At 36.2% G+C, this 110,491-nt stretch overlaps 1 protein-coding gene across 1 annotated transcript; it reads left to right on the top strand.

Annotated features, from left to right (window-relative positions):
• Positions 1–11,388: 11,388 nt before the first annotated feature.
• Positions 11,389–110,147, top strand: BTBD8 (BTB domain containing 8). The gene is made up of 18 exons (XM_045547538.1): positions 11,389–11,730; positions 17,884–18,081; positions 38,155–38,348; positions 53,572–53,689; positions 66,057–66,146; positions 74,830–74,910; positions 76,143–76,239; positions 81,341–81,429; positions 81,830–81,932; positions 93,275–93,457; positions 94,061–94,198; positions 95,380–95,509; positions 97,951–98,012; positions 102,266–102,977; positions 103,215–103,299; positions 103,732–103,871; positions 105,639–107,966; positions 109,271–110,147. The coding sequence occupies exons 1-18, from the start codon at positions 11,582–11,584 to the stop codon at positions 109,738–109,740; spliced, it is 5,367 nt and encodes a 1,788-aa protein (XP_045403494.1). The 5' UTR covers positions 11,389–11,581; the 3' UTR covers positions 109,741–110,147.
• The last annotated feature ends 344 nt before the right edge of the window (positions 110,148–110,491 follow it).

Raw genomic sequence — 110,491 nt, 5'->3', positions numbered from 1 at the left:
AAGAACTACAGTTTTAATCACTGTATTCAAATGTTACAAGTCAGCTCAGAAAATGGTGAAAGTGCCTTTTAGGCAGGAACTATGATTGAAATAAAAATTATTCTTTGAGGAAGAACTTAATAGTCTTCACTCTAAGTGGCATGGGCAAATGTGCTTGAGGAATATTTCAATTGCATTTTATAGTGCCCATTTTTCTTCTTTCTTAAGATAAAATTTGTTTTGATCTGACCTAAATGTAAAAGAATAAGTGATCTAGTCATAAACCTTGTTCACTCAGCAGGGTTCTAGTTAGTGCCTTTATTTTGTTTAATGCTAAAGTAAGGCCAGAGGAAAATCATAACCCATCACCTCTCCCTCACTTTTGCAGAAGAAAAATCTCATTAAGTGCTCTATTGGCAGTAAACAAATACATTAAATTACCATTTGTATCCCCTCTTTAAAAAGATCTGCTAGATAAATACCTCTTTGCTCATTCACAACGTAGCCCAAATTTTCTTATTTTTCAAGAAAAAATAAAAATAAATGTCAGGAAGATATAGTATTGGTATGGTATGTCTCCTCCCGCCCCAACTTTTAAAGTATAAAAGTGATTATTTAGAATGAGAAAAGAAATCACAACACATTACAATTTCTGAAAAGCTAGCTACTATCATAAACATAGGTTATGAATACAAGAATTCTGACGAATTTTATTTTGTATGAGTCTCATTAAAACACAAAAAGGTGGGGTGCTCATGCCTATAACCCCAGCACTTTGGGAGACTGAGGCAGGAGTATCACTTGAGACCAGGAGTCTGAGACCAGCCTGGGCAACATAGCGAGACCTGACTCGAAAAAAATTTTTTAAAAATATTAGCTGGGCATGGTGGTGCACGCCTGTAGTCCCAACTACTTGGGAGGCTAAGGCAGGAGGATCTCTTGAGCCTAGGAGTTGGAGGTTACGGTGAGCTATGATTGTACCACTGCACTTAAGCCTGGGTGACAGAACAAGATCTCATCTCAAAACACAAAAACAAAACAAACACACACACACACATACACACACAAATTTGTGTTTATAATCACATATTCTGCATTACTCAGAATATTCCTTCTGTTCCTGATGAGGCATCAATGAAAACTGAAGCCTCTACTTACTTACACATATATTTCCAATACCTGTTGTTGTAAGATATTTTCACATAGTGATGTGCAGGACGAATCAGCAAAATATTCCTGGAAACTCTTCCTATGCCCAGGCAGGGAGCAACAACCTATCTAGACATGGAAGGGAACGTGAACCAATAATAAACATGCCTCACTAACCCAAAGTTCTGCATCTCCAACTTAGTTTCATTGTGGCTGAATCCCCAAAATGCCTGTAGTCACTCAGTACCACCAGATAGGAGGAAACATTTGATTAATGGTAAAGAAACACAGAATCTTCACCAATGGAGGTCAAAATCTCTTACTTTTGACAACTTTACAAAAACACACTCAAATAAACACATTGAAAGGACCCAACCAGAGCACTGGAAGGGGCTTATGGAAACGGGTCCCCTAAAGCTTAAACTTAGTTAGCTTCCTAATAGTTTGAGAGAGTAGAAAAGAAGAAGAGACGAGTGGGAGAAAAGTAAGGAGATGGGGGAGACAAGGAAAAGGAAAGAAAAAAATCAAATATTGTTTTGAGATAATTTCCATGCAGTTCTGCCCTGAGAAAATGAAGTGGATAAGTGATATTTCATAATCTCCATCCAGCACAATATTTTCATGATAATTAATGCATATACAGGTAGTCCCTGGGTTATGGATGACCAGACTTATGGCGTTCTGTACTTATGAACGGGCTCCCAAGGCTCCCCATAAGGATAATTTATAATTAAATAATTAAATAAATAATTCGGGAACTAGTTCTTTCTGCACACGTAAACAAACCCACATATTGTGAGTGGTTCCTCCCATGGCATCTTTCCCTAGCGGCTAGTTTCATTGTTCATATGGTAGCTTACACACAGCATCACTTTCGTCTTAACTTTTTTATTGGATTTTGTGAGTGTGTGTTTACCCTTATGACCATGCCTCCAAAGGGAAAGTCCACTGCAAGGCCAGGTGAACCTGAAGCAAAGAGAAAGTTGATTACAATGGAAATGAAAAAAGAAATATTAATAATTAAGTGTTCAGAGAAAGGCCAGATGCCATTGTTCATTGGGAAAGCTTTAGGCTTCAGCTGCTCGACTATGGGAACAATTATGAAGGATAAAGTGAGAAGAATGGAACATGTGGAAGGCAGTGCTCCAATGAAAGCATCAATTATTACCAAGCAGTGTAGTGGATTAATTATTGAAATGGAAAAGGTTATTATTGATTTGGTTAGAATATCAAAATATTGATGCAACATTGGGGGAGTGTTAACCTTTAATATTCTTTTTTGAAATATCTCCTATCTAAGCTTTTTATATGAGTTTGTTTTTATATTCTGTTTGTTTGAATTAAAAGAAAGAGCACCATAGTTTCTGTAACTTATTATTACAATACTGAGGTATTACTATTAATATTACAGCATTACACTGTATTATGATTACCACATATGAGCCATTATAGTATTGGTTTTATTATTATTATTACCATATATGCACTGTTCATCAGGGATCTGAGTAACATATAAATCTGACCTACATACAGACATTCTCAGGAATGTATTTGTCCATAACTGGGGACCACCTGTATATGTAATTCAATACAATGATTTTTAAAAATGTACTAGAAATTATTTATTTAAATAAGAATTTTCACTTAAAAGTAGCTACCACGGTATATCTTTATTCAAATAGCAATACTGTTACATAAACATTTGCACAGAACTCCTTTGAAATTTTTTCTTTTTTAAATTTAAAAAATTTTTTAAATTAAGATTTTTAAAAACATTTCAATAAGTTGAAATCGTTTCTAATTAAATAGCTATACAAAATATCAGCATCATTATTATAGTCTACCATTTAACCTCAAAATATTTAATATAGCTTTGTTTAAACCATCTTTAACACATAACACTTTAAAAAATCTTTTTACTGTAAAATAAATACAGATACAGAAAACCACACCAAACAAATATGTAGGTAATAATCAGTATCATATATTAATAAATATAATCTATATTATATATTCTAAATAGGATCTATTTTAAGATGAATACTCTCACAACCAACACTTGGATCAAGAAATAAAACTTGTCCAGGCACCTTACAAGCCCCTCACACCTCTATCACGATTACAAACTCCCTCTTCCTCCCCAAATTAAACTGTTTTCCTGACTTTTATAGCTTCATTCCTGTATATCTTTATATGTTTATCATCCAAATGGGCATATTTTGATACTGCAATGGTTAATTTTATGTGTCAACTTGGCTGGGCCATGGTACCCAGATATTTGGTCAAAGATTATTTTTGATGTTTCTGTGAAAGTATTTGTTAGATGAGATTAACATTTAGATCAGTAGGCTTTGAGTAAAGCAGATTGCCTCCATAGTGTGGGTGGCCTTGTTCAATCAGTTAAGGCCTCAGTAGAAAAAGAGGAGGGATTCTGCCAGCAGACTGTATTGTAGATGGAAAGTGCAACTTTTCCCTGGGTCTCCAGCCTAGAAGCCCACCCTGCAGATTTTGGAGTCACCAAGCCTTTACAATTACATGAGACAATTCCTTAAAATCAATTAATCTCTCTCAAGGTATATAAACATATATACATAAGGAGAGATTATAGATATAGATATAGATCTCCTCTTGGTTCTGTTTCTCTGGAGAACCCTAACTAATATAGATCCTATCCATATCCTAGACCCTATAGTTTATTCATGCTCATTTTTGACTTTCAATATGTTTTTTTTCCCTACATTCTCTAGCCCATGAAGAACTGAAATGTTTTTAAAGTCTTTGTAAATCTATAGATGCAGAATAGTACATATAGTACACGTTATCTTACATTTAAGAAGGAGGACATGAATATATGGGATAGATAGAGCACACACTCAAACAAATGCACACAAATTTATCTTTTTTTCCCCCCTTTATTGCCCAAGTAATAAAGGAAATTACTCACTTTGTTTCTAATAATACGTAGTTTCACGTTTTACATTTAACTATCTGATCCATTAGAATTTTATTATATATAGTTCTTCCCAAAACAAACACTGGAAGGATGAACCAAAACCTAATAAAAATGATTATGTATGGGAAAGGGAGGCATTAGGGTAACAGAATGGAGGGAACAGAGAAGGAAGTGAGACTTCTCTGATACAGTTTTAATTTTTTGTAATATATAAATGTTTTACATATTCAAAATTAAAATTAAACCAAAAAGCTAAAAAGATATTCCTAAAAATAAAACTGAAAAAAATGAACCTATTTATATATCCAGGTAGTGATATAGCACACACAGAAAAATACATTATTTCAAATAACTTTAAAATAATATATATTTTTTGGAGACAGAGTCTTGCTCTGTTGTCCTGACTAGAGTGCAATGGTGTCATCATAGCTCACTGCAACCTCAAACTCCTCGGCTCAAGTGATTCCTCTGCCTCAGCCTCCTGAGTAGCTGGGACTACAGGTGCACAACACCATACCCAGCTAATTTTTTCTGTTTCTAGTAGAGACAGGGTCTCTCTCATGTACAGACTGGTCTTCAACTCCTGAGCTCAATCTATCCTCCTGCCTCTGCCTCCCAGAGTGCTAGGATTACAGGCATGAGCCACCGTGTCCGGCCTAGAATAATATTTTGACTATACAGCCTTAGTGAAATTTATACTATATACAATTGGAGATGCAAAATACCCTAAACTGAATATAAATAGTCTAATTGTTAGTAGTGATACTGGTATTGTTTTGAAACTCTACTAACTGTTATAGCATAATACAAATAAGTAATTTTATTAATGTTGTTAGGAACCAAGAGTTTCTCAGTGCAAGAATAAAGAGAATAGAACTTAAAGAATTTGCTATGGTCTAAATGTGTTCCCCCCCCCATTCATATGTTTAAACTTAATCACCAGTGTGATAGTATTAAGAGGTGAGGCCTTTAGGAGGTGATTAAGTCATGGAGCAGAGCCCTTCTGAATGGGATTAGATATAAGATATAAAAGAGATGCAAAGAGCTGTTCATTCCTTCCACTTGTGAAGATACAGCAACAAGGTGCCACGTTAGAAGAAAGGGAGCCCTCACCAGACACTGAATATGCCAGCACCTTGACCTTGGACTTTCTAGCTTCCAGAACTGTGAGAAATAAATTTCTATTATTTATAAACACGTCAGTCTAAGGTATTTTGTTATATTGGCAGGAACAGATTAAAGCAGGATCTAAAAATCTTATAATGTTAAATTTGAATTGGAAATATTAGTATTAATTTTTTCTTATAAAAATGTGTATTGCTTAGAAACAATGACAGCCCAATAATGATGAACACACTTAGCAACCAAACTGTGCTCTAAATATCATTCCATACTTAAAGGAACTACAGCTCCTTGGAGGGATAGCTGGGATGGGAAATATATAAGATGAGCCTGGCACATCTGGTTGTGCTAAAAAGCAAGGAAGCTATCAAAGATTGAAGGATCTTGTCAAAAGGACACAGGAGCCAACATGAAGGAACTCCCATTGGCCAGATAGGACCATTTAAATATCAAAAAGAATAATGAATGCAATTGACTAAAATATTTTGCATATGTAAAACATTTATGAGTTCATAAAGATACTAAAAATAAACTAGACACATTAGAATTAACTAAAGTACTAACTTCTTACTTTAGTGAAAAAAATGATAATTTAAATAAGAGAATTAAGCATTTTTTCTGCCTTTGTAGTGTGAACTGTATTTCTGGATATCCAAATATTTCTAATTGATCAAGGAAAGCTCTTTACAGAAGAATTCTGGCAAACAAATACGAAAGGAATGATAGAATTATAAAGTCATTTTATAACCTGTGGTTAACTGATTCAAGCAAAAATCATCAACTGATAAAAATATCAGATGAAAATGAATGATTCATTTTAGCAACATTAAAAAGAGAGTTATGAGAGGGGGTGGAGCAAGATGGGCAAATAGAAACCTCCAGCAATACTCCCTCCAAACTAACACCAAATTCAACAACTATCCACACAAGGAAGCACCTTCAGAAGAAGCAAAAATCAGGTGAGCAATCACAGTACCTGGTTTTAACGTTATATCAAGGACAAAGGCATTGAAGAGGGCAGAAAAGACAATCTTGCATTGCCTACATCACTCCTCCCCCATTCCTTGGCAGTGCTATGCCAACACGCTGGGTGGAGAGAGAATCTGTGTGCCCACGGGAGAGTGAAGTAATTATGGAATTTTGCATTGGAACTCAGGGCTGCCCTGTCACAGGGAAATACAGCACAGGGTGGAATAAAGCTGGTGCCCACAGAGGGCATATTTAGACCAGCCCAGACGGAGGGAAATCTTCCACCCTGAAACCTGAGTTCTGGCTAGCCCCACTGCTCCACCAGTGCTGATAAAAAAGCAGCCTGGGACCTGAAGTAAATTTGTAAGGCAGTCAGGCCACAAAGGATGCAATCCTTACACAATTCCTGCCTCTGTGCTGGCTTGGAGCCAGTGGATTTGGGGTGCATGTGACCCAGTGAGACACCAGTGGTGGCAGCCAAGCCAGTGCCTATATCACCCCTCCCCAATTCCTTCTGCTTGGAGAAAGGAAAGGGAAGAGTATAGAGGACTTTGTTCTGCAACTTAAGAATATAAGCTCAGCCACAGTAATATAAAGTACCAATCAGATTCCTAAAGCCTCTGATTCCAGACCTTAGTTCCTGTATGGCATTTCTAGACCCAATGTGGGCCAGAAGGAACAAGCTGCCCTGAAGGGAAGGACCCAGTCCTGGCAGGATTTGCCACCTGCTGACTAAAGAGCCCTTGGGATTTGAATAAACATCAGAGGTAGCCAGGCAATAGTCACCATGAGCTTTGGATGAGACTGGGCTGGCTTCAGGTGTAACCTGGCACTGGTGGCCACAAGGGAGTGCCCAGATCGCTCCTCCTCCAACTCCAGCAGCCCAACACAGAAAGTGAAGGAAGAGAGTGAGAGACTGCCTGGTAATCTGGGGACTTCTCCTGTATCTTACCCAAGCCCACCAAGGTGGTACCACCAGGAGTGTGCAAAAGTCATGGCATTACTGGGCTTGGGGTATCCCCAGTGCTGAAACTGCTGCAGTGGCCAAAGACTTAGTTCGCAACACTCAATTTCCTTTAAATACCTAGAAAGCCATCTTAAGAAGGACAGGTTCGAATAAGACAGGACTTTTAAGATTAGAATAAATACACAACTCTTCAATAGCCAGACATCAACGAACATCTACAAGCACCAAGAAGTCCAAGAACACATGAACACCAGTGACCAATCGTGGAGTGATGGAGAGATGTCACCTTTCAGACGAAGAATTCAAAACAGCTGTTCTGAAGAAGCTCAATGAACATCAAGACAACATAGAGAAGGAATTCAGAAGCCTATCAGAGAAATTTAACAAAAAGATTGAAATAGAAAAAATCAAGCAGAAATTCTGGAGCTGAAAAATTCAATTGTCAAACTGAGAAATGCATCAGAGTCTCTCAACAGCAGAATTGATTGAGCAGAAAAAAGAATTAGTGAACTTGAAGACAGGCTATTTGAAAATACATAGTCAAAAGAGAAAAAATAAAAAACAGTAAAAAAGAATAAAGCACATCCACAAAATAAAGAAAATAGCCTCAAAAAGGCAAATCTAAGAGTTATTGGCCTTAAAGAGGAGGTGTGAGAGAGATTGGAGTAGAAAATTTATTGAAAGAAATAATAACAGAATTTTCCAAACCTAGAGAAAGATATCAATATTCAGGTACAAGAAGATCATAGAACACCAAGCAGATTTAACCCAAATAAGACTACCTGGAAGCATTTAATAACCAAGCTTCCAAAGGTCATGGATAAAAAATGGTCTTAGGGAAGCAAGAAAAAAGAAAAAAAAATAACACATAAAGGAACTGCAATACATCTGGCACCAGACTTCAAACCTTACAGGCCAGGATATGATCATTGCAATTGATGCCAGAAAAGCATTCAATAAAATTCAACATCCCTTCACAATAAAACTCTCAAAAAACTGAGTATAGAAGGAACTTACCTCAGCACAATAAAAGCCATACATGACAGACCCACAGCAAGTATTATACTGAACGGGAAAAAACTGAAAGCCTTTCCTCTAAGATCTAGAACAAGACAAGGATGCCCACTTTCACCACTATTATTCAACACAGTACTAGAAGTTCTAGCTAGAGCAATCAGACAAGAGAAAGAAATAAAGTACATACAAATTGGAAAGGAAGAAGTCAAGTTATCCTTCTTTGTAGATGATATGATCTTATATCTAGAGAAACATAAAGACTTCATAAAAAACTATTAGAACAGATAAATTCAGTAAAGTTGCAGGATACAAAATCAACATACAAAAATCAGTAGTATTTCTGTATACCAACTAGAAAAATCTGAAAAGAAACCAAGAAAGTAATCCCATTTGCAATAGCTACAAATAAACTAAAACATCTATGAATAAACTTAATGAAAGAAGTGAAAGATCTCTACAATGCAGACTATAAAACATTGCTGAAAGAAATTGAAGAGGACACATAAGATGGAAAGATATTCCATGCTTATGAATTGGAAGAATCAATATTGTTAAAATGTCCATACTGCCCAAAGGAATCCCCATCAAAATACCAATGACATTCGTCACAGAAATAGAGTAAATAATCCTAAAATTTATATGGAACCACAAAAGATCCAAAATAGCCAAAGCCATCTTGAGCAAAAAGAACAAAACTGGAGGAATCACATTACTTGACTTCAAATTATACCACAGAGCTGTAGTAACCAAAACAGCATGGTAGTGGCATAAAAACATACACATAGATCAATGCAACAGAATAGAGAACCCAGAAATAAACCCACACATCTGTAGTGAACTTATCTTCGACAAAGTTGCCAGGAACATACAGTGGTGAAAGGACAGTCTCTTCAATAAATGGTACTGGGAAAACTGGATATCCATATGCAGAAGAATGAAACTAGACCCCTATCTCTCACCATATAGAAAAATTAAATCATGATGGATTAGAGTTAAATCTAAGACCTGAAACTAGGAAACTACTAAAAGAAAACATTGTGGAAATGCTTCAGGACATCAGTCTGGGCAAGTAATACCCTCAAAGCACAGGCAACCAAAGCAAAATTGGACAAATGGGATCACATCAAGTCGAAAAGCTTCTGCACAGCAAAGGAAACAATCAACAAAGTAAAGAGACAACCCACAGAATGGGAGAGTATATTTGCAAACTACCCATCTGACAAGGGATTAATAACTAGAATACATAACGAGCTCCTCTGACAAAGGATCAATAACTAGAATATATAATGAGCTCCAGCAACTTAATAAGAAAAAATCAAATAATCCAATTTAAAAATGAGCAAAAGATCTGAATAGACATTTCTCTCTCTTTTTTTTCTTTCTTTCTTTCTTTTTTTTTTTTTTTGAGACAGAGTCTCACTCTGTTGCCTGGGCTGGAGTGCCATGGTGTGAGCCTAGCTCATAGCAACCTCAAACTCCTGGGCTCAAGCGATCCTCCTCCCTCAGCCTCCCGAGTAGCTAGGACTACAGAAATACGCCACCACAGCCACCTAATTTTTTTATTTTTAGTAGAGACAGGGTCTCACTCTTGCTCAGGATGGTCTCAAACTCCTGAGCTCAAGTGATCCTCCCACCTCAGCCTCTCAGAGTGCTAGGATTACAGGTGTGAGCCATCACACCTGGCCTGAATAAACATTTCTTAAAGGAAGATATGTAAATGGCCAAAAGATATATGAAAAAATGCTCAACATCATTAGTCATGAGAAATGCAAATCAAAACTACAATGAGATACCATCTCACCCCAATTAAAATGGTTTTTACAAAAAAAAGACATACAATAACAAGTGCTGTTGAGACTATGGGGAAAGGGGAACCCTTGTACATTGTTGGTGGGAATGCAAATTAGTACAGCCACTATGGAGAACAGTATGAAGGTTCCTCAAAAAAAAAACTAAAAATAGAACTACCATATGACCCAGCAATTCCACCGCTAGCTATACATTCAAAAGAAAGGAAATCAGTATATGGAAAAGATATCTGCACTCTTATGTTTACTGCCATTTTAATTTTTTGAGGAAACTCCATACTGTTTTCTATAGTGGCTGCACCAATTCATATTCCCACCAAGAGTGTATGTAAATTGACTTAATTTGCCACTCAAAAGGTATATACTGCCTGTACTTTTTTTTTTCAATTGCTCCTATTCAAGAAACTGCTTAGGTGTTAACACACCACTTGCTGGCTCAGTAACCTTGGCCAAATTACCTACCTTTGTATGCTTCAGCTTCCTCATCTGTAAACTGGGGCTCAAGACTGTACCTACCTAAACAGTTGTAGTTGAGTATTAATTAATACATGCAGAGCAAGTAGAGCAGTGTCCATCAGTAATAAGCATTCAAACGTTACCGATTATTATATTACCTTTGACACCCCTCCTTTTCTACAGGAATAATTAAGAACCAATTAATTCTTATTGATTCTTCAGAATTAATGTGTCCAGATTATTTCAAAGGGGGCATTATTTGGAGAGATAGCTACCTCTTGGCCAACCTTACGATACAAAGTCTATGTATTTTTCCACGCAATTAATATTCTTTACTTTGTGCAACGCTTGTGAATGAAGAACTATTGCTTCTCGGTTTTCTTCTCTTGGTGGAAGTAATCAAACAAAAAATAGCAAAAAACTTGGTGACTTTTGCTACTTTCTTCTGGTCAAACAAAATACTCAACATTTTATAGCTTATCCATCCACCCACTCCCCTGCTCAAAGGCTCTGCCTCTCCCACTTTACCGCCTTCTACCCACCAGGTCAAAATTTTTAGGGCTTTATATGCAAAGTCCCATCATAAAATCTAAACTTTCTCAGGTCAAGTCTAAGAGCAGTTATACGAGCCACTCCCCATATAAGAAGGGGATAGGGGCTAGCGTGTGACTCGCTCAATCTTTCGTGGGGAAACAAAGCATAGGCATGCCAGAAAGACACAGCATAGAAAGGTTGCACGTATTGATTTGAATTGGGGCCTCACAAAAACGTTCATTAAAAGAATGGTTAACATCACCCAGAAGGCAAAGAAGAGGGGCGAGGTGGGAACCTGAAGACTGGCCTGCCCCGAGGAACGTCCGCTCCCCGGGCAATAGCAGGGCGGGGCGCACGCAGGCAGCGATAAACAGAGATAGTGCGCTTGCGCAGGCCCCACCCGGGTCACGTGCCGGCTGGGGGCGGGGCTTCCGAGGCTGCCCTCGGCGTCGGCCTCCTGCTCTAAGGGACCGCCTCCAAACTGACGCGGGGCTTCAACCTTTTCCCTTAGGGCGCGGATTCGGGTCGAAGCGGAGTGTTCGGTCGGAAAGGCCCCATCTTCCTTCTGGGTGGGGCAAGTGAGGCCGAGCTCTGGGCCTGTAGGGCGGCGCCGCACCGTTGCGGGACATGGCCCGCTGTGGGGAGGCGAGCGCGGCCCCCGTGGTACTGCAGGGGTCCCCCGGAGTTTGCAGGAGAGGGTTGCAAAGGAAGGGGTCCTGTGAGCGGCGCCGGCTGAAGGCGTTGGTGTCGGAGCAGCTCAGCCAGGATCTGCTCAGGTAGGAGGAGGCGGGAACTCTGGCTGCTTCAGTTCCTAACTCGCCCACCTGCGCCCCGAGCGGTGGCTTGCTCCGGCCGCGTCTCCCCACCCCTGCGACCTAGTTCTCGCCTCAGGCCGCTGCGGGACGTTTGCCAGCCTCCCCACTACTCCGAGTGCGGCTTCGCTCGCCCTAGTAACCAATCCTGAGCACTTCGGACATCACGTACCAGATTCAAAAGGAAAACAAAAATTAAGAGCGTAGTTTTGTGCAGCACCAGTTTATGCTAAAATATTTTAACATGGACAGGCTTATTAGTTGCTTGAAAGACAAATCGCTAAGGTCAGGGTGGATCCAGGTCCTGAAACATACACAACTTTTTAAATAAGCTTATACAATTAAAAATAATAATAAAATTAGCAAAGCAAATATTTATTTGAAATGAGGAAAGAATAAATTACTGGAGCCTTAGAGGTCTCTGTCTGAGCTCTCTTTAAAAAGTTTACCAGAAATGCTTATGTGGAAATACTTCCCGATTGCAACCTGGCTTCCTCTCTCCTAGAACACTCTATAGCTCCCAGCAACTCCCAGCTCTTGTGAGGACTCAAGCAAATGGAGGGTCGTCCTGAAGCTTAACCTTTGTAAGCCTCATGGGTATCCATATCAGGCTATTGGGAATCCAGCTAAAGTCATTTCAGTTTACAAAGAAAATGAACTTAGAAATATTACCTAGCTAATTTCAATTTCCAGCCAAACATTGATTCTTAAACTTAAGTGTACATCAGAATCACCTTGAGGGCTTGTTAAAACAGGGGTTTGTTTACTCAGCCCATAATTCTCTGATTCAATTGATCTGGGATGGGGCCTGAGATTTTCCATTTCTAACAAGGTCCCATGTGATGCTGCTGCTGCTGGCCTGGGTGACACTTTGAGAATGCTAAAGTAGAGTAACCACGATTACTAATAATAATCGTGCAGCATTCGATATTTAAAATGTTTTCTGTCAGACACTCACCCATACTTAAGGCTCCAGTAGCTATAAACAGAATTTTATCAATGTAAAAAAATTTCCCTTTAATTTGGAATTATCTATCGGTGGTGCTGCTTGTCTCTACCAGTGAGGGACTGAAGTAAAAATGGAAAATATAACTAAAGTTATTTGGGTATTTGTACTTAACAATCTAGTGAGAGAGAGAATGGCTGAAACAAAAGTAATGGTGGTGGTGTGTGAGTTGGGAAGGCTTCATAGGGTGACATTTGAGTGTGTTCTTGGGGGCTGATTAAGAATTGATCCGGTAATGACTGGGAAGGGAGGGGTGGAGGGTGTCTAAGCAAGGGGGATGGTTTTTACAAAGGCACAGAGATTTGAAAGAGCTTGATTTATTTTGGAAAAGCAAGTTGTATTAGATTCTTCCAAATCGTAAGGAACAGAGACACTCCCAGGTTAGCTGAGGTGATGAGATACATGGAAAAGTGAGGAAAAACAGGAAACAGGAAAATAGTTTCAGCAGTCAAAAAGACAGATCTGATGTAGAAATGGAAAGTTGCTTGGGGTATGACACCAATTATACAGTAAAACCTCATTGACAAATGGATCATTATTCAGGACAACTGTAAGAAAAGTTTGTTGGCATCCTGCTGTTTGCTATACTCTGGACTTAGATGAAATGTTTTATTTACTTATCTCATGAATCCTGTAGGAAGGAATAATAAGCCTTGTTATTCCTATTTAACAGATGAGAAAACTGAGCATTAAAAAAAGAAGTGATGGAATCAGAGTAAGAACGTTGGCAGTCTGGCTCCAGGGACTTTACAGTGACTTGCCCAAGGTCACATAACAAGAATGTGAACCCAAGCAGTCTGCCTCCTCTACAGTAGCTATGCAAACTGATCTTTCAGTAACTTTGTATCTTCATCTCTGTTTCTGGCCTTACCAGTTTCTTTCTTTCTTTTTTTTTTTTAACCCTATCTTGGATTTGCTTTAGAATGCTTCCAAGAGTGCCATCAGTTGGTCCCTGTTTATTATAGAACATCTCTGCTTGGGTGCTCTTGCTTAACTACCACATTGTCCAGTGGCTAACCTTGGTTCAGTCCATTGTCCATTCAGATGTGATTAGGGTGTAGGGGCATGTGGTACAAACCAGGGCCATATGTAAATTATAAATGAATTTGGTTGCTTTACTTGGAAGGATATTGTGGATATGGCAGGGAATCAAAGTGACAGCAGATGAGGGTGAATAGGTAGACTAAGACTAGATCACAGGGGCCTTCTTTCTCCAGTGAAATGTTTATAATGTATTCTGGAGTCAGTGGAGAGCCATTGGTGTTTTTGAAATAGGATATTAACACATTTGGATCTTGAATTTGAGGAAAGAGAACTTAGAAACAAGGATACCAGTTAGGAGATTTTGTAATAGTCCAGGGATACATAATGGCAGTGGAAATAGAACAATTGATAGACTTGGTGACTGATTACATATAGGGAACAGAAAAAGGGAAGAATGGAAGGTGGTCTCAAATCTTAGGACATTTGGAAGGAAGGTGTATAATGAATGTTCAGGAAGCTATGTCCAGGAGATAATTGGAAATATGTCTGAAGTAGAGGAGGGAAGTAGGATTAGAAGATACATAGTAAAGATTGGTGGCATCATTGCCACCCAGTTATCCAAACCAAATATTAGAGACATCCTAAGTTATTCTCTTTCCTTCACCTTCTACACCCACTCACTAACTCCTGCCAATTTTACTACTTAAATATATTTTAATTCCATGCCCTCTTTTCTTCACTATTGATCCTCTCCTGACTCAAGCCCTTTATGTCATTCTTCTTTGCTGTGCAGTAGTTTTCTCATCTTCCTTCCCTTTTTCCTCTAACTCCTCCTCTACACAAATTTATTTTGAAAAATATATTTGTCCATGTTTCTTTCTTTTTTTTTATTTCAGCATATTATGGGGGTACAAAAGTTTAGGTTGCGTATATTACCCTTGCCGCCCCCCCCCGAATCAGAGCTTTAAGTGTGTCCATTCCCCAGACAGTGAGCATCGCACTCATTATGTAGGTATATACCCATCCCCCCCATCTGCCCGACACCCTATTAGTGTTATTCCCAAATGTGCTCTTAGGTGATGATCAGTGAAACCAATTTGATGGTGAGTACATGTGGAGCTTATTTTTCCATTCTTGAGATACTTCACTTAGAATGGGTTCCAGCTGTATCCAGGAGAACATAAGAGATTCTATATCACCATTATTTCTTATAGCTGAGTAATACTCCATGGTATACATATACCACATTTTATTAATCCACTCATGTATTGATGGGCACTTGGGTTGTGTCCACATCTTTGCAATTGTGAATAGTGCTGCTATAAACATTCGGGTTCAGATGTCTTTTTTATAGAATGACTTGTTGTTTTGGGTAGATGCCCAATAATAGGATTGCTGGATCGAATGGTACGTCTATTTGAATCTGTTTAAGGTATCTGCATATTGCTTTCCACAGAGGTTGCACTAGTTTGCAGTCCCACCAGCAGTGTATGAGTGTTCCTGTCTCTCCGCATCCATGCCACCATGTTTCAAACCATTTTGCGACTCTCCTTCAACCACAGAATATAGTTAAGCTCTTTGTGTCTTATTCGTGTTTATCCCTGCAGCTTCATCTGCCACGTGTTACTTGGGAGTACCCTATACTGACCAATTTGTCATACTGTACTCACACACACCTTTGTAAAGAACATGGAGCCAAGCATTCTCTCCCACCCTGCCTTGCTTCCCTAACCAACTCTTATTCAGTCTGTGAAATCCCATTTGGTTTTCATGTCCTCTATGAGGTCTTCTTTTATGTCTGTCCCTGAGCAAAATTCACTCATCTGTGCTATTGAATATATCTCTTTAATGTACCTTTCAATGTTCAGACCTGGTTTCCCTACTATGCTATAAATTCTCGGAGGCCAGGTATAATGTTTTAGTCGTCCTTAGTTCCCAGTGCTTGGTGCATAGTGTGTGCTCAATAAGTGTTGAGCAATAATTAGGTTTTTGTCAACAATATAAAATGCTTTAGATAAATTATGCTATGCTTTGAATGTTTGTTCCCTCCAAAACCCATGTTGAAATTGAATTGCTATTGTAACAGTATTAAGAGGTAGGATCCTTAAGAGGTGATTAGACCAGGAGGATTCCACCCTTATGGGTGGGATTGGTGCTGTTACAAAAGGTAGGTTGAGCCCCCTCTTGCTCTCTCTCACCCTCTTGCCTTCTACCGTGTGATGACATAGCATGAAGGCCCTCACCAAATGCCAGCACCTTGATATTGGACTCCAGACTGTGAGCCAAGAAGTTTCTGTTTATTATAAATTACCTAATCTGTGTTATTCTGTTACGGCAGCACAAAATGAACTAAGGCAGGTTAATGCAGTAGTTGGCAAAGAAAAGAGATGGAAAGAAGCTGGGCCTTGACATCATTGAGCCTGTGCTCCAATCTGTCCTTGCTCTGGACTTTTGCTATAAGATGAGCCAATAAACCTTCCTTAATGTTTAAGCCAATCTGAGTCAGATTTTCTGTTACTTGTAACAGATACAAGATACACTTGAAACTGATACAAGTAGTTTCATAAAATAAAAAGTAGTATTTTTCACACTAACAATTTTTACACACATTAACTGTGCCTTCGTTTAACAAGTGCTCATGAGGAACTGTTAGACACAAAGCGGAATCCCTCCTGTTGGTTGTCTGGCTAACTAGCTACAGTGCTTCCTTTATTCACTTGGGGAGGAATAGAGGATAGGGAGAAGGTAGGTGGGAGGGTGGAACAAATTGAGTTTTTGAACAACTATTTTTAATTAAAGTTTGACAGCAACACATTTTTGTGTAACTTTAAAAATTACTTATGAAAATTATTGATGAAAATATTGATCAAACTAAGATACATCTGTTTGTTTATTGTTTTCAAGATTCTGAAAGCTTTTGTGCTCTGAAGCATTTGTTTTGTTTAGGGTAAAATAGGATCATTCAACAGGCAGATACTGAACTCTTGCTGCATACTGAAGATACACAGTTTTTGCCCTTGGAGAGTTCATTGTTTAGTAGGGAGAAAGACACATAAAAATAATAATGATGCAATGACAGAAGTGCTATAATAGAGGTATGTACTGAGTGTGATGGGATTGGAGGAAGGAGCCATTAACTTGGTCTTGGGGGAGTGTGAGTGTCATTGGCAACTTCCCAAGCTTTCACCGTAATGGATATCTTTATCCATTACTTGTACCTCCTGTAGTGTACTGTTGTCATTGCCCGTTATATCCTGCAATACAGAAGTCCTCTGAGAATACATACCTTGCTGATGTTATTGCTGTAGTGATACGAAGTACTATTTAATATTTAGAGAGTAAAATATTTAATTACTGCAGAGACAAAAGATTATGAGTTTCTATTATGATGTTGATTTGTGTTCTTTCATCATCTTAAATATACATGTAATCAAGGAGTTTTACCATAGCTATATCTATACATTAGTAAAGGGATTTAAATGGGTTTACCTCATGAGTCCATCATTTTAATAATATATTATAGCATGATTAATTCTATTTGTGGGAGGGGGAAATGGAAAAGGGTTAAATGTCCCATTTTGACAGCCAAGTCTGTACATCAGACTTGGTGATTAACATTAGTCAGAACAAGGTGTACCAGTTTCTAGTCTGGGTTATCCACTGTTATGTTTGGTTTGTTGGTGTTATTGACTGTTTACCTTTTTTTGCTCCAATTTTAGTGAGATTTGTTAAAAAAATTCTTTTCAATAGTTAATGACCATGTTAACTTTGTGTTCTGTGTTTTAAAATAAATCTAAAGAAGATATATTTTAAAGGAAAATCAATATAAGTAGCAGAAAATAAATTTTATTAGAAGGAATTCATAAGAAATATATTTTGAAAAAGTGTTCTTACTCTTTTAGTGAAGTTACCTTTGTTTTCACTATAAATTTTAGAAAATTACATTCTAAGCCAATATTAAACAATGTTCTTTGGAATGAACTGAGAGCAAACTCATTTTTCTATTAACTTATTTTATGTTGCCTCTATTTTTTAGCTTATATATTATTTTCAAACGTGTTTTATAAGAATATGTATATATTCTTAGTGTCATTAATTAAACTATGATTCATTTTTATTCCTTATAGGCTTCTAAGGGAAGAACTCCATTCAGATGTTACTTTCTCTGTCGGTTGTACTTTGTTCAAAGCACACAAAGCAGTCCTTTTAGCAAGGGTTCCTGACTTCTATTTTCATACTATTGGACAGACATCAAATAATTTAACAAATCATGAGCCTATTACTGTGGAGAATGTTGAAGTTTCAGAATTTAGAACATTTTTACAGTAAGTGCTTTCCTTATCTTTTTTTCTCTTATATTTCAATCTAATATTTATTTATTTTTTAAACATATATGTACATATATGTTTTTATTCATATGTTTTCATAATCTGTTTTAAACTTGATAAGAAAAATTCATGCATTTAGTAATTATAATATTAGTAGAGGCTAACTATTAATATTAGAGGCTTAGTATTAGTAGAGGTTAAGTTCTAATTTAAGACTGATTCTGAAAGAAGAGAAATGAATGGTGTGCTCTTTGCTAATTTGAATGAATTATTCTATGCCAGGGTTTCTCAATAGTGGCACTGTTGACATTTTGGGCCATGTAATTCTTTGTTGTGGGGGCAGTACTGTGCATTTTAGGATATTTAGTTGAGATTACCAAAATGTCTCCAGACATTGCCAGATGTCCTCTGGGGGCCAAATTGCCCCCTGTTGAGAACCATTGTTATATACTGACTTCTGTATTATTGGTATGTGAAACTGTGAAACTTTAAATTATGTATATTTATAAAAACATAAGATCATAACTTTTGGCCAGGCACAGTGGCTCACGCCTGTAATCCTAGTACTCTGGGAGGCCGAGGCGGGTGGATCGCTCAAGGTCAGGAGTTCGAGACCAGCCTGAGCAAGACTGAGACCCCGTCTCTACTAAAAAATAGAAAGAAATTATCTGGCCAACTAAAAATATATATAGAAAAAATTAGCCGGGCATGGTGGCACATGCCCGTAGTCCCAGCTACTCAGGAGGCTGAGGCAGTAGGATCGCTGAAGCCCAGGAGTTTGAGGTTGCTGTGAGCTAGGCTGATGCCACGGCACTCACTCTAGCCCGGGCAACAGAGCGAGACTCTGTCTCAAAAAAAAAAAAAAGATCATAACTTTTTATTTTCATGGCATTAGGGCTGCTAAAACAAAATACCTTAGTCTGGGTAATTTATAACCAACAGAAATTTAATGCTTCTAGTTGTGGAGGCTGGAAAGTCCGAGATCAAGGCACTAGCAGGTTTGATGTCTGATTAGGGCTAGTTCTTCATTGATGGCACCTTCTATGTGTCCTCACATGGCGGATGGAGCCAACAAGCTCCCTTGGGTCTCTTTTATAAGGGCACTAATCCCATTAATGAGGATGAAGCCTTTATCTCTCAAATGCTCCACCTCTTAATACCACCACTTAGGGGACTAAGTTTTAACATGTGAATTTTGGGGGGATACAAACATTCAGACCACAGCAACTTGTATGTGGTCAAATATTTTTTTTCCTTTAACCCTCAAGAAGAACCAGAAAGATTTTTGAAAATAGAACATCAATTGAACTTTTTAGTAATTTTGGGGACTAATGTGTTTGGTGAATTTAGAGAATTGTCACTAGCTAAATAATGAGAGAAACTAATTTAAATTAATCTCTGTTCTGTACTTCATTTTCTTTTATTGTCAAATAATATTCCATTTATGGGGATACAACATTTTGTTTATGCATTCATCAGTTGATGGCCATTTAAGTTATTTCCACTTTTTGGCTATTAAGGAATAATGCTGTTATGAACATTCATGTACAAGTTTTTATGTCAACCTATGTTTTATATCTCTTAGGTATATACCTAGGAGTGGAATTGCTGGGTCATATGATAACTCTGCTTAACTGTTTGAGGAACTGCCAGACTCTTTTCCAAAATGGCTGTAACATTTTATAGTCTCACTAGCAATGTATGAGGGTTTCAGTTTCTCCACATCCCCAGCAACACTTGTTATTATCTCTAGTCTTTTTTATTATAGCCATCCTAGTGGATGTGAACTGGTATCTCATTGTGGTTCTCATTTGTTTTTCCCTGGTGGCTAATGATGTTGAGCATATTGTCATGTGCTTATTTGCCATTTTTATATATTCTTTGAAGAACTATCTATTTATATCCTTTGCCAATTTTTAAATTGGGTTATCTTTATATTCTTGAGTTATAAGAGTTCTTTATATATTCTGGAATACTAGACTTTTGTTAGACATATGATTTGCAAAAAATTTTCTCCTGTGGGCTGTCTTTTCACTTTCTTGATGATATCATTTGTGACACAAAAGTTTTAAATTTTTATGTAGTCTGGTTTATCTGGTTTTTCTTTTGTTACTTGAAAACATAAGAAACCATTACCTAATCCAGGGTCATGAAAATTGACTTCTATATTTTCTTCTAAGAATTTTATAGTTTTATATTTTTAGCTCTTACACTTTGGTCTGTGATCCATTTTGAGTTAATTGTTATGTATGGTTAAGGAAGGAATCCAATTTCATTCTTTTGTGTGTGAATATGTAGTTGTCCCAGCACCATTTTTTGAAGACTGTTCTTTTCTCATTGGATTATCTGGACACCTTGCTGAAAATCAGTTGCCCATGCTGTGAGCTGGATTGTCTCCATCCAAAATTTATAGGTTGAAGCCCTAACCCACAGTGTGATGGTAGTTGGAGATGGGGCCTTTGGGAGGTCGTTAGGTTAAAATGAGTTCATGAGGGCCGGGCGCGGTGGCTCATGCCTGTAATCCTAGCACTCTGGGAGGCCGAGGCGGGTGGATCGCTCAAGGTCAGGGGTTCGAGACCAGCCTGAGCGAGACCCCGTCTCTACTAAAAATAGAAATAAACTATCTGGACAACTAAAAATATATATAGAAAAAATTAGCCGGGCATGGTGGCACATACCTGTAGTCCCAGCTACTCGGGAGGCTGAGGCAGTAGGATCGCTTAAGCCCAGGAGTTTGAGGTTGCTGTGAGCGAGGCTGACGCCACGGCACTCACTCTAGCCCGGGCAACAAAGTGACACTCTGTCTCAAAAAAAAAAAAAAAAATGAGTTCATGAGAGTGGAGTCCTCAAAAGGATTAGCGTCTTTATAAGAAGAGGCACCAGAGAGCTTGTACATGTGCTTTCTCTCTCTCCCTGCCATGTGAGGACACAGTGAGATGGTAGCATCTGGAAGCCAAGAAGAGGGCCCTTACCAGGACCCAACCATGGTGGCATCCTAATCTTGGACTTCTAGCCTCCAAAAACTGTGAGAAATAAATTTCTGTTATTTAAGCCACCAGTCTGTGGTGTTTTGTTATGGCAGCCTAGGCTAATTCACCCATAAATCTGAGGGCTTGTTTCTGCTCTGTCAGTTCTATTCCATTAGTATGTATTTCTGTCCTTCTCTCAGTGCCAATTAACAGTTTTGACTTTTATGAAAAATAAAGTTGGATTTTTGTGTTTTTATGTCCTGGGCCTCAGGTGTTTTTTAGATGCCAGTCTTTTAGGTGTTTGTTGGCATGTTTTTGCCAATAATCAAAATCACATTTACTTTAGTGTGGAAAATTGTCTTTGGATAATTAAATTTTAAGTATATTTTGTGATTTGTTTGGCTTATTCTTCATTTTATGCTTTAACAGTTGCTTGAGTGATCTGTTTTTCTTTATTATTTCAGAGTTTCTTATGTGAAGCTCCTATAAGCTTAAATGTAAAATTGCCTAACCTTGGCTTTTCCTGTTTCTTAGAATAGAATGATATGCTATAATTTAAGCAGATACTTTAAGTGCAATTTTTGTGACATTTTAATTGTTTAAATGCACAGTCAGTGACATTAAGTACAGTCACAATGTTGTACACCCATCACTACTATCCATTTCTAGAACTTTTCCATCTTTCCAAACTGATTCTCTGTTTCCATTAAACATTAACTCCCCATTCCTCCTCCCCCAGCCCCGGGTAGCCACCATTCTACTTTTTGTCTCTGTGAGTTTGACTCTTCTAGGTACCTAATATAAGTGGAGTCATACAGTATTTGTCTTTTTGTGACTGGTGTGAGACAAAGTAGGAAACGTAAGAAGCCATGTTTGCTCATTCTTCTTGCCAACAAAATTTTACAAAATCCCTTGCCAGCAGAATTTCACAAATCCCCTGCACTCTGAGCATAGCCCTCTGGAAGAATGCCCTGAAGATGATAAGTAGGATAGAGCACAGACTCCAACATATCTTGCATGAATCACTGCATTTTTAATTATTTTATTTTTTTCCCATTTTTTATTGCATATATTCATAGAGTACAAGTGCAGTTTTGCTACATTGATATATTGCATTTTGGTGAAGTCAGGCCCTTCAGTGCATACATCACTGAAGTAATGCACGTTGTGCCCACTAAGCAACCTACCAGCATCCACCACCTACCCATCCCTACCCTCCGAGTCTCCATTGTCTATCATTCCACACTGTGCTTCCACTTGTACACATTATTTAGCTCCCACTTATAAGTGAGAACATGCAATATCTGTCTGTGTCCAAGTTGTTTTACTTAAAATAATGGCCTCCAGTTCCATCCATGTTGCAGCAAAAGACATGATTTCATTCTTTTTTATAGCTGAATAGTATTCTATTGTGTATATATGCCACTTTTTCCTTATTGAAAACTCTGTGGATGGACACATAGGCTGATTCTATCTTTGCTATTGTGAATAGTGCCACAATAAACATACGGATGCAGGTATTTTTTTTATATGTTGATTTCTTTTCCTTTGGGTGGATACCCAGGAGTGGGGATTGCTGGATCATATGGTAGTTCTATTTTTATTCTGTGAGAAATCATCATACTATTTTCTATAGAGGTTGCACGAAATCACATTCCCACCAACAGTGTATAAGAATTCTCTTTTCTCTATATCCTCACCAACATCTGTTATTTTTTTTCTTATTAAAAATAGCCATTCTGATTGGTATAAGATGATATCTCATTGTGGATTTAATTTGCATTTCTCTGATGATTAGTGATGTTAAACGGTTTTTCATATGTTTGTTGGCCATTTTTTTGTCTTGTTTTGAAAAATGTGTATCTGTTTCCTAAGCCCACTTTTTAATGGGGTTAACTGTTTGTTGTTGCTGAGTTGTTTGAGTTCCTCATAAACTTGGATATTAGTCCCCTGATAGATGTATAGTTTGTAAATATTTTCTTCCATTCCGCAGGTTGTCTATTCACTCTATTGATTATTTCTTTTGCTGTGCAGAAGCTTCGTAGTTTAATTAAGTCCTATGTGTTTATGTTGCCTGTGCTTTTGAGGTCTTAGTCATGAATTCTTTGCCTAGACCAACGTCCAGAAGAGTTTTCCTTAGGTTTTCTTCTAGTATTTTTATAGTTCCAGGTTTGAAATTTATGTGTTTAATCCATCTTGAGTTGATTTTTTGTATATGGTGAGAGATAGGGGTCTAGTTTCATTCTTCTGCATATGGCAATCTAATTTTTCCCAGCACCATTTATTGAAAAGGATGTCCTTTCCTCAATGTTAACTTTGTCAAAGATCAGTCGGCTGTAAGTATGTGTTTTTATTTTTGGGTTCTCTTTATCTATTTTTATATCAAAACTATGCTGATTTGGTTACTATAGCCTTGTAGTATAATTTGAGGTCAGGCAATGTGATGCCTCCAGCTTCATTCTTTTTGCTGAAGATTGCCTTGGCTATGCATGCTCTTTTTTTGTTCTATGTGAACTTTAGAATTGTTTTTTTTACATTCAAGGTTAATATTGGTATATGAAGCGTTATGCCTGTCATATAGTTAATTGTTTTCTAGTTGTTTTGTAAATTCTTTCTTTTTTCCTGTGTCTTTTTGTCTTTATCATTTGATGAAATTCTGTGATGTTGCCATTTGATTCCTTTCTCTTTCTCCTTTATGTGATTGTTTTATAAGGCCTATGAGTTATATTTTTATGTGTTTTTGTGATGGTGAATATCGACTTTTTGTTTCCATGTTTGAGACTCCTTTGAGCATTTCCTGTAGAGCTGGTCTAGTGGTGAGAAATTCCCTCAGTGTTTTCTTGTCTGGGAAAGACTATTTCTCCTTCATTTATGAAAGCTATTCTGATAGAATGTAAAATTCTTGGCTGACTTCTTTTTCTTTTAGCACTTTGAAAATACCGTCCCATTCTCTTCTGCACTGTAAGGTTTCTGGTGAGAGGTCCACTGTTAGTCTGATGTTTCCTTTGTAGGTAACTAGATGCTTTTCTTTCACTAATTTAAAAATTCTTTCTTTCACTTTGACTTTAGACATTCTGAATATAATGTGCCACGGTGAAGTCTTTTTTGGAATGTATTTTCCTGGGGATTGCTGAGCCTCCCATACTTGGATGTCTAACTCTCTTGCTAGACTTGGGAATTTTTCATCAATTATTTCCTTAGATTTTCTAAACTTTTTAAAAATCCCCACTCCAGAATACTTATAATTCATAAGTCTGGTTGCTTTATGTAGTCCCAGATGTCTCGAAGGCTTTGTTCATTCTTTTTTCCCTATTTTTGTCTGACTGGATTATTTCAGAAGATGTGTCTTCAAGTTCTGAGATTCATTCTTCTGCTTGCTCTAGTCTGTTATGGAAGATTTTGAATGTATTTTGTCTCTCCTTTAATGAGTTTTTCAGTTTTAGAATTTGTTTGGGTTTTTTACTCTTAAGATATCTGTCTCCTTGGTATATTTCTCATTCACATCCTGAATTGGTTTTCTGATATTCTTTGTTTTTAAGATTTCTCTTTCATCTCATTGAGCTTCTTTAAAATCAATATTTTGCATTCTTTATCCAGCATTTTAAGGAGTTCTTTTTGATTGAGATTTGTTATGAGACAATTATTGTGGTCCTTTGGTGGTGTCATATTTCTTTGCTTTTTCATGATTCCTGTGTCCTTCCATTGGTATCTGCACATCTGGAGTAATAGTCACTTATTCCAATGTTTTGATATTGTTTTCATAGGGGAGAATTTTTTCCTGAAGATGTATATATGTTGTTCCTTAATTAGGATACTTCAGCTTTGATTTTAGGCACGTGGTAGTGTGATCTTTATATGGTTTTTTCAACAGTACACAGGGTCTAGGAGTATCTGTGATTTCTTTGGTGGCTTAGTGCATGGTTACTACTTGAGTCTGCAGTGAGGTTTTACTGGGGACTTTGACACCACCTGAGCCAGTGTTTGAGCCCTGGTGGTGGCAGCAGTGGGCTAAGTATGCCTGTTTTTAGGCCCCAGAGGAGCTTGTGCTGGTACTGGTATTAGTGGTTCCTGGTGGGCCAATTCTTGGGTCTCCAGGTGGTTTGCTTAGAAGCTAATAGTGGGAGCCGTGGGCTGGGTGTGTGGGCAGGTTCTCAGGCCCCTAGGTAGCTAGTGTGAAGTGAGTGATGGCAGGAGTGGTAGTGCAGCAACCCACTGGGACCCAAAGGGTCTGTGTTGGCATTGCTGGTAGCTGCAATGGGTTGGACAGAGTATTCTGCAGTCTCGCAGCAAGGTAGAGGGTATGGTCCTAAGTGTGCTTGGGAAAGTTTGGTCTTCACTGTCTTTCTCCACCTAGGTGGTAGCTGTAGCCATGTGGCCTCAAAGTCAGCCCAAGGGCAGAGCGTAACCTGGAGTTAAATTCTCAAAATGGCACCTTGGGCCTGTGACTACAGAAAGCAGGGACCCACTCTGGTGAGCAGCATGAGGAAGAAGCTATGGGAATTTCAGTCCACTCATGTCTTTGCCGCATAGCTGCCAGTTGCAGGGCAGTGGGTATTGTCTTAGATATGCTTAGGAGAGCCTGATTTCCCTGTCTGTCCTCTATCAGGTAATGGGCTGCAGCCAGTCAGCCTGAATTCAGCCTGAGGTCAGGTGCAATCCAGCATTAAACTCTCAAATGGCACCTTGGACCTGCAACCAGAGAGGGTGGGGCCCCTTCCAGGCAAGCAGCGTAGGCAAGAAGCTATGAGGAGTGCGATTCCCTCATGGCTCAGTCTCAACGGCAGCTCCGTCTCAATAGCAACCCACAGCAGTGTGGTGGGGACCTTCCCAGGGTTGCCTGGGAGCCCCCAGTTTCCACTCTGACACCTCAGAGCCCTGCAGCGGCAGTAGCTGTGTCTATAGATCTCCGGCATCTAGACTACCAGAATGACACCCAGCTGGGGGTGCTCTAGGCTTGGATGCCTGTGGGATTCTGTGTGGGTTCCCTTTATGGAGCAATGTCTCTGTGCAATCTCTAGGTGGCTCCCTATGTTAGGCCAGAGGCCTGAGTGACTTGAGGGGTACTCCTGTAGCCAAGATTGTAAAAGCCCTTTTTCAAGTGTGAAGCCCTGGGCATTTTTCTCTTACTGTTTCTCTGTATCCAGGAGCTTTTCCCAGCTCAGTCCCCCACCAGGCAAGGTGCCTTGAACCCTCTCCTCACTTACTTTTGGTGCTTCCTGTCACTTCTGTGGTGAATCCTAGCATTCTCTCCTAGATGATCTGTTCAAAATGTGAGTATGTACTTACTATTCTGGTTCTTCCTCATGGAAGAGGCACATACTACCTGCTTCTAGTCAGCCATCTTCACAACATTTCTCTTTAAGTACAATTTAGGAAATCATTATCATTTTTCGGTGTAGATCATAGTCTCACCATTGAGTTCCAAGTATCAATTTTAAAATGTTAAGTTTTTTTCCTTAACAGTTGGTATAATGAAGTTGTGATAAGAGTGGGCTTTGCTGTCAAGCCAAGTTTACTATTTGTGTGTGAACTTGGACTAATCACTTATTATTAGCTTCCTCATCTGAAAAGTGGACATAATAATACCTACCTTATAGTATTGTGAGGGTTGAATGAAATGTTTATAAAGCATTTAGCACAGTGACCTGGCACATAGAAGGCACTGAATAAATTTTAATATGTTATTCATAGTAGTAGGTGCTATGAAATTACACATTTCCTCAGCTTTTGAGTGTATGTTTAGAAGATCCTTGGTTGGACATGGTGATTCACGCCTATAATCCTAGCACTCTGGGAGGCCAAGGTGGGAGGATTGCTTGAGGTTAGGAGTTTGAGATGAGCCCCAGCAAGAGCAAGACCTCCATCTCTAAAAAAAAAAAAAAAAAATTCCTTGGGATAGGTCAAATTTTTATACATTAGAGAAAGGGGTGAATTACACCAGTGTTATCCTTTATCTGTTATTAAAGTTGATGGGAAAAAAGATCGAATTAGAGACAGTATGGAACAGTGGAGAAGCACTGGACTTGGCAACAGGACAGATCTGCGTTCTGGCTGCATATTATCTTGTTTTATGATTTCTTTCAGCCTTAGTTTTCTCATTTAGAAGAAAATAGTTGGAGTAGCTGGCTTTGTGCTTCATAGCACTTCATAGTGCTCTATTTTAAGCACTTAATCACATTCTAGTTTGTATTAGATTAGGCATGTATGTCTCTGGTTATATAAGCTCCTTAAGATTAGACTGTCTTATTGATGTGCACATCCTCAGTGGTACCTTACATAGTGTCTTGCACATAGAAAGTGCTTGTGATGTTCCCTCCTTTTAAAAGCAGTTTAATTGAAAATTGTCTATATTAAAAGAAACCAAAAGGAAAGAATTATAATGGGAAATACTGACATTAAGATTTCTGTAGTAAAATTCTGATAAAATAATTTTTTGAATTTTTGCTTTATGAAATTTAGTCCTTTTAAGTGTCTTTAATTCACATCCTTTCTCTTTAAATAACTGATAAAGGTTTTGAAATATTTTTTTATGTTGCAACTCATTATAGAGTTCTTTGGTGTGCTCTTGAGTTAGAGTATGACATAGAGTCTTTGAAAAGTGTTTTTTTTTTTGTAGTGATTTCAGATATGGCTCAAATGATTGTCAGTGGAAAGTAGTGCTTTCTTTTATGACCTCATGATTAAAATTCAACTCAGGATCATAAAAATCTTTGATTTCCCAAGGAGACTCACCCTGTTATTGTTATGAGACCATGTGTGCATGTGAGAGGGAAAGAAGAGGGGGAGGACCTTTGAATTTTTAGTTTAACATCAAGAGCTGGCAGATGCTAGTGTCAGTCAGGTGCACACATAAAATAGCACAGAATAAAAGATTCCATTTCCCCTGCGTGCTTTCTCTGGTGGTGGCTATTTTCTCTCCCATATCTCTTATGCGAACTAGGGCTGGAAGTGATTGAGATAGGTGTCTTTCTTGGTGTATTAACTATATTTTCTTGTTTTCTATATTCTTGATGTTCTGGTATCTAAGGTTTCACTGACTGGTAAGAGACCACCCTTCCTAGAGTTAAGCTAATTCCTAGAGATAGTAATTCCTAGAGATAATGAACATGCCTCTGATATGAAAACCAACCAATCCTGAGTCCATACACCCACTCATACGCCCCCCTCCTCTATTTGATTCTTATACTCCAGCAGGCAATATTCTTCTACCCTAATCATCCCACAGCCAGGTACCAAACAACTGGGGATCACCTCTATAGCCCAGAGCCTACCAACATTGTTCAAACTATCCAACTAATTCTGCTTATTGCTTACCTTACCTTGCTCATTCCTTTTCTTGAAAAATCACAGTAAAGGCTTTTGTCCATGCTTTCCCCTTGTTTTTGCTGACTTTTGCTTCCCTGTGTTGCCCCTTCACGTCATGGTGTGCCCCCTCTTACAAATTATAAGAAAAAAATTATCTTTTCAATGGCAATTGTCTCCTGACCTCTTGGTCCCACTATACCTGAATAAACCCAATTTTTATTTTTAAACACTTATGAATGTCACTGCTATCTCCAGACCATTCTTCCTTCCTTCTTCCTAAACCCCCTATTATCAAATCTTGTCTTACCAATGTATACCCGGGACAATCATCTACAGACTACCAGATGAGTCTTCGCCATTCCTCAAAGATTTTAGCTACTGATTATTATCAGTTTCTCTACTAATATAAGTCTTAATAATTGCAATTGCCACATAGATGATGTTTCCCCAATAACCACTCGTCTCAGTTCCTGCAATTCCTGTCTTCCAGTAATCTTGTTCTCCACCCTACCTCAGCTACTCACTGCCATGTCAAATCCTAAATCATGACGTTACCAATAACTGCAGCCTGCCATGATCTCGATTCCAGGCAATTCTCTAACTTCTACCTCTTATCCCACTAGCTTACTCCCTTTAGGACTCTAACTCTAATAATTCATCAACTCCATCAGGACCTGCAATTAATATTAATATATTTTATTGTCTTTTGTCTTCTTAAGTCCTCATTTTCCTCCTTACTCAGCTTAAATTCCTTCACTATCATTGTATCACTCCCTTTGCATACAGCCTCAGCTCCCTTGTCCTCTTTGCATTTATTTGCTTGTCAAAACCCCAGATCTTATATCCAACTCTTTAACTTCTCCACTTTTGCATCCACAAAGCTGAAAGTGGCAGGAAGAAATACACAACCATGCTAACCAGTCTCACTTTGAATTCATTGTGAACTTCAAGTAGGCTTAGTGCTGATTGTCAGTCATACTATATGCAGTCAACTATATTTCCTTAGTCCGTGATTTCCTACTTTCCTAGAGGATTATTTCACCCTTGCTCTTTTCCTGAACCTGCTCTTCCCCCATCTTCATTCTCACTTTTGATGACCTTTCTTTCTGTTTCATTGAGAAACTCAAAGCACTTAGAAGAGAACTTTCACAAACTTCTTCCACATCTACTCACTTACTTGCATCTGTTCCCATATGTTTTATCTTCCTTCCTGTTACTCTTAATGAACTGTCAGTGCTTCTAAAATCAATTCCTCCATTTGTCCACTAGATCTTATCCTATTCCTTTTCACTTAGCCAGGGAAATTGCTCCAGCAATTTTCATTTTTCCACAGAAAACTTCTCCTTTCTTGCATATTCTCATCGGTATGTATAAGCATGATTTTTTTCCTCCACCTGAAAAACAACAAAACCTTATCCTGACCCTACCTCCCCTCTAGCTAATACTCCTTTTCATATCACAGCTCCTCAAGAATTATCTATCACACTCTCTGCAGTTCCTTTCTTTCCATATACCACTTTTTAAAAAATTGAGATATAATTCATGTACTATAAAATTCACCCTTTTAGAGTGTATAATTCAGTGGTTTTAGTATATTCACAATGTTGTACAACCATCATCACTAATTCCAGAATATTTTCATCATCCCAAAAAGAAACTCCATACCCATTAGCAGTCACCACTTGTTTCCTTCTTCACTCAGCCCCTGGCAAGCCACAACCTACTTTCTATCTTGATGGATTTGCCTGTTCTGGGCATTTCATATAAATGGAATCATAACAGTACATGGACTTTATGCCTGGCTGTTTAAACTTGGCATGATATTTTCAAGATTCATCTATGTTGTGGAATGTATCAATTGTTCATTCCTTTTATGGCTGAATATTTCATTGTATGATAGATCAGAGGTCACCAAGATCATTCACAGATTTGATGATTTGCTAAGAGGACTTACAATACTCAGCATATAGTCATACTCAAGTCTATGACTTATTACAGAAAAAGGAAACAAAGGAAAAAGGGACATAAGGTGAAGTCCATGATAAACAAGGCACAAGTTTCTAAGGGTTCTTTCCCAGTGGAGTCACACAAGACATGCTAATTCCCTTAACAATGAGTTATGACAATGCTTCTGAAATGTCGCCAATTATGGAAGCTCATTAGAGGCTCTATGCCCAGGGATTTTATTGGGAATTGGTCATGTAGGCACTCCTGCCTGACATGTACCCAAATTCCAGACTTCCAGAAGAAAAGCAGGTTTTCAGCATAAACAATATTGTTTGTTTAAACAGTTTAGACATAGTGAACCACCTTTATATTTAGAGAATGCTAAGAAGATTCACGAAATCCATGATTCCAGACAGCATCCAAGGGCTAATCTTGTAAGCAAGTCTTTCAAAGAATAGCAGTCAGGCCTGCTATGTTAACTATTTTCTGTATGTACAGAAGATATACTGTATTTTATTTACCCATTCATCAGATGATAGGCATTTGGATTGTTTCACCTTTTTGACTGTTGTGCATAAATCTGCTATGAACATTTGTGTACAAGGTTTTGTGTGAACATATGTTTTCAAGTCTCTTATTTCATATACCTAGGAGTAGAATTGCTGGGTCATATGGTAGTTCTGTGTTTTACCTTTTGAGGAACTGGCAGATTCTTTTCCAAAATGGCTGTACTACTTTACATTACTACCAGCATGTATGAAGTTTCTAATTTCTTTTTGATTATATAGTGACATTGATATTTTGATGTGGATTGCCTTGAACGTGTCAATCACTTGGGGTAGTATAGACATTTTAACATTGTTGATTCTTCTGATCCATGAGCATGATATGTTTTTCCACTTGTTTACATCTTCTGTAATTTCCTTCCTCAGTCTTTCATAGTTCTCCCTGTAGAGGTCTTTCCTTCCTTGGTTAAATATATTCCTAGGTATTTTATTTTCTGTGTTGCTATTGTGAAAGTTATTGAGTCCTTGGTTTGATTCTTGGCTCGACCATTGTTGGTATATAGGAATGCTACTGATTTGTGTGCACTGATTGTGTATTTAACCTGAGACTTTGCTAAATTTATTTATCAATTCCAGGAGTCTCTTGGCAGAATTTTTGGGATTTTCTAGATATAAGATCATATCCTTAGCAAAGAGTGACAGTTTTACTTCTTTCCCCATTTGCATGCCCTCGATTTCCTTCTCTTGCCTGATTGCTCTGGCTAGGACTTCCAGCACTATGTTGAACAGAAGTGGTGACCGTGGGCAACCATGTCTGGTTCCAGTTCTAAGTGAGAATGCTTTCAAATTTTCCTCATTCAGTATGATGTTGGCTGTGCATTTGTAGTACATATAACTTTTATAATATTAAAGTATGTTCCATCTATACCTATTTTGTTAAGCGTTCTTATCATAAAAGGGTGCTGAATTTTGTCAAATGCTTTTTCTGGATCTGTTGAGAGGATCATATGGTCTTTGCTTTTGCTTCTGTTTATGTGGTGAATCACATTTATAGATTTGTGTATGTTGAACCGTCCTTGCATCTCTGAGATGAAACCCACTTGATCATGGTGGATTATTTTTTTGATATGCAGCTGAATTTAGTTTGCTAGGATTTTATTGAGAATTTTTTCATATGTTAATATATTCATAAGGGATATTGGTCTGTAGTTTTCTTTTTTTGTTGTATCCTTTCCTGACTTTGGTATCAAGGTGATATTGGCTTCATAGAACAAGTTGGGAAGGATTACTTCCATCTCTATGTTATGAAATAATTTCTGCAGTAAAGGTACCAATTCTTCCTCATAGGTCTAGTAAAATTCAGCTGTGAAACCATCTGGTCTGGGATGTTTTTCATTGGGAGATTTTTTATTGCTGCTTTAATTTCATTACTTGATATTTGTCTGTTCAGGAGTTTTGTTTCTTCATGATTCAGTCTAGGGAGGTTGTGTGTTTCCAAGAATTCATTCATTTTCTTAATGTTTTCAAGTTTATGTACATAGAGATTTTTGTAGTATTCAGAGATGAAAGTTTGTATTTCCATGGTATCAAATGTAATATCTCCTTTTTCATTTCTTATTGGGCTTATTAAGGTCCTTTCTTTTCTGTTTCTGGTAAATCTAGCAAGAGGCCTTTTTGTTCACCTTTATAAAGAACCAACTTTTTGTTTCATTAATCTGTGTAATTCTTTTGTTATCGATTTCATTTAGTTTTGCTCTGACCTTAGTTATTTCTTTTCTTCTGCTGGGTTTGGGGTGGGTTTGTTCTTTCTTTTCCAATTCCTTGAGGTGATTCATTAGATTGTTGATTTGTGATCTTTCTGTCTTTTGGATGTAGGCATTTTTGGCTATGAATTTTCCTCTTATGACTGCTTTTGCTGAGTCCCATGGATTTTGATAACTTGTGTCACTTAGTTCAAAGAATCTTTTTATTTTCATCTTAATTTCCTCCTTGACCCATAACTATTCAGCAGTAGGTTGTTTAACTTCCATGACTTTGTGTAGAGTTGAGTGTTACTGTTGGAATTGACTTCTAATTTTATTCCACTGTGGTCTGAGAAGATACATGGTACAATTTCTATTTTTCTAAATTTGTTGATACATGTTTTGTAGCCTAGGATGTGATCAGTCTTAGAGAATATTCCATGAGCTGATGAGAAGAATGTATATTCAGTAATTTTGGGGTAGAATGTTCTGTGAATGTCTGTTAGACTCATTTCTTCTAGAGTTCTGTTTAAGTCCTTTTTTTTTTTTTTTTTGCTTATTTTCTGCTTGGAAGATCTGTCCTGTTCTGTGAGTGGGGTATTGAAGTATGATGCTGCTATCATTATGTTCAGATCAAGTAGGGTTTGCTTTATGAATCTGGGTACAGCTGTGTTAGGTGCATAAATATTTAGGATTGTTATGTCTTCTTGTTGAATTGTTCCCTTCACCATTATATAACGACCATCTTTGTCTTTACTTTTGCTGATTTGAAGTCTATGTTATCTGATATGAGAGTGGCTACATAAGCTTTCTTTTGGTTGCCATTTGCTTAGAATATTGTTTTCCATCCCTTAACCTTGAATCTGAATGAGTTCTTGTGGGTTAGATGTATTTCCTGGAGATAGCAGATACGTGCTTTGTATTTTTTTATCCCTTCAGCTAGCCTATGTCTCTTGAGTGGGGAGTTCAAGCCTTTCACATTTATTGAAAGAATTGATAAGTGGGGTGGATTTCTGTTCATCCTGTTGAGTAGAACTTTATTGCTTTGTTTTACCTTTTCAGCCGTTGTGGGATCTGGGCTTTGACCTTTAGCTTTTGGGTGATTTTACACTGGTGGGTGTCTATTGTGCTGATCTGTGTATAATGCAGTTCTGAGTACTTCCTGCAGGGCAGGTATGGTCTTGACAAATTATCTCAGTGTTTGCTTGTCTGAGAAAGTCTTTATTTCTCCTGTGTATAAGAAACTTAGTTTTGCAGGATACAAAAATCTAGGCTCACCATTATTCTGTTTGAGAAGGCTGAGAATGGGCCCCCAATCCTTTTTGGCTTGTAAGATCTCAGTTGAGATGTCTGCAGTTAGTCTGGTGGGTTTTCCTTTGTAAGTTTCCTGTTGCTTTTGCTTTGTGGCTTGTAGGAGTGCCTCTTTTGTGTTTACTTTGGCCAGTCTAATGACTATATGTTGTGGTGATTGCCTCTTCACAGTGAATCTCCCAGGGGTCCTTAGAGCTTCTTGTACCTAGATATTTAGATTTGTAGGCCAGGGAAATTTTCCTCAATTATTCCCTCAAGTAAGTTTTCCAACCCTTGTGTATTTTCTTCATCACCTTCAGGGATGCCTATGATTTTTATGTTTGGCCTCTTTAAATAATTCCACATTTCTTGTGGATTTTGTTCATTCCTCTTGTTTCTCAGATCTTTCTCTTTGACTGACTTGTTTAATTCAACGGTATTGTCTTCAAGCTCTGAGATTCTTTCTTCTGCCTGATGTAGCCTATTCTTAAGGCTTTCCACTGTGTTTTGTATTTCCTTGAATGAATTTTTCATTTCCAGAAGTTCTGTTTGATTTTTTTAATAATGAGATTTTCTTAGTACATTTTTCATTCATTTCCTATATCATTTTTGTGGTGTCTTTGCATTGGGTTTCTGTTTTATTTTGTATCTCATTGAACTTCCTTAAAATCTATATTTGGAATTCTTCACCTGTCATTTCATTCTTTTTGTTTTGGTTGGAATCCATTGGTAAGGAGTTATTGTTTTTTGGGGGGGTGTCCTTTCACTCTGATTTTTCATGTTTCTGGAGTTCTTTCCCTGATTCCTTCTCATCTGGTTCTCAGTCCAGACCTGGGGGTGGTAGTTCTGGTTTATGGGGCTGTCACCCGGTCCCTGAAGATCAATCCCTGTGTGTGCCAGGGAGAGGAGTGCTGGTCCTGAGTTGTCTATGAAGTGTTCTAGCAGGTTTGGTGTACCTCTTGGGTTACCTCTGACCTGCTGTTTTCACCTCTTCCCAACAGTGTGTAGTGAGTTAGGTCCCCCAGCTTACTCTCAGTGATGGTGGGTGGTACTTATGAGTGTGAATCAGCCACACCCTGTTTGCTTGAGTTGGAAGATGCTATGATGAGCTATATTGTTGTTCTCCCTGTCATTGGTTGATGTTTGTGAGATAGAGCCAGCTACCAAGATGTTCTTTTGTGTCCATGGTAGACTCTGGTCTCCCATGTGGAGTACTTGAATGCCCCAAGCTTTAGGAGGGACCCTGTAGCTCCCAGGGGGGTTTTTGATCTCCACCACCACTGAGGTGGGGATAGGAGCAAGGCAATTCGTGGCTAGGTTGTGGGAGCCTGAAAGCCTTTGCAAAGCCTAGGCAGGGCTTGGAATTTGCTTTTCCTGCCACTAGGGGGAACCACCGCTAGGAGGGTCAGGACAGGCTCTCCAAACTGGGAGAGCTGTTCACAGGGGAGGGGGCTAAACTCTTGTATGCTAAGTGCCCGGGCTGTGTTCTTTCCACCTTGATCCAGCAGCATGGTTTTTCTGTGGGATGGGTAGGCGCTTCCCCCAAATGGCCACTCCTTGGGCCTCCACACACCCTATAAAATTGAGTTAGTAAATGCTGTAAAGGGTGTATAAATTGACCTCTCTGTCAGTAGGAGGCACTTGCCAGAATAAACAAGCTGCGTTGTTGTTTTGGGGTCTTGTGACCACCTCTTTCACTCAGGAGAAGCACTGGTGATAGGTGGGGCCCTGGAACTTTAGGTGAGTGCTTGTTCTGTGCCACAGCAGAGGCAGGTGTGGTGCGGCTGGTTGGGGCTGGATTGGGTGAGCTTTCCTTCAAGCTCCACAGAAGTTGGCAAGGTAGCTTTGTGGCAGGGGTCAAAGGTCTGCCCTGAGCTTCTGGGCATAGTCTCCAGGGAGGAGCTAAAGTGGCCTTACTCAACCAGAAAATCTGCTTGTGGAGGCAGATCCATCTGAGATTCACAAACTGGCAGTCTACAGTGGGCCTCACTCCTCCCCCACCTCCTCTGCTCCACGGTCTCCCGCTAGAGTCTGCTGACAGACAGGAGCCCAAGCCAGCGGAGCTCCACAACGACTGTGCTGTGGGCCAGGAGGCTCCCCACCTAGGATCCTGGCCTGAGCTGAGAGTGCGGCCCTCCTGTGCGGGAAGGGGTACCCTGTGAGCATGCTGCAGGTGGGACCCACACTGCACTGTCCCCCCAGATCTGACCATGCCAGGGAGAAGCACGCTGGTTCTGAGCCACCATGGGATGCCCAAGCGGGATCGATGTTCCTCCTTCTCGGGGTGTGCCCTACTCTAATGGAGCTACTGGGTAAGCAGCACCAGAGAGGGCCAGTGAGCAGGGAGCTCACAGTCTGAGCACCCCCCGTCTACTGCAGGATCCCAAGAGGAAACCCTGAATCCCCCTCACTCTCTGTGGAAGCCTCAGTGTGGTGGCTCAATTGTCTCTCTAGGCAGCCATGAATGGTGGAGGGGAAGGGGAGGAAAGGACTCTGTATGGAGGAATGCTAGCACTCTGGTGGTCTCCGACCCTCTCTCTGGGAGGCAGTCTTCCCAGAATGTCCAGGATTTGGAGTCATGCAGATCACCTGGGACCCACTGGACCCCTGTGACTCCCACAGTCTGGGCCAGAGTTGGGAAATGTCTGTGTGGGAACAAGCAAGATGAAACCTGAGAAGTTGAAGCCCCCGGGGGAGGACAGAGATGCACAGTGGGTGGAGAACCAATATGGCACCTGCCGTCCTGGCTTGGGCCTGTGGGGGTGGGAAGCGCCCCAGGGGGGCCCCCGTCCACAAGAAGTTCTCAGCTCACTGGTGGTAGCAGCCTCTGGGCTCGTGTGGGCAGAAAGTCTCTCCAGCAGCTCTGGAACCCACTGACTGTCAGAGATGCCAGGGAAGGAGAAACAAACCACTCCACCTACCTTCTCACTGGACTCCAAACCTGTCTCCTTGCTCCTTATTCTGCACTGCGGCTTCTTCCTGTGGTGTTTCTCAAAGAGTCTGGCACCCTTTCTTCAGACCCACATCCGATATATGTTTGTCTGTTCGTTTTTTCTCTTTCATCTAAAACTTCCTCTTACCAAGATGCCTGGCAGCTGGTGTCTCTGGTCAGCCATCTGGCCCAGAAGTCTTGCATATTGTTCTTATATCCTTGTAGCCTGCGAATTTGCTGAACTTGTTTAACTATTAGGATTTTTTTGTGAATTCCCACAGAATTTCTATATATAAGTCTGTCATCTGTAAACAGAGATAGCTTTACGTATTCCTTTCCCATTCAGATACCTTTTATTTCTTTTTCTTTCCTAATTCCCCTGGCCAGAACCTCCAGTAAAATGCAGAGTAGAAGTGATAAGAACAGAGATCCTTGCTGATCTTAGGAGGAAAGCTTTCAGTCTTTTACCATTAAATATGATGTTAGCTGTGGGTTTTTCACAGATGTCCTTTATAAGTTGAGGCCGTTCCCTTCTATTCCTAGTTTGTTGAGTGTTTTATCACGGTAGGATGTTAGACTTTGTCACATGATTTTTCTGCATTGATTGAGATGATCATGTGGTTTTGTCCTTTATTCTATTGATATTGTATATAACACTGATTTTCTTGTATTTAACCACTGCTGAAATCCTGAGATAAACCCCAATTGGTCATGGTACATAATTCTTTTTTTTTAGCCAACAGCATGCCTACAGATATAATTCCTTTTATATGTTGGTGGATTCAGTTCATTATTATTTTGTTGATGATTTTTTCATTTATTAATATATTAATAGGGAATATTGGACTATGTTTTTCTCTCTTTGTGATGTCTTTGCTTTTGTATTCGTAATACTGGACTCACAGTATGCGTTGGGAAGTGTTCCTTCCTCTTCTAATTTTTGGAAAAATTTGTGAAGGAATGGTGTTAATTCTTCTTTAAACATTTGCTAGTATTCACCAGTGAAGTCACCTGGTCCTGGTTTTTTCTTTGTGGGAAGTTTTTGATTACTAATTCTATCTCTTTACTTGTTATAGGTTTATTTCAGATACTCTGTTTCTTCTTGAGTCAGGTGTGCAAATTTGTGTTTTTCTTGGAATTTTTTGTTTACATTATCTAATTTTTTTGGCATTATATATTAATTTTTAACATTAAAAAGTTTATAGGCTACTTTTCAAATTTTCTGCTGTTTTAGATTGACCTTTCTACAGTTAGTCCAAATTAAAAAGGTTTCAATATATGTTACATATGAAAGTAGCACATTGGAGAAACTAGCTTGCTTGCTGTTTTCTTTTTAAAGAATCACCAATATTGTTTAACATTTTGTATTTTTCTTTCAGGAGTGTATATTCATCAAACAAAGACATAAACAACGAAGAGGAAATTCTTAGGAAAAAGATAGTGGAGAGTGAGATATCACAAAAGAAACTTGACTTCAGTTTTCAAAAGTGTAAAAAATCATCTGATTGTTCTCTTCAGAAGCATGAAATTCCAGACGATATCACTGATATAGATGACAATTTAATTTCCAATGGTGAGGTATTTTTTGTGGAGTTTTATAAAAATTTATAGCCATGAAAATAATTGTATTCTGATACAATTAGAGAAAAGCATACTTCAAAATCTGCTCAACTGATTTTTTAAAATAAACATGGAGAAATGAAAATGCTAGTATGGTCAACTCCCAGTTTTCCCAAATAATTGGAGATAGGGTTATGAATAAATCCACACATAATTCATAATTCTCTTTCTAACTACTTAAGCCTCTTCATGTCATTGTCCTTATTCTAATCTATACCAATAAAGAAGCTTTAGCAGACTACAGAGTCAGTTCTAACACAATATATCCATACCTTAAAAAACACTGTGTAACACAAAAATTACTGTTACACAAAACTTTATCAGGACACGTTAATAAAAATGATAACCTAATAAAAATGGTAGCCTAGTTTTACACATGTTAAATGGTTGGGAAATTCATAAATACTGTAATACATATGGCATTTTAACCTGAAAAAAACCTGAAGTTTGCTTGTGGAAGTGGGTTTCAGAAGGATTTTAGCTTATGAGTTATGAATTGGTAGAAAGAGGATATTAAAGATACATGGATGCGTGCGTGGGTGGATGGATGCATTGATTGATAGAGATAGATTCTGACAGGAAACCCAAGGTCTCTGGATCAGAGAATAGACCACGTATTACTCAGAGCATCTTAGTGCTAGTTCACATTCCCCAAACTCTGTGAAGCAACGCAGTGAGGGCCTGATGTTACCCTGCCCATGCAGTGGGATTGCACCACAGGAGAGGAACACCAACATTAGGAAACTCTAAGCTTTCATAGGCTTCTGGCAGATCTGTCTATTCTCCTCCCCAGAGAGAGGGACAGACCTTTACTTTGGAAGGTAAATAAATCTTCTCTGGGGAGGGAAAGGGAAAGTATTTAATAGTTTCACTACCCTGAAGTATAAGGAAATAGCTTCCCGGGGAAGTAAGTTTCTAAATCTTTTTGGAGTAATACATTATCTCTAGCTTCCAAGGCATGTTTGCTATTTCCTTTAACCAAGTTTATCAGTGCTCTGCTCAAAAAGGCCAGACAATGCAGATATAAGAAAATATTCATAGAAAATAGTTTCCCAGCAGTCGATTACCTAAAATCACATGGGAATTTTTAACACTAGATATAGATGGGTACAGCTCATAACACATGCAAGGCACTAAGGCATCTGGTAGATATTTAGATGTGTGTGTGTATTTTATATATTCTCACATGGCTCAGGTTAGCTGGGTGCAGTTTTCTGCATTGACCTAGTGTTCCTTGTGTACGAATTTACACCTAAGCAAATGCAAAATTTATGTTATGCTCAAATTGTTCCCTGATATATCAATTGTGTTGGATCAAACTCATGTTTTCAAAATAAATGTTATGGCAGAATTGACTGTATATGAAAATACCTGTTAGCTAAAGGATCTTATTACTGGTGTTTGGTGCAACAACTATAACCACCAAACTGATTTATCTTCGTTAGATTCCTTTTATATTATATTCACCATATCTAATTGTGAATGAATGAATAGACATTCTAGGCTTTGATGTAGATCCATTCATATACCTTTTTTTTTAATTTCAGCATATTATGGGGGTACAAATGTTTAGGTTACATATATTGCCTTTGCCCCACCCAAGTCAGAGCTTCAAGCATGCCCATCCCCCTGACAGTGCGCACCACACCCATTAGGTATGAATATACCCATCCCCCTCCCCCCACCTCCCCAACACCCAGTGAGTGTTACTACTATATATACACATAAGTGTTGATCAATTAATACCAATTTGATGGTGAGTACATGTGGTGCTTGTTTTTCCATTCTGTGATACTTCACTTAGTAGAATGGGCTCCAGCTCTATCCAGGATAATACAAGAGGTGCTAGGTCACCATTGTTTTTAGTGGCTGAGTAGTTCGTATACTTTATCTCAGTTTGTCTCATATACCCCTAAGAAGTAAGTGGTTATAGGACTAATTTTGTCAATAAGACCCTAAGGCCCAGATAGCATAAGAAACTTTCCCAGAGCCACACAGAATAATTGAAACAGAGTTGGTATTTGACATCCATTTTTTCTGCCTCTGGTCTAGAGCTCTGCCATGGCCCCATGCAGCCCTTTAATGTGGCCACACAAGTTTTGAATATAAGCAAAGAGCAAAAGAGCTCATGTACCCCTCAACTCCTTGCCCTTTCACTACTTTCTCCATCCCTCCATGGAAAGTCCCCATGTTCATCAGTAACCTTCCAGCTGTCAGTTTAACAGATACTTTTTGTCCACATCTTGTTAACCTCTTTGAAGTCCTTCATACTGTCAATGCTGCCATCCTTGCTTCTATGACACCATGCTTTCCTGATTTTCCTTTTTGTGGCCATTCCTCAGTCTCCTTCACTAATGAATCATCTTTTTGCTCCTTAAATAAATGGTATTCTCTAATATTTTTGAGCTTTGTATTTAACCACTGACTAGACATATCTGTGTAAATATACCTTTAGTGTCTCAAATTTAACCTGTCCCAAATTTAACCTGTGGGACTCTGTCACCAGTGACTGATCTTCACCAGATGTACTGACTAAAGTTTCTGGACTGGCAAAGCTATGATAAACAGTTGTTAAAAGGAAAACTACAGACAAAATAAATTTAGCAGGGCTTACTTGAGCAAAGAATGATTCAGGAATCATGCAGCACTCAGAACCAGAAGAGGTTCAGAGAGCTCTGCTCTACAATGTTGGCAGTAAGTATTTATAGAGAGAATATGGAAGTAAAGCACAGAAATAGCTTGATTGGTTACAGCTAGGTGTGTGCCTTATTTGGACATGTTGTAATCAATTGGCTGACTGTGATTGGCTGAGATCTGGCAGTCACCAAAAATACATACTCCTAAGTTAGGTTAGGTTTTGGTTTGTTTAATACAAAATTAGGTTGTAGTTCATTACATAGGAACTTAAAGTATGGGGACAGCCTTAAATCAAGTTTCGTTTAACGGTTCCCACCTTTTGGTCAGCCTCTCAACATTGAGAGGCTTGGGCATTGATGCCACTCTCTTATCACCATCAAAATGGATTTGTTTGGCCTCATAATGGAAATCGCAAGTCTCAACGTAAGGTCAGCTGAATGATTCTTTACATTCTTGCTGTTCTAGTAAAAGAGAGACCATTTAACACACAATGGATGGCTACATACAAATATTTAAGACTCCTGAGAGGGTATGGCACACTATTATGATGACAATCAGGAGGATAATGCCAAGAGGTAATACCAAGTGTATTCCTTAATAGGGACCCCTACAAACTAAACTGATCATAATCAAACAAATCAAGTTTAGGTAATGTAGACAATTTAACAGTATTTAAGTCCAGTTGGTCATAATCTGTTTGGGGCATGATGGCGATTAAGGACCATAGTTCACTGTAGAATGGTCTGATTTAAAAAGGTGTCCAAGTTTGCTGTTAGCCTGGTAACAGGTCATAGTAACCTGGAGACCCACTAGAAGAAACATAAAGATTAGAAAACCCTGGAAAAGCCAAGCTTCCCATCCACCATTTGGGATGCTTATAAATCAACTGTTAGCTGCTCCTGTAAACACATATGTTTCTTTCCCTTAAGAAATTAATGTATTTGGTGACAGTATCTAAAGAAGCAGCAGTATCAGCCACCTTTTAAGTTATGTGTTCTGTAGTAGCAAAATCAGGTGAAAGATAGGTACAATGTTCAGTTTTATTCAATACTATATACCAGCCCCTAACATGGACAAAGAGGAGACCTAAAGCTGCATAATGTCCCGTTAAGTGCTTTTGTTGAACATGTATGTTACCATACACCTTTTGGAGGTTGGCTTCTACTTATCTAACCCCCTGGGAGGTTTGGTTGGCCACGAAGTCCAAGATTTTATCCCAATTTATAGATTAGTTTCAAATTCCATGTAACCAGCACCCCACTGCCACCAAGAATGAGACCGCGGGAGCCCCATTGGAATCTTTCCATAGTGGAAACTAGTTAATCTTCATCTATTTCTGGGTGGTGCTAATTTTGATTGTCCACTATTTTGGCCTCTGATTATGAGAAGTAATACGGGGAACTTCAGGGGAAGCTGTTCAGAAGCAAAAGTGAGCCAGGACAAATAGCAAGATAGGCAGCCCTCAGAGTCTGGAAAAGGGTCACTTAGTGGCTCTTGAGCATGGTTCAGTTAAATCTGTCCACCCATGGGTCAGCATAACTCCTGAACAAGGTCCAGTAGAAATTTACTTTTTTTGTGTGGTTCCTTTATAGTATGTTGTAAGGGTATATAACCACATTTAGTAGAAAAGGATCTTGCTGGATTTAATTTAGTGACATTATATAAGCAATTACTTGTACCCACATAGATATCCCCAGGTCTTAAGAATGTGATGTCTGGAAGCATACCTTTTGCAGGCATCATTTGGATAGGTTTTCTATTAATATATTTGGTAGCAATTAGGTTATTAATTGGAAAGGTTAAGGTATTTCAGTAAGCATAGGAAAACAAGTAGCAGTGATGTTTAGAACATCAAGGATACCTTTTCACTCTTCCTTTGAGGTTTCAGGATGATTCTCATGGGAACATGAAGAGGTATTGGTGTTAGCGGAATTGTTTCTTGTTTGCTCTGGGTTTTTGTTTGTTTTTACTAGGTCATAAGCTTTAGTTAAAGTCATTCAGAGTTGATATGGTTTTAAAAAATGAAGTCATTCAGAGATTATGGCCTTATAGATTTTCTTGTTAGGAAATGGAGAGGATTAGGATAGCAGGAAATAAGAACAAAAAGAAATGAGGATACAGTTTTCATGATGGCAGAGAAGTCTTGATCCATGATCTTGAGAAAGCTGTCCATGTTTAGAATGTTGTCTGCTTTGGGGGAAAAACTTCCCTGGTCAGCTTGACCTTAAGGTCTCCAACAGATATACAGTTTCAAGAGTCTGGAGTGGCCCTCTCAAGAGTCATGAGATGTGAACTCAAGGCTTAAGGCCCTGAAGTTTTGCAACAGGGTGGGTGATAAGAAGAACTTGGTATGGTCCCTTCCATTGAGGTTCAAGGGTAGTCTTTCTCTGATGCCATTTCCAGAAGACCCAATCTCCAGGTTCTGGATTGTGAAAGGTTTGGCTGTCCTTAGTCAGTGGATCATGAAAGGCTGCTTTTACCTGATGAAAATACACTTTGACATAATGTTTTAAAGCCTTACAGTATTTACTCATATCAGAATTTGTAAGAGTGGGAGGAGACATACATGAGGTTCTATTATTGGGAACATAGGCCTTCCAGTAACTGTTTCATAAAGGATCAATCTATTTTTCCAGTGAGGTGGATCAGCTTGCCATCAAGGCCAATAGTAATATTTTTGGCAAAGACAATCCAATCAATTCAGTTAACTGTGCCAATTTCAGTTTTAAAATGCATTTTCCCTTTTTACCTTTCTAGAAGATCAATGATGATAGGGACAATTGTAATGCCATTGTGTTCATAACACTGTATTTAACTGCTTTATAACTTGTCCAGTAAAATGGGTTTCTGTATATCTGGAGCTTTCTCCAGGGATGCCTCAAATGAAATGTAATAACTTCTTAGCTATTGTCATAGCATTGGCTTTCCTACTCATGAAAGCTTCTATTCAGCCAGAAAGGATGCAGACTATTACAAGAACATATTACTATCCTATTGAAGGTGGCAGTTGCCTGAAATCCATCTGTAAGTGTCAAATGGCCCATCAGGTGGCAGAAATGTACCACCTGAAGTTTTGATCGTCTTCCCAGGACTGTGGGTTTGACAAACCAAACAGTGGTTATAGACTATTTTTTAGCAATTTTAGAACAGTCATCCCACGAATATTTTTTCATAATTTGTATCATGAGTCAGAATATTGGAATCTTTAAGAACTCAGGAAGGACCAGGTGGCCATCTGGGCCCTCCTTGAGTCCATACTTAACATTAAATCTACATCTTTCAGATATCAATTTTGTTTTATCAAATCAGGTGCATAGCACTGTTTATTAAATAGGTTATCATAGGTGATTTGATTTGGATCAGTCTTACGAAGTTTAATTCAGATTGGATATTCTAAAAGTTTAAGTACTAGCTGACTTAGCATGAAAATCTGCCAAGGCATTTCCTTGATATTCAATTAATTCTCATTTTGCTTGATATTGGGTTAGCAGTCTTACAAATCAATCAGTTTCTTTATTAGAGTTCTTCAAATTCTTAGTCCAAAAGTGTGATCTTAAAGTTATCAGAAACCTGTACTTGCTGGAGTCCTTTACATGAATCTCCTTGAAGGTGAAACAATTTAGGTTTATAGTTTCTTGCAGTAGCTTTCAGGTAAGTATCAGAGTAAAACAATTAACTGTGGGTAACAAGTCTTAAAATGACCATGGTTAAAGATAAGATGAGAATTCATTGTAATAATGATGCAATTGACAGGAAAATTTGGTTAGTTCTGTGACATACAACATTTTAAGATAACTAGAATTATGACTTATAGATAACATTATACCAGGACTATCAGATTTCTAGGAATTTCATATAATTTCTGGAACATATATTAATAACACATTCATAAAAATATAACTCAAAGACAGTTAAACATCATTTCTTATTTGACAGTGGTTCTCATGCAAATTTAACATATCAAATAAGTCTAATTAGTTTAATGTCTCTCTTTTTATAAAGAGAGAGAATAAATTCTTTTGTGATATGTCAGAGGCCATTTGAAAGGTTCCAAAGTTAGTCTGAGGTTAAAAAGACTTAATTTAGAATTTGATTTGGGAAAGTTTGTCACAAATATCAAAGGTTTGAAACAATTAAGTAGAATCACAGGTCACTGTGAAACGGTAGACATTCATTTAACCAGAGAAATAATTAAAAGACTTTAAAGTCAAATACAGAAATTTACATAGGCGTAGAAAAATTTTAGCTCTTTTATTAGGGAAGACTCAGTTTTCTTAAGTAATCAAAGACCTAATAAAGCAAGAGACCAATCCGATACTCCAAGAAAACTTTGTAACAATATACTTTTGATATTAAGTCTCAATTTTTTTTTAAAAAACATATTCAGATTTTAGCCAGCTTCACCATATATAAAATTCCTTTTTCAAGATTCTTCTTCCACAAACCTTTTATAACTTTCTTATTTTCATTTAGTTTTGCCCTGTACTCTTACCCTTTCCCATTAGTCATTCTGTTTTAGGACAAAAAATACTATTACCAAAAGCTCAGCACTTGTCCCCAAGGCCACATCAGAAGAACAAGGATGAGTGGTTTGAGAAGGAAAGAGGAGTTTATTAATTTGCCGGCAAATGAGGATGGAGACGCCTGTCTATAATGCCATCATCCTCATAATGGGCAGAAATAAAGAGCTTTTAAAGGGAGGCCATTCAGCTTTAGACAATTGCTGTTCAACTATAGTTGATGATTCTGATGGTTCCATCTCTGTCCTGTGTCCACCTGAGACAATCCTGTGACCTCTGCCCACCTAGGTGGTCCACCCAGACCTCCACCTGACTCCACCTGCCTAGTCCAGGCCGGGCTGTCTGTTCTGCCAAGCCATCTCCTATAGCACAAAGAACAAAAGACATTACCCTGCCCCTCCTGTTAGGTAGATAGTTAGGATCTGTGGCTCTTCTAGGGACAAGGTTGCCCTGCTTTGGTGCTATCTCCACAGCAAGTGTTCCACCTGGGAAGAAGGATGAAGGTGGGCACTCCATTTTGGTGCTGCCCCACCCTTAATCCTATTCTGAGTAACTGCCACACCTGGGGAGGGAGGGAATGCTTCCTTCTGGGAATTCGCTAGCTCAGGTGTGATAGAATTTAGAAAGTGACCTAGAGTAACCTAAGGGTAATTATTATGCCATTAGCTCGAATCTATATTGTGGTTCACCCCCCCTCCCGTGAGGACACCTGTTGATCATTTTGATAACATCCCACACCTCCTGAGAGCCCTCACCCAGATTGGGCTAATAAAAGGAAACAACCTGAGAATTCAGTGAGAGAATGGGTGAGTGAGTGAGTAAGTCAGTAAGTCAGTGAGTCTCTCTCTCTCTACTCTTGGAGACAGACCCTGTTCTACAATAAAGAGCTGCTCTTGTGAAACTGCTTCCTGTCTGGGGTTACTCTGTCATATTGGCCCTGCTGGTGGTTTTTCCAAGATAATAGTCTGGACTTGACACTTTGGTGTGTCTGGTCATTCTTTGGCCAAGAGCACACCAAGAAGTGAGGGCAGATTGCCACCCTGACACTCCCAACCACTGGCTTGAGGTAGGTATCCAGGTTTTAGTTCTCAAAAAGGAGTGGAGGTTGTTTTAAAGAGACAAAGTATTTTTGCCATTTTTTTTTCAGGCCATTGCCTCTGTGACAATATTCTTTTTCCCTTAATAACAAAATAACAACAAAAGAAACACATCCTTGTATCTTATAGCTTAAATTACCAAAAACATGTCTTTCCTAGCATACAATTTCCCTTATTATTTTTAGTTTTAACTCTCTGTCATACCAACGTTCTATAGATTCGCAAATCTATGAATCATAGTTTCTAGACGCATGCACTTTTTCATAGTACAATTTTTTAATGTGGTCTCGGACATGTTTGCTAACACACCCAGATATCTTTAGTTCTTCTGTAATAAGAAGCCCAAAAGTGGAAACAAATTATGTTTAGCAATTGATGCTTTAGTATTTTATCTTATTTGTAAATGATCTAAATATTCAACAAATGTCCATCATTTTGTTTAGCAAAACTCCAAGGTTCTAAGTTACCAAGGAGATTTGGGAAGCTATTTTTAAATAGACATAACATAAAACAAAGCTAGCCATCATCAAATTATTTCCCTGTTAGCTATTTTTACAGCATATGCACGTAAGGCAGTCATCACAAAAGCAAGAATCCTAAAAATTCAAGTATGTGAGCTTTTTGTTTTACTGTTGTGCTTGATATACATGAAGTAATGGACACCATACTTCCACTGGCAAATTTGTTCTTAGGTTGAACTCATAGTTCTACAATCTTAAACATCTAGAAAAAGATTAGTTGCTATTTTTTTTCTCAGAGTTTTGGAGTACGTAATTTATATAAGCACTTATTTTTCTTTAAGCCAATTAAATAGAACTCTTTTATAATTTTGGTAGGATCATCTGGAGGTAGAAAAATATCACACATACACAATATACTGCCAACCTAAAGGAAGAAACTGAGGCAAAATTAATGTAAGTAGAGAATTTATTTGGGCTAAGTTTGAGGGCTGCAACCTGGGGAACATGGATTCAAGTTGCCCTGAATATATGCTCCTATTAGCAGCAGTTACAAGTGAATTTTTAAAGGAAAAAACAAGAGGCAGTGCTTTAAGTTGTTTACCAACAATTTATATTGATTCATTAAAATAACATAAGATATTGATTGACTATACAGTTGTTCTTTGTATCACAAATTCCAGGAACATGAAGATAATGGGTAAGGATCACATTGTACAATTTGTAACATTTCAGGTAATTTATCAGCTAGTCTGGAAACTACAGGAAAGGAAAGAAGAAAAACAAAATGTCTTCGAGCGATTAACCCAGGGCATGAGTAGGGAGGGAGTAACAGAAGTCTCATGCTCATGTCTCTCTGGGCCTGATAAATTTTGCATACCTCACATTATTCAGACTGCCCTGAGCCACTTTTCTTTCTTAAAACATACATATGTAAACATACGTAAACACAGAGAATCAGATCTTCCAGCTTTCACTATAAAACTCTAGTCACGTGCCTGGTACTATCATGTGAAACTCATTACTTTATAAAAAAAAATAGTTGTATCTAAATTATGTTTCCAGCAGATGGAATAAGTTAAGGCTACCTGCTCAGATGGCCAAATATTTCTACTAATATTTGCAGAAAAGACAAGGTTTTTTGTTTGCCAGTTTCCACGTGGGTCATTTAAAATATTTTTTTTTTCTTCTGATAAAGAAGTCATCTCCCCTAAATTTGCATTTCCAAAAGGATAGCACTACGTAAGACCAGGTAGACAACTTATATCTCAAAAGCACAGAGCTTAGACTTCAGGCTTAAATATCATTATTTCCCGTAACAAAGAAGTGCATAGCTTAAAGGCCCAGTGAAGACCAAATGCCCAGGAAAAGCACCTTAAACAACGGTAAGGCTTAAAAACAAGCACCACATGTACTCACCATTAAATTGGTGATAATTGATCATACTTACGTGCACATAGGGAAATAACATTCATAGCGCATTGAGCAGGTGGGAGGGGAGAGGAGGAGATGGGTAAATTCACACCTGATGGGTACAGTGCATGATATCTGGGGGTTGAGCATGCTTGTAGCTCTGACTTGGGCGGTGCAAAGACAATATATGTAAGCAAAGCATTTGTACCCCTGTAACATGAAATTAAAAAGAAAAAAAGATAAGGCTTATTGTATAGATTTAAGCCAATGCCTTTTCCATTGAAAATGTTTCTTGTGATTTTAGTCCTTTGCCTGGTGCGGGAGAGGGAGAAACTCTTACAAATGGAAATTTCCTTTATAAATGTAAATTTTTATTACATCTAAATTTTTATTACATCTCACAATAACTGGCTGAATGCCAGAAAGGTATATTTTGGAGACTAATTCAGCTAGATAGGTGGCTTCCCAACCCAGCTTCTGTTTTTTTCACTAGATTACTGAGTTAAGGGCAGAGCCTGACAGACAAAGCATTTCCTATGCATGGACTCAGCATGGATAGACTAGAATGTTTTACAAATACTACTTCTAATCTTCCCTTTGTTAACTGAAAAAAATAATCTTTCCTTTGTTAACTGAAAAAAATAACAAGGTTTATAATTTGGAAAAGGAGAGCTTTATTTCTTGTAAAGGATTTACAGCCCTCAGTGGCCATTCCAGAAGGCTGGCAAACAGGGCTCCTGGCCACAAGCCAGGAGCATGTGCTTCAAGGGAAAGACAACGACAACAGAATTTTTTATTGAGCAGGGTAGTTAAATACACATATTTAACAAGCTATGGAAGGAGTCGTGAATATTTATGAAAAGAGAACTGTGTGCCTCTGCAGTGGGACTTTCTGTCCTTTTATGGGGTCCATGTTTAAAGATGGCTGCCCTCTATGTCAAAAAGATGAAACAAGGACATGGAAACCCTTTCTGCACATATTTTGTAGACTGTTAAAACCACCTCATGGTTGGTGTGGTCTTTTCTCATGAAAGAGTGCTGGTCTGGCACTTAGGAAATAAAGCCTGGGCAAGGGAGGTATAAAATGATGTATGTCTGACCCCCCCCCCATCCTGTCATGGCTGGGAACTCAGTTTTAAGGTTTCCCTTGGGTCCCCTTGGCTGAGAGGGGTCTGTTCAGTGAGCAGGGATGGTGTGGGGAGATAGGGGGTATTAAGATTTTATTTTTAGTTCACACCTTATAGTCAGAAACTGGTTTATCCTTTTTCTGTTTATAAGATTGAATGACAGACCAGTTGGGATTTTTTTTTTTTTTTTAGGAAAAACTTTGGGGATGGATTTGTTGAAGTCAAAATAAAAAATAGAGATGAATCTCTAAATTTAATGTTTTATGTGGGAAAAAAGAATTGCAATTCAGAGCATACACACAGACCTGAGTAGTCTTCAGTATGTCCAAAAAACAGAAGGTTAGAGGTCTTATTAAAAAAAGGTTATATGTGGTCTAGAGAGAAAGTTCATTGGTATTAGTAAAGCTTTGGGGAGCTGGCAAGCTCTGATTGGTGAGCAATAGTGGTGGACAAAATTAATCGTAGAGTTGCAGCAAGTTGTTTCAGTAGCTGTAGATAAAACTGTTCTCAAGTTACAGCAGTTTCAGCAGTTGGACTTCCAGAGAATCATATTTCTGGAGCAATGTTGTATACCCTGAGTGCTTTTTCTCTTAGCCTCTCTACTCTGATTTGGTTGGGTGTGGTAAGAATGACCCAATTCATATGATCAACTTTCATATATTCTAAGAGATCATTTGCTGTTTTCCTAGTCCTTTTTTTGGTCCATCCCTCAAAGATTGAGTGGTTGGATCTGTGATACCTTTCCAAGGTACCTCGCATTTGGCTTCAGCTATCCATTTACAGGATTCACCAGGTCCCAGTATCATGTGAATAAATTGGTAAAGATCAAGGGTCCTGAATCATATCCTCCAATGAGAATTCTAAATTTCTTAGCAAATTTCTTGTGGGGGTTGGGGGGGGCAGTTCTTTGGGGCAGGGAAACCTTTCACTATTGCTCTGAACTCAAGATTTTGACCATGGCATAAAGGTGGTTAAAGAAGCAGAGTTGGATGATCTGAGGGCCTAACTTTCTAAGGTATTTGTCTAGATTTCTTTTTTATATTCAGGGTAGGAATGTAAATAATGAAAAAGTTAGTAGATTCAGAGTAGGCAGAAAAGGATAGAGAGAAGATGAAGTCAGAGTTAAGTCAGTCAAAGTACAATTTTTTTCCTTTTTCATCAATTAGTTTAAGTTTTTCATTTGCCTTTTTAAAGGAATCTTTTAATTTTTAAAATAAATTTTATTTCAAAATATTAAGGGGTACAAGTATTCTTATTATATGGATGACTTGTATACTGCTGAAGTCAGGGCTTTTAGTGTGCCTGTCACCAGAATAGTGTACATCATAGTAGATAGGTAAGTTTTTATCCCTCATCCCCCTCCCAACTTTCTCCATTCTTAGTTTCTAATGTCCTTTACACCACTATATGACTGTGTGTACACATCATTTAGCTCCCACTTATTAGTGAGAACATGTGGTGTTTGTTTTTCCATTCCTGAGATACTTCACTTAGGGTAATGTTCTCCGTTTCAAGTTGTTGCAAATGACATTATTTCATTCCTTTCCATGGCTAAGTAGTACTCCATGGTATATGTATAAATGTACCACATTTTCTTTATCCATTCGTCAATTGATGGACACTTAGGTTGATAAAGGAATCTTTTAGAGGGGCAATTTTTGATTCATTTAGTCTTTTAGAAGCCTCTTCACACCAATCAATAATATATCCCTTTGTTTCTGAGCTGTTTGAGATCCCTTTTCTTTTTTTCAGTGTGTCCCATAGATGAGCAATTTTGTTTAGGTTAAAACTTCCCCATTGTGGCCACCAAAAGTCTAAATTATTTTGGTAAGATTTACCCATTTCTCTAGCAAAGGACAGTTTCCAAAGTGGAAGAGTCCCAGTCTTCTTGGATTCAGATGAACCCAGTATTCCCTGTCTTCTCATAACCTTACCTATTGGAGGCCTCCCTGTTGGACCCAGACCAATTTCTGTGGTGACTTCTCAGCCCAGCCTGGATAAAAAATGCTCAAACTGGGAGAACTCAACACAAATTGTGGAGCTTGTGTCCAAGAGGGACTTGGTGGTGGTGACCTCCAAATGCTCAGCAAGAAGCAGTGAATGCAAGGGACTCAGCAGGGTACCTAGACCTGTTAATGCATTGCTCCTAGAGGTTATTATTGAGGGTCTCCTTTTGATACTCCTTCTAACACTAGCTTTGTTAAAAGAAAAACTTTAGACAAATAAATTTAACTGAGTTTGAACAAACAATGATTTATGGATCATGCAACACTCAGAAACAGAAGAGGTTCGGAGAGCTCTATTATGCAGTGTTGGCAGTGAATATTTATAGACAGAATTACAAGTACAGTACAGACCAGGCGCGGTGGCTCACGCCTGTAATCCTAGCACTCTGGGAGGCCGAGGCGGGTGGATCACTCGAGGGCAGGAGTTCCAGACCAGCCTGAGCAAGAGCGAGACCCCGTCTCTACTAAAAATAGAAAGAAATTATCTGGCCAACTAAAATATATATGTAGAAAAAATTAGCTGGGCATGGTGGCTCATGCCTGTAGTCCCAGCTACTCTGGAGCCTGAGGCAGTAGGATCGCTTAAGCTCAGAAGTTTGAGGTTGCTGTGAGCTAGGCTGACGCCAAGGCACTCACTCTAGCCAGGGCAACAAAGCGACACTCTGTCTCAAAAAAAAAAAAAGAAGTACAGTACAGAAATAGCTTCATTGATTACAGCTAGGTGTTTGCCTTATTTGGACATGGCGTGATCAATTGGCTGCCTGTGATTAGCTGAGATCTGGCTAACCATTACCAAAAATATATACTCCTAAGTTAGGTTAGGTTTTGGTTCATTTACATACCACATTAGGTTGCAGTTCATTACATAGGAACTCAAAGTATGGAAACAACCTCAGATCAAATTTAATTTAACATAGTGTAGTATTTTTCTCTTTTATATGTACTTTGATATGTAGTAATATATATCATCTATGAGCTATGATATACAGTGTAGTATTTTTCTTTTTTTATGTATACATGTTTTATATTTCATTTCCTACTACCTAAATGGTGAATCTCTTGAAATAGAGATAGTTTTTCTAAAATACTCTTTTTCTACACCTCTCCATACTGTGTACAGTACTAAACTCATAGTAAGTGCTCTAGTAATGCCCATTGGTTTCAGTTGAATTTCTATCAGTTTACACTTATTCTGGTCATATACTCATGAAGTACAGAATAGGAAAGAATTTAAGGAATAGGAAAAGAATATTAAAATTGGGAAAATTTTTAAGTTTCTAATTCAGATGTTCATGAAGTGACTTCATTTTTGGTGTATAATTTTGTGATAATATTACTTATATTTAAGTGTGTATCTGTACCTAAAAGCATATAGTCATGCACTGCATAATGACATTTTGGTCAGTGATGGACATACATGATGGTGGTCCCATAAGATTGTAATACTGCATTTTTACTGTACTTTTCTTTGTTTAGATATGTTTAGATACACAAATACCACTGTGATACAATTGCCAACAGTATTGAATACAGTAACATGCTGTACAGGTTTGTAGCCTTGGCACGATAGGCTAGACCCTATAACCTAGGTGTGCAGTAGGCTATTCCATCTAGGTTTATGTAAGTACACTCTATGACATTTGCACAGTGACAGAATAACCTACCAGTACATTTCTCAGAATGTATCCCCATCCTTAAGTGAGACATGAGTAAATATTTGAATGTAAATGGAAATATATATATTTCAAAGCAGAAAGTATAGATGATTTTAAATTTTTTGTTTTATTTTGAATCTACTGCTTAAATATTCTAGCTAACAGATAATTATGTGGAAAAACCTCTTGCTAATAATAGAAAACAAAATTTTTGGGTGTTTATAATATTAAACCATTTTTTAATCTTGTTTTTTTTTTTAAAGATAATTATGAATTGGAACCTGCATCTGAATTAGGAGAAGATTTATTGAAGCTTTATATGAAACCTTGTTGCCCAGATATTGATATTTTTGTCGATGGAAAATGTTTTAAAGCTCACAGGTAAATAGACATGTGACTGATTTGGTTTCTTGGTTGTAATGCAGTGTATTACTTTTTTTTTTTTTTAACACAGTGGTTTTCAAGCCCTGATTCACATAGCCAACAGGGGTTCCATGATGATCTCTCAAGGGGTCTCTGGCAGGGGAAGAGGTTGGCCATCAGGCATGGTTTCCTGCCTGCAGGCATGGGTCCACCCAGACATGTGAGTGTACATGTTTCAGCCAGAGCAGATCGCCTCTCATCTATGCTTTGCATTGGGTATGAACCTAAGGCTTCATTAGAAGAAAATGTTCTGCTGCCTAAAATAGGTTTGAAAGCCACTGTCATAGAAAATGTAGTTAAATGCAGTTTTTAATTTTATAGGCATTGTACTATTAAAGTATTATTTCTACATGTATGAAATGTATTTTTCTCTGCATTTTGGCTTAAAATCTGTGATTCAAAATAGATGATACTCATGAATAGCATTGATTAGGAGGTTTAATATTTCAATGTACTTTTTAAAAACCATTGTTCTGCTTCAGTATTGGGTTGCTTAGACATTCTAGACTTTTAGATTTCAAATTAAAGCCTGCTGCCTGTTTTGGTCAGGCTCTTTTGTTTGCATGCAACTAAAATCTGCTTAAATTAAGGAAAAATTTTAACAAGAAATACATATTATCTTTTGGAACTCAAGGGAAAGAATTACAGCAGGGCCTCACTATGAACTAGAAACAGAAGCAGAAAACTGACAAACCCAGACAGTTCTTCCTCCCTCTCTTTGAATTTCAAATAAAATGTTGATAAGTTATTCTGGTATTCCTCAGGAGGAAGATCCAGACTATTTGCAGTGGCAAGAAGCTATCTTCTAGGGTCCAGGGTGGATAGCTCTTAATGAAATTAGCAGTAGGTTTAGATTACAGGAATTCTCCAAGCCAAACAGTAGTGATATTTGTACTGTCGGATATCACACTAGTTTACCAGTTAACTGACAGTAATATATTGCCAAACCCTAGGATCGCCAGTTTGAAACAGACTGTTTACTATTCAAAATTTGAAACTTTTCTCTCTGGGAACATATACTTTGTAAATATAAGTATACACATTCCTAATTCTTATGAAATTTACATTAAGTATAGTAAAATTTGGGATGTAATATAGATTATTACATTTTCCATATTGTGGGTATATATCTCCTAAAGCATGGTATGTGTCTTCCTGCCTTTCCTTTGCTTCCTTTCTTCCTTCCTTTTTTTCCCCTTTCTTTTTCTCCTTTCTTCCTTCCATCCATCCTTCCTTCCTTCTTTTTTTTTTTTTTTGGCCAATCCAATTTTATTTTAAAAATTTAATTTTGTTTTTTTGTGTGTCCAGGTTTTTCTTGAGATCATATGGGCATCCTACCAAAGTTCTACTGATAGAGCCCTAAAGCTATTGCTGTCATACAGGGAAGGCATGACCCTGTGACCATTTGCAACGTGGCCTCAAACAGTGTCTATATTTGGCCTCTCCCTGTGTGCTACTTGACAGTGGACTAACAGGACTATGTTTTAGGAGCTGGATCTAGAATATTAGGTTTATATTCCAGGACAGCTCTTGCTCACATTTCTGGTTTATTTTGTTCACCTAGCAATAAAAAAGAAATTTATATTAACTAGAAACATGAGGATATGTTTCAGGATCTGACTTAAGTTTTCCCATTTTGTTGCCTTTATGTGAGTTAAAATAGCAAATTCTAAATCATGGTTACCTTCCTAGTCCAAATTCAAACATCTCTCTGTTTGGTTCTTACTAATTTTATTGTGTAGTTCAAGGAATATTATGTCAGTAGTTTAGAAAACACATATTTATGTAAAGCTCACATATTCATCTAAAGCCCACCATAGAAACTTTCTAAGTTGCTTCTTGTTCTAGATGGTCATTGTCAGCATTTCTTCTAGTGGTGTGGCTAAAAATCCATTTGTAGCATGGCTGCTTTAATTTTTTAAATTATATGTACTCGTATGTTGAAAGATCAATGTAAGTACTTACAGAGGACTGAGATATATGATCAGAATTATATTCCGTTTAGGTCTCAACATTTAAAAGTTTAGATTGCTAGTTTAGTATGTTCGTATTGATATGGTATTCTATTGAATTAATCTTTCTCTCATGCTCAAGCCACTTCCTCAAAAACATCCCCAATAACAGAGTTCTTCCAAGATTGTCCCTAATTGTTCTGTCCATTCTTTCCTGTAATCCTCTGCCTGGAGCACTTTACATGCTGAAAGACAGTCTGATGTCACTCTCTTGCTTGTGGTGGCACAACTAAGCCAAAGAAGTCATTTTTAACAGAGTGGTTGAGAGTATATGGACTGTGGAGCCAATCTGCCTGGGTTTTAATTCTAGCTCCACCATCATTAGCTGTGTGAATTTGGGCAAGTCATTTAACCACTCATTCTGTGCTTCAGCATTTTCATAAAAAATGGGGATTATAATAGTACCCATCTAGTAGGGTGATTGTGAGGATCAAGTTACAGTCATGCACCCCATAACCATGTTTCGGTCAATGATGAACAGCGTATAGGATGATGGTCCCATAAGATTATAATGGAGCTGAAAAATTCCTATCACCTAGTGGTGTTGTAACTGTCATAACATCATAGCACAACCCATTACCTTTTCTATATTTAGATATGTTTAGATATGCAAATACCAGTGTTACAGTTGCCACAATATTCAGTACAGTGACATGTTGTATAGGTTTATAGACTATACCATATAGCCTAGGTATACCATCTAAGGTTTGTGTAAGTATACTCTGTGATGTTTGCATAAGATGAAATCATCTAACAACATATTTCTCAGAATGTATCCCTGTCGTTAAGTGACGCATAACTACACTTATTACATTTAAAGTACTTCAAACAGTACCTGGCACATAGTTAATATTATATGTATTTGCTATCATCATCATCATCATATCCAGGTGAACAGGCCTTTGATACAAACTTTTGTATAGGTGGTAGCAACAGCTGCTATGCCCATTACTTATGTAGGGCAAGCAGAGAAACATGGTTTGAATTGCTTGCATTTTCCCCTCAATCCGAGGAGCAATGGGATAGCCGTAGTCCTTCAAGGGAGGCCACATTTATTCCATTCTTCTTCCTCTACACAGTTCTTTCCCTCTCCAAAGCATAATTTTTCCACCCCTCGCCATCTTTATCCTTGTTTATCTCCAACACTTCTGCTCAAAGCAGAAATGAAGAGAGCTCTTTTAACTAGGGAAAGCAGGGGTTATAAAAAAAAAGAGGACACATCAGCCTTCATGGATTCTATTAGTTACGTTACTACTTTTCTGAATACTGTATCCTGGGATGCTACTATACATTATCCCTTGTTGTGAACTTCTGTAACATTACAGGCCTGCTTGATTGCTCTCAGTTCCCATATGAATACCATCTGGATATGGTGCATTTCTTTCTCCATGTATTTCCTCCTGTCCCCTTCAGTCTACCTCCAAGGATCTACTTGACCCACTTCATTCCTGACCTCCCATTTTATAGTGTGATTCATTATTTTAATGTTTTATAAGAGAAATTGAATCTATTACATTTTTAGTATAACTTATTTGTTACACTTCTGTGTTCCATAATTAAGATTCTCTTATGCTGCCTATTGAAAAAGCAGGGCAGTGACTCCTAATTTTAGCTTCCTGACACTCAAGATCTGGTATCTCCAAAGTACCTGTCTTATCAGTGCCTGATAATATACCATTAGACATTGATTAATTGGGTTAAGATATTGTCACATCTCCCTTTAAAATGTAAATTTCTCTGAATATTTAGTAAATCAGCACTGAGTCATAAGGTCAATGTTCTGGTCTGGACCATGTCAGCAATTGTCTATATAGCCTTGGGTACGTTACCTGAAAGCTTTTTCTGAAGTGATATGGTTTAGTAATTCAGAAGTCAGTCTTTCTGGGTTTATATTATGATTCCACCAATTGTTACTTAATCTAAGTCTCAATTTCTTTATCTGTAAAAAGAATTATAACAGATAAAAATAGCATAGGATGGCTGTGAGGATTGACAGATAATGTACACAAAGCACTTAGCTTAGTACCTGGCACATTGTAAACTTTCAAAAGTAAATGTTAGTTGCTATAAGTATTTATTAGATATCTGTAAGAGAGGCACAAAATTGCCTATTCTACCTTGTCTTATAGCAAGGGTTGCCAAACTATGTCCCAAATGTGTTAAGTGGCCTGTTTTTGTGTGAGACAACAAAAAACAAAGAAGAGTATGCAACAGAGACCCACAAAGCCTAAAATATTGACTATCTGACCTTTTGCAGTAAATGTTTTCTATTCCGTCTTAATAGGATTTGTAGGAAGGAAGTTTAAATGAAATAATTATCATACCATACAATAAATATAAATTACTGTTCAATAGAATGTGTTACTAACATCTTAATATTAATTACTTTATAAGTGATAAATGATCAACCTTGTCCAATTGAGAGGTTTAAAATAATGATAAATTAGGTATGGGAATAACAGAGGGAAAAAGAGATGAAATTCCTTGGTACCACAGGTCTTTGCAGGAGGTTGCAATGGGGAACTGAAAGCAAAAGGCACTGTGTGCCTGAAAGAAAAGAAACCCTCTAGAGTAGAAGCTTCCTAATTGAACTCAATTAACCTGCTTTCCAGATGCCCTCAGGAGAATATGCTGACATGTTAGCCTGAACTCTCAAGGCTAGGAGCCCATTCTCTAGTACATGTACCTATTTCTGTTGCTATCAGTTAAGTTTGTGCCTTCCAAGAATCACTTGGGTTTATTCCCAAACCTGCTTATGCCATTTAAATTTATTATTCTGATGACAAAACTTAGTGAATGTCATATAAGCCAATGATACACGAAATATGAAAAGAAATTATTTTTCCTGTGAAAACTAAGGTGAATACTTTAGAAAGATCTAATAAGGGAGAGGCACTTTAAAAATTGCTATTGTATTTAGTTTGAATGGAGCTATATAAAAAAGTTTGAGGAGAAATTATAAAAGTTTAGAATGATTCTGTACTCTGATTGCTTCACAAAAGTTTTAAAATTCTTCACTTTAGAAAAATCTGAACTAGAAATCATAGTGTATATGTATATAGTTTTTGCAAGAATGATGAGGCTCCCTATCAGTGAACCCATGTTTAAAAAAAATAAAAAGATTGGCCTTATGGTGAAAGATTTGTAAGTGCATATTTATTTTTTAAGTTAGAATAAAATGATTATAATATATAGAAATCATTTTTAAAATGGTCTTGATTTTTTTCTCTTAACCGAATGGCTATTAGTCCTGATTGTGTTGGATAATAGGGCTTCCACTGTACTTCCCAATTTGTTAGGGAAGGCTGGTGAAAGTTATAGTGAATGGATGTCACAAAATTCTCAAGAGAAAGCTAACTTTCTTTTTATAAAGCCATGTTCTCTAAAATGTTTGCTAAGAAGTAAAATAGATGATAGTGACAACTTCAAAAAATTTGAATTCACTACCATGGGTTTAACCCTTATTCAGTTATGTGGAACTAATATTCTTGGAGTAAGAATGCTTAAAAAATTAGTCCTAGCAAAAAATTCCTTCTCTAGAGCTTCTCTGAGTAATCCAGGCCATTATTCTGCCTGGAGTAGTGAATCTAGTTCAGCTAACATTAGGAAGTATTGAATAGCAGTGTACAATAGCAACAAGGGAGAAATTAGGGCATCTTGAGCAAGCCAGAAGCAGCACTGTCAGTTGAAATTAAATTTAATCAAAAGGACAAAATAGTTTTTGGCATGTTGTAAAATAAAAAATTTGGCAAAGATTTTTATTACACCATGCCATCTACAGCATTATTTTTTAACCTGAGGCATTTGTCCCATTTAAATAGGAGTGTTTTCTAAGTTTCTGTTTTAAGATCAAGGTAATTGTTTAAGTCTCAGATGCTGTTAATCTTATTCAGATGGAAATGGTTGACATGCTGTGTTAGTTCAAGTATTCTGAGAAGCAGACACAAAGATAGAATTAGACCTGCAAGAAATTTATTGTGGTAAATGCATGTGAGAGAACATGGGGAGGAAGCCAGAGAAGACTGAGAGGGCTGTTAGACTGCAACGTTGATCTGACTGTGAGTGAAAGAGAAAGAGAAGGAAGTTAGGTTGGGTGGAAACATCTTAGACTTTAGTGGAGTTGTAAGGAAAGTTTGATAAAGCTGTTGGAAAGTTTCCAAGCCAAAGTTACCCATCAGAGAATCTCCTCTCTCCCAGGGATATACCTGTCTTATCCCTGCTGAGCTTAGTCATTGACAGGGAATAGCTTGTGAGAAGGTGGCTTTGGGCCAAGGTGGTACATATTTCAGAGTGCTATAGCTGGGGTTATAGATCAGTTATGCAGTGAAAGATCAGAAGGGTGCATTCTTAAGACTGCCACACATATATATCATGATGTGCTATATATTTATTTATCTTTACCACTAGGCATAAGCAGATAAAGTAAGTAGATGGAAGGATAGAATTCTAATAGTTTTCTTCATTAAGAATTATTTAATATCTAGATTTAATTATTCATTTCAAATCTAAGATCAAATGTGGTTCTGTTTAAATTTAATTCACTGTTGGTAAATACTAGGTGGTCTTGAAGGAAGCCTTTAACCTTTTGTGGATTATTTTCTTACATATTAGATTTTACCATTCCTTTCACTTTTTATTGTTATTATTACCCTTTTTCTCATTTTGGGGAAGGGGAGTTTTATTTTTGTTTTAAGGAAATACTAAACATAATTAATGAAAATGCAACAATCATATATTGTTACTGAGCCTGAAATGTGTTAATACCAGTATCTTCTATTTAATAAATTATGGTCTATATATATGTTTTCCTATTATAATTTCTTAACTTGTGAATACTTATATTCTAATTATCACTTGGATCTTTTTCTCTATCAAATAATTTTGCAATGGATACATCATTTTACTAAGCCAAATTTTAGTGGATATATGAATTTTCCTTTTTAAATTAAGTTTTAATCATCATAGGACTCTATACATAATTATTCTGTTTCATCAAAGTCATAGTTATTAAATGCCCATGGGGTTCATGGGAAAAAGAAATTGTTTAATGAGCACTTATTATATGCCAGGTACTATGCTCGGTGCTGAGACTGAAATTCATAAAGAAATAAAGAACGAAATACAGAAGATTAGATAGATTCTATGTGTTGAAATTCAGCACAATCAATATATTAGAAAAGATTGCCATGGAAAAGGGCCTGGCAAGATATCCAATAAACTGTTAACAGTGGTTATTTCTATAGAGTGGAATTGAAGTAAACAAGGAAGCAGGGTGAAAACTTAAAATTTTCACTTTATACAATCTGTATTGGAGTTCATTACAAACTTATTTTTTATTATATAAATATAAATTATATTTTATTTGTCTCCTCTCCCCTATTTATGAATTTGTTCAGTCACTTGCATTTATCAGTACAGACTCGTGGCTATTTATTTTGTACTTTGGCTAGTATTTAGTACTTTGGCATGTAATTTGTCTTATTTTACACTTTGGCTTATTTATTTTGTTGCTCAGTTTGTCCCAACTTTAGCTATGGGAGCTCTTTTAGTTGGTTCTTGTTTCCCTTTCACATTCTCCCTTCTGTGTGTGTGCACACGCTTATGTGTGTGTTGAGCATTTTCTTACTTTTTGCCACTAAAAGATGCTCTGTACTCATCTGTCCTAGAATCAGCCTGGTTCCTTTTGTTCTAATGATATTAGAAACCAAGATCTGGGTGCTTGGTGTGCTTGTTTGTTACTGGGGTGTCTCTTTTTCTAGGTCTACTCAGCTGATAGAGCAAAGAAATATGTTTGGAATACCAACCTACACACACACACATATATATATATATTTCTATATGTAGTCATATTTCTATTAAACTAAATATGAACTCATGCTGATGTCTTTAACATTAATCTGTTATCTGTCCTAGTTTTACCTCCTTGTTTATCTGTAATCTTCCACTACAGCACTGAAAAACCTTGGCTTTCACCATCTACTATATAGTACCTAATTATTAATTCATGAATAGTGGTTTAAGCTTTATTTATAATCACCAAAACTAGAGGTAGCCATAATGTCCTTCAAAGGTGAATAAACTGTGGTACATTCACACAATGATGAAATGACCTATCTCCCAAAGACACCTTGAGACTCTCTGAAAGATAGTTATATCTGGAGATGGGTTCCGATATTAACTTCGTATATTCTTGCATTTCAAGGGGTTAAGGATGTGTGACCTTGGAAACATCTCTACACTGTAGAGTAGGCCTTTCTAGTCCCTGAAAAAGTTTATCCATAGCATCATGGTTAGAAAAAGGATTCAAGTCCACCATGTCTTCGAGGGGACTCTTTCAAGAGAGAAAGAGGAAGCAGCTGCTTCCTTTCCCTTTATAAGTAAAGGGAAAAAAACTTTTTTTAATTTTCCCTAACACCACATGTAAGAGTGTTACCAAAAGCTTGCCAGCAAATGAGGAGGTTGACAGACTCTCATATCAAAGTACCAATGTCCTGTTTCTGAACTGAGGTACAGAGCTTTTAAAAGTTCTGATTAATCCCATCTTTAGCTAGGACAATTTTGTGACCGCCAATTAATCCGATCTTATTCCTTATTAAGTAGGTTTTATTTTCATTCTTATTTTACAGTTAAATTTATTGAATTAGAATGCATATACAATCAAATTCACACAATTAAAAGTCCAGTTTGAGTTTTTGACATATATAAACCTGTTTCACTCCCACCACAATCAAAATATAGAGAATTTTCATGGATTAAATAGTTCCTTGTGCCCATATGCCATCAGTCCTCACCCCAGCCCCAACTCCCCTACTCCACTCCCTCCCCAGCCCCAGGCAACAACTGAGTTTCATATGCTTATTTGCCATCTGTATATCTTTGGTTAGTTTTTTGTTCATATCTTTTGTACATTTTTAAATTGGATTGTTTTCTTATTCTTATGTTCTCTAAACTATAGGTTATTTTACCTATCCTAGAATTTCATATAAATGGACTCAGATATACTATTGTGTCTGGCTGCTTTTGCTCAGCATAATGTTTTTGAGCTTCATCCTTGGATATTATGTGTATCAGTGGTTCATTCAGTTTTTACTGCTGCTTAGTATTGCATTATATAGTTTCTCCATTCTCCTGTTGATGGACATATTGGTTGTTTCCATTGTTTAGCTATTATTGATAAAGCTGGTATGAACACTTGTGGACTCACTTTTGGACATATATTTTCATTTCTTTTGGGTAAATACCTAGGAGTAGAATTGCTGGCTTATATGGTAAATTGCTGTTAACTTTTTATGAAATTGGCAAACGTTTCTCCAAAGAGGTTGTGCCATTTTACACTCCCACTCTGCCTGGATTGAAGAGTTCCATTTGTTGTATGTACATCTTCACCACCACTTGACAGTGTCAGTCTTTTTAATTTTTGACACTCTTATAGGTGTGCTGTGGTATCTATCATATTGTGATTTTAATTTGCATTCCCTTGATCACTCGTGATGTTGAGTATCTTCTATGCTTATTGGACATTTGTATATCTGGAGATGTTCCTGTTCAAATATTTTGCTGATTTTTTTTAAAAATCCCTCTTAGAGTAATTAGATGTAAATCTTAATATAAGTAAACTGTTGAGATACAAACACATGCTTTTTTTGCCCTTAAAATGAATCATGTACTATAGCTTTTCCCAGTCCTAATCTAATACTCAAAACAGAATGGGATGTCATTCTTTATAACTAACCATAAAGTTTAGCTTTAAAGTAAAATTATTTCTAGCAATTGGTTCTTACCTGATAATACTTTTTGTTGTTTTTGCCCATTTTTTAGTTGGGTTGTTTTATGTTCTTATAGTTCTTTATATATTCTGAATTCAAGTTATTTGACATATATATATATTGCAAATATTTTGTGCCAGTATTTTGCTTATCTTTATACCTTCTCAAATATGACTTTCAGAGGATCAACATTTTTAATTTTGTTAATGTTTAAATTTTTTATTTAAAAAAAAACTGATTCATGCTTTTTGTGTCCTAAGAAATCTCTGCCTGTCCTGAAGTTGCAAAGATTGTCACCCATTTTTCTATAAATTTTATAGTATTGGCTTTTACATTTAGTTTTGGCCCATTTTGAGTTGATTTTTGTATATAGTGTGAGGTAAGTGTCAAGGTTCATTTCTTTTTCTACAAACATCCAATTGTTCCAGTAACTTTTGTTAATAAGATCATCTTTTTCCCCATTGAATTTACCTTAGCACCTTTGTGAAAAGCAATTAGCAATATATATGTGGGTCTATTTTTGGACTCTCAATTCTGTTCCAGTGATGTATACATCTATGCCACACATTATCTTGATTTACTGTTGCTTTATAATAAGTAACATTGTGTTGCTTGAAATCATATCTTCCAACTTTTTTCTTCTGTTTGATGGTTGTTTTGGCAATTATGGGTCATTTGTATTTCCATATACATTTTAGAATCAACTTATCAATTGCTCCTAAAAATGCTTGATTGGGATTGTATTGAATCCAGAAACCAGGAAGAATGGACATGTTAACAGTTAACTATCTATTAAGTCTTTTTAAATTTATCCCAGCAGTGTTTTATAGTTTTAGTGTAGAGGTCTTGCACATTTTTTGTTACATTTGTTCCTATGTATTTGACCTTTTTGGATACTAGTGTAAATGGAGTTTTTTTTCCCTTTATTTTCTGATTGTTTATTATTATGACAGATTATCTTTGGGTGATTGTTGGACATTCTATTAAAAATTTATAGAAGTAATTTGATACTCTGGGTGATATTATTTTAATGCAGATAAGATTTTCTTTGGCTTTTGTCTGGCTGTGAGACTAGATGCTTATCACTTTGTTCCAGTTAGGGACTGAGATGATCAAAAGCTGGCCTTCAATCCTAGTAAGGACTTGTGTATTTCCTGTTCACTCTTCTTTTTAGGGTAAAGCCCTTCAGGATCCAAATGAGATCCTGGGCTATCCATTCCAAACCCCCCCTCTTTGAGGGACCCTAAGTTCAAATTTATATCCCTCTAAGCCTGTGAAGATTTCCAAAAGCTTCTCAACCATTGCTTTTGCTTTAAGATTTAGCAATTGCCTCAGTGGAAAAAGTTACCTCAAATGCTTGGGTCACTTTTTGTGTCTTCTCTTACAACTTGTCTAACTTGTCTACCCACCATGGTAGTGTTCTGATGGCTTCAAAGCATGATTTTTTTTCTTTTTCTTTTTTCAATATATGTATTTTTCCCATCTTTCCTAGCTCCTTTCAGCAGGCACGTTGGTCTTAGCTAGCCTAGTAAACCATTGCCAGAAATGTCTTTCTCTTTTCCTTCTCTTCCTCTACTCTTCCATTCTATCCTCTACTGGAATTGTTTGTTCTGTGTATGCCATTTACTGCTGTATTCCCAGCACCTAGATAAGTGCTTAGCATATAATACAAGTCAATGGATATTTGTTGGATTAAAGAATGAATGAATGAACATTTCATTTGAGAAGACAGAGTAGAAACTCAAAAGGAAATATTTTTTCTTTTGTTTTTTCAAACCTAAAATACAAAACTTTCTTGAGCATAAGTTAGGGTGAGTTTTGAGCTAGAACTTGAGACCTTTAGAATTGTAGTCTCAAAAAGAAAGAGACTCTATTGCTAGAGTGCAGTGGCATCTTCGTAGCTCACTGCAACCTTGAACTCCTGGGCTCAAGTGATCTTCCTGCTTTAGCCTCCTGTAGCAGTGACTATAGGCACAGGCCACCATACTCAGCTGATTTTTTCAATTTTTTTGGAGAGATGGGGTCTCACTCTTGCTCAGGCTGGTCTCCAACTCCTGGCTTCAAGCAATCCTCCCACCTCAGCCTCCCCAAAGTCTAGGATTACAGGCATGAGCCACTGCACCCGATCTAAAAATTTGAAAATTTTAAATTTAAATTGACAAATAATAATTGTAGTCTCTTTCTTATTGATATTTCCTCAAGATGTTAAGTAACATCTTTGGTCTTTATTACTCCATTTGTAAGTGATTTTTATTACTCTCTTAGTCATGGAAATAGTTTCAATTGTTTTAAAATTAAAGAGGCTTCAAGAGAAAAAAAATGTAAAAGGTAGCAAGGGCATTGAAATTAATGTTTTAAACAAATATTCAAAATACTTAGGTATAAATACAGGCTTATAATTTTTATTATAATAATCCTGCCAGTGAATACAAATGAGACAAATAGATTATCATGTTTTACAAGGTAAAGATGAAGAGTTTCATTAAAAATTGCATTTTGCATAATACATAAATGTTTACCTGTGTTTTTCCCTCCTCTTCCCTTTAGGGCCATTTTAAGTGCCAGGTCTAGTTATTTTGCTGCAATGCTGAGTGGCTGTTGGGCTGAAAGCTCCCAAGAGTATGTTACTCTTCAAGGGTAAGCATAATTTTTACAAGGCAGCTTGACTGCAGATGATTGCAGATAGTACTTCATACAAAGCACTTTTTAAGAATCTGATTTCTGTGTATGTTCACTGAAATATTTCTCATGTATTCAACAAAGTACATTTTCTGTAATGGGAGGAAGTAGGGAGCATTTAGTAATAGAGATAGTGTGTTAATATGCTTAGGATTCTATAACAAAATGCCAAAACTGGGTGGCTTGAATAAGAGAAATTTATTTTCTCACAGTTCTGAGGACTAAAAGTCCAAAATAAAGGTGCCAGCAAGGTTGGTGTCTGATGAGGGCTCTCCCCCTCGGTTGCAGACTGCCATCTTCTCACTTTGTGCTCACGTGGCCTTTCCTCAATGCATGCACTGGGAGAGAGAGCTTTATGGTGTCTCTTCTTATTAGGAAATTAATCTTATCAGATCAAGGGGCTCACCCCTATGACCTCCTTTAACCTTAATTACCTCCTTAAAAAACTAAATAAATAATAATAACAACTTCCTTAGAGGACCCATCTACAAATGGGACCACACTGGGGTTAGGGCTTTACCATATGAATTTGGAGGGAACATGAATATTTTGTCCATAATGGGTAGTTTCTGATTATGGAAGATTTTAAATGCCAGGCTAAAGAGTTTATTGTCCTGTGGGTAAAAGGAATGTGTAGGTGGATCTATTGGTGAGGTTTTTTCGCCACTGTTGAAAAACAACTTAAAAGATGTATGTATTCTACTGATAACATCTTTTCCTTGGTGATGAATTTAAAATATCTACTGAAAATAGTAACGGTAGTGCTAGCAGAAGCCAGAATCTAAATATGCCAATCCTAAAGATAATTACTTTTGTGTAATTTTGAAAACTTGTCCCTGGGCTGTGTTTCATATGTTTTAAACATCATTTTTGTAAAACTGTCCATTCATTCTCATTAGAAAAATTCAAATGGAGAAATAACACTAGTTTGACTCAGAATGCAACTTTCTGACATTCATTAAGAATGGTGAGGCCGGGCACGGTGGCTCACGCCTGTAATCCTAGCCCTCTGGGAGGCCGAGGCGGGTGGATCACTTGAGGTCAGGAGTTCGAGACCAGCCTGAGTGAGACCCCGTCTCTACTAAAAATAGAAATAAATTATGTGGACAACTAAAAATATATATAGAAAAAATTAGCCGGGCATGGTGGCGCATGCCTGTAGTCCCAGCTACTCGGGAGGCTGAGGCAGTAGGATTGCTTAAGCCCAGGAGTTTGAGGTTGCTGTGAGCTAGGCTGATGCCACGGCACTCACTCTAGCCCGGGCAACAAAGTGAGACTCTGTCTCAAAAAAAAAAAAAAAAAAAAAGAATGGTGTGATTCTTGGTAGTGACACAAACGTCAAAAAAAGTGTGTGATTATGGGATCTTATTCCATAGCAGAAGAAAAAAGTGATTTACAGAGACTACATGTCTAATTTGTTTTCCTGGAAGAAATCTTAGTTCCTTGTAGGTTAGTGACAGTTTTTACTACCTGATACCTATTATGTATACCTTCATCCCCTTCTCCAAATAGATTCTGTCCTCATCAATAATAGTGCCTTACAACAGCACTTTAGATTTTCTGTGCTTCTTCTACCTTTACTATGTCCTGTTAATTTTCAGAATCAGTCTTTGAGATAAAGAAGGTATATTCACATATTATAGATGAGTAAAAACAAGATCAAAATTAAAGGTCTTCCCAGGGTCACCTGGTAAATAAGTGCTTATGCTGAATATAAATCATGTTTTTTTTATAATTCAGAGTTCATTCCGCCACAGGCACTGATGAAATTAAAAATTTTCCCATTGGCATGGATATTTGGGCTAGCTCAGATTGTTCTTCTTCTCCACTGTTTAAATCAGTGCTTTTCAAACTTTGTCCTACAGAACTCTAAAGTTCCTGGTAGGTACATTAGGAGGAACACGTTGTATAGGATTGGGATCTGCAGGGAAAGCCATTTGAAAGGGGCACCACTTTAACTTTTAGTTCAAGATGACCTCTGAGTTTAGCTGTAGGTATAAAAGCAAGGGGAGTCTTTGTTTTTTTTTTGGTCTTCCTTAATCATCCCTCATGAGCTGATCAGATTAAACATTCAAACACCCAGGCTTTAAAAAATGAGGTCTATTTATTAAGAGGTCACTGGACAAGAAAGAAATAGTGGCATCAACTATTGGTGTCTACTCCCTCACCTGTAATAATCCACCTACACATTCCTTTTACCCACAGGACAATAAACTCTTTAGCCTGGCATTTAAAATCTTCCATAATCAGAAACTACCCATTATGGACAAAATATTCATGTTCCCTCCAAATTCATATGGTAAAGCCCTAACCCCAGTGTGGTCCCATTTGTAGATGGGTCCTCTAAGGAAGTTGTTATTATTATTTATTTAGTTTTTTAAGGAGGTAATTAAGGTTAAAGGAGGTCATAGGGGTGAGCCCCTTGATCTGATAAGATTAATTTCCTAATAAGAAGAGACACCATAAAGCTCTCTCTCCCAGTGCATGCATTGAGGAAAGGCCACGTGAGCACAAAGTGAGAAGATGGCAGTCTGCAACCGAGGGGGAGAGCCCTCATCAGACACCAACCTTGCTGGCACCTTTATTTTGGACTTTTAGTCCTCAGAACTGTGAGAAAATAAATTTCTCTTATTCAAGCCACCCAGTTTTGGCATTTTGTTATAGAATCCTAAGCATATTAACACACTATCTCTATTACTAAATGGTTTTTCAACATATTGACTTCCACACTAGAAAAAAATTTTCCTTGGGGCCACAGTATTTTATTACAAAAATAGAATAAAAACTTTGAAAACAAAATGATCCTTTCTAATTTAATGTAAAATTTGTTCCTTTTTATTGTTTTCTGTGTGTCAGTTATATGAAACTTCAAAAATAGTTCATGCAACTCCCAAGGTAAAGAGACCTGTGAGTTACATATGCTTCAGGAGGCCCTGGGCTCAACACTAGCGTGAATTAAATACAACTCATGTGGCAGTTAATGTGTTAATACTAAAATGAAAGAAGTGCATACCACCTGATGGATACATGATTTCATATACATCCTTTATTATTATTATCACACAATGCTGTGATATATTTTGCCTTTCCCTGTTGTATCATGTATCAAATTGATTGTTTCAAATTACTACCTAAAATTGTATTAGTACTGTGGCCTATAAAGCTATTAGAAGGCTAAAGGGGATTGAGGGATTTTACTTTGTAAAAAAGCAAATATTTTAGGAATTTTTGTATTGAAACAAAGTAATCGATAAAACAAATTCTGCTTTCCCATTAACTTATATTGTAAACCTGGGTTTATGTTTCCATGGGGAGTGTAGTATAGTAGAAAGATCATGAACTTTGGTGTCCTTACAGGCAGTTGTATATCCAGTTCTTGTTACATGACTTTAGAGACATTCCTTAACTTTCCTGAGCTTCTTGTGGTCATTGAAAGAATTAAATGAGATACGGTAGGGAAAGAACCTGGCATAGTGCTTGGTACATAGAAGATAGTACTCATTAATAGTGTCTGTTTCTCCTTTCTCTAAGTTAGATTGTTCTCATTTTCTAGAGAGAAAAAGGTTCAAGTCAGGGCTTTCCCAAGATCAGATCAGCAATGCCTGCTTTGAGTGATCAGCAGCTTCTTTTGGAACTGTGTAGCCGTTGTATGTCTGCAGGATGTTTTCTACAAATAGATTAGAATGAAATTCTGTTTGTCCTTACAGAAGGAACCACAGTGTTTTAATGAGTTGGTAACTAAAAGTCTTAATGCACATGATATTTTTCAAGAAGGACAGCCTTTAATAAATGAGGTCGGAATAGTAGAGTCCTATAATCGTAGTTCCATCCATGCCCCAGAGATGGGGGATGGAAGGGTATAGTTGAAAGGAAATTCTGTTCTAGTGGAAGGAAGTGGAAAATTTTCCACATGCTATAATGAAAATTGAACCACAGCCAACACTTCTGTGAACAAACCACACATATTTCCATTTTATATAAATAGAAGTCTTCCAGTGGTGGCTTGGGCTTTGGAACATAAATTTGGATTTTCTCAGCTCCCTTGGGAGATTCCTGGGATTGCTCTGCCTTTCAGTATGAGATTTTGAAATATATATGAGATTATATTTTTCTCCTGGCTAAACTCCTTCAGTGTCTCCTCATCACAGTTAAAATTAAACCCAGACTCTTTACTATGACCTACAAGACCCTATATGATCAGGCCCCTGGCTTCTTTCTCATTTATTTTTCTCCGTTCTTGTCCTCATTTATTGATCTTTCCTCCAGTAAGCTCATTCCTGCCATGGGGCCTTTGCACTTGCTATTTCCTCTGCCTAAGAGTTTTTTACCTAGTATTTTGCATGGCTGGTTTTTTGTCATGCTTGAAATATCAGATCAAGTGTCACCTTCCCAGACTACCCTACTTAAGTTAGCTATAGCCCAACTCCTCAGTTACTTTTTTATTATGCTATTGTGTTGTCTTTATGACACTTTTCACTATCAAAATTATCTTTTTAATTTTTTAAACATATTTATTGTCCATATCCTCTCCTTAAAATGTGTCTTATATCCCCACAATCTAGAATAGAGTCTGTCATTCAATAAATATTAAATGTGAATAGATGAATAAATGAATGATGAAGTCTCTATGTTACCTTAGCCCACACACATAGGATCCTGAAACTTTAGAAAGCACACATGAAACATGGATTTTAGTAAACTAGATACGTGTTTGAAAGTCACTGATCTTAGATCTTTGTCCTGTCATTGGTTTTTCTTTTTTCTAATTCTTGAGTATATGTAATGTTTTCATCTCCTACAGGCTTCTATTCTGATTACATTTTAATGGGAGTAGTGCTTTAAATCTTTCCATTTAAACTGTGGGCAATTGGAATAATTTGTTGCTTTTCTAGGTCAGTTGATCATGTCTTTAAAAACACTTTTAGTAAAAATACAAATGACTTACAACATAATAACAAGAACACAGCTTAGTAAAACATCTGTTAAGACAGTAGGAAAATGGTCTCTTGCTGTTTTTATAGCTATCATATATATTGATATATAGGCTCAAATGTCTAGATTTTGCTGTTTATTTTAATAAAATGACTTTTGCTTTTATTTAGTCATTATCTTTTGCTTAAATATGTCAAGTCTTAAGAGGAACTATTCTTTCAACATAAGTAGCCAATTCTCATTAAGATTGATAATCTGAGGAAAAGTCTATAGAGTAGTATACATTCTAGTAATTATGTTAGTGTTTTTGATTGACAAACTACTGATAATATGGCTTAATTATTCTGTGATTAAATCTTATCAAATTTATAGTATATAAGTGAGAATATTTAGATATTTGATTTTTTTCCCAAAGTATTAAAGATGCAGAGTTTTGAATCAGCAGAAACCAGTACTTAGCCATGGTAGTGGCCAGTAAATATTTATTAAATCAATGGAAAAATATTATATTTATGTATTTTCAACTTATTGTTCTTCTGAAGGTTTGGGAAGGTGCTGTAAGTGCCCTAATAAGATATTAATTAAACATTCATCAAACAGTTATTGAGCATATGCTATTTAAGGTCATAGAATCAAAGCAAACACCTTTCTGATTCCTGCCCTCTGGAACTTGATTTATTTTCTTCTTGATTTCCTCCTTTTGTTCCTTTAGCAGATATTAGTTACTATGCTTAATCAATGGTGGGGGTCTTATCAGCACTGTCCCTATCATGAGGCTACTGAAAAGCTCCTATATTATGTAGGGAAAGGAAATTCTTCTGATGCTGGGGACATTGAATCATTGGTGACATTCTGCTGGTACAAGAGATACAACGATAAATAACACAAACCCTGCCCTTACAGAACACAGTCTAGAAGGAGAGATAATATGTAAACAAAAATATTGCAAGTCAGTTTGATGAATGTGATAATGGAAGTATCTGTAGTATACTGCTTAAGAGACCAGGCTTTGGAGTCAATCTGCCTGGATTTAAATCTTGGGCAAGTTACATAATTTTAGTTTCTGCATTTATAGAATGAAACTAATAATAGTATCTACTATTGAGTTGTTATGATGATTAAATGAGCCAATAGCATTCAAAATGCTTATTAGCTCAGGGACAGGCTCATAAGTGCTCAATAGATGTTAGTTATTGTTTTTAACATTCTGTGATTTTTTTCATCTTGGAAGCATTAAGGAAACAATGAGAGATAAAAAGCCACATGTCTTGTGTATGAAAGATGAAATAAATGGAAAGGAAATCATTCACTGATTTTAAACACAGTGAACAGTATGTGCTAAGGTATGAATGTCTAAGAAATTGTAAGTAGTTCAGGTATAGAAAATGAGTAAGTTCAGTTATCTTGAAGTAGCTTCTAGAAAGGGAGACCTGGAGGTCAGATAATAAGGGACTTTGTACACTAAGCTAAGGAATTTGGACTTTTTTCTGTGGGCTTTGGAGAATAGTAGAAGAATTTTTAAAGTAGGAGACTATATCAGATTTGCATTTTAGAAAAGTCACTATAGTAACAATATGGGAAACAGGATAGGAGCAGAAGATTTCAGGCCGGAAACCTGTATCAGAAGATACTATCATAGTGGAGATGGGACAAAATGAGAGGCTGAACCAGAGTAGTGAGAGGGGAAATAGAGAGCAGAGGCTAAATTCAAGAAGTTATTGAAAGTACAAATGACACGATATAATGAGGGAAAGGACTAAGATGAACCTCAGGTTCTGACTTAGGCATCTAGATGAAAAATGTCTAGGGGCCCAATTGTGTCTGTTGGAGTTTTCAGAGGCCCCTCTGAAAGCTCCAAGAAAGCATACTTCTTTCCTACTCAGAGTAAGACAAAAGAATCAACAGGTGAAGTAAGAAAACATTTCCTTCATTACTGATAAAAACTGCTAAGCTGTACAGATTGAGTATCCCTTGTCCAAAATGCTTAGGACCAGATGTGTTTCATATTTCAGATTTTTTTGGATTTTGGAATATTTGCGTATATTTAATGAGATATAATGGGGATAGGACCAAACACTAAACAGGAAATTCATTTGTGTCTCATTCATAGTGTTGAAGTCAAAATAGAATATAGAGGTGACATTTTTAAACGTTTTATTTTGGAATCACAGAATTGCAATTCAGGGTCCAAAGAAAAAAGAGAAGGTCAGGGGTTTTATTAGAAAGAGAAATGTTATATATTACTTTGAAAGAAAGCTCATTGGCACTAGAGAAGCTTTTAGGAGCTGGCAAGCTCTGATTAGTGAGTGAAGGCCATAGGTAAAACTAGTGTTAGAGTCTTAGCAGGTTATTTCAGCAGCGACTGGTTAAAACTGGTCTTAGGGTTACAGCAGGCCATTTCAGCAGCTGGGCTTGCAGAAAATTCAGTTCTTAGAGCAGGTGCTATATGCCATGAGTGCTTCTTCCCCCCAGCCCCTCAACTCTGAATTAGTTAGATATAACAAGAATAACCGAATTCGTATAATCAATTTCATAACACCTTATAGCCTGAAGGAAATTTTATTAAATATTTTTAATAGTTTTGCACATGAAATAAATTTTGTGTACATAGAACCATCAGAAAGAAAAGGTATCACTATCTCATGTCAGTTATCAAAAAGTTTTGGGTTTTGTAGGATTTCGGATTTTCAGATTAGGGATACTCGAACTGTAGCATGTGCTTTAATACAAGAGCCAAAGTTGGCTTGCTTATGATATCCCTCTAAGACACCCCACCTGAGAAATCGTCTTAATCTGCACAGCAGATGCACCTCTTCCCCATCACCTCTTCCTACTGGTTCAGCAAAGAAGAAAAGAGAAAAGAAATCAAATTACCTTTTATGTTGATTTCCTCCTGACTGATGACCAATTGTTGTCCACCAACCAGATAATTCACTCCCCGTGGTACAGAGGAATAGAGGATAGGGCAAGATGCAAGAAGCTCTATAACAATGCTGTCAACGAGACAGGAGTAACAGAAAGAGGACTGAATTTGGGGTGGGGAAGAGGAAGGAGGTCATGAATTCAGAGTTTGAGATACATTAGTCAGTAGAACATAAAGGTTACCACTCCAAACTGCTTCTTAAGTCACATTTTACTTTTTCATCTGTTTAATGAGGATGGTGGCCAAGCTAGAGCCACTGGCAGGTATTACAAATAAAGAAACCTGTACAGCATAACAAGAATCTTTCTAGTGAATAGAGATGTCCATCTGACAGAGTTGTCAGATGGACAACTCTATTGTTGTCAGTGGCTGACAACACTGACAAATATTGTCAGCCACAACATTTGTAGGTGAAGGTTTGTTGAAGGCGCTGAGGAGAGGATTTCTTAATGAGCCAAAGGTTGGACAATGACTTCTAAAGTCCATTCTAACTTTAAAAAACAGTGATAGAAGATGCTCAATAAATAAACAATGATTTGACAACATACTAATAACATTTTATAGCTTATATAAAAATCCATAGCTACAGTTCATTTTATATTTATGGTATACCTGCATGGATGTTTGAAGAATTTTGGTATTTGAAGATATTTGAAGAATACATTCTTCAGATAAAAGTGAGATTAGAACTTTATCTTGGCTAAAAGTTTATGGGAAATAGAATATATTATTGATATCAGTTAAACTTTAATTATTTGTGGATTTGAGTTTTCTTTTATTTTTCAGTATAAACCATTTAGAAATGAATGTTATGATGCATTTTATATATGGAGGAACTTTGGACTTTCCAGCCAAAGCTAATGTTGGGTATGTATTACTTTTTAATAATTTAAAATGCAAATATATTAATATTTTGCAAGTTCTGCTTTGTTGAGCTATGTTGCAAAGTGTCAATGAAGTAGAAGTTTAACTTTTATGATCTATTTTGCTATATCTTGATTATGTTTGGGAATATCAAAAAACAGTAGGCAAGTCACCTTATTTAGAAGAAAAGATGATTTAGCAACTCACATGAATAAGATTTTTTAAAATATGTACTAGACTTAATTTATGTTAGAAGAACTTTATTTTTGTTTAGAAAATAAATCATAGGTTTTTATAAAATAAAATTGATCAAACTTTAAAAATTATTTTCCTATATTTTTTAAATTTTAAGTTATCTTTCTTAAACAGCAAAAGAAAAACAAAAAGAAAAACTTTGAAACTTGTTTAAGAATATAGGCCATCCTAAACACCAACAACGATGTCATTCTTAAGTACGCTATACTGAAGTGCCATCTAAGCTCCTGAAATCCCACTGGAAAGTGAAATTCCACCTTGCTCTTTTAATTTTCTGAATGTCTTCCTATCTTCTTGCTATTCTAACATCTAACAAATGAAAGCTACTCTTTCAATTTTAAAAATTCTTTGGTTCCTTTAATTTTGAACTGAATAAATATATTTTGGGGGAGAACATATCATGAGTCATAGATATTAGTACTAAAGTTTTATCCCCTGGCAATATATAGGAAATTTTGTCATGCTTTCAAGGCTTATAGGCATCCTAAGTACCTAAAGTATATGTTAGGTACTCAGAAATACTTGCCAAATGAAAGAAGCAAAGGAAACTCTGTGGTCATTGGATCCTGTTTCCAATCAGAGTCATTTGCAGATATTTTCAATATGACAAGACATGAGTGAGTTGCCCCCTGACCACAAAAAAATACTTTTATTGTACAAATTTGTTGCAAAGAATTTTGTAACTTCTAGCTTTCAAAGCAGTTTCCTGAATTTTGCTCTGTATATCACAGAGCATATAAAGGGAATTTGAAACATCTCCAAATTTACCTCTTGCTGTTCTCCACTAATCAAATCATATATCAGTGCTTTCAACTTTAGGCCTATGTTCTTTTTATAATCCATAAAGAATATGTATTATGTAAGGCAGAAAGTTATAATTATAATAATTCAGATTATTTTTTCTAAGCAGACTATATATTATCAAGAAATTTCTGTATATTGTACCTTGATTTTTAATAGTGCATCTATTTTTATTTTAGTCAGATACTCAATATGGCTGATATGTATGGACTAGAAGGATTAAAAGAAGTAGCAATCTATATTTTAAGAAGAGATTACTGTAATTTCTTTCAGAAGGTAATTATTAAGTCTCAGAAATCTTTTACCCAATGCTTTGTCACCCATTATTGCCTACTAGATTTTTAACCTTGGTTAAGTAATAGTGCTTTAAATATTGAAAATATTAAGTCAACTTAACTAATGGGAGCTCCAGTTGAGAAATAATGTATATGGTCTGCTTGCAAAAATTAGAAACAAACTCAATTTATTTTAAGTAAAATAAAATTGATGTGGAGGGTTTATTGAAAGGATGTAGGAGTATCCTATATAATTCAGAGGTAGAATGTACAGCTGGGACTCAGGGTTTGAAAGTGGGAGAAAGGAAGTCAAAAATTAAGGTTACCTTCTCCATTTACCAAAGAACTACACAGTGCTTTATTGATTATCTTCTCTGAAAGTATACTTCTTTCTTCTACGACCTCTCTTTACAGTGTGTACCTGGGGTGGAGTATAGTTCTCTTCTACCTGTCTCCCCAGGAGGAATATGAATATTAAATATTTTTATTTTTAGTTTATACAAAGATAAACTTATTGTCTAAAGGAATATCCCACACTATGCATTTCAAAGCCATTTTGTACACTATTCTTAGATTCTCCATTGTTCTAATGTTTTCTGTGACTAGGTTATTTTTATTTTCTTATTTATGCTTTTCTACATTTTCTAAATTTTCTACAATGAGCATGTATTACTTTACAATCAGCAAAAACAAATCTTAAAAAATTGTTTACATCATATTTCTCTCTTATTGGGTAGTTGAGATAATAATATACATTGTATGAATTCTAATTTTAAAGGTAATTTTAATAACCTTCAAATTTAAGTTTTTGTGTTGCATAGGTCTTTTTCTACCTCCCTACATGTTGTAGTTGAGGAAGCAGCCCATGTGCTAAAAAAATAAAAAGAGCCATGAACAACTGGGTCCAAAACCACTACTAGTACCCCAAAGTTTACTGAGAAATAGTTAAACCCCTCAGCTACCTTTAACCAACAATTCACTCTGGCCTAAGTAAGGGGATTGGAAGAAGGAGGGCAGCCGGAGGTGTCCTCAGCTTTGTAGAGAGTGAAGAATTCTGGTGAAAGGCTTTTCCTTCTCCTTCTTATGCCTCCTTCATATTCCCAGTCAAGTGAAAGTTAGGAGGGAGATCCAAGAGAATCATAAATAAAGATTAAAGATGGGAAATATCTACCATGAGGGGATGGTGTCTTCTGATTCCCCACTTTACTGTATCTGTAAAACCATATCACCCTGGAACTTCCATCAGAAAAGAAAAGAAATTTCTTGGGAGAGCTTGGAATATGCCTTGAGAAGCCAGTGAGAATGTATTTGAACATGGAACCTAAAAGAAGGAGGCTTGCTGGAGAAGCCAGTACTAGCCTGGTGATAAGGGACTATAGTTATTGTCATATAGAGAAAAAGTATGGGCAGTCCACACTACACCTGAATTATACATGGTCTACAGGAAAGGAGGAAGACCTTAGTGTTTCCATGAAAGTTAGAGGAGACTGATATAGAGACAAATGACACTGTGTCCCATGTAGGGAGGCACTGTACATCGTGAACCACTTAAAGAGTCCTTATCCACAGAGAGGCAAGGGTGAAGCTTGATTTGCCCCTATCACATCAGCAAAAGCCACCAGCATCTGAATTAGAGCAAAGTCAAGGACATCTCCCTACTACCATCTTGATCTCTGCTTAATTATATAAGGTGACCATAGCCAACCCATAGCCCTCTTCCAAAGGAGATTGACCTGGAAGATGGAGGAGCAGAAGACTAGGCTATGCTCTACTCCCCACTCCAGATCTTCCCAACCATAAATCTAGTCACTAATGGGAGGGAAAGATTTAAAGATGGATGTTAGAGCAATACTATACTGAATTTCAAAAACAAAAGTAAACAAAGTATTGGACTCTGGCAATAATGTATTAGGGGATGGAAAAAAGTGGGGTTTGACACAGAATGTTTGAAAGCAGTAGTTGGGAAAAAGTTTTATGTTAGTATCTCCTCTGAGCTGAGACTCCTCAATAAACCAGTTACGTTTATATAACATTGTAAAAATAATCTCTTTTATGAATAACCTTTGGACTATTGTCCCTATTTTTTGATATGTGCGTAAGTATATATGAGTTAAGTGTGGTTTCTTATATTTCATTTTTTCAACAATCCACTTAAATTTAAAAACACAAATGGCATATTTGTGTCTATTAAAGCAATTGAAAATGAAGTTTCTTTTCAATTATCAGTATGGTATTTTGTTGAAAACTTTTTTCACTTTATTTCATTTATTTTAATATAGTCTATATTGCTGTGGTAACAGATATTTGAAAGAACAATTTCTGTTTTTATTGACCTGATCCCTAAACTTTTTTGCTTTATATGTTTTAATAATATGTATTTTTATAAATATACTTTTGAATTATATAATTTTTAACATTTAGTTCTCAATTAGGCAGTGACTTGAATGTGGTAAACTTATAATAATATTCCACAGTAATACAAATTTGGGTATGTGATGGAAAACTGGCCCCAGAACTCCAGGCAAGCTAGCTTCAGTCATTTCATTAACTTCACAACCTGCCTTTTACACAATTAGAATTTTTGTTCTTCCTTTATAGGATTCTGGTAGGCTTTACGTTATATATTTTTTGTCACCAATTTAAAAATATGTTTTAGGCAATGACTTAAATATTAATATATGTCTTTACAAATTCTGTAAGCAGGTTTTGAAAATGACTAAAGGTCAGACATCCTATTACAAAAACACCTGGGAGTCAACATTTCCATATAAGTAAATTCTCAGACAGCAAAAGTTACCCCTTCAAGCCAGGGGTCAGCAAACTTTTTCTGTTAAAAGGCCAGATAGTAAATATTTTAGGATTTGTGGGCCATACAATCTTTATCACAACTGCTCTGCTGTTTTAGAACAAAAGCAGCTATAGACAATATACAAATGAAATATTGCAACAGTGTTCTAATAAAATGTATTTACAAAAACAATGGTGGGCTAGATTTGGCCCACAGGTTGTATAGTTTGCCAGTCCCTGCTTTAAGCAGCAAATTATTTTGTATTTTAATAATTTTTATGGAAATTATTCTTAAGGTATACATCAATTGGTAGATTTTATGTTGTATAAAGCTTGTTATTCCTAAATAAAATTAAACTGCTGGACTTTTTAACTATTTTGCTTACTTTCTTAATTTTCCAGGCTTATGGATGCTCTTAGACTATCAAGTATGTCTGTAACACTAGCCTCTTCTCTCTAATTTGATATTCTTATCTGAAGTGTGTCAGAAAACCAAATTATTTAACTTGATAGAATTATCACTATATAATCTATATAGTGAGAGCCATTTCTCCAATTCTCTCAAAGGGATTTTAATTGTTTAATTTAAATTGTTATATGCAAAGCAAAATATTTACATTCAATTTATTAAATACAAACACACCACTTTTAGGAGAGGGGTATTTTTTAAATTTCAGAATATTACAGGGGTACAAGCATTGAGGTTACATATATTGAGGAGAGGGGTATTGTAAAATCAAATTAATAGCAATTTATAATTAAAAAGTTGGAAATCACTGACCTTATGACAAGCTGGAGACATTTCCAAAGAAGCTTTTTCTCTTTTCTGAGAGCAGGCGATCTTCAGAAGTACACATTTAGAGACAAGATATACAAATTGGCTGATTGTTGGTCTTTATTAAGTATATAAACCCCAAATTGCAACTAATGTGTATAAAGAGAAATTAAACTCTATTCAGCCTAATTAGGCAATGGATGTGCTTAGAAATAGAGTCTAAAATTTGAAAATACGTGGTATGGGTGATACATAGCACAGATGCTTAACACCAAAGCAGGGAGTTGTTTTCACTACCTGTACCTACATTTTATTTGTTTGTTTGTTCTAATTCAATACTTCTATATACATACTTTTAAAAATACATTATGTAGTTTTGATCTAACTAAATTCTCTCTTTTTATTTGCAGTCAGTGTAGGACCACAGATAAAAGTTTATTTATATTTTAGGGAGCAGATTATACCCTACTATTGTATTACAATGTAATGTGCTAGAAATTATTATACCACTTTTGCTTTAAAAAAAGATATTTAAACTAAAAGAAATTAGAATAAGAATTTTGTGCATTCTTGCAGCTAAGAAAGCTCAAATGCTGTTCTGTAAAACTAAGAGTTGTTAGTGACACTTGATTTTAAAAGAATAAAAGATTTTTTTTTAAAAAATACTTTTATTTTTTAGAGCAGTTTTAGAGTCACAGCAAAATTGAGAGGAAGGTACAGAGATTTCCCAAAACTCCCTTGCTCCTACACATGCATAGCCTCCCCCATTATCGACATCTCCCACCAGAGTGGCACATTTGTTACAATTGGTGTGCCTACATTGACACATTATCACTCAGAGTCCCTAGTTGACAATAGCGTTTACTATTGGTGGTGTACACATTCTGTGGTTTGGACAAATATATAATGACACATATCCACCATTATAGTATCATAACAGAGTATTTTGAGTGCCTAAAAATCCTCTATGCTCTGCTTATTCATCCTTTCTTCTCCACTAACCCCTGACAACCGCTGATGTTTTTGCTGTCTCCATAGTTTTGGTTTTTCCAGAACGTACTATAGTTGGAATCATATAGTATATATCCTTTGCAGATTGGCTTCTTTCACTTAGTAATATGCATTTAGGATTGAAGATTCTTCCATGTCTTTTCATGGCTTAATAGTTAATTTCTTTTTAGTGCTGAATATTCCATTGCATGGATATACTACAGTTAACCATTCACCTATTGAAGGACGTCATGGTTGTTTCCAAATTTGGGCAGTTATGAATAAAGCTTCTATAAACATCTATGTTCAGATTTTTGTGTGGAAAGATGTTTTAAGAAAAAAAAGTTTGAGACTGACTAGAAGATGTCTATAGCTAGAATACCAGCAGAAATTAATTTCAGATACAGAATTAAATATAGAAAATGAATTTTGAATTATATGTATTTATTCTGTAGTTTAGGATTATAAATCAGATTATCTTCATGAACCAAATATTTTTAGCCTCTGTAAATAGAAAAAGAATAAATGTGGTGTTTTCTGTTAATTTTAGCCTGTTCCCAGAACGCTGGTATCTATACTAGAATGCCTGATTATTGCTCATTCAGTTGGAGTGGAAAGTCTTTTTGCTGACTGCATGAAGTAAGTTATCTTAAGTAGTGCTGATGCTATTAATTTTGCGGACAATTTTAGAGTTGGCCTTTTCCTTGGGCACAATGTAAGTAGCTTAATGCTTAACTAGTTCCACCAGTTGAGTAGAAGTATTGATTTATATATTATTCAAGATACTTGGGATCAATTTTATTTTAGCTGAACCATGGTTAGTTATGTTAATATCTGTGCACATAACCCAACATGGGTTTAAAATATGTGTTTACAGAAAAGGGATTATAGTTAAGTCCATCTTAGCACTCATAAAATTAACAGTGTTAGTCAAAACATACATTTGTATAATTTATTTAATTGAAAACCAAAATATTATTGACTATTGTAATGAAAAACACTTTCATTTCTCTAACTTGGGATTCTTTCATTTTAACAGGTGGATTGTAAAGCATTTTGCAAGGTTTTGGTCTGAAAGAAGCTTTGCAAATGTACCCCCTGAGATTCAGAAAAGTTGTCTTGATATGTTGATTCAGTCCTTAGTAAGTACAACCTAAATAACCATTTTGTGTGTATGCTATCAAAAAGTTTATTCAATTTTGTATAGTACTTTCAGTGGTGTAAACGTAAATGTAGAAAGATGAAAGAACCAATTTCAGATAACCTAGAATTCAGAGAGATGGAGCTTTATGCATTGGCTCAGCAATATTGACTTCCACTCACCACGGTGGATCTGGGCACAACACTGAACTTCTTAACAGAACCGTTCTTTAAGGGGATCAGCCATCTACCTGGTAATAGGTTGATTACATTGGATCACTTCCGTCATGGAAGAGGCAGTAGTTTGTTCTCACTGGAATAGACATTTGCTCTGGATATGGATTTACCTCCCTTGCTCACAATGTTTCTGCTAAAACCACTGTCCATGAACTTAAAGAATGCCTTATCCATCATCATTACATTCTCCACAGCATTACTTCTGATTAACAAACTCATTTAACAGCAATTGAAGTATGGTGATGGGCTCATGCTCATGGAATTCTTGGTTTTACAAGGTTCCCCATCATTCTGGAGCAGCTGGCTTGAATGGAGAAATGGCCTGTTGAAGACTCAGTTACTGTGCCAGCTAGTGGCAATGCCTTGTGGGGTTGGTACAGTGTCCTCTAGGATACAATATAGCTGTAAATCAGATTTTGATTTATGGTGCTATTTCTCCCATAACCAGGATTCATGGATCTAGAAATCAAGTTATGGAAATGGGAGTGGCTCCATGACACAATTATTCCTTGTGATCCACTAATAATTTTTTTGTGTCCTTTCCCTGCAACTTTAGGCTCTGTTGATGTAGACGTCTTAGTTCCAAAGAGAAGAATGCTTCCCCCTGAGGACACAAATAATGATTCCATTGAACTAAAAGTTGAGACTGCCTTCCTTGGGCCCTTTGTAAACCCACAGGAAAGGAAGGGAAATTATTGATAGATTGAACTTGACTGTCAAGGGGAAGTTGGGTTGCTACTATACAATATGGGTAAGGAAGACTACATCTGGAATGCAGTACTCCCAGGCTATATGAATAAATCAATAGAAAGCCATAACAACCCAATTCAGTCAGTGTTGGTAATGGCCCAGATTCTTCAGGAATGAAAGTTTGGGCCACCCAACCAGATAAAGAACTATGAACAGCAGAGGTACTTGCTGAGGGCAAAGGAGGGAATATGAAGTGAGTAGTGAAAGAAGGTAGTTATAAATAACACCTACAACCATGTGACCAGTTACAGAAATGAGTACTGCAGTAGTTATGATACAAACATATTCATATCCCTGTCTTACATGAATGTTTGTCTGCGAATTAACCAAACATTTTTGGGTTTTTCCCCATTGTCTCATCCCCCTACCATCTAATGTAAGACATGTTATTAATAATAGCAGTTTATGTTTCCACATTTAAGTTACTATTAATAAATATCAAAGAGAATTATGAATCTATTTGAAAAAGAATGAACATCACCCAAAGACAAAAAAAGGAACTTTGTATCCTCTCTTGTGGGAAAAGGGCTGTTGTATGGGGGATAGTTGTATCATGTTAGGTGGAAGCATGACTGTTATTGTCTCCACCTGGGAACTAAGTATGTTTTAAGAGTGTGTATGGTTGCCAAGTTGACAAGGGGTTGATTATAGTGGCTTTGTAACATGTTAGCTTGTCTATGGTGAACTATGCTGCCCAAAATTTCCTTCTCTGTTTCCAGTTAAAGTGGCCACAAGAGATAATTTGGCGTGAGATTTGGAGGACAGAAGTGAAAGAACAGCTATTTTTTGGTTTTTATACTAGGAAGGTTGGGCAGGTGCATTTAGACTCACATGTTGTTGCTTATTTACTGGCTCACCATAGCCAGACCTACAACTGTTCTGCCTTTCCATGTATCCTTCTTCAGTTTCTGTCACCTGTGGGCCAGGTATGTGTCTAGCACCATAATAAAAAGTGCCAGCATCTCCTAGGTGACAGCTATTTCACCCAGGTTGGAGGTGTTGAGACTGATGTGGGTTCCAGACAGTGCTCTTGGTGTCAGCTTTTCCTTGCTCTCCCCACTTTTATATCCATCTTCCTTTCTCAACTGCTTGCCCTGTGAACTTCAGACTACATCATCAGACACAAAGCCTATTTAACCAGCTTTCACAATTGTGTAAGATCAAATCCCTGTAACAGATTTCTTTATACCATAAGTCCTCACTTAATGTCATTGATTGGTTCTTGGAAACTGTGACATTAAGTTAAACAACATATAACTAAACAATTTTACCACAAGCTAATTGTGAAAAACAAGAGTTAAGTTCCTATGGCATATTTCTGGTCATTACTAAATTTCTAAATAAAGACCCAAAATGCTTCTAATATTGAACATTGAAATAAATGTGAACTATAATTACACTTAAGAAAGATTAATAAAAATAGTAAAATAATTATTTACCCAATTCTTGGGGAATCAGTGAGTGACAACAGTCATGGTGGATTAAACTGAGGAATAGATGTTTGCAAAGCAAAAATTGTAAGGAACGCCTCCTACCACCATACAGTTCAAAAACAATCACAAATATGGTAGGCTAACTGCTTTTTGTACTGCATTGTTTATTGTCATGTATTTGTATGATGATCATATAATCTATGAATTTTTATTTTATAATAATTTGTATTGATTCATTCATTTTCTAACTAAGTTATTCCAGTTTACAATTGTGGGTGGCTGAACCCTATCCCAGCAGCTAAGGGCCCAAAACTGAAATCAACTCTGGACAGAATGCCATTCCATTGCAGGGCACACTCACACACACACACACTCACTCATACTAAGACAATTTCAACACACCAGTTCACCTCCTGTGCACATTTTTGGGATATGGGAAGAAACTGGAATACCCAGAGAAAGCCCTCACAGACATGGGGAAAATATGCAAACTCCACACAGACAGTGACCTTGGCTGAGAAGTAGTTGTTTTTCTTATCAATATCATAACCAAACAATGATGAACAAAACAACATTATCTGAGGACCTGCTGTATATATACATATATACTTCCTAGTAGTCCTGTTTCTCTGACAGAACCCTGAATGGTAACATCAGCCTGGGTTACATGGAAGATACATCTAAATCTAACTGGTAAAATACGCGTGGGACATCAGCTGATGAGATACCACTACAAAAAGTAAACCTAAATCTGTGTTTACATTACTGAAGGACTTTGTAGTTTTGTTGCTTACTATTTTACATTAGTTTTCATGATCAGTAAGCAATTAAAAACTATTGGCCCCACTACAATTCAGTTCAATAGAAGCAGAAGCATAATTTACTAGTAATGGTAGTACCAATATTTAGTGGATTTTTTTTAGACCTTTACAGTTCAAAAAATACTTTTTATTTTTTGTGAAATGAATTATAAGAGAGATACTATTATCTCCATTTCACATAAGAAAAGAGAACTAGGGAAGTGCTTTATTCAAGCTCACAGTGATAATAAATGATAAAGCCAGGTCTTAAAACCTGTTGCTACCATTCTGAAAATATGATAAGTGCTCAATATGAGCAAAGATTTTTTTTTTTTTTTTTTTTTTTTTTTAGGATAAGAAGCAGTCCTTGTCTGTGTCCTTGGCCTTGTCAGCATCATCATCCTCAGAGTCCTCCACCACCTCACCCTCATCCTCCTTCTTGAGGTTTAGGGAGTTTTTAGCGATTGTTTCTTTTCTCCTTTTTTTTTTCTTTTTCTTTTGTTTTCTTTTTGGTTGGTTTGTTTGTTCATTTTTCCTGAACTTCTGTGGTAGGTAGAACCATTATTTCTTTAAATAATTTTTCTGACTTTTTTTCTCTCTCTTCTCCTTTGGAACCTCAATAATATATATTTGGTCCACACAATGGTGTCCCATAAGTCCCTTACACTTTCTTCACTTTCTCATTCTTTTTGCTTTTTGCTTCTCTGACTGAATAATTTCTGATGGCCTGTCTTTGAATTTGGTGATCCCTTCTTCTGTTTGATCTACTCTGCTGTTGAGGCTGTCTAGTGAAATTTTCATTTCAATAATTATATTCTTCAGCTGCATCATTTCTGTTTGGTTCCTTTTTAATATTTTCTGTCTCTTTGTTGAAACTATTACTTTGTCATGCATTGTTTTCCTGGCCTTAAAAAGCATCTTTATGATGGTTGTTTTGAATTCTCTGCCAGGTAAATCACATATGTCCATTTCATTTGCATTGGTTTCAGGAGATTTATCTCGTTCCTTTGTTTGGAACATATTTCCTTGTTTTTTTCATTTTCCTTGACTTTGTATTAGTCTTCACATTAGACAAAATAGCCACCTCTCCCAGTTTTCTTGGACTGGCCATGTATAGGAGAAGACCTTTACTTATCAGTTCAATGAGAGATTCTGGGGGCCTTTCACATCTTCTTGTTCATCCAACTTGCTTTCTTTGCTCTTAGCAGCTCCCAGGCATCTGGAGTATGCTGGGTCCCATGAGTGCTTTGAATCAAGCAAGACTGAAGCTGGTTCCTTTGGTAGCCCCCAGAAAAGTTGAATCACTGGACACTCTATCCAACTCCTTTCCTCCTCAGAAAGAAGGTGGAACTTGGGGTTTTTCAACTTTTTCTCGTCATTGAGTCAGGAGGGTAGGGCTGTGGTGACTAGTTACATGCTACATCATTTACCATCTGTGTTCTCACTGGCCCCCAGGTGGCTATGGCATGCCAGGTCCCATTTCAATTCTTCCTTTCCTCAGGAAGAAGTTGGGAACTAGGGTTTTTTGTCCACTTACTCTGTGCTAAGCCAGAGTGAGAAACCATGTGGAATCCCAGCCCAAACCACCATCTCTGTTCTTACTAGCCTGCTGGTGGCTAGATTTTTCTGGGTCTTGTCAGTGCTCGGAGATAAGCAAGACAGAGCCAGTCCTGTGTGCAGCCCCCAGAAAAGTTAGGGTATTAGACATGCAAACTAACTCTCCATACTGAGGGAGAAGCTAGGAATAAGTATTTTTTCATCCATTTGCTCTGTGCTGAGCTGGGAGGAGGGAATATGATGACTGCCAGCTTAAACCACCACCTCTGTTCACCCACAGATAGCTAGAATTTGCCAGGTCCTATCAGCACTCCAAGACTGGAAAACAGAAGCCAGTCACCTGGGCAGTCTCCAGAAAACTTGGGATATTTGAGACATGGTCCAATTGTTTCCCTCCCCAGGGAGAAGCTGGGAGCTGGTAGCTTTTTTCACAATCATAGAACTCTGCCATGGGTAGGGATTCTGGTAAGAAGGTGTCTCAAATTTTCCTATCTGCTTCAAAATGTGTTGTTGTTTCAAGATCATCCTGGGTGCAGGAGCCTCTCTACTGGTTTCTGGATTTCTCACAAAGAGAATTTATCTATTAATTGTTGTTAAATTGGTATGTTCATTGGAGAAAGAGGGTGCAGGGCTTCCTACTCTGCCATCTTGTTGATGTCACTTCTCCTCAAGCAGTCTTCTTAAGTATTCTTCAGTTATAATTCAGTTCAACTGCATGTACTATGGCAGGCACTTTAATCCATCAAATATTTATTGGTCATCAGTGATATTCCCAACACTATCATATACCAAGGTAGATAAGAAAGTGCTACATTAGTATACAAATCAGTAGCATTTTTGTATACTAATACCAGTCAAGCTGAGAGTCAAATCCAGAACTCACTACCATTTACAATAACTACAAATAAAATAAAATAATTAAGATTATACTTAACCAAGGAGGAGAAAGATCTCTATAAGGAGAACTACAAAACCCTGATGAAAGAAATCATAGATGACACAAACTAATGGGAAAACATCCCATGCTCATGGATTGGTAGAATTGATATCATTAAAATGTCCAAACTGCCCAGTGTGATTTACAGATTCAATGCAATTCCCATTAAAATACCAACATCTTATTTTACAGATCTAGAAAAAAATAAGCTTCGTTTGGAACCAAAAGCCCAAATAGCCAAAGCAATCTTAAGCAAAAAGAACAAATCTGGAGATATCACAATATCTGACTTCAAATTATGCTCCAAGGCTATAGTAACCAAAACAGCATGGTAATTGTATAAAAATAGGGACATACACCAATGGAACAGAATAGAGAACCCAGAAATAAAACTATATAGCTATGACCAACTGATCTTTGACAAAGCAGACAAAAATATACACCAAGGAAAGGATTCCCTGTTCAATAAATGGTGCTGGGAAAATTGGATACCATATGCAGAAGAATGAAACAGGACCCCTATCTCTCACCATATACAAAAATTAATTCAAGATGGATTAAAGACTTAAATGTAAGGCATGAAACCATAAAAATTCTAAAAAGAGAACATAGGAAAAACTCTTCTAGACATATGCCTAGGCAAAGAATTTATGACTAACCCCAAAAGCAAATACAATAGCAACAAAAATAAATAGGACTTATTTAAATTAAAAAGCTTCTGCACAGTAAAGGAAATAACAAAGTAAACAGGCAACCTATGGAATGGGAGAAGATATTTCCAAACTATACATCAGACAAAGAACTTAAACAAATCAGCAAGAAAAAAGCAAACAACCACATTTTTGGGTTGGGCAAAAAACATGAACAGAATTTTTTAAAAAGAAAATAGACAAGTGGCCCACAAATATATGAAAAAATGTTCAACATCACTAATCATCAGGGAAATGCAAATTAAAACCACAATGAGATACCTTACCCCTGTCGGAATGACCATTACTAAAATGTCAAGAAACAACAAATGCTGATATGGATGAAGAGAAAAAGGAATACTTATACAATGTCGGTGAAACTGCAAACTAGTACAACCCCTATGGAAAACAGTATGGAGATCCCTCAAAGAGCTAAAAGTAGACCTACCTTTCGATCCAGCAATCTCACTACTGGGTGTCTACCCAAAGGTAAAGAAATCACTTTATCAAAAAGACACCTGTATTCAAATATTTATTGCAGTACAGTTCACAATTGCAAAGATATGGAATCAACCTAAGTGACCATCAATTCATAAATGAATAAAGAAAATATGGTATATACCATGGAGTACTACTCAGCCATAACAAGGAATGGAATAATATCTTTTGCAGCAACTTGGATGGAACTGGAAACCATTATCCTAAGTGAAGTGTCTCAGGAATGGAAAAACAAGCACCACATATTCTCACTAATAAGTGGGAGTAAACAGTGGGTACACACGGGCACAAAGAGATGTCAAGGAAACTAAAAAGGGAGAAAGGTTGGGGGGTGAGGGATTAAAAACTTACCAGTTGGGTACAGTTAACACTGTCCTGGTGACAGGCATACTGAAAGCCCTGACTTCAGCATTATATAGTATATTCATGTAACAAAAACATTTGTACCCCCTTAATATTTTGATAACAATAAAATACAATGAATAAAATTTTAAAAAGAAAGTATTACATTAGGCTATATATGGAGAATTTTAAAATATATTTTTATGTGAGGAACTTTGAGTTTTTCCTTTCTCTGTCACAAAGTTAAAGAACAAATGACTGTTCACATCATACAATACTAATTTTCCTAATATAGAGAGTTTCTACAAATTGATTTTAAAAAACAAAAGCTAAAGATAGGATAGAATTAGTTCACTGAGAAAATGCACATACCTCTTAATTTGATGAACAGATCCTCATCTTCATTTATTTAAGAAAAATTGACATTAAAACTATAGTGTCAGACTATTTTCTACCTTTCAGAATGATAAAAAGGAAATTTGTGCAATGTCTGTTAAAGTATAGGAAGTAGATATCCTTATTTATTCCTGGGAAGGGTATAAAGTAACACAACTTTTGCTGTGTTTTCCAATTTTTTTGACTATGACCCAGAGTAAGTTCTTTTTACATTGTAACCCAGTACAATAACACCCGTAGAACTGAAACACAAGTTTCACAAAATAACTGTTAGTCTTATTACATATGATATACTAGTGTTTTCTATTTTTCCCCTTTTTTCCTCCTTTTTCTCACTCCTCCCCTCACCTTCTTTATTTCTTTTGTTTTCTAGTGCTCATTGCAAACCACTAAATACATTTCTCTACATAGCTATGGAGGAATCTACCATTTGAAAAACAGTGCTCCATTGTTTGTTATGTTGACAGCATTTTGGATACTGCTCGTGTTCCACTTCATATCCTCTTGGCCCATGTTTGCACTCCAACCATTGCTGCTCTATCTAGCTATGCAAAGGTGTAATCTGACGGCACTTTCCCTAAGCTACATGACACACACACCTTTCTCACTCTCTGTCCTGCAGCTTCACTGCTCCTCCACATGGGGATACCTGCAGCTTGGCAATTCTAAACCTGTGTGAACCTTGTGGTGAAAAAGAGTTAACACCCCAGGGGACAAGTCTTGACCAATGGGAGATGGGAGCCAGTGGTTAGTGTTTCCTTATTCTGTCCCTTGGGTGGATAATTCTAAGTACATCCTTCACAGCTCTTCAGAGGGTTCTCAACGATATTTGCCCCAGTTGCCTATAGTAGTGAATGCTCTCTCGGTAATTCTCAAATTTTAATGTATGTACAGAACACTAGGGGATCTTGTTTAAATATAGATTCTAATTTAGTAAGTCAAGGGAGGAGCCAGATAGTCTACATTTCTAACAAATTCTGCTTGATGCTGAGGCTGTGGATCACACTTTGAGTAACAAGGAGCTAGAAAATGCACCCTTGGATTGGCTTTCCTTCCTTCCATGTTTCACTCTCCCAGTGCCTCAGATCCCCTTGGGATCACTTCTCCACATAAGCTGTCTACATATATGCCTGTTTCTCAGGCTCAGCTTTTAGGCAGAACCCAAGCTAAAGACAAGAAGTATTGACCTACCAATTCTGCTTCTAGGAATGTATCCTATAGATATTTTCACATATGTGTGAAATAATGTTATATACAGAGTAATTCATTACAACATAATAAGAGTAAAAAATTGGAAACAATGTAAATGTAAGTAGAAGACTAGTTAAATGACTTATGGTATATCTGTATTATGGACTATTACATAGTTATTAAAATAATAAAAGGGCTCTTTATATACTGATTAAGGAAAATATTCAAGATGTATGCTAAGTATAAAAGGCAAGATATAAAGTAGTATGCATATTAATGCCTCCATCTGAATAAAATATGGGTAAAACTACATATGTATGTTATTTATATATGCAAAAACTAACTCAGGAAAGATAGAGAAAAAAATAGTATTGATTATAAAATGGGAGGTTTGGGGATAGGAGGGAGAGAAAGACTTTTCCTAGTAATACCTTTCATATATTTTAAAATTGTGAACTATGTGATTATGTTAACTATTAAACTAAAATTTTATGTGTTTGGTCTAGAAGTATTCCTTTTTTTCTGCTGTGAATTTCTAGATACTCTAACATTTAATGTTTATTATATATTCAGATCAGTATGGAATAAGATCACATAGCAACTATGTTATCATGTAACTGTGTCCATATTTGAGTTTTCCAACAGATTCCAAGCTAAATTATGATAACTATATTTCATATCTGTATTTTTAAAAGATATTACTGTCAGAGCACATCACATTATGTATATAGTAAGCACTTTGTAGATACCTGCCAAATTTATTTAAATACTCTACTTCTGGCTCCAATACCAGAGCACTGCCAACAGTAGAGCAAATTGGGCTTATTGTCTAAAACTTTCAGTAATTGCACAGTTACTCAGGAAATCACTGGAGGAGGAAAAGATAATGGTACTTAAAGAATAAAAGACTTGAATTAGAGCAAAGTATGATTTTTTTACTCTAATAAAGCAGTGGAAGAAAATAATACATTTTAAAGAATTCTTGCTAAATGGGTAAAATTTTTAAAGTTTTGATGTTCAAGGATTCAACTTAGGTTATTCACATATAGACTCTCAGTCTCTAATCATGTTGAGAGGTCAAGAAATATTTGAATGTCTACTGTAACCCAGTTCTATACTAGGCCCTGGGGCTAAAATGGTGAGCAAAAACAGACATGGTTTTATACTCATTGCACATACAGCCTAGTGAGAGAGACAGACATCAATCATATAGTTATGTTCATGTTTTATTAATTACAAATGAATTAAGTGCTCTAACAAAAAGGGACAGGTTTTCTGATAGCAGGTATGAAAGGTATCTGATGTAGGTGCAGGGATCGGGGAAAACTTAGTGCTTTAGTTGACACCTGAATGAAACAGAAGGTGTGCGAAGTCCACATCATACAGTCCGTGCTGGGTATTTCAGTCCATCATTTCCAGATTTATTAATTATCTATTGCTGTCTAACAAACCACCCTCAAACTAAGTGGTGTAAAACTGCAATTTATTATTTCTCACAATTCTGTGGGTTGACTGAGTGATTCTTCTGCTGGTCTTGCCTGAGCTCACTCCTGTGACTGCGTTCAGCTGGTGACTAAGCTGGAGGCTGTGCCTCCTGCTCCAATCCTGGTGTTCCCAGGATTCCAAGAGGTAAAGACAGAAGCTGCAGTGCTTCTTGAGGTCTAGGCCCTGGAACTTGCATACCACCACTGTCAATTAAAGGAATTGAAAAGGCCAGTCCAGATTCAAGGCATGAGTAAATAGATTCTACCTCTTGATGGATGCAGCTACAAAGAATTTTGGCTATGTTTTTCAATCTGCTATAGTCTACCAGGTAAACTATAGTTATTTATAGTAAATAGTTATTTACTTAGCATTGTATTAAGAACTAGAAATCAAACAGGAATAACATAACAATAGTTTATAGTTGCCATTTTTTCCATTTCCTTGGAGCATATGGTATTTGTGAATTGTCGTCATTCCATTTTTTTCCAGAGATAAATATTTGGGAACATTTTTTCCTGTGGTATAAAAACGAATCATCATTAAATGAATAAAATATAAAAATAGAGTCTTACCTAATTAGAGAAGAGGAAGAAAATCACTGGAGATTATAAGTAATTTTTGGCCTTTCCAAATTTGGAATAAAGAACATGTATTTTATAATCATAAAAGAATTAAGGCTATGTCAGTGTAGCCATACAACTATGAATGATATCTATAAGCACAAAAATTAATTAAGTAGTGATAATCTCAGAGAATTCAAGTTTTTCTTCATAGTTATAACTTTGCTCTCAGATTTGTTTTAGCTGCCTTTTAAAGGTGGTTTCTTCCTAGCTCAAAGTTTGCCCTTTTGGATAATTGTGAGTAAATAAATAAACATTATATCCAAAACTAATGATGAAGACATTAGCTACCTGGAATTTTGTTTTTTGCAGGAAATATCCCAAGAAAATGAAAGTATTTGATTTGCTTAGAAGTTTATTTTATGAGCAGTAACACTAACTTTTTTCCCAATATTTTTTCAATTCTAAGAATGATAAGAATGCTGCTTTTCTTCTGATGGAAAGTGACAGGCTAATCATGAGTTTACCCAGAGTGAAGTGGACAGAAGCAGCACTGACTATGGCATCTCAGCTCCAAGAAGAATGTATTTCATTTATTGTAGAAAACTTCTCCAAGATTATTCAGAGTGAAAATTTTGCTCTTTTCTTACAGGTACTATGTCTAAAATTATATCCTACATTTAGTTCCATCTTTGTGTTCTGATTTTAATTACATAAGAGTTTTTAAATGCAAGTTGCCATTGATTAAATTAGTATGATTTAAATAAATTACACAGCAGATGGCATGTTTACACAGGATTTAGAGCAGTGATGGACAGGATTTTTGGCTCACAAGATAAGGAAGGCAGGAGGGACAGGTTTGAGTGCCCTGGCAAGGCACAATGAAATTCTGGCCAACTCTAGCCTTCAATCAGCATAGCCACATTTTATAAGCCAAAGTCATAAAAATACTGTTTTAGTCAGTAATATAATTATGTCCATGCAAAATTCCATCTCTTACTAATTCTAATTAGTCATTGAATAAAGAACTCCTATTGCTTATTTCTAGGTTGTGTTATGAGGGTTATGTTGGCTCTTCAAGACGAAGTATATGGGTATATATTGCAGATTTTTTTAACAAAGGAAAGGGAAATAACAAATATGACTCCTGGTTGGCTTCATAAAGCTAGTTATGATTGTTTTGTTATCCAGAATTTCATATTTCTTATACATTTTACATGTATTCCTATTAAATATCAATTTCTGTGTTTTGTAGTCACAAGCAATGAGCAGCACGGCTGATCTGTTGGACAAGATTTTGAAAGCAATTGGAGAAAACATTACCACTGAAAATAGTTGCTCTCTTCTTATGGCTCTGGACACATTAGTGAACTCTGACAGTACAAAGGAAATGGTACTGAATATAATAAAATTCATTAAAATGATGTAATATTTGAACTTTTTGAAGATTTTAAAGATGTATGTGCATTTTAAGGCCAGGCATTGTGGTTCAAGCCTGTAATCCTTGCACTTGGGAGACTGATGCAGGAGGATTGCTTGAAGTCAGAAGTTTGAAACCAGCCCGTGCAAGAGGAAGACCCTGTCTCTACTAAAAATAGAAAAAATTAGCCAGGTGTGGTGGCGCATGCCTATAGTCCCATCTACTAGGGAGGCTGAGTCAGGAGGATCATTTGAGCCCAGGAGTTTGAGGTTATAATGAGCTATGATGATGCCACTGCATTCTAGGCAGGGTGACAGAGTGAGACTCTGTCTCTAAAAAAAAAAAAAAGTATGTGCATTTTAAATGTTGTATAGATCATTGAAGCTAGGTGATGGATATCTCGGGGATGATTATGGTTTCTACTTTTGTATATGTTTAGAATTTTTCATAATACAAAATTTTAAAACTTCTATTTACCTCAATATAGAGTTCTTATGAAAGTTTAGAAATTGGCATGTTGGCTGGTTAATTTTAAACCTAGTTTGGCACTTAGCAATATTATTTGGCACAGCACAACTCTAAGTGTGCCTGACCACTACATTAAATTTTCTGGATATAAAATGTGTATTTTAGAATTTTTAATCATCAGTATATTTTATTTTTATAATATACTACTTCTTTTTTCTCTTAAAAAATCATATTAAAATTAGATTAGCTGGGGAAAAGCAAAATTAAAATATTACTTATTTTAAGTGTAATTAATCAATGGTTATTAAGAAACTATAAATCACTGGCATTTTGTATTTGTTCAAGAATGATAAAAATTTGTATCATATTTATTACTATTGCATAGAGTATTTGACCTTGTAATGTCATAGTTGATTTGAAAAGACAGTGGAAGGTATTCATATAAAGGCTATTGGTATTTTAAAATAACATTTGGTTGAAAGGATAAGATCTAGATTTCATGTTCATTATAAAATTGTGTAATTAATGAGTAAGGCTTCATAAATAACATGTACTCGACGATCTGAAAAATCTAAGTGATGACATCATTGATCTAGCTTAGGAGTAAGTAGATTCGGAAAGGAATAATGACTGGTTGCTATGACAATGTGGCTCTCACCAGCTGCTGATTTGTTGCTTGAACACAGGGTTTTACGTGCAAGATCCAGGCTCTGCGTGATAAGCTGTGGATCTTCCTGGTTCAGTCTTTCTATGCTGTTCGTCACACAGAAAGCTGGAAGCTCATGAGCACAGATAATCAACAGAAAATCCAAGCAGGTATGTTAGCCTCGAGATATATTTATCCTTATATTATGATCTTTGTAACAGTAGATATTTTGGGGGCATTCTGTTAAGTGGTAAGATTAATGTTTGTGTGCTTCTGCTCAATAATAGGGTGCTAACTGAAACTAGTGATTGTATGTTTATGCAGTTTTTATAAATCATGCTGTTTTGCTGTTCTAAGAAAATGAAACTCATTTCCTTTATATACATATGTATATTTCAATTTTTAATCCTACTATATGTTAGCAGCAATATTCTAGCCAAATTTGCTTAACATCATTCTTGTGAAGAGATTAGAAGTATAAGAAAATGTAATCCACATAGAACAGAGTACTAACATACTTTCTTCTCCTTTTAAAAAATATTTCTCCATACAGCTTTTCCATCTTTTTCATAAGATGCCCTTTCTTGTGGTTTTGCCTAGATAGATGGCTTTATTTCACAATTGATTGGTTCAGTGATGTGGTGTGTGCTATTGCAGAGTGTCCCTCAGGAGCCACACAGTGGTCTCTGACATTTAATAGGTATCATTTGAAGCATTACCATTAAACAAAAGATGTATATTTCTCAGTGTGTGTTTGTTTCAAATATATTAAAATAAAAATTTGAGGGTGTATAACTAAAAATGGCTTCGTGACTATTTTCTGATTAAAGCAGTTGCCTTAGAAAAAATATTGGCATATTCAGCAAGTATACTTTAAAAACATTTTAAGTTAAGAGACTATATTTTATAACGCATATATCTTTGTGCTATGACATGGAAGCCATGTGTGATAAAATATATTCTTAATAATGCATAAGTATGGTAAATTCTTTAGTGGCATAGTCAGAATATGATCTGCTCTGTCTTACGTTATAAACATAAAATGACAGTGTGACTAGAGTGATCTGAGAACACTTTTCAAAGAAATTCCATTTTTTAACAAAAACCATTAGAAGAAGTTCTTTAGAAATTGGGAATTTTTTTCTTGTGACTATTTCTGTGCTGATTTCTAGATGACAGTTTATCTTTACTAAAAAATCAATACAATGTGAAGAAATATGATAAGATCAGCATTCCTTGAGTAGGTGTCCTTCAACTCTCTTCTGATTGGTAACAAACTTTGTTTTTCTCTATTTTAGAGGATTTGATAGTTAAGTTGAGCTTTAAGCAATGTTCTTTAATTCTTTAAAGTGCTAATTAAAAATACATGTAAATACACATATATACAAGCACATATCTAAATAAAATGTTTATGGCAATCCAACTAATCATCAAAAAGAACTTTTCATTCTATTACATTGTAACAGTATAATAATAATTTTTTAAAATCTTAAATACATTGAAATATAATGAGTCCTGACTTATCCATAATTACTGCATTGGGAAACCCAGATAAAGCAATGGTTCTGGGTTGTCTTTATTATAAGATTTATGTTCTAGTTGAGTTACTACTGACCTTTGGGAGAAATTTTTTATTTTAATTTCTTCCTGTATATTATTGTGCAGAGTCATTTGGTTACTGCAAATCAGTCCTTTTAATACCATTTCTAGGATCCTGCTTTGTCTTATAGCATATATCCTATAGAATAGAGGTCATGGAAAATGCATAGTGGATGTAAATAAATTTAATGTATTTTTCATTAGCTGATTTAATAAAAATCAAATAACTTTTGGAGATTATATTTTTTCTTTAAAATATATTTTAAAGCCCAGTAACCTTCAAAAGAAAGAAGTAGATTAGCTTAACTATATTTATAGCTTTTGTACCATTATTCCTACCTATATATTTTCCTGACATTATTCAAATTCTTATTTGAAGAGCATAAACATGAGTTGTCCTAATAATTCCCATGTAACCCTATCTTATAAAATGAATTTATTTATTTCTAAAAAGTATGATGCTGATTTGAGGATTGTTTCTTGTTTTATTTTCAAGAGAACCTTATTTTTTTCTCTTCTCTTTCCTCTTTCCTCATGATATATCTGCAAAACCAGAAAATATTTTAGTTAATTTCAAGAATATTTTTACATTTTATGGGATAAACATTTTTCTTATAGTTAACAGCTTGTAAAATATTACATTTGCCCACAATCTGTAATTTTTTGAAATTTGAAAAACTAAATGGAACCAGTTATCTAAAATTTCACAGTTTGAGAAAATTATGGTTTTTAAAATAAATATATGATCTTCTTGGTGAGATTGTACATTTATTATTTATTAATTTTAATACCATAAAATCTTAGGAACCAGAGAATAAGATTGAAAATGAGCCTCTTTAAAAAAAATTCTAAAATATAATAAGGAATTATTTTTGTGTACTAGATTGGTTTCAGTTTTTTTAAGTTATTTCCATTGAAATGTAACTTTTTTCTGCTAGCATACTATTTTCCCTTTACTTGTAAGGTAATAATAATGCTTCATATAAAAACAAATTGCTGTTTCTTCCTACAGCTGCATTTGACAAAGGTGATGATCGAAGACTTGGCAAAAAGCCTATATTCAGTAGCTCTCAGGTAAACTTTCTAAATCTTATAGGTCTAAATGAAAAAAGATACCAAATTATTTAAATTTTATTATTTTATATTTCAGAATAAGTTTTTAAAATCTATCCATTCGTTAAAGCTATTTCTTTATGAAAATAATTTTGTCTTTTTTAAATCAAGTGAACATTTAATAATTTTTTAAATGAAGTGAATTTTTGATATCCAGCTGGCATGGGAAGTGCTACTTGTTTCATTTCCTTGAAAACCTTTTTGGCAACTAACATTGGAGCTATTTCAGTAGATTAGAAATTGTTTAGAATTCTAGACCTAATTCAATGTCTATTTTTCTAATTAACCTACTTCTTACAAAAGAACGTTGTAGTTGTTCTAGTTTTTCCTACACCAAGATTTTAATTCACATAATATATTTTGGTGTTAAAAAAAAGCAGTTAGTACTAAAGAGTATAATATTGTTTTGCTTTAAAAGTTACTTGGTGTATTTGTGTGAGGTATCTAAAGTAGTCAAACACTTATAAACAAAGGTAGAATTATGGTTGTTGGGACTAGGGGGAAGGAGATAAGGGGAGTGAGTGAATACTTGGTGTATTCATTATAATCTGAAATACATTTTTCTTCCCCTAAATTATTATTAATGATGGTTAGGGTTCCAAGCTAACTTACAGATGCTCACTTAACCAATAATACATTTGAAGTACAAAATTATTCTAACCTACTATGTGTATTACAGTAATATTAAGAAGAGAGTTCCACTTTGGAACGTAAAGAACATATTGCTCTTGCAGAGCAGGATAAGGGAATCCTCTCTTCTTCCTCATCCTCCAGCAGAAAGCAACTAATGCAGCTCCAAGCCACAAACCAAGAGCTCTCATGGCTTGAGGTTAAGCTCCACATTTCTTGAGTAAGAAACTGTAGGATACTGGAACTTCTTGGGTTAAATCTCCTAGGATTATTTTCTAGCATATGTTTCACAATATACTAGCTCCATTATGCGTTCCACCTAAGAACATCTACCATCAACTAAGTTTGAGAGTTGCCATACACCATAACTCCTTTTAGAGTCCAAAGATATGTATTACACCTTAAAAGTGTTGAGAAACACTACAGTAAAGAATACATTTAAATTTTGTTTCACCCAAAATTTCCCCCAGTTTTATAACTATGGAAAACCACTAGGCTCCCTCTCAACCCCTTTTAAGCATATTATACAGTTCCACAGAGCATACACTAGGAAATGGTACCATAGGACATTTTTTTCTATGTACTAGTTCCCTGTTAATCCCTATGTTTAAGACCCCAGGGAATTAGCCTTACCTACCTTCTTTTCCCCTCTTATCAACCAGCCTTTTCCTCCTTCCTTGCCTTACACCAAAATAGAACAAAATCTCATTGTTCTTCCTTATTTTCCTGACTTTGAGATTGTCTGAGGGTTTTTTTCTGTTAACAACAATGAGAAGGAAACAGGGTAATAAGTTTCTGTCCAAAAGGTAGTAATATACTGAAATGGATGCTGGATGTAAAATCAGAAGAGTTCAAATCTCAACTTCACATTTGTCATCTGTGTCATCTGTGAGTCTTAGTTTGCTTATCTATAAAATGATATAATAAAACCTAGCAGGATTATTGTGAAAATTAGGTGAAATAATTTATGTGCAATTATCTGGTGTGTAGTAAGTACTCAATAAATGTGGAATGAATAAATGTGTTTTCCAAACAGAGAGAGATCATTAGGGGGTGGGAGACAGTTAATCAGATAAGACAGAAAGAAAGGTTTAAGAAGAGTGCTAATACTAAAATACTTAAGGATGAAATATGATACCTGGGATTTGCTTCAAAACAAAATTGGTCATGAATTGATAATTTTTAAAGCCAGGTATTAGGTATATAGGGATTTATTATACTGTTCTATCTTTTTTTGATTATATTTAAATTTTTCTATAATAAAAAGTTAACCAAAAAAGGGACTAGTACTAGAATAGAAATGGTGTCCAAGAGGAATGCTTTAGAGCTGTGGCCCCCAACCCCCAGGCCGCCTCAGACCAGTATTGGTCCATGGCCCATCAGGAACCTGGCCTACAGCAGCAGGTGAGCAGCAGGCGAGCAAAGCGAGCGAAGTTTCATCTGTATTTATAGCCACTCCCCATTGCTCGCATCACCACCTGAGCTCTGCCTCCTGTCAGATCAGCAGGGGCATTAGATTCTGCATTATGGTGAGTTGTATAATTATTTCATTATATATTACAATGTAATAATAGAAATAAAGCGCACAATAAATGTAATGAGCTTGAATCACCCCGAAACCTTCTCCCCACCCCGCCAACTCCCAGTCCATGGAAAAATTGTCTTCCGTGAAACCAGTCCCTGGTACCAAAAAGGTTGGGGACTGCTGCTTTAGAGGGTTACCTTCTTTTTCTTCATTTTTGTTAATGAAATGTATTGATCATTCCCAGTTGGCCATTTGTATATAACAAATGTACATAAACTTTGTAGATATAAGGTAGAGACTGCCTAGAAATGTGTATTCATTGAATCCTTATCATGCTGTATTATGTTAATGTGCAATTTCAAAGGAGTGTAGTTACCTCAATCATATACTACACAAATTTCACTCATAGCATAATACTTCAAAATGTATAGATTCAAGGATAGAGTAAATCAAGTAGAATCAGTTTTAAGGGGGGGGGAAGAGTTCTAAAAGCAGAAGTCAGCCTGGTTTTAGGTATTAAAAATAGAGAAATATTATTTTGGGGGCTCAGATTTGATCGGGAAGAAAAAAATGAGGACTAAGCCTATTTGAACTTTGTAAATGTTAAATAGACTCCTAGAACACTGCTGTGAATAGGACCACTCTCCACTCTGTAGGCATGGATAATCTGAGGCCCAGGGATATTAGTAACTTCTTAAGTATACCAGATCGGTCAGAGACAATGCCAGTTCAATAATCTAGTGATTCCTGTGTCACCACACCTTGCTTTTCTCTAAATTTAGCCAAGTTATTTATTTATTTAGTATTTGTCCCTATACACATTCTTGTGTACATACACATACATATATATTTTTGTCTTAAACAATTTTAATGCAATTAGAAGCTTTTCATATTTAGAAATAAGTAGACCTTAAACTATATATCAAAGTTCTAACAACACTGATCACATATTATTATTATTTTTTGAGTACCCAATATGTGATGGGCATGGTGCTAAGGGTTTTAGATACAAAAGATGAAGACAGCACAGGCTCTGCCTCATACCTCTAGAGTCTCATACAGCTTTCCAAAGGGAAAAAACCAAGTATTTACATACTTACATAAAGAGTGACAATATAATGTTAAAATTTTATTCTAAAATTTCTACCAACTTTTAAAATTTTGTTTTTCCCTTCCATGTCAAGGTTGGTTCTAAGCAAAATGGTGAAGTTAGGTGCATTTATCTTCAGTGCCCATTTATATTTGCCCCCTTTTACCTTCTTCAACTATTTTTAGGATTATTTTTCCTCCCCTGCCTATGGACAGCTAATACTATCTTGTTCTTCCCAAAACTAAGCTTTTCAGATGCAATACGTTGTGTTTCTTAGGAGTTTTTTTTTTTTTTAAATGAGGACTCCAAGAAGTAAACTATTCTTACCACAGAGGATAAAATATTTAATGATAAAATTTCTGGCGTTTGGGATATGATTGAAGGAGAATTTCTGGTGAAAATCTTTATAATGTCCCTCAAATTATGCCATATATATGACTACCTGCTTGAGGCAGTAGTCATGAGCCCAAGTTCTGGTTCCAATCCTTACCAGCATGTGACCTTGGGTAAATCACACACCTACTTTAATCCCTAATTTCTTGTCTAAGAAATGGAAATAGCCATAGGAGCAATTTCATAGAATTGTTTTGAGGGTTAATTGAGATAATGTATGAAAAATATTTAGCACAGAACCTGAGAGTGGTCCCTCAAAAAATCTTAGATATTGTTATCATTCGCTCAAGACATCCTGAACCTTTAGGTATTAATCTCTCTGTAACTTCATAAATTAAAATAGTATGCCTTTTAAATAAATATTTTATGCTGTGTTTCAGATTTGATTAAGGTAATATAATCAGAGACACAAAGATTTGATCAACATGATCAAAGCTGATTCAAGTTTTGAGTGGCTCTAAATCATAATATGAACTTTGCTATTTTTTTCTTTGAAAGACTGTTTTTTTTGAAATATAAAGTAGTATATGTCAAAGACTTCAGTCAAATTACAAAGTAGTCTTTTCTTCTTTATAGCAAAGGAGACAAGTTTCTGACTCTGGTGTTATAAAAAACAAATCTTGGAGGGGCAATAACAAGAAAGAGTGTTGGAGTTTTCTCTCTACTAATCAAAAGATGAAATCCGATGGATTAGGAGCATCTGGACATTCATCAAGTACTAATAGAAATAGTATAAACAAAACTTTGAAGCATGATGCTTTAAAGGAAAAGGATGGCACAAAAATAGCATCTAAGATTACAAAAGAATTAAAAACTGGGGAAAAAAATGTTTCTGGAAAGCCCAAAACTGTAATAAAACCCAAAACAGAAAATAGTAATCATGCAAGGTTGGAAAACATGTCACCTAAACAAGTTATGGAAAGATCAGCAACAGCAGCAGCAACTGGACAGAAAACTTCATTAAATGGAAAAGGAAAGAGAAATCAGGAAGGTCAAATTACAGGTGCCAGACCCAAGGTACTTACTGGAAACTTAAACGTGCAAGCCAAAGCAAAGCCTTTGAAGAAACTAACAGGGAAAGATTCTCCATGCTTGAGCATCACAGAAGCCTCCAGCATATCTGCAAATTCAAGTATGGAACTGTTGACTTCCACTGAATGTCTGGATGAATCAAAACAAAATGGATCAGTGGAAGAAGAGAAGCTGTGTGGTCATAAACTATCGTTTTGTGATTCTCCAAGACCAACAGTGAAAAACAGTGTAGACAGTGTCAAAACTTCTACTCTAGGTGGGTTCTAGCACTCTGATTTTTAGTAGCTCCTGCCAGTTACAGTTCCTAGAAAAAAATGATCCTGTATTTGGGCTTTTATTTAGTTTCAAATGCCAAAAAATATTTATTTATATGTATTTATGCAAATTGAGAGAAAACATAGTCCTTCCCACTTTAACAATTTTGTTTATAGTGTCTGACCAATAAATTTAATGTGTTCTATCTCCTGACTCACTTTTTCTCAATTTATAACAGCAAAATCTCGACCTGTTTCAAGAGTTACCAATGGAACTTCCAATAAAAAAAGTATTCATGAACAAGTCACTAATATCAGTAACAGGTAAGTCTTCATTTAATGTTTTACCTATATGTTAGCTTTCTCTGAAAGTTAATTATATACTGACTTCTAGCTAAATATTTTTAAAATATCTTTCCTTCTTTGTTAAAAGCTTTAATGTATTTACACAATGATATTTTTAAACTGTTTTCTTATTTATTAAAAGAAGTTAGTATATTTATGCAAAATGATGGTTGATGCAAAATAATAGAAGAATACCTTAATTTATACTTGTGCCACATGGTTATGCATTGCTTTATTATACATGATCTATAGTTTTATAGACTTGAAGACCTATGAACATATGATTCTTCTATTTTCAGAAGAGATTTTTTTTTTTTTATTTCTTGAGAAAAATTCTATTTCAGGTATGAGTCTTTAAAAAGTTTGTTTTGGAATCTCAGTGTAATACTGGATGCAAATAATTTTTCTTAGTGTACCAAAGAAGGTCAGTGGCAAAGGATATAGTGATCCAGTACCACAGGCAATTTTGAAGAAAAGAGGAAACAGCAATGGATGTGCTACAGTTCAGCAGAGGACAAAAAGCACCCCACCTAACCTTGCTAAAACTCAAGGTAATGCTGAAATAGTCCTGGGTATCATGAATATTATTTTCTTGTTTAAATTGGATTAAGCAGAACTCTCATTTGAACGTCAGTAGCAAATAAGCAAAATACAGCTTTACTCATATATGTTTCACAGTATAAAGAATTTATACTTTTACTTTTTAGACAAGTATTTTGGGGTTTAGGGGTGTGGGCTTGGTTTTCATTGTCTTTTGTAAAATAAGTAATTAAGAATCACTAGTTTATCTTTATGTCTGGTCCTTTTATATATTATGCCCATGTTTCTTTTTTTTTTTTTTTTTTTTTTGAGACAGAGTCTCTCTCTGTTGCCTGGCTAGAGTGAGTGCTGTGGCGTCAGCCTAGCTCACAGCAACCTCAAACTCCCGGGCTTAAGCGATCCTCCTGCCTCAGCTTCCCGAGTAGCTGGGACTACAGGCATGTGCCACCATGCCCGGCTTATTTTTTCTCTATATATTTTTAGTTGTCCAGATAATTTATTTCTATTTTTAGTAGAGACGGGATCTCGCTCTTGCTCAGGCTGGTCTCGAACTCCTGACCTCGAGCAATCCACCCGCCTTGACCTCCCACAGTGCTAGGATTACAGGCGTGAGCCACTGTGCCCGGCCAATGCCCATGTTTCTTAAAAGTTTTGTTGATGACTATAGGAATTCCATCTGTAAAACCAGCACTAAAGATCTCTTTAAAAAGTAATGGTACAGTTTATACAGTTGTATTATAATATGTAGGGAGGAAGAATTTTCCTTCCAAAATCTGTGCTGTGTCCATTGTTTTTCAATGTTCCAAGAAAAAAAAGAGTACTGATCAGAATGCGTGATTTGCTAACAACTGATTTTAAAAATTACTTTGCTTTATTCATTAAGCATTCACATATATAAGAGCAATTTGTAAAATCCTAAAAACAATGTTGATTTAGATTATTAATTAATACTTAAAATGAATTAAACAATACGGCCAAGAAAAATTATTCATATTCTATGAGTAGCTAAAAATTAAACATTTAAAATATTCTATTTGACAGTTTTGAATGTCCAAAATATCATCTCTAAGATTTTAACCAGTGTAAACAAATGGATTCCCAAATTAATCCCTCTTTCTTTCCAGTCAGCTGTTCTAGTTTCCACTGCAGATCTAAGTTGTTAATCTAATAAGCTACAATAATAATGACCTGGTTATGAGAAGTAAATTGGTTTTATTCATGTTTGAAGAAAGAAACTATAGCAATTTCAACAATTCTGTTTTACATTTTATACTTAGGTTGATTCTCCTTTTCAGCTGTGTAGAACACAGTGATTTTTTTTCCAGATCTTCAAAGGAGACCCTTCTTGCTCCTTTGCTATAAGAAAATCAGATTTTTTTCACCCTCATATATTTATGCAAATCAAATTTTGGCATAAGGATTAAGGCTCTTTATTTGAGGAAGAGAGATTTTATTTCAATAATTTTTATTAAGACCATGGAATAGTTCCTCTATATTTTTAATAGAAAAATATTTTCTTTTTAAATTTTATCATGTAACTAATTCCTAAACTTAAGAATTGAAGTAAAAATGAAAAAACAAAGTAATAATGATCTTTTCCAAGTTAATTCAACAAGTGATGATGAGATTCCTAATCTGTAATTGTCCATTTGATCATAGATATGTTACCCTTTCATTGTTTTATTGGTTTTATTTTTAATAAAGTAATTTAAAAACAAATGTTAAACTTCACTCACAAATTGGAGAGTATATTGTATTTCTGAATTTTCTTTTCTTAGGATCCCATGGACAGTCATCAAATTCAGTAAAATCTTCAGTATCCTCAAAGCAATCTGATGAAAATGTGACAAAATTGGACCACAATACAACTATAGATAAACAAACACCTAAGAGAAAAATTATCAAGCAAGGACACACAACTTTGCCTAAGGTTAATGCAAAAATAGTGGCAGTGCCTAAAAACCTAAATCAGTCAAAGAAAGGTGAAACTTTGAATAATAAAGAGTCAAAACAGAAAATGCTTCCTGGACAGGTTACATTGAAAACTCAGCCTTCTTCTCAAAGATCTTCAAAAAGTGAAACGTCTATTCTCCAAAAAAGTATGCTTCATGATATACATGCTAATAATAACAAGGACAATATTTCTGAACAGAAACCTCACAAACCTCTACTTAATCTCACATCTGAAATCAGTGATGCAGAAGCATTCCAGTCATCATGTAGACCTGACCCACAAAAGCCATTAAACAATCAAGAAAAAGAGAAGCCGGTGTTAGAATGCCAAAATATTTCAAAGCTGGATAAATCATTAAAACGTGAACTGGAATCAAAACAGATTTGTTTAAATAAAAGTGAAGCAAAATTTCCCAATCACAAGCAAACAGATCATTGCAATGCAGCTAACATATATTGTCATTCTGATGGGAATGATCAGGTAGATTCAAAATTTTATAGCACCACTGCCCTAAAATCCATGATTTCGAATCCAAATGAAAACTCCTTGAACTCTAATCCAATTTGTGATTCAACAAATGTAGGGCAAATCCATTTAATATCGGGTAGGGAGAACCAAGTAGGGAGAAAAGATACAAACAAAAAATCAAGCATTAAATGTGTAAAGGATGTATCACCTTGTGTTCCTGAAAGGACAAATGGTACCTTAAATTCTGTTCAAGATGACAAAAAATCTAAAATTCATGTAGAAGAACTGACAATTCTTAGTCAGTTGTCTGATGACTCTGCTATGAATGAAGACAAACATGCTGCAGCAGACTCAGATATTTCCTCCAAATGTTTTTCGGGACAACTATCAGGGAAAAATTCTCCTAAAAATATGGAAACATCAGACTCTCCAGAGAGCCATGAAACTCCAGAAACTCCATTTGTGGGTCACTGGAATTTGAGTACCAGTGTTCTGCATCAGAGAGAGAGTCCTGAATCTGACACTGGCAGTGCTACCACATCTTCTGATGACATAAAGCCCAGATCTGAAGACTATGATGCTGGAGGGTCTCAGGATGATGATGGATCAAATGACAGAGGTATTTCTAAATGTGGCACCATGCTGTGCCACGATTTTCTTGGAAGAAGTAGTAGTGATACCAGTACTCCTGAAGAATTAAAAATTTACGATAGTAACTTAAGAATTGAAGTAAAAATGAAAAAACAAAGCAGTAATGATCTTTTCCAAGTTAATTCAACAAGTGATGATGAGATTCCTAGAAAAAGGCCAGAAAATTGGTCTCGATCTGCAATAGGCCACCCTAGGGAAAAAGAAAATATTCCACGAGGCAGCGTCCAATTTGTTCAGGAAATAGATCAAATTTCTTCTTCAGCAGATGACACAGAAGATGAAAGGTCTGAGGCTGAAAATGTTGCAGAAAATTTTTCTGTATCTAACCCAGCTCCTCAGCAGTTTCAGGGAATCATTAATTTAGCTTTTGAAGATGCAACTGAAAATGAAAGTCATGAGTTTTCTGCAACTAAAAAGTTTAAAAGATCAGTTTTACTTTCAGTAGATGAATGTGAAGAACTGGGATCTGATGAAGGGGAAGTCCATACTCCCTTTCAGACTTCTAGAGATTGTTTCTCACCTTCTGATGTTTTTGATGGCATTTCTCATGAACATCATGGAAGGGCCTGCTATTCCAGATTCTCACAAGAAAATGAAGATAGTGTTTTAGAATGTAAGCAACAAGATAAAAGTAAGAGCGTATGTAAAAATGAAAGCACTCTCTCGAATCTTAGTAGTATTGATTCTTCAAGAAAAGATAAACAGAGTATTTCAGCCACAGAAAAAAAGAACACGATAGATGTCCTATCCAGTGGAGGCAGACACCCTCTTCTGGAAGATAAAAAATTAAACAGCAAAAGCAATGTGGATAATGACTTCCAGCAATGCAGCAAACTCTTGGATAGTGATATAAAATCTCAAGAAAGACCGTGTCATCTGGAGCTTCATCAAAGAGAACCCAATTCTGACATACCAAAGAACAGCTCTACAAAATCTCTAGACTCCTTTTGGAGTCAAGTTCTGCCTCAGGAAGGTCAAGTGAAAGAGAGCCATTCTACAGCTACTGAAAAAGCTAATATTGCTTTATCTGCAGGTAATGTACAGAAATAGAAACAGTAAATTCATAAGGAAATGAATTTATAGAATTTTAAAGTTGTATGTAGCCCTAAATGTTATATTTAGATAGAATAATTACTTAATGTAACAGATTCAAATTTTAAATGAAAATTTAAATTTCTTAATAATATAAAAATTAGCTAGTTACTCATTCTTTATTGTTCACTTAAAATCCTAGTAAAGAATTAATATCCAGTAAAAATTTTGGTTCTTTATTAGATAGAGCTAACCTACTAAGAGGTTTTACTTGAAAGAATAAAGAGAAAAACTTAGTTTGTTGGTATTTAGTTATTTATGTCTAATTTAACATAAGAATACTTAACTATTAGAAATTTTATTATACATTGGATATGATTTATGGACTTGCTAGTATATATCTACGAGGGCTGTGCAATAACTATAGTAATATGTAACTAAAAAAGCACTGAATTATTTTAACAGCTAGATTATTGCAATTTGTATGCATTTTACAGGGATTAAGACTTTCACGATCACTATAATTCTATTCTAAAATTTTCAAGTAAAAAGATAAATTTCCTAAAAGAGATTATATTTAGATGCAATGATAATATATGAAAAAAGTTCTGGCTTATTTCATATGCTTAGATGATTTCCTGTCTGATTGTTTTACGTTTTTGTCTTCCTTTTTATCGTAATTAGAGCTAATGACCCACATTTACAATATGCAATAGTGGCTAATTGAGTAACTATTGTGTATCATAACTAAGAAAAATACTGATCAATAGTTCCTCGTTCAGCAAAATCATAAAAATAAGGAGATTTTAAAAGTTGTACTTTTTTATTTATTTGTCCTTGCTTGCATCCTCCTTTGCATGTGCAATATACAAATAGCCTTTAGATAAAATGTATTTATTCCCCCTTTTGGAACTGACTTACCTTAAGAGTCACCATAAAATAACTACGTCTTTTTTTTCTCTTTAAGTTTCTATTGTAGTGAATTAGATATATGTGCACATTCTATGTTTATGTTTAAACAATTTATGTTGTTTTCTGTATCACAAATTTTCAAATTAAAGTATGGAGAATTATTGTTAGTTACCTATCTGGATTTTGCTGCTAAACATTACCTTTGAATTTTTTAACATAGGAAAAAAATGCCTCAGAAATCTTGTCAATTTTGTATAGATGTTATTTTTCCCATTCTGTGTTTTTTTTTTTTTGGACTATCCCTGTTATATTGTATTAATATTGTTCTACAAAACTCTGAGGGGTACCAACATGTGCAATTTTTACATTGTGTAGTATTATGAATTATTTCAGGAGACATAAATGATTGTGACACACTGGCACAAACCTGCATGTATGACCATCGGCCTTCAAAAACCCTCTCTCCAATATATGAGATGGATGTAATAGAAGCATTTGAGCAGAAAATGGAATCAGAAACACACGTTACAGACACGGATTTTGAAGATGATCAACACTTTGCAAAACAGGATTGGACACTATTAAAGCAACTGCTCTCAGAACAGGATTCAAACTTAGATGTTATAAATTCTGTTCCTGAAGACTTAAACTTAGCACAGTATCTAATCAATCAGACACTACTTTTAGCACGAGACAGCTCAAAACCTCAGGGTATAGCACATATTGACACTTTGAACAGATGGAGCGAACTAACATCTCCACTTGATGATTCCTCAGCGAGCATTACCATGGCTAGTTTTTCCTCTGAAGATTGTTCACCTCAAGGGGAATGGACAATTCTGGAACTGGAAACTCAGCATTAAGAGTGTTAACATTTAGGAAAATTTTAAACTATGCCACCTCTTTATTTTTTGATGCCTATATTAATATCTAGATGATAATTGCATTAGCCAGAAATAGACTGCCCCTAATATTGAAAGTCTTTCCAATTTCATGAGGTAAACACAGTTTATTTATTAATATGATATCACATGTAGAAAAAAGTTTTTTCTAAAATTTTTGAGCATGTTTTCTATGATTATTAGAGAAATTAGAAGACTTGTCAGGAAACCCTCACTTCAGTTTTCCTTTCCTAACTGATTATTTGTTCACTTGTTTATTATTCAAGAATTTAAAATGTGAATGCACAAGTAGATCAGTCCCTTTACTTTTTGCTCTGCGAATGATAACATAGTAATTTAACAATAAAAAACTTACTGTGCTTGCTTCCGTCTATGTAGAGTTAATCTGTGAATAACCTTCAAACTCAGGTTCAGGTGGTTGAAGCTGAAGTGTTGGAAAAAACCTTCACTTTCCCAACAGTTCAGGTCCAGATGCACTAAAGCAAGTGTATCTCAAATTTCAACCACATCATTACTAAAACAGCAAAAATGGAATTTCCTGTATCTATCTTTTCTGAATATATTCAGAGAGAGGCATCTGCCCTTGTTCAAAAGCAGTAGGAAAACTGTCTATCTGACTTACCTATGTAGACTCCCTTACAGTTAGTTAATCATTCTACATTTTCAATTTCATGTTAGGGATATTTTGGAACTGCACCTGCAATAAGCCAGC

This window comes from Lemur catta, chromosome 3, assembly GCF_020740605.2.
Source record: "Lemur catta isolate mLemCat1 chromosome 3, mLemCat1.pri, whole genome shotgun sequence".
Taxonomy (NCBI): domain Eukaryota; kingdom Metazoa; phylum Chordata; class Mammalia; order Primates; family Lemuridae; genus Lemur; species Lemur catta.
The sequence above is the reverse complement of the archived record's forward strand: the minus strand, read 5'-3'. Positions and strand labels throughout refer to the sequence as shown.

What these genes read in the sequence shown, in the direction of transcription:
- BTBD8 (XM_045547538.1), top strand. Translation starts at nt 11,582, where the DNA reads ATGGCCCGCTGTGGGGAGGCGAGCGCGGCCCCCGTGGTACTGCAGGGG. An exon ending in CTCAGCCAGGATCTGCTCAG is followed by an intron (nt 11,731 to 17,883) that starts GTAGGAGGAGGC and finishes TATTCCTTATAG; the next exon opens with GCTTCTAAGGGAAGAACTCC. An exon ending in ATTTTGCTCTTTTCTTACAG is followed by an intron (nt 93,458 to 94,060) that starts GTACTATGTCTA and finishes TGTGTTTTGTAG; the next exon opens with TCACAAGCAATGAGCAGCAC.